Raw genomic sequence first — 144,179 nt, 5'->3', positions numbered from 1 at the left:
TTTTATTTCCTATTTTAACTTTATGCCTGTATGTATTTGCATAATACCTGGGGCACATGCTCCTCTTAAAATATATCTTTGTGTTTGACCCTTTTCAATTTTGACTTGAAACAAAATTTAGGTTGACCAAATTGATCCCATGAAGCAAACGGTTAACAAAACATGACTTTATGACCTCCCTGGTTTTTGAAATTAACTCCCACTCTGGCAATTAAAAGGTTAAGCTCAAAACTCTTAACAAACTAAGATTTTAACTTAATATTTTGAAGGGCTCAACTTAATCATTTTTAGACTAAACAATTGGAAGATTTATTTCTAGTAAATGGGCTAAATTTTTACAACCACAGAATTCAATACAAAAGTTCAAAGAAATTATTTTTTAGACTGACATCAAGGATTTAAATTCTTGGATTTACCGATTTCATGACACCTAGAAAGATGGTTTTGAAATGAACCAATACTCTAAGAAAAACTAATTTTGAAAATAAATAATAGTTAAGGAACCCTGGTCTAACAGGAACCAATTTTTAACTCTATTTTGAGTTTTTAAGATTCAGACCGTAATGCCTAACCCAAGGAAAATGGCTTTTAAAATCACAGGGCTTGACCATTAATTCCACGGTTGGAAATAATTTTGGTAGGATGGAAGACCCAATCAAAACTAGCAACTCATGATGGACTGCAAAACTAGGTTGTCATTAAAAGGACTCCAATTCAGATATTTAGGGCGTTCGGATCCTAATTTTAAAATCCAGGGTTACATAGGACTCAAATTCAAACTTTATTAATACTGAGTCTTCCTTGGGAGAGGCCTGGTTAAAATTGGGGTATCGACACCCAGAAACTCTCGCTTATGAATGATTGTGGCGAAGTAAGACTCTTTGCTCGGGGGCTTGCTGAATTGAGTGACGGCGATACGTAATGCCTCAATCTCAGCGAGTGCTCTGATAGGTACCCATTGTTGGCACGGGTGCAAGGCCCGCTAGGTTAAGTGACAATGCCCGAAAGGGGGACATCGCAACTGTGGTATCAGAACCTAAGTCACTAGATTTTGTAGACTTTAGTTAAGATGAGAATTTAGGATTTTGTTCTACAGTCTGGAAGCAGGATTTTCGTAATGGTTTTGGTGTCTTTCCTAGGGTGACGATTTCAGGAAAGCCATAGTAAACTATTATCGGGTTGTGTTTCTAAATTGCTGGATTGAATCTTAAATGGAGAATAAGGACACCAGGTTATTTAATGATATGAGATTTTAGTTAGATAAATATATTATTTATGTTATGAAGATAGAGTCCTCAGATTATGTTTATTTTCTTTTCAAGATGGACCCTGGGGTAGCAGTGCTCACGCTAGTGGTGATGATGGTGCAGGGCCCTCTAGTATGAGTGGCGGTGATTCTGACGTAGTCCTGTGCAGTGTAACTCAATAGTTTATGGCTGAGATTGCATGGAGCTCTAGGGAGCAGGGAGGCCCATCACCAGACCAAGGCTGCACTATAAAGCAGTTCACCAAAATGAAGCCTCCGACTTTTTCAGGGAGTACAGACCCGATTGTGGCAGAGAATTGGGTGCAGGAAATGGAAAAGATATAGACTGTACTATGCTGCACCGATGAGCAGAGAGTATTATATGCCACCTTTAGACTAACAGGGGAGCTGAGCGTTGGTGGTCAGCTGTGCGACTTCTAGAGGAGCAGAGACCAGTACCTATAGCTCTAACCTGGAGCCGGTTTAAAGTGATGTTATTCGATTGATATTTTCCTGCCATCACTAGAGAAGCAAAAGTGGAGGAGTTCTTGAACCTGACTTAGAGGCATCAGACAGTCCAATAGTATGCAACAAAATTTATTGAATTGTCCCGCTTTACTTCGTACATCGCTCTTGATGAGGCAAAGAAGGCAAGAAAATTTGAGAGAGACTTGAGGCAGGAAATTTATGAACAAGTGGCGGTGTTGAAAGTACAGGATTTCACAAAGCTGGTAGATAGGGCCGTCGTGGCAAAAGCAGGCAAGTAGAGGAGTGCTAAGGTGCAGGGCCAGAGGAAAAGACCCACACCTTTTGGATCTCAGGCGGGTTCTAGCCGAGGCCCATAGAGAAGAGGTGGATACCACGGGGGACAGAGGCAGAAGATGGGGAGCTTCAAGATGTAGGGTGAGCAGACTTATCCTGATTGTCCTAGTTGTAGTAAGAGACACACAGGAGAGTGTCAAGTAGGGAGAAATGTTTGCTATCAGTGTGGCAGATCGGGACATTTGGAACGATACTGTCGTGCACAGCAGAGTAATGCTTTCGCTCCCATACCACTCCGAGGAAATATCCAAGTGCCCCGAGGCAATTAGTAGAGAAATACCGCACAAGCACTAGTCTACGCACTGACACCAGAAGATGCTAAGGTAGCTGGTGATGTGGTGGCAAGTACTTTTAATATGCTTTCAATTAAAGATAATTTTTTATTTAAATCAAAGGCCACACACTTGTTCGTTTCCATAGGGTATGTTAAATTATGTGAAGTAGAAACTCAGTTGTTAGACACTAAGTTATTAGTAACCACACTGACACGGTCAATAGTGAGGTGTCAAAGGGTGCTCAGAGGCTATCCAATTAATATTCAGAGGAGAGTATTACTAGCTGATTTTGTAGTGTTAGGCATGCGTGGTTTTGATATGATTTTAAGAATGGACCGGTTAGCTACTAATTATACCAGCATCGACTGTTATCTGAAAGAGGTAATATTTAGACCTCATGGAGAGCAGGAGTTTAAATTTGTGGGGTCACGCGTGCGTTCCTCACCACACTTAGTGTCAGTCATACAAGCGAGGAGACTACTTTGAGAAGGTTGTTAGGGGTATATATCCTTTGTAAAGGAAGTGACAGAGAAATGATTACGCATATAAACTGTGTAATTAAGCGTTTTAATTCGTGCATTAGGGCTTATATTTTTAATTAAATGCATAATTACTCTCAATATTTTAACAAAGTGTCTCATTTATAATCTATGGGTTTTATTAAGCAATTTATGAATTTTCCGTGGAAAAAAGTATCGGGAGCTAAAACCAACATCAGTTCATAATTCACACATAACTTTTCCGTCTGAGTTTCAATTGAGTTGATTTAAAGTTTTGGAGAAAAATGAAAATATTATCTACAACTTCCGTATTTTGAGTTTTGAGAGAAATGGGCTTCAGGAGGGTCAAAATGGGGCTCGTTCGCTAAGAAATAAAAAGAAGAAGAAAGAAGAAAAAGAAAAAAAAATAATAAAATAAATATTTTTTTTATGTGACCCAACCATGCAAGCCAGGTGGGGTCTCCTTGCCGGGTCTCACTTTTAGGGCTTCTCCACCCTCCCCTTTATATATTTTTCTCTCACTTTTTCCTCTTGGCAAGCCCTCGGGGCTCTCTCCCTAACTCTCCCTCATCCTCCTTCCCTGCACTCTCTCTTTTCTCTCATTCTCTCTTGCTCCCTCTTCTTCTCTCCCGCACCCCTATTTTTTCTCCCAGCTTTCTCTCGGTTACTATCTCTCTCTCCTTCCTTCTTCTTCCCTTTCTTCTTCTCTTTCTTCTCTTCCCTTCTTCCTCTATTCTTCCTATTCCCCTGCTCTGCTGTCTCCTCTCAAAGACCTCCAGCTTTTCTTCCACTAGCCAATCATCCGAGGATGCCCTTCAAGCCTAGCCGCAACTCCTCCTCCAAGCCACTACAACTCTCCGGCCGATACCTCCAGCTAGGCCATCTGCTTTGGCTGCTGCTACCTATTCCTCCCCGAAGCCACTTGCTGCAACATAGCCCCCTTGCTCTAGAGTACTGCAACATAGCCACCCCATGAGAACCTCCTCTACTGCCAGCAACAACCACCCAAAAGCCACCATCCACCATAGCTCTTCTCTCTCTCTCTCTCTCTCTCTCTCTCTCTCTCTCTCTCTCTCTCTCTCATCTTTTCTCTTTTTTTATTATTGTTTAAGGTATTTTATTTTTATTGAAGTTTATTTATTCATTTATCTTTTCTCTTAATTAAAGTTAGCATTAGATTTAAATATTACTTGAGTTATTTTTTTCTAATTAAAGTTCGATTTAGCTCTTGAAAAAAAAAAGAAAAAAGAATAAAATAAAAAAAAGAAAAAAAAAGTGTTTTTATTTTAAGAAATTAAATTAGTTGTTCTTTTCAAAATTTAATTTTTTGTCGAAGCTTGATTTAGTTTAGGGTTAAGTCTTATTAAAGTTTGTATTTTTATCATGTCTAGTTATTGTTCAAGTCGTCAAAGGTTTAATTTTTGTTCGAGTTCTTCGTTGCCTTTTAATTTTGATTTTGGTTTATGTTTTTAATTTTGTTAAAGATTCGGTTTTTATTGCTCACATTTGTGTTTGTGTGAGTTTCATTATTGTGTGTTTTAATTACGTGTTAAAGTTACCATTTTTTCTATCCCAAAGTGTAATGCATGTTTCGATATTTTCCTGATTAGACGTAGAGTTTCCGTTCTTGTTATTTAAATTCAATGTATGCTAGGATTAGGGTTTAATTTACGTGTTCATTTAATTTGCCAAAAGAATCTCAACCAACCTTGAAAACTCCAAATCTGAACTGAGTTCAGTAACTTTTTATTTTTGATTGGAAAAACGTAAAATTTGAGATTAAACCGCATTTGAGATTAAACCGCGTTCCTTGAGGAGACGATTTAGCCTTTAGGATGAATATTACACGACGTAACTCCTATACTTGAGATAGCTTCCGAGCTACTCATTTTTTAAGTGAGTCAAGAAAAAATTGAAGCCTACCAATATTCCAGTGATAAAGGAATTTTCATATGTTTTCCCAGAGGAGCTACCTTGATTACCTCTCGACCATGAGATTAACTTTGCTATTGATTTACTACTAGAGACGACATCAATTTCTAAAGCTCCCTATAGAATGGCTCCAACAATGTTGAGAGAGTTAAAGATCATTTGCAAGACTTGTTAGATAAAGGATTTATCAGACCCAATGTATCACCCTAGGGAGCGTCAGTTCTTTTTGTAAAGAAGAAAGATGGTATGATAAGGATGTGTATAGACTACAGAGAAATAAATAAAGTAACGGTTAAAAATAAGTATCCTCTTCCCCATATAGATGACTTGTTCGATCAGCTCCAGGGTACACGGGTCCACTCAAAGATTGATCTACGCTCTGGGTACCGTCAAGTGAAGGTCAAGGCAAAGGATATCTCCAAGACAGCGTTCCAAACCTGGTATGGCCACTATAAGTTTTTGGTTATGCCATTTAGACTAATGAATGCTCCTGTTGTATTCATGGATAAACAAAGTCTTCCATCAATACTTGGACCAGTTAGTAGTGGTTTTCATTGATCATATACTAGTTTATTCGAGGAATTTCGAGGAGCATGAGGTGCATTTAAGGTTGGTACTTCAAGTACTCATAAAAAGGAGATTGTATGTCAAATTCAAGAAGTTTGAATTTTGGTTAAAGAAAGTTGCATTCCTTGAGCATGTGATATCCGAGGATGGAATCTCTATAGATCCCGGCAAGATAGAGGCAGTGGTGAATTAGGTGAGACCGAAGAATGTTCAGGAGATCATAAGTTTCTTGGGACTAGTGGGATATTATCGCAGGTTTGTGGAGGGATTTTCTATGCTATCATGGCCTCTGACATGCCTAACTAGGAAGAATGCTAAGTTTGAATGGATGATGACTATGAGCAAAGCTTTCAAGAGTTGAAAAAATGACTAGTCATTGCTCCAGTTTTGACCATTCCATCAGGAGATGGAGATTTTATGATCTACAGTTATGTGCCCCTAAAAAGACTAGGGTGTGTATTGATGCAGTAAGGAAAAGTGGTGGCATACACTTTTCGGTAGCTCAAGGGATATGAAAAGAATTATTCAATGCATGATTTAGAGTTGGTTGTAGTGGTGTACGCCTTAAAGATTTGGAGGTATTATCTATATGGTTGGAAATGTGAGATCCTTCTAGATTATAAGAGTTTGAAATATTTATTCACATAGACAGAGAAGGTGGCTCAAGCTAATTAAAGACTATGATTGCATCATTAGTTACCATCCGGGAAAAGCAATTGTGGTAGCTGATGCATTGAGTCATAAATCAGGGAGTGCATATGTATTAGCAATAATAAATGCACATCATATTAGAATGGAATTGGAAAGACTCGGGGTGGAGCTTGTAGAGGGTAATCATCAAGCGTTTATCGCAAATTTGGTTGTATAGCCCACATTACAAGAAAGAATTAAAGTTGCTCAGGTGAAAGATGTGGGGATGATGAAGATTATAGATAAGGTGCGGAGTGGTAAGGAGGTGAGGTCTAGTATTTCAGATGATGAAGCTTTGAGGTTCCGTACCAGATTTTTTGTGCCTACAGATGCTGAGATTAAAGGAACCATTTTGGAAGAGGCGCACCATTCCCTATATACAGTACATCTAGGGAGTACAAAAATGTATGGGGATTTGAAGTCATCCTTCTGGTGGAGCAATATGAAGAGAGAAATTGCTGAATATGTAGAGTAGTGTTTGACATGCCAGCAAGTGAAAGCTGAGCATTAGAGACCGGCAATGCCATTGCAACCACTTCACATCCCTAAATGGAAGTGGGATCATATTTCTATGGACTTTATATCGAGGTTACTGTCAGCACAGCATGGATAGGACACCATCTGCGTGGTCGTTGATAGACTGACGAAGGCCGCCCATTTTTTTCCTATCAGAGTTAACTACCCATGAGTAGATTGGCAGAGTTGTATATACAGAAAATAGTCAGACTTTATAGAGTACCTGTGTCCATCATTTCTGACCGGGATCCACGTTTCACATCTCAATTCTAGAAAAGTTTACAGAAAGCTTTGGGATCCCAGTTAACCTTTATCATGGCCTTTCATCCTCAGATTGATGGACAGAAAGAGAGGACTATATAGATATTGGAGGATATGCTGCATGCCTGTGTGCTTGATTTTGGAGGCAGTTAGATTCAATATCTACCACTAGTGAATTTTCTTACAACAATAGCTACCAAGCTAGTATTGGGATGGCTCCGTACGAGGCATTGTATAGACAGAGGTGTTGATCTCCATTATATTGGGATGAAATTGGAGAGAAGCAGATATTGGGGCCAGAGATGGTATAGAGGGCTTTTGAGAAAATCAAGCTTATTCAGGAAAGGATTAAAACGGCTCAGAGCCAATAGAAAAGCTATGCAGATACCTGGCGACGAGCGCTGGAATTTGATGTGGGTGATAATGTGTTATTAAAAAAAAAAATGCACCGATGAAAGGAGTAATGAGATTCAGGAAGAAGGGTAAGCTAAGCCCTACGTTTATTTGGCTGTTTGAGACATTGGAAATAATTGGCCTAGTTGCCTACAGGTTAGCGTTACCCCCACCTCTATCCAGAATCATTGATGTATTTCACGTGTCCATGTTGAAGAAAAACATACCAGATCCATCTCACATAATAAGTTGTAAAGTACTGGAGATTGGTGAGACCTTATCTTATAAAGAAATACTAGTTTAGGTCTTAGATTATAAAGAGTAGGAATTATGTACCAAGAAAATCCCACTAGTGAAAGTGCTCTGGAGGAATCACACAGTTAAGGAAGTTTCGTGGGAATTAGAGGAGGAAATGCATAAGAAGTACCCACATCTATTTTAGTGGTATTCAATATATGCCAGAGGAAGGAAATGTTCAGGTAAAAAATTATGCAAGTAAGTAGATTTTTTGCTGGTTAATCAGTTGTATGTAATAGTTTTACGTTTTAATGGTTTTGGGAGAGTTTTGTTTAGTTATTGTGATCTTTCAAAATCATAAATGTAACCACGGTATTCCTCTACCATAAGTGAGGGTAATTAATAAAATTACAGTGGGTTTTTCCTCAGAGATTGATATATGAGATAAATAGAAAATTTCGAGGACAAATTTTTTATAAAAAGGGGAGAATGTAGAGACCTAAAAATTTAAATAAAAAGAAAATAAAGAAAAGGAGGAAATTCGATTTGGTGAAGACCAAACCATCAACGGTTTGGAGAGGGGTGTAGAAAACCATCGATGGTTTTGTATTTACTATGGGCCAGTTATAGGTAAAACGGTAAAAAAGGCAGGTTAAAAACCCAAATCGTCGACGATTTTGTGAGAGGTGTAGAAAATCGTCAACGGTTTTCTCTATAGTGCTGAAATTTAAGAAGAACTGCAAGTCATTATTGTTAAATCAAAACAAAATCTCTCTCTCTCTCTCTCTCTCTCTCTCTCTCTCTCTCTCTCTCTCTCTCTCTAAACCCTATTGCCCTAACCCCCTTCTCTCTTCATTTTCACTTTGATTATAGCCTTTTTTGACTATTAGAAGCTGCCACGAGATTCGTGGGGTGATTCTCTACAAATTAATTAGAGCGGATCGTTGAGTTGGGATTCTAGGGCACCACTCCAAAACCAAGGTAAGTAAGGTATTTTAGGATTTAATTGTTAATTTGGAGTATATGGGTCGTAGGAAATGCTAAATGAGAAATATTTTGGGAGTTGAGTTGATTAATGTGGGGAAAATATAATTTCAAGGTTTTGAGATTCGCACGCCGTGGTGCATGGATTTATGGTTGTTAGCAGGCCTCACAGTAAGTTAGGTAAGGGGATAGATTCACTCAGGTATTTTCAATAAATTTATCATTGAATATACAGTACTTGATTCAGAAAGGTATATATATGAATTAGTATAGTTTTTGGGAATACTGATGTCCAACTAAGGAAACTTTGAAAATAGATTTAATATTATTTTGTCAGCAAAATATGTTTTCCCAAGCTAGATAATATATTACAAAGTAGTACTCGCTTGTTTGTGGCATGAGTATAAGTTTTACTGTAATAATGGTCTGTCAGAATATTTTATGAATTCACAATACAAGCATGAATTGACAACAGTTTTAAGAAAAAACTATAAACAATACAGAAATTATATTTTTAGTATATTATGATAGTAAATCGGCACAGATGTCGTGATATTCAACCGGTGCAGATGTCGTGATATTCAACCGGCGCAGATGCTGTGATATTCAGCCGGTACAGATGTTGTGACTAGATATATTTATAGCAGACATTCAAAAATATTATTATTATGATAAATTTTACACAGAATCATGAAACAGTATTATAACAGATATTATAGAATCATGATATTTCAGCTTATACAAAATCATGGTCATTTCAATTTTACAAAATCATGGTAAAACAGTAATATACAGACATAGTATTATATAGTATCAGATCCTTGATGGACTAGAAGAGATTACAGATCATATTACCGTAGCTAGCTATCCAGATTAGACAGTGTAACCCCTGTGTGCCAACCCTAGAAGTGTTGCGGAGAGTAGGATGCCCGAACCAAGTTGGTAATAGCCGACAGTGCAACCGCACTATTCAAAAAGTATTGGGTCGAAGGCCGATTAGCCCCGAAGTGTTGCGGAGAGTAGGATACCCACTTTGTGCTGACTCGAGAAGTGTTACAGAGAGTAGGACAGGCGGACCAAGTTGAGTGGGCAATTGTGTGTAATTATGTCATGTTTGACTTAGCCTGATAGGTCAGCCAAAGTTATAGGTCAGCCAAAGTTAAGTCCAGCCTACGGGTCACACAACCCGAGTCATGCAGGGTTAATTCATGATATGCAGTTATCCATCCAGGATATAATTTCAATAATATACAGATATAGCAGATGATTTATATGTATACAGAAATTTAGTATGATATAGTATGTTATGTTGATTTACGATTTATTCAGATATATACAAAATCGTTTTTCCTGACTTGTCAAATGCAGTTAAACTATGTACAGATTTTCTTTACTTATCAGAAATATAGTTTATCATGTACAGTATGTGTATATAACACAATAATACTCATATTGTCACACACTAATATAGTCTGTCTCCCTTACTAAGAGGTGTCTCACCCTAGTAATACAAACATTTTAGGAAACCTAGATAGACAAGTGGAGCGAGCTCCGAGATAGAGGAGGCTACTTGTGCAACCCTGGCTGAAGGGTAAGTAGTTGGGTGAGATCAGGATGGATTTTTGGGATATAACCCTAAGATATTCATGACCCTTTTTGGGATGTATATGTGTATTTTTTGTTACAATAAAACTCTGGTATTGTATATAAATTTGAATAAATCATGGTTTCCGCTGCATAGTTGTCATGTATGTATGGATAGGTGTATCCCCGATTTACTTTGGGGTCTGAGTTGATTTAGTTTATGTTTTTTGGTATCAGAGTTATTATTATTATTATTATTATTACGTGGAAAAAAAATATAGCAGAATTTTTGGGGTGTTACACCTAAGGTCAATCTAGGTCAGTTTTAAGCTTCAATATAAATCATATGAGCATGCATGCAAATAAAAACCTAGTTACTATCACGACTTAAAATAGTAAAGTATTTAGCCTTTGCTCTTTGCAATTCATGGAATGCGCCACTTTGATGTAAGCTTTAAGTTCTTTCATGACTTCATATTGCATCATCATTTGTGCTTTTCTAATATTTATTTTGTTCATACACTAGGCACACAAATAAGATGTTGTGGTTTGTCATAATCAAAACAGGGATCGGACTAAAAAATTCAACAATATTTCTGTTGACTTTTTGAGTCCAATCTCTGTTTTGATGCTAACAAAGCACTTGGTACTTATATGTGTGTTCAACATGTGAACGGGTATAGAATTCAGCACACACATGAGGTACGGGAAACATGGAAGCCTGAAGTACTTATAGCTCACATCATTTGGCATACTCCATGAAGAATCCGAAGAACAAAAGAAAGAAGAAGAAGATTTTTATTGTAAATGCATTTCTGTTTTAAATTTGGTCTGTAATAATACATTGCATGCATAGTATGGATTGTAATGCTCAAATGGCCATAGTTTGACCATAGGGAACCACAGGACCTTAGGAATCATCCTTCGGTCGACCGATGCCGAATTTTTGGGATTAAGCAAAAAGACCTTAGAAAAGACCCTAAGTCCTTGTACTTGCACTTAGGAAAGTCCCTATTATCATATATGCTATCAGGGGAAATCAATTTTCAAAATTAGGACTTAAATGCACACTTTAAGTTTATTCGGTCAACCGAACCAGAACCCATATAGAAGCTTCGGTCAACCAAACCTCCCAGAGTCAACTTGTTGACTATTCGGTCGACCATTTTAAAATAAACTTGAACTGTATGGTTGACCGAACTGACATGTGGGAAATCCCCAAAGCTCTAGTCGACCAAAATCTTAGTTCAAATTTGACCTGGTCAACCGAACCTTTGAATTTAGTCAACCAAACCTCAGAGGGTTCAAAATTGCCTTAATACGGTCGACCAAAACCTCAGTTCAAAAATGTCACAGTCGACCGAATTTGATGATATGGTCAACCAAACCTCAAATATGATTGACCAAAACTTTCGAGTTGCTCAATTTTTATCGAGGTTAAATAGGGGTTATTTTTTATTACACTTAAACTTTTTTAAAAATACCCTTGAGGTCCCCAATGGTCAAAATTTGAGGAATATCTATATATACCCCTCATTTGCTTAGATTAGTAACGAATTAGCAAAGTGATTAAGCACATTTTCTCTCAAATTTTTTATGCTCCCTTTGCTATATACTCAAACTTTTCAAAGCATAATCTCATATACTCTCTTACATACGTATTTGCACATATCATTTTGAAATAAAGAGTTCCTTTTTATTGTTCTCCTAACTTGCAAATCAATTGCAAGGTGTGGGAAGATTTGATTGTGTTATTATGCGTCATTTCAAATCATTTTCTTGGCATTACTCTCACATATTCACATTCATTTGAAAAAAAAAATTGAGAGTCTTGCTTGATTGTTTATTCCTATTATATTTCGTATATAAATATTTGATTGGGAATAACTCATTTTAGTTTCCTAGTCTTGGCATTCAAATTGCAAGACTTGAGAGCTTACATACTTCATTTGAAAAATCTATTGCAAGAATAAACCCTAAGTATCTGCTGTGATTATATTTGATAAAAAAAATTTGTGATACCTGATTAGGGTTTTGAGGTAAACTTGAATATTCCTTTGTTGAATATATTATCTTAAATTAAATTTTCAAGATCCCACTTGAGCATTAAATTCTTATCATACGTGAGTATATGGAGTATATTGTAGTACACGTCTGCTTGTATTAGAAGCATCTCTTTGTACACAAAATTCATATATGTGTTGTATTCTCGACGTGTTGGTCGAAAGAGGGAGACTAGCCCTATGAATAGTCACGGACTAGTTCAAACCCGATTAAGAGAACTAAGTGCACCATCCTGTAAGGTGTTGTATTAGGCGCTGCTCCACCAGCAAACGAGCAATCGTAGTGGAATCCTCTTACTTTTGAGCTTAAGGCAGGGATGTAGGCAGTATTAGCCGAACCCCGATAACATATCTTGTGTCTCCTCTTTAAATTCCTGCACTTTAATTTCCTACACATGTATGCTTATATTTAATTAATTATGAATGTGTGCATGATTTAAATATTATGAATGATTGGGATAAACTGAGCCTGCTATATTTGCTTTGATTATTTTCTTAATTAATTTATTATTGGGTGATTGGTATTTGCTTAGACAGACCCTAGGTTGTAAAATACTATTGTTGGATTAGTTGAACCTAGGAAGAAATATTTTAAATTTCCAATTCACCCCCCCCCCCCCACCTCCTCTTGGGAATACACCAGATCCAACACCTTCTTCACAGAATTAGTCCATTCTTCCATTGTATATTATTTTGAGCTCTATTTTATTGTACATTTAACATTGTTATTTATTTATTTATTTATTTTTTTGCATTTTGTTGCATTCATTTTAGGGATACACACTACTTTGCCAAAATTTTAGACTAGCCCTAAACTACCTTATGGATGGCTTAGTAGTGGTGTACAAGGAAGAGAAAATAGAAGTTCAGTGATATTTAGAAGGCTAGCAAAGTCAGCAAGGAGACGGTCCGATTTAAGGAATTGATGTGGTCTTGCCAACTTGAATTAAAGTTAACACTCAATTAAACCTTCTAAAGGAGTTAAAGGCAATCTAGTCGGGTTGGTCAACATAGAGACGATTGAAATTCTCACATTGGGTTCCTATTGCATGTAATGGTGACTCAAGAAGTGATGAAGGCCATGGTGAACTTCTGGAATCCTTCTCACTGCTGATTCACTTTTAAGGTGCAGGCATGGCCCATACCATAGAAGAATGCAGATCATTTTTGCATCTTATGAATTTTCCTACACCTTATAAGATGTCAGGTACAATGCCAAAGCCTTATTTAGAAAGGTGGTATACAAGGCAACAGTAATCGAAGATCAAAAAATGGACCAAGAAGTTCGGAAAAGCAACAGGAGTGTCAGTTGGAAAGTCTAAAGGCCCAGATAGAAGGAAAGGAAAGAGAAGGAATTATCATGGGTACCGTGGCACTTGCAATTTATGGTTTAGTTGTTTTCCCAAAAAATTGGGGTAAATTGACCAAGAAGTAGCCTCTTTTGTGGCTCAAGTCCAGGACAAGACCAACCCAGTACTCGTTATTCTAGTAGAATCGTTCTGATCTCTTAATCATTATATGTTAAAAGGGAGGGAAGAATGAGATTTTGTGTTTTGGTTTTATATTTCTGATTTATGGGTCATTTGCCATCTAGAGAAGACTACTTCTATCCCAAGTATTCTGGACTCCGAATCCCTCTAACCGATTTTGAGGAAGCTAAGTAGGGAAAGCTATCGAAAAAGTTCAAATGGATTGAAAGAATTTGAAATTTAGTAACAAGGGGGTTCATTTGGCAAGCATCATTGATGGGGTATGTTAATATGTTGTACAGATGTGGAGAGTTTCCTCAGGCCCCACCGCTAGGCCCATAGGGAGGGGTAGCCTATGCTCCTCTTATGTTCAGAAGACAGGTAGGATCTATCGAGTTCATACTAATGATGCATTGTTTGCCTGGCTTAGAGTTTTCTTATGATCAAGAAGGAGCCCAAAAGCATATTGGGAAATTCGTTGGAGCCTAGCAGGTCTTTCATTTAATAGATTCAGGCAATCGTTTCTAAAAGTCAAGGTGTGATCCCAATAGGAGGTGAATTGGATATTTAAAAAATTATGCAAAAGTTTTAGTCAATTTTAAATATTATTTTCACAAGTGATCTTAACCTCTCAATCACAACAATATTTTTCAACAGATAAATGTATCAATATAAATATGCTTTGAATATAAACAAGTTTATGCTATAATTCCAATAAGTGATTGAACTTCTCAAAAATAGCAGTATTCACAACAAATTTCAATCAATATAAATATGCTTAACTATAGTAAAGTTGTTGCAATGATTCCAACAATTAATCCAACAACACAATGAAAGTAAAAGTATTCACATCATTCATAGTAGATACATATCAAAATAAATATGCTCAAAAATATAATAGAGTTAAAGAAGAGAGTGACGTCGGATTTTTACAAGGTTCGGCGATTTATGCCTACATCATTGCCTCAAGCAACCCGCTTTGAGGATTTCACTATCCTTTCTTCAGTAGGCGGAGAAGTCTCTCTTTTTTAGTAGGCAGAAAAACCTTTTACAAACCCTCTTTCAATAGAGGGAGTCGCCTCTCTCTTTACTTTGACTTGTTAAGGGTCTTGCAAACAATGGGCCCTTGGTTCATTGCAATTGAGAATATGTGCAAAAGTTGTGTTGTCGATGGAGTTGATATCACTGTTTGCAGATTCGGAGACCACAGAGGTAGTGGAGGCTTTCTCGTTGGATTTATCGTCTATGAGAGTCATTGGGTCTAAAAATTGGGCCTTAAAAATTTTGTTGTGAAGGAGAAGGAGATAAAAGGTTCTTAGTCCCACCAAGCACGCCAAAAATTTGTGAAACACAAATTTTGTGCATTAAAATTAAGATAAGAATATTTGGTACAAACATTTGGGTTTTGCATGGATTTAAAGAATAGGCAAGATCACTATGTATGTTCTTTACAACAAAGAATAAAAAAAAAAAATTACATAATTTAATCTCCTTAAGAAGATTTATTGATTAGAGAACTTAAAGAGTGTGTTCCCAAACAAAACAAAAATGAGTCTCCCAAACTAGACGTTTAACGGTCTATGAAATATAACTTTGTGTTAATCTTCACTCTCCTTAAATAGATCTACCAATTCAATGGCACACTGTATGGAAGGTGGATTTTTGTTGATCTTCTATCTCCTTAAAAAAATCGATTAAATCGAAGGCTCAAGGAGTATATTTCTGAACCACTCGGTGGATCTTTCAAATGATAAATTTGATGATTTATGGAAAATGCATTTGTATTTTAACTTTGTGGGTATAAGCTTCATCATAAAGAATGTGTATTTAAATGAAGAAATGATCGTGGAAGAACAATTGTAGATTTGTTGTTCTTCGATTACTTCTTGATCTTCATAATGTCCTCTAAGCTCTTTTTTTTTTTTTTTTTTTCCACAAGTTGATTTGTGGCTTGTGGTTAAGAGCCTCCCTTTTAAGAAGTTAAGGAGACTTGTATAGAAGGGATTAGGGTTGGATGAAACTGTAAGCTTCTAATATATAGAGTATAGTCCCTATCTAAGTCATAGACTCTTTTGGTTAGGTAATCTTATTTATTAATTAGACCCATATTTTGATTATAAACCAAAATTCTATTTTCTTAATGGGACTCAATATACATTTTTATAAATTGGGCTCATTAAAATAATTAGTTAAGTAAATATTTTCTATTTAAACTAGTTAAGTTATTTTTAAGCATTAATAATTCCTTTAATTCCTACAATGCCTATTCAATTTTTATTTCATTTTCATCTTATCATATTTTATTCCTACAAATAAAATTCTCAAGACTTGGTTTGTGATGATTAGCCTTATCTTCCTAAAACATTTATCTTCTTTACATCAATCTCTAATTGAGTTTTTCACATGAGTAACTATTAAAGATATTAAATTTAAATAAAACATTTTCCCATGTGCAATCTAGGATGAATAGCCCCAAATGGATTCCCCAAAAAAAATTGGTGGGAAGGTATATAAGTTTTGACATTCCCCATTCCCTTCTCTCCCAAACCATGACCCTCCTTTGGTTTATTGAATCAGACATGGAATGGAATCAAAATCTCAAAAAAAGAATCTCATTCCTACACTTAGTTTGCGGAATTATGAATGAAATCATATTCCAACTAAAATACAATTCATGGGAATGGAAGAATCACGATTCTAGTCCATATAGGCTGGAATCGAATCAAACTCATTTTATAAACAAAAAATTCTAAAAACTATAATAAATGCTAATAATAATAACAAGAGCAATAATAAAAAAAAAGTAATAACAACTATAAAAAATAATAATTACACTAATAATAATCACTATCATGAAAATAATAAAAAAATAATCAAACAAAAACAACAATAAATAATAATAATAATAATAATAATAATAATTTTTATTATTATAAAAACAATAAAAACTAATAATAATTATGATAACAATAAAAACAACTAGTAATAATATTTTTTATTATTAAACTAATAACTAAAATAGTAATAACAGCAAGAACATCATAAATAATAATAAGAAATGGTCAAAATAACAATAATTATTATTTTAAGGATAATAGTTTTTATTAAAATAATAAAACAATAAAAAGACTAATAATAACTATGATAAAAAATAATATTTTTAATTGGGAAATAATAACAAGAACAATAATAATAAAAAAAGAAAAAATATAATTATTATTTTAAGGATAATAATTATCATAAAAAGTATTAAAAACAGTAATAATAATAAAAATAATAATAATAATTACATAAATAATGATCACTATTATAAAATATAAAAAAATAATCAAACAAAAACAACAATAACAATACTAATTATTATTATTATTATAAAAAAAACAATTAACAGTTATTACAATAAGAATAATAAAAGCAAACAATAATGTTTATTACTATAAAATAGTAATAACAACGAGGAAAATAATAATACAAAGTGAAAAAAAATAATAATTGTTACTATTTTAAGGACAATAATTATTACAAAATAGTAAAAATAATGATAACCACTAATAATAATTTCAATGGAAATAATTATTATTATTATTATTATAAAATAACATTGACAAAAAGAACAATAGTAATAACAAAAAGCAAAAAAATTATTATTATTTTAAGGATAATAATTAGTATAAAATAAAAAATAATAATAAAAACAAAAATAATAATATTAAACTAATAAAAATCACTATTGTAAAATTAAATAATTATGTATTGGGGATTTTTAATAATAAAAAGAAAGATTACATTATAGAATCCATTGAACAATATCAAATATTAAAAAACAAATTGAAACTCAATTTCTATAATTATTTTATGTTACTAACTAAATACAGTATAATTTTATTATAAAAATAATTTTATTCCTATCTTAATTTCATTTTAATTTTATTGTGCAAGCGAAAGTGGGGTGAGTTCTTAAAGTTGAAATTTTTGCATTCCTAATGATTGATGAGTACCAACAACATGACATACTAGGCCCAAACATATTACATTGAGTTGGGCATTGATTTGGCCCACTTCAGCCTTCGGCCCAAGCCCATGGGTGATTCTTGCGAGAACTAAAAGACGTGGGTTCCCTCCAAGCCCATACGTGCGTGACTTGTGCTCCTTTAAAATTTTTGTCTGAATTATAAAAAATTAGTAATAAAAAAATTAAAAATTAAAAAGATTTTTTCAGTTTGATTAAAATAGTAATTATGAGTAAATAGAGAGGGGTTAAGGGTTTGTTTTTTTTCTTTTTTTTATTTTTTATTTAAGAATTACGAAAGAGTTAGTTAATTTTTTTTTCTCCTAAAAAAATGCACCTTATTTTCTAGTTTTCTAAATTTATGTAGAAAAATTAAAAAGAAAAAAAAACATCTTTCTACTATTTTTTTTAATTTCTAACTTCTCATGTTGCAAATTCATATAAACTAAATTCAAGCCTAAAAAAATATCGAATATTACGTAATACTATTTTTGGGAAATTGAAAAACTAATTTTTTTTTCTGTAATCAATTTGAGATTTAGAAATAACAAATAAAAAATCATTTCACATTTTTTTATTTGCTACCTTTTTTATCCAAATCTTTAAAGACTAAAAAATAAATTTAAATTTTTATGATTCTTTAGAAAACTAATACATGGAAAATGAAAAGGAATATTTTGTACAACTAATGGATTGTAACAATCCTTAAAAAAATTAAAATTAAAATTAAAATTAAAATTAATAAAATAATAATTAAATTAATTAATTAATATAATAATATAATATTATATATATATATATATATATATATATATATATATATATAATATCAAGATGCATTAAAGCATCCTTATCTAAATAAATTCAGATAAGGACCCCCCCCCTCAGTTATGCGCGTCTCTCCCAGCCCTCTCTCTCTCTCTCTCTCTCTCTCTCTCCCATCAGTCTCTCTCTTTCTCTTCTATTTAATTATTTAATTATTTAATTATTCATATATTTCATTTCTTAATCTTTAAGAAATCTTAGAAATTATGAAAAATACCCTTCTTCCAATTTCCTATAAATAGGAGATTCTCACTTCATTATTTATAGAAAATTTCAAAGAAAGAATTGAAAGAAAAGTGAGGAAAAAGATTTAGTGGTAGACGAAAAAATTTTACATACTTAAAATTCTCACTTTTTCACTTTTTCCCAACTCACTTTAGGGATTCATCATAAACCGTATTAGAGGAATGGATCAGAGTAAGTGGACTGATTGAATATATATTAGTTGTATGGTTGAGTTGTTAAACTAAAAATTCAGACAAGCATATAACTCTCAATTTTCGAGTAATTTAGTTAATCAATTTGACAGAATTTGATTTTCAACAATATTCAATGATATATTCAAGAAAAAAATTTGGTGATTCAACCTTTAATATATTGCAGCTTATGCTTCAATAGTATAATCAATATCAAAGTCAAATTTTCAACAATAAACAATGTTTTTCTTAAAACATATTTTTAGTAAATAAATTTTTTTTTATTTGAGCACTTAAGCTTCAATTAGATAAAATATGTTTGTCTGAATTTTCAGTTCAACAACCACTAATGCAATCACTCGATGATGAAATATACTCAAAAAGCAAATAGTCAATAAGAAGAAGAATCAAAAACACTACTAGAATGCACAAGATTTATGTGGTTCGGTAATAGCCTACATCCACAGGAGTAGCACTTGGGTTTTCACTATGATGAATGAAGCTTACAAGCTTAAACCCATCTAGGGTTACATAATGATGTTTATATAACAATCTAATGCATACAAAAATGTTATAGTATAACTAAATTACATCTGTAGCAATCTCTTAGAGGAAACCCCTCCAATAAACCCAATCTACAAGCCCTTGATTTGAATTTACGTAATCTGCGCTAGCAAAAACCTTCGATGGTTTAGAGCAAAATAAAACACCATGCAGCTATTGCTTGAAACCATTGACAGTTACACACCAAACTGTCGATTAGTCCATAACACCTTGCTTCTCTCCATTTGTCTTTAGCATCACATAGCTTTCTCTGATACATGTAATCCGCTCTTAATATGAACCACATCTCCATTAGTTTCGACTTCTCTTTCTGTCCTGCTCCTTTTGCTACTTCTGCTTCCTTCTCTATCTCTCAGCAACTCCTTGTTACTTCTTCTTTCTTTTTGAGAAGTTGTTGCTTCTTGCTTCTTCTTTTCTTGGAAAAGTTCTACCTATTTCTTTCAATCTCTCTACCTCACTCTTCTCTCTCTCTTTCTCAGTATGAGAAATAAATCTTTCTTCCTTCTCCCACCTTTCTTTGAGCCTATTTATAGGCAAGGAGGAAAAATCCAATTGGCGGGGGGGGGGGGGGTGTGATTAATTTGATTGATTAACCAATTGAGAAGAATTGGCTTAATTGATTGATTGATTTCTTAATTAATTGAGAATGATTGGTTAATTGATTGATTGATTTCTTAACCAATTGAGAGTGATTTTTTTTTTTAATTTCATTCATTCCTTCCCACCACTAACTCAAAATTTTCTCCTTTTCTTTTGTGTGTGCAGGTATAGACTTTGGGAAACTAACCCACTACAACTCTAGGGCCCTAAAGTTCATTTTTTTTTCATGTATTTATTTATTTATTTTTACTGCATTAATAAAAAATTATTATTATTGCAAAATGAACCAATGTATGCATGCTTGAACGTGAGAATGAACTAAACAAGAGACCATGCCTAGGAGAAGACCCTAGAAGGCATCAAAATTAATCAATAATTTAGCAAAAAGAATCCTAAGACTTTGCTATATAAAGCCCTAAATAAAGTGAGTTGTCCGTGATTTTGTCTCATTGATATTTATAAATGAAATTCTCTCTCTCTCTCTCTCTCTCTCTCTCTCTCTCTCTCTCTCTCTCTCTCTCTCTCTCTCTCTCGACACAACCAAAGCACAACCCTCCCTGTATACCTTCCCTGCTCTCCCTCTCGACCAACTTCTCCCTCCCTGCCTCCCAGTGTCACTACCCACCCTAGCGAAGTAATGTTCAACCCTCATTCCCAATTACCACTCTTGGTAGTGCCATGAGCCCCTCACTACCCACAAGCATGGTGCGGTGGAAACGCATCAGCACGTAAGAAGGAGCATCGGGGGTTCAATTTTTGTAGTAAATATACTCACGGAGCTAGCGGTACCTATTGGCCTTACAAGGTTTAAAATCTTGTTATCTTATTTTGATGCTGACAAACAAGTGGAATTTAACATATTTGTGTGAGTAATGTTATTTCAGGGCTCATATATGAGAAAGTAAGGTGAAAGTGCTCACAATGATCAAATGAAGCTTAAATGAGTCAAAGCATGGATTTAAAGATGATATATTAAACCTTAAAGAATATGAGGTCATGCATGATTTGTTGAAAGCCAATGAATGTTTAAAGTCCAAAGAGCCAAATAAAAGCAAAGTGAGAGAGCTCAAAAAATATTAAAGCTTGAAGACCAAGAAAGGGCCAAAGCTAGCATGAAGACTTGAGCGTTTAGAATGTTAATGTCTTAGAAGTCTTATGTAAGTGCTTTAATATTTAAAATATCGTTTGAAATATTTTAAAACTCTTAGGTTAACTTCTTGGACCTAGATACCTTTTAACATACTTGGAAAATATTTTTATAAGGTTAAAAATTATTTTAAAAAAGTTAGAATCATTTTTGGAATGAAAAGTATCAAAAAGAGTTTTTCCAAATGCTGTCAATTTTTATATATCTGCATTGAGGTGAATTTTTCTCTATCAAAATCTCCTTATTTTAAAATGTGTTCAACATGAACGTTGTATAATTTTCTCTTAGCTTTCTTTTGACACCAAGAACACCTAATTTAGAGTTTTACAGAAAAATTTATAGCCAAAATACTGAAGCAGGGTCACAGCCTGCAGCCAACCGAACATTGTTCACAGGAGGAACTTCAGCTGTCTAAACAGCACACAGAACCACTTCAAACGTCTGAAGAATAAGCCCAAACGTCTGAAGATTTTCTGGGACAAAACTGAAACAGGTAGTAGCTGTTCAGACGTCTGAACTTGAAACTTCAGACATCTGAACCCGACACTTCAGACGTCTAAACCCACTCTTCAGACATCTAACCCTGTGTCCAGTTCATTTTTTTTAAGGGGTTTCAGGAACTTCAAATGACTGAACTCCACTCTTCAGACATCTGAACACTGTTCAACAGACAATTTTTTTTAAAATCTAATATTTTAAATTCCATTTGAGCTCCAAATTTTCTAACAACTTGAGAAATTCTCTAAGGAAACTTTAGTAACAAGAAAACTTATTTGAAAGCCTATAAATACATGGTTTTGCAAATCAAAATATGCCAAGAATTAAAAAATCTGTTTTGAGAAGCTGAAAGCACTCTTGTTCTTCCAAAGTTCTCTTACTCACTCATTTCAAATCTCTTTTTCTGAAATATTTTGAAGTGCTAATCCTTTCTCTTCTGAATTCCTACTGCTAATCCTCATCTAAGAAGGATATTGGTGAATTCTACACGTGACCTTCATTCTATTTCATATTGATATTTTACATTGAAGTATATAGTACTGAAATTGTACTAACTTGCTCTTTGAGAGAGTATACTTGTACGCAGATCTTATCTTGTGTTTCTTGTAGTTCTTTGACGTTCCAAGAATTGTTTGGATCGTTGGCTAAGCAAGGGGATATTGCTTAGAGAGGCGGGCTCTAGCCTAGTTAAGGAGTGACCGGACAAGGAGATATCGTTTTGGAAAAGGTGGGCTCTAGCAATAACAAAGGAGTGTTGTAAAGGTTTTGTTCTACCCATCAACGGAATAGGTTTAATGAATCCTTTGGTGGTTTGCCAAAGGCGAGGACGTAGGCTGGGTATAAGCCGAACCTCGTAAAAATCCCCGTCTTACTCTCTATTTCCCTATTCTTTATTTTCAGTTCATATACAACTGCGTGGATGTTTTAAATATCTAAATTATACATACTACGCATATTTGGAAATCAAGTACTCTGTTAGCTTTGGTGCAATCCCAAGAGGGGGGGTGAATTGGATATTTAAAATTTATTGCCTTAAGTCAAACCACTAACAACAGTATTACACAAGCTTAAGGTCAATCTAGTGCATGTAAAATAAATCAATGTAAATATAAAATGGAATTTAAACTGCAATAAATGTTTAACCAGGCATGCACAATAAAGCAATAAAAGAGACGAGACCCAGAAATGTTATCGAGGTTCGGCCAACAGTGCCTACGTCCCCGCCTCTAACTCGCAAGTTAGAGGATTCCACTAATAGCTCACTTAAGGGTGGAGCGACACCGTTTACAACCAGGTCAAATTAACACAGGGCTGACCTCAACCTTAACTAGGTCAATTAGCGGGGCTGACCTCAACCTACACGCCTTAACAGGACGACGCACCTAGCTTTCCTAACCGGGTCTAAGCCAATCCGGGACTATTCCAGGGCTAGTCTCCCTCTTCAGGCCCGTGCCTGGAAATACAACAAATGTGTATAAAATTTGTACACCGAAATATGCTTCTAGAAAAGCAGATGTGTGCACCAATACAACTCAATCAATAAAGCAAGCACGAATGATATGTAGATATGCTCAGTGCTCTAATGCGTGCTGAACACTCAATCAAGTATGATAATCAATCAAGATCTAGAGTGTGTATCTAAGCAAGTTTGAAACTCAATATTTGAATATCACAAAATCATATCAGGGTTTCAAATATGCTAAGCAAGATAGATCAAACAAACTCAATACGATGTTTCAATGTCTAAAGCACAATGGAGTTGTTTGAAGGATTAGCTTTTCACAAAAGGATTTTTGCACACAAAATCTAGGTCTAGGTATCTTGCAACAACAATGCAAGAACCACAACCCTCAAAGTCTTCCCACACAAGATTTATCAAGTGAAATCCGTGGAAGAACTTTAGGCTATACTCTCAAATAGAATCAATCAAACTTTATACCAAAAGAGAGTATTAGCTAGAGAGATTACACACTATAACCTTATAGAAATACTCACAATGTTTAGAGAAATAAAGATTGGAGAGTATGTGAGTGTTTGTAAGAAGTTTTTGGCTAATATAGGGTTTTGAGAGTTGAGAGAGTTTTGCCCTAATCAAGTTTGCTAATCCTTACTAATAATGATAAATGAATGGGTATATATAGGCAAGGAGGTATTTTTGACCGTTGGGGGACCTATTGGGCATTATTAAGAAACTTTTAAATCATTTTAAAATAATTAACCCTGTTTAAAATATGTTTATCGCGGTAAAAATCAGGGCAACCCGAGAGGTCCAGTAGACCAAAAATGTTTCGATCGACCAAGTCTCAAATGGTTCGGTCGACCAGGGGACTTTTGAACTGAGGTCTTGGTCGACCAGGAGGAAGTCGATTTCCCAATTTTCTGAGTTTCGGTCGACCAGGGCATTTTGAACTGCCTGGTTCGGTCGACCAGACCATTGGGAATTCTCCCGAGAACCCTTCGATCGACCAGGTAGTTGTAGTACAAAAGATCTCGGTCGACCAGATGGTCAAATGTTGACCCAGGAGGGTTTCGGTCGACCAGGGCCTTTTGAACTACAAGATTCGGTCGACCGAGTGGTCAATCTTTGACCCAGGGAGGTTTTGGTCGACCAGGGCTTCTTGAACTACATGTTTCGGTTGACCGGGTGGTCAAAAATGTTGACCAAAAGGAGTTTCGATCGACCGTAGTGAAGGCTCGGTCAACCGGCCTCTACTTTTCTGCACAGACACTATTCAGTGTTTCGGTTATAACTTTTCCTATATAACTCCAAATTGGATGTTCTTGATACCAATAGAAATTTAAGAGAAAATCCCACAACTTTTATGTTGAACACATTTTAAGAAAATGACTTTTGGCTTGAGAAAAATGTCCATAAATGAGACGGAAGAAACATGAAGGGAGTTTTTCTCTTACGGACACGTTTCAGTGTTTTGGCCGTAACTTTTTTTGTGTAACTCCAATTTGGATGTTCTTGGTATCAAACTCAAACTATGGTAAAATGCCACAATTTTCATTTTGAACATGATTTGATATGACATCCAATTGAGTAAGAAAATTGTTCATTTCTAACATTCGGTCAACTGGCCAGTTGACCGACCCCTTTGAAAATTTTAGTTTTTGTCTTCTATTAACTTTAAAACCATTTAAAAACCTTTGTATAAGTTAGGCATTTTATGAAAAAAGTTTTTCATGTTATTTGGAGGTCCTATGGTCAATCTAAGGTCAATTCGAGTATACCTACCTATCATGCATGATGCAAATTATTACAAGTCATATGAGTGTACAGTCCATAATAAAATTACATCCCAGAATGAAGAAACTGAAAAATAAATACAAATGTAGCACAAGATTCTTCATTCATCGGCACAAATACCGCACGCCATCATAATAAGTCTTTTAGTCCCGAAGCGCGCACAAGGTGATCCTGCATGCAGTTTTTAGTACAACCATTAGTACCAAGAGTATTTGTCATTATCAAAACAGGGCATGACCAATCAGGTCAACATAAACTTAGAGTCCAATTTTGATTTGGGTTGCGAAAACCGAAAGAGAGTACGTTGGTTACACCATATCTTGCGGAAATCATACGGGAGTACCTTACTTAGTTAACATCCCAAAGACAAATTTACCAAGAGTTTATTTGAATTCTAAATATTTGGAAAGAGTGATTGGATTCATTTATACAAGGCTTTACATCAGCAAGCATAAATTCTCATTCACTACAGGGCTTGGTTCAAATTTGGCTTATATCAACAAACAATCATTTTGAGTTATTATATTACATAAGTGTTGTGTATTGGCTTGTTTGTTTGCTTTCTTATTATAGTTGATTGATTTGATTGAATGATTGGATGTTTGTATAGTTAAGGATTAAATAAAGAAACTAAGTTCTTGAGTGCTTAACAAATTAAACAAATAAGTCGCAAATTGGTTAAAAGAAATAAAATAAGTTTAAGAATTCTAAAAAGGAATTAAAAGAAATTTTTAAAAGTCAATTCACCCCCCCTCTTGGGACGCTATTCCTAATTTCAGTACCTGTGGATGGTGAGAATTTACTCTGTGAGTCAGCGGGGACCGTGGATAATGAGAGTTTGCTCTATGAGCCAACGAGGACCGTGGATAGTGAGAGTTCTATGTGAGCCAGTAGGGACCGTGGATGGTAATGGAGATGTGTCCCGGGGGTTGAGTTGGCCGAACGTCCAACTAATGCACAGAAGTTGTGTCCGCATTCCGAACTTTACCTGATCAATAAGACTTAAGGGGATGACGCTAATCTGTAGGTTTGGTGCTGCAGCAGGGGGTCCAACCAAACTACTTTTAATTTGTTCAACAAAAGGTGCTTTTGTTATCTATTTCAATTGGATTATTATTATCCATGTAAATATTGATTCTCTAACATTTAAATTGTATTTAATGACGAATTGATGTTGACTCCTCTACTCCTATTCAATTTAATGATATGTAGTTACTAGTCCTCTGTCCATTAGTGATTCATCTTCTGTGCATTACCTTTTATCAAAAAATCAAGATAGAGCATGCGGTCATCCTTGCTCCACACTAGAATCATCATTTGTTCTATGTGAAGGTATTTTTACATTTTTGGGAATCAATCAATAGCATACACACACATAAGTAATTTTTATATTAGTGAAATAATCTTTCACTTTTCCCATCATTGTTCCCCATAAGAATTTATCACTTATATTATATTATTCTAGGAAGAAAATTCTAAAGCACACTATCTACTATTGTAATTACCTACCCTAAGTAGTCTTAGAAATATTGTAACAAATCCTCTAATTATGAATCCCCCCCCCCCGGCGGAAGAGGATGAGGTTGTACTCTCTCTCTCTCTCTCTCTCTCTCTCTACTATTGTAATTACCTACCCTAAGTAGTCTTAGAAATATTGTAACAAATCCTCTAATTATGAATCCCCCCCCCCGGCGGAAGAGGATGAGGTTGTACTCTCTCTCTCTCTCTCTCTCTCTCTCTCTCTCTCTCTCTCTCTCTCTCTCTCTCTCTCTCTCTCTCTCTCTCATGTAGTTGCAAAGAAACTTCAGGATTTGAAAATTATTTTTATGTGTGGAGGAAAACATTATGCATTCTAGAGATAATGTTGAGGCTTTCATATTTGCACTAAATAGAATTTCTTTTTTTCTTTTTTTCTCAGGGTTAGTATGAAACTTTCTAAGGACACTCTAAGATAGAGTTGATATGCTTTAGTTGTTCATTACTTAAGTGGTTTGCTAATTTAATTGGTTTTTGAACAACATTACTTAATGCAACAAAACATTTGTATCATTAATTTTGAGGAGCAAACTAGTTAAATTTATGGATTTTGTAAATTATACTCTTTATTTGTGCACTGACATATGATTTGTTGTCAATTGTTGATTTGGTTTGAGATTTTGTTGATTATTGTTCTTAGATTCACTAAAAATATTAATGATATTTGTATTAGAATAGTTTTGGATTACAGTAATGATGGGGGAATAACACCTAAATTATCCATTATAATTCAAATCATTGCTTTGACTGTGAAAGTGTTAGAGTTCTTGTATGGATTCAAATAGGAGACTCTAAGCATTAAATCAATTAAATAAAAGAATTGTAAATTTACACAATAGATTAATGATAAAAGAATAAAAGATATAGAGTTAGCATTTTTGTTTTTTGTTTTTTGATTTTTGTTTGTTTGTTTTTTTTTTTTTGCAAGGAAGGAACACTGAGTTAAAAACTAATAGGATTTATTTTTTACCCTTCAAAGTGTTTCTTTATTTAATGTTTCCCTTCTTTTCATCCCTTTCATTCCCTCTCTCCTTGCTAGTAATAAGTTATGAGTAGCTTTTATAAATGGTAACAAAGGCAAAATTAAATGAGGATAGTATATATAATTTCAATTTTTCAAAATAGCTTGATATGCATATAGGTGAGCCTATTGCTCCCAACTTACTATATGCATTGGAGGAGTCCATGAGTGATCATTATACACATGGGTGAGCACCAATTTGACCCAAAAGTTTAAGCCTATTAGGTTTCGGACCCAACTAGGTATATAAGCACTCATCATCCACTCAATTTTTTCAATGTGAGACAAACTCACACGTGAAATTCTTAACAATCTCTCATTTACTTGTGAGTTCCAACTGTTCCCCCTTGAACGGAAACCGTCTCCCTTATGGAGTAAGTTTAATTTTCCAACAGTTGTTCAAGTAAGTCTTACCACCATGTCTTACGTATCTCAGATTGCATTTCATGTGCCTCTGAACCTATCCTATCTCCCACGTTTTGATCCTATTCGGATCCATCTTCCAGACCTAGATAATTTCTCAAACTATTAGCGTATCAGGAGAATTAGTTTCATGCCTCGACTTCTATGATGTTGCTCGCTTATAGTTACAAATCATTGGCTCTGATACCACTCTTTAAAACTGAAGGAGTTCATAAGTGGATTTGATACAAATGAGTGAACACCAATTTGACTCCATCTTTGGATTCCTTTTCTATAAGATATCAATTTTTAATAGTAACTTGAATGAGCTCTTTGTTTTTTTTTGGGAGAAAGAATAGGCAGGCAAAGTTGATTCAACCCATCAAATGTCTACTTGGATGAAATGATAAAAAATAAAAAAGTGATGCTTTTCGTCACGGACCATTACAAAGGCAAATGGGGTAATGATTAGCCTCTTAAGAGAGAGAGAGAGAGAGAGAGAGAGAGAGGACTCATTTAGTTTTTTGCTCTTTAGCTATTCAAAAAGAAAAAAGAAAAAGTGCTTTTCACAAGTGTTTCACTGCAGGTACAGAGTAAAAAGAAAAAGGCAAGAGTAAAAGATGAGCCTTTGCCGACGAACTTGTCGACAAATTTGACCATATTTCACGAGATTCTTTTTGCACTTTAGACCTGGGGGTTGGAGGGATCCAAGAACCAAAGCTTGCCTACAGTCGTAAGCTTTCCAGCAAGGCCTTGTGATGGCACCTCCCACGGTCCCCCATAGGCAAAACCCACACCCACCAAAATGATGAGTAGGATTCACACTCCATCCTGTACCCAAAAAGAGATAACTACAAAAATTAAAACAAAAATTAAGAATTAAAGAAAGGGAGCTACATATGATGACTTTGATTCACAATATGGCGTACCAAACAGGGGATTTGAATGTGACTTCCACCTTCTTTTTCAATGTTACAACAGTAACCTCTGGAGGGCAAGACCTAATTCGCCATCTCAACCCTTATCCAAATACTTAAGACTCGTTTGGCTTAAGATGTTTTAAGGGGAAAAAATGAGAAAGTTAACTTAATTATTTTTTTCAATTGCAATTTTCTTATAAATGGGACAGCATAAATGAAAAATATGAAGAGAAATATGCTTCCCTCTTTTACACACACATAGAAAACCAATCAATTAACTCAAAAATAGATTTCATGTCATTAACCATTAATTTTTATTTTGAATTATATTTAAATAAATATTCATTCTTTATACCTCCTTGAGATAAAAAGTATGATACGGATTGATTTTCATGTTTTCTTTTTTTTTTTTTAACTTTTCTTTTCAAATAGAATCCCAGATCCAAATAGAAAATTTCAATTCCAAACAAAGCACCATTGACAAGAACCACCCATAGCCCCCAATATATATATATATATAGAGGATAGAACCAATACCCTCAAATAATTATAAATCAATTACAAGGGGGCCTCATTATCAGCACTGGCCATGCCCTCATCCATCCACTGCAAGCACACAGCATTTATTCAACAGATGAGACAAAAAATGTCTGCTTGTGATTAATAAAAACACTGGTAATTTCATTCATCAGAAAAGCAAAAACATTTTACAAAAGATACTGCACTTCTCAAGCAGCTGCTACTGCTTTCATTTGAAAAGATTAGCAGGAGAACATAAGTACAGAAAGAAAATAACACCACAAAAAAAAAAAAAAAAATTTGCAATCTTTCTAGCTTTTATAAATTCAAAAACCCTGAAAGCGTAAAAAACAAGCCACCCTAAGCCTTCACAGATGATGCCGAAGAAGCGTGGATCAAAGACGAAGATGGAGGAAGGCAATGTCTTTGTCTACTACTTTTGATCGTGGAACCTGAAGAACGAGATGACAATGGGGGCAGAGAAACTGACGAGGATACAAGCCTACCAGAATGGCTTCTCAGTTTTTTCTTCTCCAATTCATGAACCTTCTCTTGATGCCCAACCTTTGTTTCATTCAAACCTGCTGGAAGCACACAATTGCAGAGCAGACCTACAAGATCAAAAACACAACAATGTCAACTTTATGCTCCATAAGGTCGCCAAGAAAAAGTAGGAAAAGGAATGATCATTAAGTCTATTGTTTGTATGCATCTCAAAAGTACAGGAAGGAACAATACAGGTTCAAAAATGCTTTACAGCTAACTATTTTAAAGTAATTTTCATAATTTCCCTGCCCTTTCCCCCAAATATTTCAACTTGCAACAACTAGAAAAATAATATTTAAGAAAACTAGATTGTGTATGTACAAGAACATAGGTACATTATTGATGGCAGTTTGACACATCTTTCAAAATGATACTCTTTTCAATCATCAAGATGCCACTTTGAAAGCAATCAGCTCAATGAACCAACATTACTCTTCAATCTAAAAGTTCCTTTTAGGAAGGATAAAACGTGGAATGCTAGATCATGATGCTACGCAACCCTGTGAGTACTGGTTTGCAGCCCGATACATATACAACCATGCAGCCCATCAAATTCAGCCAACCTAGCAACATAATATTGATGGCATACAGAAATTCCAGTACAGATAGATGCAATCAGAGAAATGTAATGGCAAATGTGGACCAGCTAAACCTTCAATAACAGAGCATACAGAGAAAAGCTAAAGGCTTTCCAACTTAGTGGCAAGTGAGGTGATTACACTGCTAGCTCACTAAATCATCACTAACCAATTAAGGAATACAACACCCCACAATTGAGCAACCTGTTTCAAAAGCATAGATAATTTTTTTTCTCAATTCTACTTTCTACTTAATATAATTATAAAGGAATCATTTCTAACGAAACAACTTCAACAAATTACAATTCAAACTGATCCATAAACAATTTTACCATAGCAAATTCAAACAACTTACCTTTTATTTTTATTTAAAAAAAAAAAAAACATGAACTTCTTTTGAGATGAATATCAGAACACTATTTTCTACCTTTTCCTCAAATGATTCAGAAACTAGATGAACATCTTATTGAACTTAAAGCGCACGCATGCGTGCACACACACGCACACAGGGTAAATAAATGGTTCAATCCATTTCTCACCTAGTCTAGCAAGTCGGTTAACCCATACAAAACCATACCCTCAATAATTATAAATCAACTATAAGGGGGCCCCATTATCAGCACTGGCCATGCCTTCACTCATCCACTGCAAGCACACAGCATTTACTTATATGAATCTACACAACAGATAAATGTGACAAAAAATGTCAAAACATGGGTAATTTCATTCATCTGAAAAGCAAAAACATTTTACAAAAAATACAGCACTTCTCAGGCAGATGCTACTGCTTTCATTTGAAAAGATTAGCAAGGGAACATAAGTACAGAAAAACAATAACACCACATAAAAAAAAATAAAAAAAAATTTGCAAACTATCTAGCTTTTAGAAATTCAAAAACCATGAAAGCTTCAAAAACAAGCCACCCTAAGCCTTCACAGTTGATGCCGAAGAAGCGTGAATCAAAGATGAAGGCGGAGGAAGGCAATGTCTTTGTCTACTACTTTTGATCGTGGAACCTGAAGAACGAGATGACAATGGGGGCAGAGAAACAGAAGAAGATACAAGCCTACCCGAATGGCTTCTCAGTTTTTTCTTCTCCAATTCATGAGCCTTCTCTTCTGCTCTAGGATGCCCAACCTTAGTTTCATTCAAACCTGCTGGAAGTACACAATTGCAGAACAGACCTACAAGATCAAAAACATAACAATGTAAACTTTATGCTCCATAAGATTGCCAAGAAAAAGTAGGAAAAGGAATGATCATTAAGTCTATTGTTTGTATGCATCTCAAAAGTACAAGAAGGAACAATACAGGTTCAAAATGCTCTACAGCGAACTATTTTAAAGTAATTTTCATAATTTCCCTGCCCTTTCCCCAGATATTTCAACTTGCAACACCTAGAAAAATAATATTTAAGAAAACTAGATTGTGTATATAAAGGCATCACAAGAACATAGGTACATTGTTGATGGCAGTTTGATCTTCCAAAATGATACTCTTTTTAATCATCAAGATGCCACTTTGAAAGCAATCGGCTCGATGAACCAACATTACTCTTGAATCTAAAAATTTCCTTTTAGGAAGTATGGAACGTGGAATGCTAGATCATGATGCTACACGACCCTGTGAGTACTGGCTTGCAGCCCAATGCATATACAACCATGCAGCCCATCAAATCCAGCCAACCTAGCAACATAATATTGATGGCATACAGAAATTCCAGTAAAGATAGATGCAATCAGAGAAATGTAATGACAAATGTGGACCAGCTAAACCTTCAATAACACAGCATACAGAGAGAAGCTAAAGACTTTCCAACTTAGCGGCAAGTGAGGTGATTACACTGCTAGCTCACTAAATCATCACTAACCAATTAAGGAATACAACACCCCACAATTTACCAACCTGCTTCAAAAGCATAGATAATTTTTTTTTTTCTCAATTTTACTTTCTGGATCATTTCTAACGAAACAACTTCAACAAATTACAACTCAAACTTATCCAAAAACAATTTTCCCATAGCAAATTCAAACAACTTGCCTTTTTATTTATTTATTTTTTTTTAGGAAAAAAAAAAGAAAAGAAAAAACATCAGCTTCTTTTGAGATGAATATCAGAACACTATTTTCTACCTTTTCCTCAAATGATTCAGAAACTAGATGAATATCTTGTTGAACTAAAAGCGCACGAGCTAAATAAATGGTTCAATCCATTTCTTACCTAGTCTAGCAAGTCGGTTAACCCAACGAGGTATTGGTTTTCCCGTCAACCGGAGGCATGCATCATTACAGAAGTGGTTGCAGTTCTTGGTGATGAGATTGTACGAGTTTCCTGAGTACTCCCCAGAAAGTTTCTCCATAAATGCACGGACATCCTTGGCACCTAGATCAGTTCTTCCTATCAAAATTGATTTTCTGAATGTGAAACCAGGGCACTGCTTCGGTTCCACTTCAAATATCCCCGTCGTTGGATGCTCATGAGCTCCAAAAGCATATTCAACTCCATGAACTGAGAAAAATTTTCAAAGACGTCAAAACCAAGCAACCCGAAAGCTGTCTGAGAGACCAAAGGAACAAAAAACAGTATGAAGAATAAAACCCAGAAAACATAATAGTCCCGTTTGAAAGAGGGTTGTGGGGTGGGGGGCAGATTTTCTTGATACCCCAACAACAAAAACGAGGATTAAAACTCTCGGAAGTTTGTTTTTCTTTGCTTTCTTCAATTTTCTTAGCAACCAAACAGATTACAAGATCCGGTCAACATTTCAGTGCCGTATGTTTGGGAGCAGTGAAAGTGAAGAAAATGTAAGAAAATGAGGCTCCGTGTGCGTGTGCGTGTGCGGGTGCTTGTGTTCTTTCCAAACAATGAAATATCAGTTCAGCCCAGTTAACCCAAAAGTAAACCCAGTCGAATAACAGTTGTTCTCATCCCAGTACCCAATAATGAAAAATCCAAACCCAAAACTTCAATTCCATTCAGTTTCCCCCATTTTCCCACCAACCAAACAAAACCCATCATCAATTTTCTACAAAACACATCCCAGATCTAATCATAAAGACATAAACACAATCTCAAACACAGAACCCAAACAAACAAAATAAGGAAGAGTTCTAACCTTGAACACCAGAGTGGTAAACTCCAAGGCCAAGCCAGTACGCGTAGCCATTAATGGTTGTAAGATCGTATACGTTGAGATACACAGGCACCGACCCAGACTTCCTCTTCCGGGAAACCATTTTGCACAACATTTTCCCTTTCTCGCAAGGGTTACAATGCTCCCAAAAACCAATAGCAGAGCACTCACAATTCCAAAAAAAGAGGAAGGCTCTTCGAATTAATTTCCTTTTTTTTTTTAAATAATTTTAATCTGCTTTCGTGTTTTTAACGTTTCCAGTGTTTCTGGGAAACAAAATTGATGAGATGATGAAATAAGGGAAGGCTCCGTGCTGAGAGTTTCCACCGGCGGCCGAAAGTGCCGCATCCGTTGCTTATTGCGCGGGCGGCATCTTATACTGCGCGTTAAAAGCACATGTAGGAATCCAATGCCCTTCCTTTTCCACTAAATTTACGGAATTCCTACTCTGTTTGTTTTGTTTTTGTTTTTTGTTTTGCATATTTTGGTGGGTATGGAACTGTTCTTTCATATATGCTTTTAAGGATTTTGCAAGGAAATTTGTTTATCCGGCTTTGCAGTTCTTTTTTAACGGTGGTTTAGATGCCTCACACATGTCTTTTAAGGATTTTTTATTTTTTTCGTTTGTCGTTGCGGTAGAAATTTTGTTTAATGATTTCCATTTGTCGAGTAATTTGCCGTTACCTAATAATTTCTATTTTTTTCATAAATAAATATAATTTTTATTTGTCTATATTGCGATTCTAAACTAACTAAAAAACTAAATAAAATTTAGAGGTAGTAGTAGTTGGATTTGTTTTACTAAGAAACCAAATCCAAACCAATCACTCCTAAATAAAACAATAGATCGAAATCAAGTTATAAATCGACCAAACCAAAAACTCTTAAGCTCGAAAGAATTCGTAATTTAGATTGATTTGATTCAATTGATCTAATATTGGATATACAAAATAAGTCAATTAAAAAAATTTAAAATAAAGTACTATAAACGTGTAGTATTTTTTTTTGTCCCCTTTTGTACTTTGGAAACAAAATTAAGAAAAAAAATAAATTACCTAAAAAATACGGCACTCTACAACAAAGATTCAAGTTTCTTAAAAGAGGCACCAAATCTTTCATTGAATTGTCGCTACCAAATCTATATTTTGCCGAATAGTTTGCAAAGCAACTATCTTCTCGTGACGGTATGTTTAGTAGGGAAATGGAATGAGAATGAGATTGAGAATAGAATTTTTAAGTAGGAATAAAATAGTTATTTGCATTCTATCATTTGATTGCAAATGCGAATAATACTAGAATGTACTCATCACTCTTATTTTCATTCACTTCTCATGTTTGATAATACGGTTTTTAATGATGGAATAAGATTGCAAAAATGGTCATAGAAAGTTAAGGAGGAGGTTTAAAATTGTAAAATTTAACTAGAAAATAGGTAAATATGTTGGGCTTTGTGAAGCCTAGTTGCGTTCGATTTGAATGATGACTCGTCTTTTTTTTAATGAAAGATTTCTATCTTAAAACTTAGTCCATAGAGCGAAAGATTGGACCATAATTTTTGGGCCCATTTTGTAACTCATTCGAAACCCTGTGCGTAGCATATAAAACGATTGTTTTTTTGAGTGATTAGGTTAAGTCGTCACACTTTGCGAGAGAGCGAGAGAGAGAGAGAGAGAGTATTGTATCGCCGCACTCTCAGTATTTTCTTTCTGATAATAGTGAAATCTCTATAATTCCATGGACGTAGACAAAAATATTAAACCACTTAAATTCAGTTTTGTGCGTGTGAAATTGATTTTTCTTTAGTGTGTATTTTTTCTCTATTTTATTTCTCACAGGTTTCGAAAATTTGTTATTAATTCCCAACAAAATATGGCTTTGTACTTTTTATAATTAGTAATTATTTTTTTAGCGCATTTAAATAGAATTTGTAGTTTTAAATATTTATTTAGTTGGACAATTATTTTTGATAATAAATGAAGTCAATTTATTTTTTAAAGCTAAGGTTTATTGATCAATAATTTCAAACTTGCACTATTTGTTATGTTAGTGGTATTTAAAGTATCAAGTTTTCCTAGGATTGTCAAATGTTTTTTCAATTCCTATTTGATTCTTTGTTTGTGGAAAAATTGGCATTCCTTGACTTGCTATGTCTCAAATTCAAATTCCAATCCTGAAGTTTAAGATGTCTAATATATGCTATGTGATTTCATAAAAGATAAGCTTGGGACATGTAATTTTCAGTGAATTATAGTGTTTCAAGAAAATCAAACTCGATGTCAACATGATAAAATCTTTGTCTCCAAGTCAAGTAAATGACGTATCTTGTTAATCCATGTAGATAGGTAGCTCTAAAATTTTTTAGATTGAAACGCTTCGCCTTATAACAATATATTCCCTTTTATAATGAGCAAAATATTCTCCTAATGACATAGGTGCATTCTCATTTGTGTGGGAATGAATAGATGTGGGTAACTCATGATCATAAAATGGGTTTATGAGTTAATCTATTTTGGAAGTGGAATAAAATCCTTAGGGAATGCTTTATTTAGGTTGAAAAAATTAGAATCCTCATTCATCCTAGGCTTGTTTTTTGTTTTTATTCTCTCCACAATGGCTCACTATTCAGAATAGTTCACCTGTTGGGAATTAACAACAAATTCCCGAAACATGTGACAAACAAAATAGAGAAAGAACACATGCCAAATAAAAATCAGTCATATGCACAAGACAGTATTTACGTGGTTCGGCAATTTTGCCTATGTCCACGGAGTTTTAGGAATTTTACTATTATCAGTAAGAAAAATACAAAGAGTGTGGCAGTACAATGCTCTCTCTCTCTCGCTCTCGCTCTTTTGCGAAGTGTGACCGCTTGCCCTAATCACCCAAAAATAATCATTTTATATGTTGCGCATAGGGTTCTTAATGGGCTATAAAATGGGCCCAAAAAATTTTCTCGGGTGCAAACAAGTATGGCTTGGGGCTTACGGCCCAATCCTTCGCTCTATGGACTAAGTCTTAAGATAAAAATCTCTCATTAAAGAAAAGTCGAGTCATCATCCAAATTAAACGCAACTAGGCTCCCCAAAAGCCCAACATCACCTTCCCCAATGAACTTAGCTTTCACCAGTTTCTCTACCCCTTCATTGATCTCTATTAGAGTTGTTAGTTTGTTAATTGTTAGTTGTTAATTCAGTTGTATTTTTTTCATTTTATATACTAGTATCAATACCACTGGAAAGATAACTTCTTTTATCAATTTCAGAATAATACAGTTTATTTATTTAACATGGTATCAAAGCAATTTTCTGCTACTCTGTAGTTCTCTCTCTCCGCTTGCGCATGGCGATTGACGAACCGTTCATTGTCATCGCTGGCTCGCTAAATCTTGGAGCGCGACTCGCTTCTCTCCGAAGCTGTCTTAGATCATCGCGATTCATATGTGTAAGTCGATGTTCGTCTCTCGGAGCACTACTCACCGAGCTCCGATTGATTGTTCTGATCTTTAACAAGCTTAACAAGTACGCCAAATATCTATTCCAAGACATTGTAGTATTCTGCAAATTTTTGGTCTGTAGAATAAAGATCCTCCCACAGAGCTGCTTCTTCTCTTTCAATCTTCTCAATAATCAACTTCACCCTTTCTGGAAGTCGAGCATTTAAATTTTGATTACAGGATGAAGAATCCATGTCACAGGAATGGAAAAGATCCTCAATTTCCTTCTCTGTCAGATGAAGCTGCAGTTTGTTCAAATTAAGCCGCCCAGCAAATCCTTCATGGCTTTGGCTATGGAGGAGGAGAAAGCCTGCTCCCAAAATGGAGAAGAGTCACAGAACAACAAATCAAGTAAAAAAAAAAAAAAAATCATTACTCACCAAGGATGATGGTGTTTGTTGGAGCTGACTCTGCAAATCTCGGTCGTTTTTCCAACAAGAACAAGTAAACTATTCTTGCAATCAAGATTCATGGGTTCGTTCACGATCAAGATCACTCCTCAGATTTTCTGTTTTTATGATTCTTGATTCCACATATATATATATTATTTTTTCTTTATCCCATATTCTGCTATGAAATTTTGGGAATTTTGTTTAGTATGGTTTCATTTCAAAGCATTTACCAGTGTGTGCTCCAAGTGTTTGAAAAAATTACGCAAAGGAGTTGGTGATTCACAATGGAACCTGAGTTTTCTATGGCATTTTGCTTCTATGGCAATTGCTGATTGTGCTCCAAGTGTTCGAAAGAATGACACAAAGTAGCTGCTCGTGGCGGTGAAGCCACCACAGATCTGGTCTCGATCGCCAGCGATGATGCCAGTAGTTACTGATGTGGCAAAGAAGAAGCCAGCAGTAGCAACAAAAGCAAAGTCTACAAAGGCATCGAAAGAAACAAAGGCGAAGGCTCCAGCCAAAACGAAGAAGGCCAAAGCTGCTGAAAACCAAAACCTGCAGCAAAGCCAAAGTTGTGGCAAAGCCAAAGACGAAGCCAAAGGATAAGTCGGTTAAAGCATTAAGAATCTCAACTAGGACTTCGTCAGGAAAAGAAAGTTGCAACTCGGAAGTCTGCTACAAAGAAAGCACTGGCTAAGGCAACTTCTTCAAAGAGTGTGAAGCCCAAGAGTGTGAAATCTTTTATAAAAACACAAAAAAAAAAAAATATCTGTAAATTTGCTAATTTTTGTGGTTGTATTTGGCGTTGCAATCAGATTTTGATGCGTTATATTTGTTTGGTTTTTTTTTTAACTACAAGATGGAGATGTTAAATCTTTGTTCCCCATCTCCATCTTGAGGGGGCGTATTAGAGTTGTTAGTTTGTTAATTCTTAGTTTAGTTGTTAATTTGTTAGTTATTAATTTAGTTGTACTTTTTTCATTTTATATATTAGTATAAATACTGGTATAAATACCACTATAAAGATAACTTCTTTTATCAATTTTGGAATAATATAGTTTATTTATTTAACAATCTCCTAGATGGACATACTTCCTTTTCTTTTAATTAATAGAGCAAAAGTCCATGCTTATGCCATAATATGCACAACATCTAGATGTATACATGGCATGTCTATGGCCAACCACCCAGAACACAACTAAGACGGATTAATTATTAGACCTCCAGGGTGTGGTTCAGGTGGTAGTGTGGACTGTGGGAGTGCCTCTCACGAGGTCAGGTGTTCAAACCCTCTTGAGTTCATTTCCGCTTTTAGATTCCTGAAATTTACCTTCCTTTGGAGTTGTGGGGTCGGTTTCAAGGGACGCGGGATTAGTCACGTGGACCGTAAAACGGACACGTGGAAACCCGGTGCGTAATCCAAAAAAAAAGAAAGATGAATTAATTATTATTCCAATAGATCTTGTTGCTCAAAACCAAGTCAAAGAATTTGTTTGCCTCCATCAAACGCCAATTTATTTATGCTAAAGCTTCAATTTGATCCTTCAATGTCTCTACACAGCACTTTTTAACTTTATCTTTTTTATCTAGATAACTTTTTTTTTTTTCTTCCTTTTTGTTCTTTTCTCTTCATATCTAGTGCGTTGAGGTTGCTAGAACAGCCAAGGAAAGTTGGAGACCCATGTTATGAAAATTGAGAAATCTTTTATTTATATAGAAATTTTCTCCTTAAATTTTTCCTTAGGCTCTCTAAGATTTTATTGAAATTTTGAATTTTTTAGGGGGCTTGAATAAATGTTTTCTTTCAAATAAAAAATAAAAAATTGAATAAAAAACTAAAATAAATTGATTTGGCACCTGTGCTGAGACAAAAATGACATCATTCTATAGGATTTTTAATATAAAAATAAAAACTCCCATGCACCTACACATACCCTCTGTGCGTAGGTGTATGTGCCCATGCACTTGCCCTCTCCCTTTCCTATCACAACCCATTTTTTCTACACATTTTTGACAATGCTACATCTCCCCCACCCAATCTGCTTGGCCACCTACTTCACTGTAGCCAATTAACTCCTCTCTCTCTCTCTCTCTCTCTCTCTACGACAGGAAGGGGGTGGCTCAGGCCGCCCACCATTTCTTATTCTTTTTAATCACTATCATTTTAATATTGTCAAATTATTAAATTATTATACAATTGTGAACAAAGCATATTATTATAATTATAATTTCATAATGTTTAATATATTTAGTTGTATTATGTGATTTAAAAATAACTGGGCATCCCTACAAAAATGCATCAAACATATAAATAGACCCTCTCCAAGTCCAACTTGGAGTCACAACAGTCCTTTAAATGGGGTAATCATTAAATCACTTAATGGTCAGTAGTTAATTCTAATTAAAATAGAGTCCTTTGATTATTGGGTCTTTATTTTAGTTGACCTCTTCACTCTTTACTTCTTTCGTTCTAACTTCAGTTAGAATGTTCCTAGGGCCAAACATACATTCAATTTGGGTGATGCATTTTTTGTGCACTTCAAGGGAGAGGTGCATTGTTCGCTTCAGTTTCTCATCATGTCAAAGTGTAAGGCTTTGCCTCACTCATAACTTGTCACCTCATTAATTGAGGCATTATTTGCCTTTACTTTGGCGACTAGGATCTTTACTGTTCTGCTTCCCTCACCATACTATTTGTACGTGTTCATGTCAACATTTAATGGTTGAACAAATTCTAGGTGAACAAGTTTAACACCTTCTAAACAACTCCCTTAGATCTTAGGTTTAAGTTTAGGGGGTGTGACGACTGTAGGTTTGGAAAGTAGTTGTTGCTTAAAATGAAAATCTTAGTATACGCACTCACTAAACATTATTCAGTCATACTAAGAATCTTTATCCACTTCCAAATGGACTGGGCATCATTGCTAAGCAAATATTTCCAAAATGCTTAATTCATACTTTAAAACAAAACATGTTAAGTTAAGCAACTATTGTCCATTGCACAAAAATGAACTTTAGGGTCTCATCCTATTTTATATATCTTTAACCCTAATCTCATCAACGAAACTTTAGTCATCACCTTAGGTATAAGTACTATTCATTAAAATTCCATATTTATTGTGTGCTTATTAAAAGTCATCATTCTCAATCAAGATTAGAGGCAACCGCTAAGGAATTCACATTTCATTGATAAAATCAAAATATTTCCTTTGAACCAAAAATACAAAAATTCTCTAATTTTGGTTTATCTCATCTATAGGAAATCCTTACCAAACCACGATCATATTCAGTAAGGTTTCACCTATTTACTTGTATCCTTGCTTTAGATTGTAATTATATTTATAGGATACTTTCCATTCTCTGAAGAGCATTGTTCACAACATTCACATATCCTATATGCTCTTTGCCCAAGCATAGACATGATTACTAAGCACAAAAACATTTTTGAAAATGTCCACTCATTCTAAATACTCTTTTGAACTAAATGATAATTTGATTGTTAAGAGCATTTACTCATTTTCACTTCACAAGCTCTCAAATTATTAAGTCATATCTTTTAGAGTTTCATATACTTAGAGATGAGTTGAATGACTAACTTGATTGCCTAGGTCTCAATCTAGATGAATGCATAAAATTTAAGTAGACCTATGCATGTGTACTTTTAAATTGAAAGTCATTCTAACTTGTGCCTCTCACACATATTGAAATTCATATCAATAAAGGCAATACTGGCTTAACTCACTTAAAGAAATATCTATTGTGACTGTTTGGTCCTCTAAGCCTATTCATCCAAAGCCAAGCATTTATCATCAAAAATCTTAAAACACTTGGCTAAAGAACTAGAAAATGAAAAAGGCAAAAATTGAATAAGTGCATAACTCAGGGGGAGCATTTCTCCTCATGAATATATATACATTAAATGCTCTTATGAATTTTTGTCTTTCATGCCCATATGCCTTCATATGAAAAGCACTGAATTCCTACTATTCATTATGCGTTAAATGAGTATATCTTATAATGGATAGTTTATCTTTTGTATCATCTATTGATTATACTACTAGATTGCATGCTTGTGTTGAAAGCCTCTTGCATGGCGGATGCAGTTGATGAGAATTGCATGCTGGTAGTGGATTATAGGTTCTCGCATGCTTAAAATACTATTTTGAATTGATTGCTTGAAACTATCAAGTTTTGGTGCATGAAAATTTTGGGAAATGTCCGATTTACAGACGGCATGCTGCCGAAATTTCAACAAGATTTTTCCCAAACCAAAACCTTGTGTTAAAGATGATTATGATGAAATTAACTTTAAAATATTTTTGAAAGGATGAGTGAAAACTCAAGTAGATAATTAATCTTCATCCTAGCATAATCATCAATTGTTTAGAAAGGCTCAGATTCATCCCTATAGGAAGTGCATAAAAGATCCATATGCGTCACTTTCATTTATTGAATATCGAGGCTCTTGAGAATATCCAAAACATTATATCTAGTGCTTAAAGGCTTATGTTTTGATATGAAATGTTCTTGGGTCATGAATATTATTGCATGCCTTAATATATATTTTCTGATGCATCCATGGTCTATAGGGACAACTATACTAATCAAATGATAACATATAATTGACAAATACTCAGTATAGTTGATTTTAAAGATTTGGATTAATGACTTATACTACTAAGCATAATGAAATTAATTTTTGGTTAGTATAAGTAATTAAAGAATCTAAGCACATATTCAAATTGATAGGGGGAGCATCTAGAATTAAACTACTATCCTGTTTTACTTACCCATATGTTTAGCTTAGATCTTGAATGAATTCATTGTGGCATGCACTTGAATGAAAAGATTTTAGTGAAAATCACAATCTAAAGCATGTTTATATTGCCACAACTGTTTATACTTGTCATATGATCTTGCATGTGATTGTTGAACTCTTAGGATCATTATGGTTTTGGTTTTCTGGTTATCTTTAGTATGTGCTTTATTGACAAACCAGAAAATTTGTTGCTTACTTGTTTTAAATTAAAATCTTACTTTTCCAGCAAACAACCCCCAGCACTATTTTGCAAACATTAAAAAGGGGATGTATATCACAATTATATACGTATATATAATTATCTACGTGAACTTTTGGCAAGATCAAATCTCAAAACAAACTTTTTTTCCTCTTGCCTCATTATTATTATATACATACATGTTTTTCAAAATTGCATAACTTTGAGTATAGTCTTAATTGACTATCGTGCTTTTAAAATGAAATGCAATATGTCATGCATATGCGCTAAATGATTAATATCTGCTGAATGTTGAATTTATTTGATAGGATGAGTATATAAGAAATGCACTCAAGAGAATATCATCCTTGAGCTTAATTCAAGTAAGCATGCTTGCAAATATACATGGGAATTTTAAGTCCCAAACTTAGAATGAATCAGTAAGAACTTAATGCCTAAAATCTCTCGCATGCTAAGTAATATCTAGAAGAATGAACATATGATGGATGTGCTTAAATGAAATTCATTCTTCAGCACGTAACACACTTATGTATGCCTAAAACTATATCAGGGAGTTTAAGCCCCATCCTTGAGAAGAGAATTATAACTCACCAAGCTCAGTGAACCTATACTATTAATTGGCTTTAACTTTTTGAGTCTGATTTGTTTCATTACTTATACTGTATTAGAAACTTAATGAACTCTCATAATTAATGTCAGTATAAGTAAATGCTTCCTAGATATTTCAGAGTTTACATAAATTTAGGGGGAGCTCTCAAGTAAAATTTACAAGTCTAAGAAACAAATTTTACAGTTGATATGTTTTATTGCCTTAGACTTTGTGACTATTGATTGTTGCTCGTGTGCATAATTCGTATGTCTACTCCATGATGCCTTGGACTTTACATTTTATTGCATGATCTTATTGAGCTTTATATTCTATTAGTTGGATCATACTGAACTGTTTGAGTAGTTGTGAATAAACTACTCAAACTTGTCACCTGAACTGTTTGAGTAGTTATGATCTTCAAGTGAAAGGTGCATTGTTCGCTTCAATTTCAAGTGAGCTTTACATTTTATGATCTTAGTCTCAATTATTAGTTGGATCATACTGAACTGTTTGAGTAGTTATGATCTTCAAGTGAGAGGTGCATTGTTCGCTCCAGTTTCTCATCACGTCAAAGTGTAAGGCTTTGCCTGACTCATAACTTGTCACCTCATTAATTGAGGCATTATTTGCCTTTACTCTAGGCGACTAGGATCTTTACTTTTCTGCTTCCCTCGCCATACTAGTTGTACGTGTTCATGTTAACATTTAATGGTTGAACAAAGCTTAGGTGAACAAGTTTAACACCTTCTAAACAACTTGCCTAAAAGACATTTGAGCTATGCCTTGTCTAGCCGACCCTATGTAGGCGATATGTCACGCGCCATGTTTGTGTGCTCATGTGTCATATCCTTTGTGACTCTCAAAGGTTTAAATCATTAAGGTTTTTTCTTAACTGTGCTATTTAAACCCCCTTTTCCTTTTGGAGAGCATAAAGCCTACATGAAGGTCCTTGCTTGCAATGTTAGTTATTTACCAAGAATGCATCTATTCAGTCTAGTTAGGAATTGCTTTGAAGACAATAATTTCAACTATGTGACTAGCAATGTAGAGAGATTCAAGAATTGATAAGATTGGAAAATGAGCTTAGATGATTCATGATAAGATGAACTCTATGTCCTTGGCCTTAGCTCAATGTTTGGTACTGCATAGGATATGAAGGTAAGGTGTTTAGAGATCAAGAATCGCCTCTGAGCGTTGCATATTGAGATTTCCTAAGCAAAGGTGAAAATAGTTGATCATGAGGACACAATTCACTAGCTACATGACTTGTCTACCCTCACCCAACTATTGAGAGAACTAGAATAGTTTTTTTTTTTCCTTTAACTTAAGATGTAAGAAATTTATGGCTAAATCCCAGCCACTAACCGAGTTTTTTGGTAACCTTGATGAAATAAAAATATTTGATTGGGATACATGTGTTTTTGTTGTCTTATCTAGCCAACTAGGTGGTTAACAAACAGTTAGAGTGATCCTCGCCTCAAGTTGTTCTTTGTCTACCTGAAATATCGCCTCAAGTTGTTTATTTTAGGTGATCCATATTAATTTTATTTGTGGTTGCTTCATCTTTTGCAACTTCCTTTGTAACTCCAAAAATAGTTAGGCAATAAATAGTTTGCCTCACCTGGGCAACTTCTTTTATGCTCAAGTGATGTTCCTTGGGCAAGACTGCCTTATGCCTAGGCAATGTTCCTCATGTGCCTCATTTGAGTGATCACCATGTAATCATTCGATGGTTGTCTTGGCTAAACGTTTATCACAATATCTCAAAGGGTGCACAAAGATTGTATAAACACATAAAAATTATTAAAAAAGTGTTTATAATGATTATTCTTTTAGTTGCTACTATTATATCATCAATATAATTGTGAAAGATACAAAAAAAAAAAAAAATACTATTTAAGTATTCTTATCATTAGAAAATATTTTTAAAAAATTGAAATATGAGAAAATAGAAATTATAAGAAATAAAAACAAAAAAAAAGTCTAAGAAAATAGAAAATGTTAAATTTAAATAAAATCTTCAAACTTTTCAAAAAAAAGAAAAATCTTGATCCCGCCACCAACTTTCTTTACTATACTTTCTTTACTATCCAAGAATCTTCCTTTTGAATCATATAAAATCTCTTTTGCTATCTTTTTAATAGACTATCCTACTCCAAAGAGTTTTTTCTTCTACACCATCCTTTATTATCCAATCACCATATTTCATTATTTTTTTCTCTTTTTACCACCTAGTTCTCTTGCACTAATTTATTTTATTTTTTCTCTTCCATTTTTAATACATATATCTAACACTAAAACTCTATGTTGCGTAATTAAGCTTTCATTTAGGATAACTTTACAATCCATACAAGATAAACGATCTACCCTCCTAGTTAAGAAAAAATCTATAAGACTTCTATTTTGACTACTTTGTAAAGGTTATTAAGTGTTCTTCTTTCTTCTAAATCAAATATTCATTGTAATGAAATAATATAGCATGACGAAGTCTAAGATCATATCCCCTAACTCATTTTCATCTCCATATTGTTGGAATTGGTGTAATAGAGGGGGTGAATTGAGTATTTAAAATTTTTTCTCCTAAGTTCAATTAAACTAGCAATAGTAATACACAACTTGGGCTTTATAAGCAAATAACAAATGTACAGATAAATATAATATGCGAAAATATAAAACAGTGCACACACGATATGTCATCGGGGTTCGGCCAAACTTGCCTACGTCCCCACCTCAGCTCGCAAGCTCGAGGATTCCACTAATGCTCACTTAACAGGTGGAGCGACACCATTTATAACACCAGGTCAAATTATCAGGGCTGACCTCAACCTTTATAAACTCTCCTTATGAAGTGGAGAATACCCACCTCAGGCCATGCCTGGAATACAACAGATAATCAAGATAATTTTGTATACAATTTCAATACTTCTCCAATAAGCAAATATATACAATAATATGATCTAATGTATGCACTCACAGATGATATGAATTTAATGCTCAAGTGAGATCTTGAAATTTTAATTCAAGATAATATATTCAACAAGTAAATATTCAAGGTTACGTCAAAACCCTAATCAAGTATCAAACAAATATTTTACCAAATATAATCACAACAGATACTTAGGGTTTAAGCTTGTAATAGATTTATCAAATGAAGTATGCAAGCTTTCAAATCTAACAATAAGGATGCCAAAACTCATAAGCCAAAAATAAGATTTTCCCAAACAAATATTTAGATGTGAAATATTGTGGGAAAATCACACAAGCAAGCACTCTAAAAAAGACTTTCAAGATGTATGGTATTGTGAGAGTATTTTCTCAAGGAAAATGATTTTGAATGATGCACAATAACACAATCAACTCTCCCTATACCTTGCAATTGATTTGCAAGTAAGGAGAACAATAAAATTACACTCTCTAATTGAAAATGATTTTTTCAAGTATGTGTATAAGAGAGTATATGAAAATAAGCTTGGAAGATATAGCAAAAAGAGTATAAAAAATTTGAGAGAATTTTTACTAATCAGTTTTGCTAATCCCGTTCCTAATCAAGGCAAAGGAGGGTGTATATATAGATATCCCTCAAATTTTGACTGTTGGGGACCTATTGAGGATTTTTAAAAAGTTTAGCTAAAAGTTAACTCCTGTTTAATGCTTATTACCGAAGTTAAAAATATGACAACCCGAGAGTTTTGGTCGCCCGGTCCTTAGGGCCGGATGCCTGAATAGACACGGATAAAAAAGTTAACCTTTTTACTTCGGGTGCCCAAGGATGAGTCCGGGTGGCTATGTAACAACCCGAAGAAAAATGGTATTTAAATAAAAAAGAGGGAGAGAAATGGAAATAGAAACAGAAGGTGGCAGCAGGCTTCATCGACAATGTTGCATTTTGAATATAATAACCTGAAAAATTTTTACACAGGGTCTCGTCAACGAACACAGGGAGTTCGTCGATGAGCGCATAAGTAGGTATCATCGATGAAGCCACGCCACGTCAACAAGAAGATACCAAGAGGGGTTTTTGAACAGTCTGAATTTCGTCGATGAGGAGGTAGGGTTCGTCGACGAAATTACTTAAGGACTCGTCGACAAAATGACGTGTCTCGTTGACGAATTTGGCTCTATAAATAGTGAAAACCTGGATTTTTGATGAAAATTCAGCGTAGAAATCTTTCCACTCTCTCTCTCTCTCTCTCTCTCTCTCTCTACATTTCCCTCCTCTTCTCCCTTCTATTTTGGCCCCATTTTTCACCGGATTGAAGATCTGAGACCACCACGACGCTCCTAACGAAGTTCTTTGCAAGTCTACCGGAACTGATCGTGGGAGAAGTTGGTTTGGAATTCATCCCAAATCTAGAGTAAAGCATTTTATTCATATTATGCCTTCTTCGTAGTTATAAGAAATGTTGTAGGTAAGAAAATACTGATGTTTTGTTCTGGGGAATGTTATTTTAAGGGTGTTGAGTGGAGAACCCTGCGAGTGTAGGGCTAGAGTTCAGTGAGAGGCTTTTCAGATTTAAGGTAAAGAAAATATGCTATGCTAGGAGTTTTAAGAATGTTAACGGAGATTTCATAGATACATATATACCAGTTTATTATACGATTTTTATAGAATAAGAGTTTTAATGTTTGTGTGGCCTGAGTGGATATTTACCTGATGTAGAATTTATACAGTGTTTTAGCATATCATGTTATATAGCATATATATATATACAGATATTCACAGATATTTAACAAACAGATTTATACAGATTTTATTCAGTTCAGTATATTATAATATTTACAGAATGCCATGTTTTCTAAAATGCCATAACACACAGTTTATACAGACAGATTATATAAATAGTTTTTTAAGACAAATTATATAGATATAGCATCAAGATGCTACAGTTACTCAGATATTACAGTATATACAATACAGAATTAAAGTGTTATGGTTATTTTGGAAACATGATGAGAACAACAAAGATATATATATAAATGTACTAATATAGTATCAGATCTCTGTGGAAATATTACAGACAGATACAGTTTACAGAGCATGGTACCGTTGCTATATATAGATAAAGTGCAACCACATATCTTAGATAGTGTGTGCGTATCGTCTAACCATGCTCGGAGAGGATGCAGCTCCCCAAAACACTGGGTTGAGGGGGCCGGTTAGACGAGGTAGCAACCAATCCTAAGCTTAGGAGTGGATGCAGTTTGGTCAGACTAAGGTAGTGTAGAGTATGATGACTTACCTGGAGGGCCGACCAAGTTAAGTCCCACCTACGGGCCGCACAACCCTATCATGAGGGGTTAAATCATGACATATAGAGTCCCAGGAAAAGAGCACAGTTATTTATAAGTATATAGTTTTATAGCTTTGGTCGTATATAGTATGATATAACAGTATGAATGATAGAAAGTTTAGATGATACATATATTTTAAACTACTATACATGCGATATATGTGTTTTTACAGATTTACAGATCATGCAATTTCACATACTATTATTATAGTTTTACGACTCAGTCGCCACACACTAATAATGGCATATTTTCACTTACTGAGCATCGTCTCACCCCATTACTTTATCATTTTTCAAATGAGCTAGCTAGGCGAGCAGATCAGTCTCGCGGATAGGGAGTTTACTTGATTACCTTGGTTGTAGGGTAAGTTTGTGACAGGGTTTTGTTTTTGTTTTTTTTGGGTAGACAATACTGGAGGGAGTTATTGTATATAGCTATGGTCTGTATGTACAGAATTCTGGTATTGTATAGTATATGTGGTTGTATGACTTATGTTTTCGCTATTTAGGTATGGTTATATGGATATTTAAAGAAAAACAAAATGGAGAAATTTTAAGGATGTTATATTTTGGTATCAGAGCCTAGGTTACTAGGTTCTGCAGACTCTAGAGTGTAACGGAAAACAATACCAAAATATAGGAAAACAAAAATATTTGAGGTTTTGTTCTGTAGTCTAGATACAGGATTTTTGTGGTGGTTTTTGTGTTTTTCTTGGGGTGACGATTTCAGGAAAATCATAGTAAACTATCAACGAGTCATGTGTTTGGGTTGCAGAATTGGATTTTGGGGTTAGGATCAGGAGGGATGGTTAATAGAGAATTTGCAGTTTTAGTTAAATAGAATAAGTTAGGTCTGTATGACAAATAGGATTCTAAAACGGTGTTCTTTATATTTGCAAGATGGACCCAGGAGGCAGTAGCGCTCACGCTAGTGGGGATGATGGTACCGGGCCTTCTAATATAGGAGGTGTGGATTCAGATGTTGTGCTACATAGTATGGCTCAACAGGTTATGGCTGAGATAGCACGGAGCTCTAGAGAGTAGGGAGGTCCATGTCCAGTTCAGGGATGCACCATAGATAAATTCATGAAGATGAATCCACCAGCTTTTTTTGGAACGACTGATCCTGCAGTTGCTAAGAATTGGGTGCAGGAGGTAGAGAAGATCCAGACAGTACTTCACTGCACCGACGAATAGAGAGTTATGTATGCTATGTATAGACTGGCAGGGGAGGCTGAGAGACGGTGGACAGCCACTAGACTATTGGAGGAGCAAAGGACGACTCCAGTGCCAATGACCTGGGCCCGTTTTAGGGATATATTCTTTGATAGATACTATCCTGCCTCAGTTAGAGAGGCCCGAATTTAGGAGTTCCTGAGTCTATCCCAGGGGTCGATGACAGTCCAGCAATACGTGGTGAGATTTATCGAGCTCTCGTGTTTTTGCCCATATATCGTCCCTGATGAAGTAAAGAAGGCCAGAATGTTTGAAAGGAATTTGAGACGAGATATTTACAGGCAGGAAGCGGTACTGAGGATCCAAGATTTTGCAGAGTTGGTTGATAGGACCATTATAGCAGAGGAGAGTCTATCGAAAGAGATTGAGACAAAGAGTCAGAAGAAAAGGACCGCACTCTCGAGCTTTCAGGCGGGTCCCAGCCGAGGCCCTTGGAGAGGAGGTAGATCTGGAAGAGGTCAGATACAGATGGTAGAGCATGGTGGATTTCATGGTGGTCAACCTCCCGCTATTTGTACTAGATGTGGACGAAGACACCCGGGTGAATGTCGGCTGGGGGAGAATGTTTGCTATCACTGCGGGAGACCCAGTCATATGGCTCGATCCTGTTAGATGACACCAGGCTATGTACCGACTCTTAGGCCATTTTGGGGAGGATACCAGGCACCCCACGGTGGTCAGCAAAGAAATACCGAGCAGGCGAGGGATTATGCGTTGATGCCGGGAGACGCCGAGACAGCTGGAGATGTGGTTACAGGTATCCTTACTGCTTTACCATATACAATACAATTATTATTTTGTTTGATACAGGTGCCACCCATTCTTTTATATCGGTGGGATATGTGAAAATAGCTAGAATAGAGACACGACCATTAGATATAGAACTGTCTGTGGGTACGCCGATGGGGTCTGTGGTGAGATGCAGGAGGATACTTCGGAATTTTCCAGTAAGTATTCAGGAGAGGGTATTATCAGCTAATCTAGTGATTCTAGATATGCAGGGGTGTGATGTAATATTGGGTATGGATTGGCTAGCTACTCATCATTCCAGTATAAATTGCCATAAAAAAGAAGTTATTTTCTAACCCCCAGGCGAGCAAGAATACAAATTCGCGTGTTCACGTGTACGTGCCTTACCACAACTAGTGTCGACTATTCAGGTGAGGAGACTGCTACAGGATGGTTGCCAGGGGTATATCACATACATAAAAGAATTTCCAAAAGAAGAATTGAGACAAGCTGACATACTAGTAGTGAGGGAATTCTCATATGTCTTTCCAGAAGAATTGCCTAATTTGCCGCCTGACCATGAGATTAAGTTTACCGTAGATCTGTTGCCGGGATCTGCACCAATATCTAAAGCACCATACCATATAGCCCCAGTAGAGTTAAAAAAATTGAAAGATCAACTACAGGAACTGTTGGATAAGGGTTTTATTAGGCCCAGCGTGTCACCCTGGGGTGCGCCAATTCTATTCGTGAAAAAGAAGGATGGGACCATGAGACTGTGTATCGATTATAGGGAGATCAATAAACGTCAGACGATCAAGAATAAATATCCACTCCCTAGGATCGATGACTTGTTTGATCAGCTTCAGGGATCCCAGGTTTATTCTAAAATTGACCTGTGGTCGGGTTACCATCAGGTGAAAGTTAGAGTAGAAGATATTTCGAAGACTGCGTTTCGTACCAGGTATGGGCATTATGAATTCTTAGTGATGCCGTTTGGATTGAATAATGCACTAGTAGTATTTATGGATTTGATGAATCGGGTGTTCCATCAATACTTAGATCAGTTTGTAGTTGTGTTCATCGATGATATACTGGTCTATTTGAGAAGTTTTGAGGAGCACGAACATCATTTGAGACTAGTGTTGCAGGTATTAAGGGAAAGGAAATTATATGCAAAATTCAAGAAATGTGAGTTCTGGTTAAGGCAGGTTACTTTTCTCGGCCATGTGATCTCAAAAGCAGGAGTATCAGTTTATCCATGTAAGATAGAGGCTGTGGTGAGTTGGGAAAGGCTAGGAAGTATTCAAGAAGTCAGGAGTTTTTTGGGATTAGTAGGCTACTACCAGTGCTTCGTAGATGGATTCTCCAGTTTATCAGGTCCGTTGACGCGATTCACGAGGAAAAATGTAAAATTTGAATGGACTGATGACTGTGAACAAAGTTTTCAAGAGTTAAAGTAGAGGTTATTTTCAACTCCGGTATTAGCTATTCCATCAGGGGAGGACGAGTTTGTAATATACAGTGATGCCTCTTTGAAGGGTCTTGGATGCGTGTTGATGCAGCACGACAGGGTTATTGCATATGTGTCTAGGCAGTTTAAAGAATATGAGAAGAATTATCCTGTCCATGATTTAGAGCTTTCTACGGTGGTGTATGCTCTTAAGATTTGGAGGCATTATCTATATGGTGGAAAGTGCGAGATTTTTACAGATCACAAGAGCCTGAAATATTTCTTCACCCAAAAAGAGTTGAATATGAGGCAAAGAAGGTGGCTAGAGCTTATTAAATATTATGGTTACACGATTAGTTATCATCCAGGAAAAGCGAATGTGGTGGCTGATGCTCTGAGTAGGAAATCAAAGGGATCAGCACTGGCGACCATAGAGATTCCACATTCAATTTTAATGGATTTGGAGAAGCTTAGTTTAGAGCTAATAGAGGAGAGTCCTCAAGCAGTCATTGCCAGTCTAGTGGCTGAGCCTACGCTTTACGAGAGGATTAAAGTAGCTCAGGGTGATGATGCAGAGTTGGCAGCTGTAATGGCTAGAGTACGAGATGGTAAGGGTGAGGAATTCAGTATATCAGATGATGGAGTCCTATGATTCCATAATAGGCTCCGTGTTCTTGCAGATACTGAGATTAGAAGAACTATACTAGAGGAGGCTCACAAATCCCTATACACCGTACATCCAGGTAGCACTAAAATGTATCAGGATCTACGAGAGTATTTCTGGTGGAGTGGAATGAAAAGGGAGGAGATAGCCGAGTTTGTTCAGCAATGCTTGATGTGTCAGCAGGTTAAAGCTTAGCACCAAAGACCGGCAGGACAGTTGCAGCCATTGTTCATTCCAGAATGGAAATAGGATCATGTTTCAATGGATTTTGTTATGGGGTTACCACCTGTACGTCAGGGGTTGAATGCAATTTGGGTGGTTGTTGATTGTCTGATGAAGACGGCTCATTTCATTCTGATTAAAGTTAGTTACTCCATGGATAGATTGGCAGAGATATATGTTCAAGAGGTAGTTCGTGTCCATGGTGTACCGGTATCCATAGTTTCAGACCGAGATCCTCGGCTCACTTCACGATTTTGGTCGAGTTTTTAGGAGGCTATAGGTACACAATTAGTATTCAGCATTACTTTCCATCCTCAGACAGATGGACAGACTAAAAGGACAATCTAGACACTAGAATATATGCTTTGTGCTTATGTGCTTGACTTTGGAGGTGGCTGGACTCACTTTATGCCGTTAGTCAAGTTTTCCTACAATAATAGCTACCAAGCTAGTATCGGCATGGCTCCATACGAGACATTATATGGCAGGAGATGTCATTCCCCCTCTCTTCTGAGACAAGGTAGGTGAAAGGAGAGTTTTGGGTCCGGAGATAGTACAACAGGTTTGTGACAAGGTTCGACTAATTAAAGAAAGAATCAATACAACACAAAGTCGGCAGAAAAGCTACGTAGATACTCGCCGCCGAGAATTAGAGTTTGATGTGGGAGATCAAGTATTTTTTAAGATAGCTCCTTTGAAAGGAGTTATGAGGTTTAGAAAGAAGGGCAAGTTGAGCCCTAAGTATATTGGCCATTTTGAGATACTATAGAGAATAAGGTCAGTTGCCTATAGGCTAACTTTGCCGCCAGCTTTGGCTCGAATTCATGACGTGTTTCATGTTGCTATGTTAAGGAAATACATCCCAAACCCGTCCCACATAATCAGCTATACTAAGATAGAAGTTAAGGATTCACTAGCTTATGAAGAAACGCCAGTACATTTTAGACAGAAAGACACAAGAACTATGTACTAAAAAAATTCATCTAGTAAAGATTTTCTGGAGGAACCATGCTATGGAAGAAGCCTCATGGGAACTCGAGGATGAAATTAAAAGGAAATACCCACATTTGTTCTAAGAGTAATCAGATAATGTAAATAGTTAGGGAATGTTTCTTTAGCAGGTACATGTACTATTTAGATAGTAAGTAGTTTTAATTTTATTTGTGTAATCTCCTAGAACATAGAATGTAACCACGGTATTCCTCCGCCATAAGTGAAGGTAAGCAATAAAATAAGTAGACCCTTTACCTTTGCGAGATGATAGAGTGTATAATGGTGTTCGATCCAAATAGTAAATTTTGAGGACGAGATTTTATAAGGATGGGAGAATGTAATGACCCGAAGAATAATGGTATTTAAATAATAAAGAGAGAGGGAAATAGAAACAGAAATAGAAGAAGGCAACAAGCTTCATTGACAGTGTTGCATTTTGAATATAATAACCCGAAAAATTTTTACACAGGGTCTTATCGACGAACATAGGGAGTTCGTCGACAAGCGCATAAGTAGGTATCGTCGACGAAGCCACACGTCATCGACGAGAAGATACCGAGAGGGTTTTTGAACAATCTGAATTTCTTCAACAAGGAGGTAGGGTTTGTCAACGAAATTACTTAAGGACTCGTCGACGAATCCGGCTCTATAAATAGTGAAAACCCAAATTTTTTATGAAAATTCAGCGCAGATATCTCTCCACTCTCTCTCTACGTTTCCCTCCCCTTCTCTCTTAGATTCTGGCCCCATTTCTCGTCAGATTGAAGATCTGAGGCCACCACGACGCTTCTGACAAAGTTCTCTACAAGTCTGTCAGAGCTGATCATGGGAGAAGTTGGTTTGGAATTCATCCCAAATCTAGGGTAAGACATTTTATTCAGATTATGTCTTCCTCATAGTTATAAGAAATGTTGTAAGTAAGAAAATACTGATGTTTTGTTCTGGGGGATGTTATTTTCAAGGTGTTGAGTGGAGAACCCTACGGGTGTAGGGCTAAAGTTCAGTGAGAGGCTTTTCAGATTTAAGGTAAGGGAAATATGTTATGCTATGATTTTTAAGAATGTTAATAGAAATTTCATAGATACATATATACCAGTTTATTATACGATTTTTACAGAATAAGAGTTTTAATGTTTGTGTGGCTTAAGTGGATATTTACTTGATGTAGAATTTATATACTGTTTCAGCATATCATGTTATATAGCATATATATATATATATATATATATATACAGATATTCACAGATATTTAACAGACAGATTTATACAGATTTTATTCAGTTCAATATATTATAGTATTTACAAAATGCCATGTTTTCCTAAATGTCATAACACACAGTTTATATATATAGATTACACAGACAGTTTATAAAGACAAATTATATAGTTATAGCATCAAGATGCTACAATTACTCAGATATTACAATATTTACAGTGCATAATTAAAGTGTTATGGTTATTTTGGAAACATGATGAGAACAACAAAGATATATGTATATATAAATGTACTTGTATAGTATCAGATCCATGTGGAAATATTACAGACAGATACAGTTTACAGAGCACAGTACCATTGCTATATACAGATAGATTACAACCACATATCTCAGATAGTGTATAGGTACCATCTAACCGTGCTCGGAGAGGATGCAGCTCCCCAAAATGTTGGGTTGAGGGAGCCGGTTAGACGAGGTAGCAGCCAGTCTCGAGCTTAGGAGTGGATGCAATATGGTCGGGCTGAGGTAGTGTAGAGTATGATGACTTCCCTGGAGGGCCGACCACGTTAAATCCTGCCTACGGGCCGCACAACCCTGTCATGAGGGGTTAAATCATGACATATAGAGTCCCAGGGAAAAAGCACAATTATTTATATGTATATAGTTTCATAGCTTTTGTCGTATATAGTTTGATATAGCAGTATGAATGATAGAAAGTTCATATGATACATATATTTTAAGCTACTATACATGTGATATATGTGTTTTTACAGATTTACAGATCATGCAATTTCACATACTATTATCATAGTTTTACGACTCAGTCGCCACACACTAGTAATAGCATATTTCCACTTACTTAGTGTCGTCTCACCCCATTACTTTATCATTTTCAGGTGAGCCAGTTAGGCGAGCAGATCAGGCTCACGGATAGGGAGTTTACTTGATTACCTTGGTTGTAGGGTAAGTTTGTGACAGGGTTTTATTTTTTTATGGGGTAGACAATACTGGAGGGAGTTATTGTATATGGCTATGGTCTGTATGTACAAAATTCTAGTATTGTATTGTATAAGTGGTTGTATGACTTATGTTTTCGCTGTTTAAGTATGGTTTTATAGACATTTAAAGAAAAAAAAGTGGAGAAATTTTGAGGATGTTACAGGCTAAGCCAAGGCAATTTTCCAAAAGTTCAAAATTCGGCCGCCCGGTGAACGGTTTGGTCTATTGAACTTTATAATTCGGTTGCCCAGGGTGATTTTGAACTTAGAGTTCGGGCAGCCAGGGCAGATAAAAAGTGTCAGGATTCAAGGTTCAGTCAACTGTGAACAATATGTTCATTTTGGACCAGTCGCTCGAGCCAAGTCATCTTATTGACTTTTTATTTATTCGGTCGACCGAGGCATTTTTAACGCACTAAGTTCGGTTTGCCGAAGCCCTTTCAAAAGTAAAAATAGGTCCTATTTACGATTAAAATTCACCCCTGTTTGCAAAGATATGACTTGTGAGATAAAGGGGATTTTTCAAGTGATGTTCAGGGACCTCCCTAAGGTCGTTCTATGGTCATTTGAGCTAACCCAAAAAATCTGACGTCGGTCAACCTCCCTAAGGTCAATCTATGGTCTTGAACATTAAACCCTATCATGCATGTGATGCTATTATTACAAACCATAAAAAAAATTATTACAATTACAATATAACTTGAAAGAAAAACAAAAGAACTTCATGTTCTGCTCCTTTGCAATATCATGGATTGTGTCGAATGATGTGCTCATTTAAATGCTTCTCGGCTTTCATTCCTCATCTATCATCCATGCTTAGAAAAGTAAACATTTTCATACACTTAGCACACAGATGAGATATTGTGGTTTGTCATAATCAAAACAGGGATAGGACTCAAAAAGTTAACAATCTCCTCCTTTTTGAAGATGACAAACACAGGAGAAAAATTCGGGTTTGCTTAGCAAGGAACAATATGCATTAAAAGAATGATATTTAATAAAGTTCGCATACAAGCATTAAGGCTTCAAACTTTTTCAAGTTGTGCATTTAAGTACAACTATCATTTTCCATTTTGAGTAACAAAAGTTCAGGGAGAAGGGACAAATTTTGCTCTCATAAAACATCTCCCCCTTTTGTCATCAGAAAAAGGGTAAAAACAAACATCCTCTCTTCTTCAAAAGGACCAAAAACAACAAAGCCCCAAAAATTTATAAATTTCATCACAAAAAAATATAATTTTTGAACATAAGTCATGAATGCTTCGAAGCTTATATACTAGCAGCAAGAGATAAAGATGATCATTTAAAAGTTCATTTCTTGCCTTAAATAAAAAAATTTTCCCTTTTTGAAATTAGCATCAAGTACTGGGGACAATGCTTGCTAAAATAATTTCAACATAAATGGTCAAGCAAGCATCAATAATCTGGTTTAGCAATTAAGAGCAATACAACATATAACCAGAAAAAGGACAACCATATAGATCCTAAAAATTTAATCAATCAAATGCAAGATCATATGGCAACACATGCGATTGTGGCAAAACAACATATATCAACTTAAGATTTTCAAGAAGATCATTACATTTAAGCACATGCCACAATGAATTCAAAATAGATCTAAACTAAAATATTTGTGAGTAAAACAAAATAGGAATTTATGTTTAGATGCTCCCCCTTTCGTTTTGAATGATAGCTTAGATGCTTCTAAGTGCTTATACAAATAAAAAATTACTCTCATTTAATGGGCCAAAAGTATAAGCAGTTATTTAAAGTCTTTTAACATAACTATACTTGTAACGCCCCAGACCCTCCACGTGGGGCCCAAAGTGTTATGAAACCGACACGCGTCTCTGATACCATTCACACAGCGGAAAATAATAAGGCAACCTCAAACATAAAATACCAGAGTTCTATATTTATACATCATCAAACTCATTTTACACATCCACGCATATTACAAAACCTAGATGAAATATTAAAAAAAATACATAAAAAGAAACTAAAACATAATTGTTTAAGTACCACTCACAAAACTACCCCGCCCTGGAGCTATCTAAGCTCGATCACCTAGATAACTTGAAAATTTTAGAACATCGACGGGGTGAGACACCTCTCAGTAAGGAAGAAATAGTTTATAACAGTGTGTGGCTGAAGTGTTTAATATACAATTAAAATATCCATCCAAAATGCATTCACAATCCACAAATAGCCCAAAATATCATGCCCATAATCTCACAAGATCAACGTCTTTATCATCCAATCACATACCCACAATCATCAATATTTTACTAGTAATTCCCGAGAATAGGGAAGTCTACCCGCCCATATAAGTAGTTTCCCTCTGCTCTAGTGCTAACACCAGCGCACTCACCTTTTTCAATAAGCTCTCGGGTTATATATCCAGGTAAAGTCACTGAGAATAAGGAAGGTCACCCACCCATACAAGTGGCTTCCCTCTACAGTGGTATTCACAAATAATTACCAGAGTACTCGTCTTCCTCAGCAAGCCCTCGGGTGGAGTAATCTACTTTACCATAAATACTTAATTAATTAAAGTCACACATACACCCATATCACAATCAATCCACACAAGATATTCATACAGTTTTCAATTTTACCAACAAAGGGTCTACATTCACATATCATGTATTCATCCACACAAGACTGGTCCACACATGACTAATCAAACCACAACATAAATATCCACATAGGACTAATCAAACCACAATATAAATGTCCACACAGGACTAATCAAACCACAACATAGTACAAAACAATGCTCCGTTCATGGTAAATACGTAAACAGCCTCCTCATACCACTGTCAATATTTACCTCCCACTATAAACATCCATATAAACAAAGGGTCTACATTCACATATCATGTATTCATCCACACAAGACTGGTCCACACACGACTAATCAAACCACAATATAAATGTCCACACAGGACTAATCAAACCACAACATAGTACAAAACAATGCTCCGTTCATGGTAAATAGGTAAACAGCCTCCTCATACCACTGTCAATGTTTACCTCCCACTATAAACATCCATATAATGACCTCATACCATTGCCAACATTATATGACGGTTATACCAAGTACAATATAATGACCTCCTCATACCACTGTCACCGCTATATCGTAATTTACATGAACTACAACTCAAATCAATAACAACCAATCATTCAACGTGTCCATTTTACCACAATATACATAATATTAGTATTTTCAATCAGCTAGAATTCTCGACCAAACGATATCCGCAATCTCAATAATTCTTCATTCCATATTGCTCACAATCATTTAATTATCAAAAATGGTTTCAACCACACGATTTTTCCCGAAATCATTTATTTATCTAAAAGCAACATTTTCAATACCAGTAAGGTTTAGAAAATTATGCCTGTATATATATATATATAGAAATTCATACTCGAAACTAGTCGTTTAAAATTATTAAAAAACTATTATAAAATATTTCATATATATATATATATATGTATGTATATATAGAAATTCATACTCGAAACTAGTCGTTTAAAATTATTAAAAAACTATTATAAAATATTTCCCTTTATCTGCTCCTCAAAATTCAACCCAAAATCAACAAAATGAGACCCCATAATCCAAAAATCCCAAATTCCACAAATCTTAATAAAATACCCTTATAATACTTCCTAGGCTCCAAAAATCTAAAAATAATGTTAATACCTTAAATTATTTAGTTACCCTGGTTTTGGGTTGTTTCCCAAACTTCTCAAATCAAAGACCCACTCCGCCTAAATTGCAGAGAATCTTCCCAGGAGTCTCGTGGTAGCTTTTGATCGTCGAACTGAGCTAAATCCGGCCCGAAATCGAAGAGAGAAGGTAGTAGGGCCGAATTTCTAGTGTGTGTGTGAGAGAGAGAGAGAGAGAGAGAGAGAGAACATGTAGAAAATTTTGCGCAAAAATGAAAGATCTCACTATTTATAATCAGGGATTCATCGACGAGACACGTGGGCTCATCAACGAGTCCTAGTACACGGTTCGACAACGAAATAGTGAACTCGTCAACGAATTTCAGTTGTGAAAACCCCCCCTCTCAGTAATTCCTCATCGACGAGACACGTACCCTCGTCGATGGGCCAAGATAGAATACCCGTCGACGAGAATAGTTTGTTCGTCAACGAATGCTTGCTTCCCCCCCTTTTTCAACTTATTCTTCATTCCCTTCTATCTTCCTTATTATTTCAAATAGTTAAAAAAAATTTCGAGTCGTTACATTCTCCCCCCCCCCCCCCTTTAAAAGAATTTCATCCTTGAAATTCTTTAATCAGCCATTTTTACAACCATAAAGCTAACTAACCACATTCACAAATTGCAAACAATTCAAACATATGCAACATCAAATCATGCAAATTCAAACAACATTAATACACATACTAACATAAATATATTACCTGGGCCTTTAATGTTGCCCTCTTCAGGCATACCCAACATATAGACGCGCGTCGGGGCACCGCCGCCTCGAGGTACCAGATTGTTCCTTTAGTTCTGATTTTGGTTTGGAGCTGGTGCATTATTCGGTGGTTCTTGACATTCTTGAGCTATGTGACCCTGTTTGCCACACCTGTAGCATACAACACTCCTACTCCGGCATTCTCCCCAATGCCACTGATTACATCTAGGGCAATGGGGGCATGACGAATCATCCTGACGTCCCCGATCACCCCTTTCTGACCCATGGCTCGCTGCATCTCTTTCTACCCTCCGCGACCCTTGTCTGACATTTGTTTGGGATCGTGGAGACGTAGGCCTCTTCCTTAATTCTGATGCCTCCGTCCCCCTCTATAGACTCGACTCTGCGACCGTAGCTTTCTCCACCAACTCCGTGAAATCCTAAATTTGCAAACACGACATATGTTCGTGGATCCTCTTATTCAGAAGGTGCAAAATGAGATAACTCCAGAAATTTAGCAGCGTACTGCTAAACAATGAGGCGCCCCTGAGTCAAGCTGAAAAATTCTTCCGCCTTTGCATTTCTGGTGATGGCAGGAAAATATCAGTCGTAGAAGACCTACTTAAAGCGACCCTAGGTCATTGTTATAGGTACCACTCGCTGTTCCTCTAATAGTTTCATTGCATGCCACCACCGTTCAGCTTCTCTAGCCAGTTTGAAGGTGGCAAAGAGAACCTTCTACTCCTCGGTACAATTCAACACAGTAAGTATTTTCACCATTTCTTGCATCCACATCTCAGCCTTAATCGGATCAGTGCCACCCTCAAAAGATGAGGGTTTCAAACTAGTAAACTAGTCAATGGTGCAACCCTGGTGCATTGATGGATAGAATGTTCCCCCAAAATCTCATCTCATTTCTTCCCTAACCTGACGAGCTATTCCTTGTAACAATCGAGACATGTTAATATCGTCCCCACTGTAAGCTCTCATTTCGCTTCCCCCTTATTCATCCACAACCTTGCCTTTAGGATCCATCCCTAAATATAAATGTACAAAGAAGGCAATTTAAAATCTCCACATCTTTATATATTTGACATAACCACAAAACGATAAACCAAATTAATATCCATATCCTCAATTAACATCCAACATCCATTTATCCACAATCATCTGAACTTTCAAATTTTAAATTCCAAATCTCAGTTTCACAACTCAGAAACATCACCGTCAATGGATTTACCGTGGTTTTTTGAAACCGTCGACTGATTCAGAAAATCACAGAAGTCAGTCAAGAGATTTTTGCCTCCAAATTATAAAACAACCTCAAACTTCTATCAATACCCTAATCTACCCATTCCTACCCTTATTCAACTCAAACCTATACTCTGGTATTAATCCTCCTAAAGTTTGCAAGACCGTTATGATTGATACCAACTGTAATGCCTCGGACCCTCCACGTGGGGGCCTAGAGTGTTATGAGACCTACACGCTTCTCCAATACCATTCACGCAGCGGAAAATAATAAGGCAACCTCAAACATAAAATACCAGAGTTCTATATTTATAAATCATCAAACTCATTTCACACATCCACAATCTCCATATTACAAAACCTAGATGAAATATTAAAAAAAATACATAAAAAGAAACTAAAACATAACCGTTTAAGTACCACTCACAAAACTACCCCGCCCTGGAGCTATCTAAGCTCGATCACTTGGATAACCTGAAAATTTTAGAACATCGACGAGGTGAGACACCTCTCAGTAAGGAAGAAATAGTTTATAACAGTGTGTGGCTGAAGTGTTTAATATACAATTAAAATATCCATCCAAAATGCATTCACAATCCACAAATAGCCCAAAATATCATGCCCATAATCTCACAAGATCAACGTCTTTATCATCCAATCACATACCCACAATCATCAATATTTTACTAGTAATTCCCGAGAATAAGGATGTCTACCCGCCCATATAAGTAGTTTCCCTCTGCTCTAGTGCTAACACCAGCGCACTCACCTTTCTCAATAAGCTCTCGGGTTATGTATCCAGGTAAAGTCACTGAGAATAAGGAAGGTCACCCACCTATACAAGTGGCTTCCCTCTACAGTGGTATTCACAAATAATTACCAGAGTACTCGTCTTCCTCAGCAAGCCCTCGGGTGGAGTAATCTACTTTACCATAAATACTTAATTAATTAAAGTCACACATACACCCATATCACAATCAATCCACACAAGATATTCATACAGTTTTCAATTTTACCCATATAGGGTCTACATTCACATATCATATATTCATCCACACATGACTAATCAAACCACAACATAAATGTCCACACAAGACTGGTCCATACAAGATTGACCAAACCACAACATAATACAAAAAAAATGCTCCGTTCATGGTAAATAGGTAAACAACCTCCTCATGCCACTGTCAATGTTTACCTCCCAATATAAACATCTATATAATGACCTCCTCATACCATTGCCAACGTTATATGACAGTTATACCAGGTACGATATAACGACCTCCTCATACCACTGTTGACGCTATATCGTAATTTACATGAACTACAACCCAAATCAACAATAACCAATCATTCAACATGTCCATAATTCTACCACAATATACACAATATCAGTATTTTCAATCAGCCAGAATTCACAACCAAACGATATTCACAATCTCAATAATTCTTCATTCCACATATCTCACAATCATTTAATTATCAAAAATGGTTTCAACCACACGATTTTTCCCCAATATAATTTATTTATCTAAAAGCAACATTTTCAATACCAGCAAGGTTTAGAAAATTATACCTATACATATATATATATATATATGTATATATATAAATTCATACTCGAAACTAGTCGTTTAAAATTATTAAAAATCTATTATAAAATATTTTCCCTTACCTGCTCCTCAAAATTTGACCCAAAATCAACAACATGAGACCCTATAATCCAAAAATCCCAAATTCCACAAATCTTAATAAAATACCCTTATAATACTTCCTAGGCTCCAAATACCTCAGAATAATGTTAATACCTTAAATTATTTACTTACCCTAGTTTTGGGTTGTTTCCCAAACTTCTCAAATCAAAGATCCACTTCGCCTATATTGCAGAGAATCTTCCCAGGAGTCTCGTGGTAGCTTACGATTGTTGAACCGAATTAAATCTAGCTTGGAATCGAAGAGAGAAGGTAGTAGGGTAGAATTTCTAGTGAGAGAGCGAGAACATGTAGAAAATTTTACATAGAAATGAAAGATCTCACTATTTATAAGTAAGGATTCGTCGACGAGTCCTAGTACACAGTTCGGCAACAAAACAGTGAACTTGTTGACGAATTTTAGTCATGAAAACCCCCCTCTCGATAATTCCTCGTCGACGAGACACGTACCCTAGTCGACGAGTCAAGATAGAACACTCGTCGACGAGACCAGTTTATTCGTCAATGAATGCTTGCTGCCCTCCCTCTTTCAACTTATTCTTCCTTCCCTTCTATCTTCCTTATTATTTCAAATAGTTAATAAAATTTTCGGGTCGTTACAATACTGGATATTAATTAATTCATTTAAATCATTGCAACCAATATAGTCTCCCTAAAGCTTTCAAAATGTATCAGAGAATATATATTAAGGCGTGAAAGAATGCTTATAACGTAGAACAATCCATATCTATTTATAGACTTTTAAAAGCTGGATATGATGTTCAGGGTTTTTTTGAAGAGCTTCAATATTCAAAAAGTTAGACAAGATGCATGTGAGACTTTTGTGCTTTTTCTCTAAGGATGGAGTTTAACTCCTCTAAATGTCCTCGATGATTATGTAAGGATGAAATTTAAAATTTTCAGTTTTCACTCATCCTTTCAAAAAGATTTAAACATTAATTTTATCATAATCATCTATGTACAAGGTTTTGTTTTGGAAATTTTTTTCAAAATTTTGGCAGTATGCCGTCTGTAAATTAAAAATTTTTCCATAAAACCTATACCTAATAGATTCAAGCAAGCAATATATAATTCAGTTTAAGCATGTAAGAACCTATATCCACTACCAGCATGCAATACACATCACTACATCAGCCATGCAGATGACATTCAATACGAGCACGCAATTTAGTAGTTCAAATATATGTTATCCAACAAATGATATAATCATTAGACAAACAATGGATAGTGGACTGCAGAGTTATTCTTATCAAGGCATATAAGCGAATAATAATGTGAGAGCATTAAATTTATATAGACGAGAAAGAGAAATGCTCCCCCAGAGTTATGCATTTATTCATTTTATGCCTTAATTTTCTTTCATCTTCTTAGCCAAAGTGATATAAGATTCTCAATGATTAAAACTTGGCTCTGGATGCATAGACTTTAAAGGACTAAAAAGTCACAATCAATATTCCTTCAATGAATAAAGCATATAACTGCCTCTTTTCTTATGATCTTCAAAATGTGAGAGGCACAAGTTCAAATGACATTAAACTTTAAGGTTCATGCATAGGTTTCTTGAAACTTTGCATTTTCATATATGTTGAAACCTATACCAATCATATTAGCTATTTAACTTAATTCACGAATATGAAGCTCTAAATGATTATATATAAAGTTTGAGAGCTAGTGAAGGGAATTTGAATGAATACTCTTAAAGATTAAATCTCCTTTAAGTTCAGAAAATTCATTCATAAAGAAGTGGGACAGCATTTAAAATGTTTTTGTGCTAGTAAATATGTCCAACCCATCTTACCAAGGAGCATTTAGGAGTATACGAATTTCATGAACAATGCTCTTTGAACGATGGAAAGTATCCTTTAGACATGATTGTAATTATGAGCAAGCATACGAGCCAAAGAATAGGAGAAACCCTACCGAATATGGAGGAGATGATGCATCAAAACAGAGGATTTTTATATTTAAGAATCAAAAGGAATATTTTGATTTAAAAATAAAACTTGAATCCCTTAATGGATCTCTCTAATTTGATTAAGGAAGGATGTCTTTAAATTAAGCACTAGGTAGAATAGGAATTTGTGAAGGACATTTGTCATGTCCCGAACCCGCCAAGTGGGGCCCGAGGTGTGAAGAGACCAATCACCGTCTCTGATACTATTCACACAGTGGAAAAATAATGAGCAACCTCAAATAAAATACCAGACTACTATATACAACCCAAAAAGGAGTATCCATCCATATATATTACATAACAATAAATTCTAAAACATAATTATATATATTTCAATTCTTACTACCACTCACAAGTCACCAAAATTCTAAACCCTATCTCGGAGCTTTCTAAGTTCGATCACTTGAAGGACTTGAAAAGATAATAATTCGGTGGGGTGAGACACCTTTTAGTAAGGAAGAAATAAACTATAGCAGTAAATGGCATAAGAGTTTTATTATTATTATTATTATTATTATTATTATTATTATTATTATTATTATTATTATTATTATTATTATATATAACACAAAAAGCACCATTCAAGAAAAAACCAGTGTTAAATAAGTTAAATCCAAAAATGGAACATAAAGATTGCATACATATATCAATTCAATGCTGGCAAACTATTTTACAGATCCCAAAATAATCTCTAAAACCATGATATTAGAGTATTACTGCATCAAATTCTTTATTTATTTTTTATTTTTTCAAAAACAACCAAGACTTCCCACCTCCCAACTTCACACAATTTCATTATTTTAAAAATAATTTATGTGTAAAAAAATACCGAAATGACAGAATTGCCCTCCACCAATAATAGGCCCTAACAGCACAGCAGATTATGACCATGTTCGTTCGAAACATTTTGGGGTAGCTACCCTACGCGAACTAGTGGTCCTAAAACACACACAAAAATATAAACAATTTTTTTTTTCTAAAGAAAGCATAGGAAATGAAATCCAGTCATTGACATTCAAAAAATAACCCTACAAAAAGAAAAAAAAGTAGCATCATATCATATATAGAGCAGCAGTTATACAGTAAGGTCGCCGCTTAAGACCCGAGGTCACATCTATAATCTATTTGGTCCACCTATCTTCACCGGCTCCTAAGGAATCTCAATAGATAGCAGTAAAAACAATCTTAAGATATTTGATAGGCACTATTGATTTGGGTCTATGGTATCCTAAGGACACTAGCTTTGAGATGATTAGTTATTTACATGCAGATTATGCTAGATGTAAAATTGATAATTAAATAAAAAAAGCACAAATGGAACTTGTCATTTTCTAGGATGATCTCTTGTGTCTTGGTTCTCCAAGAAACAAAATTCCATAGTCTTATCTACTACTGAAACTGAGTATGTGACAGCAGATAGTTGTTGTGCACAAAAACTTTGTATGAAGCAACAATTAAAAGAATTTAATTTAGAATACTCAGTTATACCTATAAAGTATGATAATAAAAGTGCTATAAATATTTACAAAAATTTGATATCACACTCAAGAACCAAGAATATAGACATAAAACATCATTTTCTAAGAGATCATGTGCAAAAAGAAGATATATTACTTGAATTCATGAATACAAATGACCAATGGATGGATATTTTCACCAAACCTCTTCCAGAAGATAAGTTTATATCAATAAGAAGAGAACTTGGCCTATTACATAGTAGGGAAGTTGTTTAGGAAGGATACATGATGAGTGAAAAGAGTTTATTTGAAAGATTGGTAAGGTCAGGTGACTGATCCTGTGACCCCAGTTGACTGACATGCTACTAACTTGTAAAAATTAAAATTCGTTAATTGTCAGGTGACTGACCTCAGGACCCCAGGTGACTGGACTAACGAAACTTTAAATACTCCTCAACATAAAACCCTAAATTTTTAGATTCCAATCAACTGACTGTGTTTCATCACTCACCCAAACTCCCTTGATTCTAAGCCTCAAAAATCCTCCGATCAAAGTGATACAATCATCTTCTTACATCACCTATCCACAATTCCTAGGGTTTTAACCATTCAGTTATTCTCCTCTAAAATCGAAATGCCACGAATAAAGAATACAGTGAACCGCGGTGCGACTTTGGGCTAGGATGACAAAAATATTAAGAGATGGCTCGTTGCTCCTCACGCCAAGCAATGATATCGAAATTGTCTTCGCTCTACGAAACCTATCCTAGGTAAAATCCTTGATACCGCATTCTTTGAATCAGAGTTTCTCGAAATTCTATTGATGTTTAGGGAGATAGGATGGAAAAACTTTGTTATCTATCAATCAAAAGGGATTTATTTGAATTTTGTAAAGATTTTTACTGTGAATATGATGTAAGGAGAATCAGTACTCACTACCGAAATTAGGGGAAAGGAAATCACCCTAACTCCGTAGGCATTGGCCCCCATTCTCCACATTGGCCAAGGTGACTTTGAGTGTTCGACTTTTGCACAAATGTGGATTATGGAACAAGGTTTCACACCCAAGGAATTCCTACCCTTAATAATGGTTGAAGAACCCAAATATTTTGGAAATCCTCCTTTGTATAAACAATCGAACCTCCAAGCATAAATTCTTCAAAAAAATTATCATGTATAATATTTTACCCCATGCTGGTTCACATGATTATATGTCTGACGCCGACTGCTTTGTCATGTGGTGTCTGTTAAAAGGGAAGAAACTCAACTTGTCGAGTTTAATTCTTAAATGGATGTGGTCAAGATTGGAAACCAGACGAGCTACTCTTCCGTATGGTGGTATCCTTAATCTTTTATTTGCTCACCTTGATGTCACCACTCCTAACGAGTTGTTTATAAAACATACTAGATACAATCTTTTTTCCTCCAAAACCTTGAAACAAATGGGATAAAAGAAACATGAGCAGGGTTGGTTTTTGAAAGGAAGAAGACCACTAAGAAAAGCATCTGCACCAGCTCCACCTCCTGACCAGCAACAAGAACCCGAGCTTGAAGCTCCTTCTTGGTTTATTCCATTCCATCATCAATTCACTACTTTTAGTAGTGATATGCATTTAGGACTTCAGTCTTTTCAGGAAAGCTTTGCCTCACTACTTCAGTCTACCTGTTCCTCACTTGACCAACGACTTAGTCGTATGAACATCATCAGGCTAGTTCCTCACAGAGAGTAAATCCTATGGGCATCAACTCTACACCTCCCAATGATGATGCATCTAATGAGGATTCTAAGGAAAATGAAAATGATGATGAAAGCACTGAAGAAAATGCAAAAGACGCAGCTGATGATGATTGATATCTCTTTCTGTTGCTTTTTGTGTTGTGTATCTCAATTATCTATTTATATTTGCTTTTCAATTTTCTGTTTTTACTTTGGTTTGTATCTCCAGATGTTTTTAACACCGTTTACACCTCTGGATGAATATGATTATGATTATTATTATTATTATTATTATTATTATTATTATTATTATTATTATTATTATTATTATTATTATTATTATTATTATTATTATTATTTGTGTTATTCTATGTCTACATTTGTTTTGCTTTGTTACCTTTCTCTTTTTGATTAATGTCCAAAGGGGGAGAAAGTGTGAGAAAAATTGAGATAAATAGTAGAATCGAGGAGATAAAATGCAAAGTTGAAAATTTTGAGCAAAATTAAGATAAAATGCAAAATTTAGATAAAACCGAAAAAGAATATGAACATGATGAAGATATGATGATATGTGACATGATATGATGTTGCTAATACTGATATGAATGATTATTCTTTTTTTTTTTTCAAAACAATGTTATAAGTGTGCTTATTGTAAGGGGGAGCCTTATCAAGATTCACTTACTTTTGTTCCTTATTTGTTATCATAAAAAGGGGGGAGATTGTTGGCTTAATGAGGCTTACGAATCTTATTTTGATAATAACAAATCAAGGGAATTTAACATGATTTGGTTAAAGTGATGATGTTTCAAGAATCTAGCATTAGAGTTCAAGATCAAGTGATCACAAGTGTTATGAAAGCCTACATTCCAAAGACAAGTGATCAAAAGAAAGCTTAAATGATCAAAGAAAGACATTATGAAAGCTTAAAGAATATTGAAGCTCAAGTCAAGATGGACTCAAAGAAAGACATACATGAAGACTTTGTGTTTAGAAAATTTTTAAGTCCTAAGAAAGTCTTATGTAAGTACTTCAATTAAAAGTCAATATGGATGCTTTGAAGCACATTAGGATTAATTATTGACTTAGAGATCAAATTTTGAAAACCCTGGAAAACATTTTCAAAAGTCTCAAAGCAATTTGGCAAAAATTTCTAGAAACAAAATTAAAAGCATGAGCTTTTACTAGTCCAGGCAACTAACCCATTATGGTCAGGTGATTGAGATCTATACTGAAACAATTTTTGGAAAACAAAATAGGCCTAGTCGACTGACCCCTGTGAGCCCAGGCGACTGACCCCATTCTGACTTTGATTTTTCGCTGATTTTCAAAGTCTAGGCGACTGACCCCAATAAGTCCAGTCGACTTAACTTTGTAACGGCTATTTTTAAATAGTAAAGAAAAGTTTCCAAATTAGATTTCTTGGACCCAAATCTTTGTAAAAACTTGGAAACACTCCAAGCAACTTGGGGAACACGAAATAGAAGCTTCTTACCTCTATAAATACATGAAAAACCAAAAGATTTCATACACTAAGAATTACAATCAATAAATCAAATCTATATTGCTCTCACTCTTCAAAAGCTCTCTTGCTCACACATTCTTGCTAAAGTATTATTGAGTTTTTGCTGATACAACCACACGGTTCTTGTACTCTTACTGAGATTTTTCAATTCAAAGAAGAACCCGGTGATTAATTTCTTGATCTTCAAATTCATTCTTTATTGATATTTAAATTGAAGTATATTGGTTGTGCTTAATCTTGTGCTAATTAGCTCTGTTTTGAGAGTATCTTTGTACACAAGAATTATTCTTGTTCTTGTTGTTTTTTTTACTGTTCAAGATTGTTGAATCGTTGGATTACTGAGCATGGGGTATTGCTTGGAGAGGAGGGCTCTATCCTACTTGAAGGAGTGTGTAAACAGTTTGCTCCGCCTGGTTAAAGGAGGGGTATAGTGTAATCCTTGGGTGGTATACCTAAGGCAAGGACGTAGGCGGGTATAGCCGAACCTCGTAAAAATCTTGGTGTCACTCTCTTCCCTATTCTCTTTAAATTTCAGCACTTATAAACTACGTGGATGCTTATTTAAATTGTTGGAAATTATTTTGTGATTGGGAATTGCAAAAATCTTTTAAAAAGGGGGAGTACGTTGATTGAATCTTACGGAAACCTTCTAAGGGAGTACATTGATTAATACAAGTCATTCATTCATCAACTACATACTTGAATCCAATATCAAAATTAGAATCTTGGAGCTTGTTGGAATATCTATATTGATTCAAATTGTGAAGCTTATCTTGATTGATTGAATTGACTTATTGAATTTTGGTTTAATTTGCTAAAAAAGTATTGAGAAACTTACAAAGTATTCAAATTAACATACTCATCCATAAAGATTTAAATTAAATTGTGTTTTGGCTGATCCTGTGAATTGAAAATCAAACCATACATGTGTGATTGTTGAATCCGAAAATTAGTTGAGAAAGAATTTATACAAAGAGTGTCAAAGAAAGTTTTAAATCCAAATTCACCCCCCCTCTTGAGAAAACACCTTAACTTTTCATTGATCTAGGTCAACATTCGGGTTGGGGTTTATGGATCTTAATATGGATATGAGTATTCAAATGTGGCTTTAAGATCAGAGTAGAAATCCAAATCTATCTTTGATGACTTTTCCTTTTAGATCAAGCTAAATTAAAATTCTATTCACATTCCAAATCACAAAATTTTGAATCTAAGATTCTGCAATTTTAATTATCCAAGAAAATACAACAGAACTAGACAAAGTTTAGGAAACCAACCACTATTTTCTAACTCCTTCAAAATTTAGGCTCACTATTTTGAAATCTCCACTACTAATGCCTTTAGTGCTTCTGCCTTTAGGCCCGCCTTCAGTTCTCTCTCCCAACCTCAAGTTCCTACAGTATTCTCAATTTTTCTCCTTATTCTTTAAGTGAGTAATTCCTATCTTCCTTCCCTGACTCTGTTTGTGTCTTCGTCTCTGTCTTTCTATGCCCTTCTAAAGCCAACTATTTATAGGCTTGGGGGATCAATTCTAATTTTATCAATCACCACTTAATTTGATCAATCAAATTTATTTCAAATTGACTCATATGTTTTAATTCACAATTTCCATATGTCTAATTGTTGGATTTCCTTTTGTGCTTGCAGGTTTGAAACTGAAGATATTTGCCCACCATTTTAATTTTAATTTTAATTTTTTGTTTTTTCATTTTGAATGTAGAAATTCAATTTTCCCTATATTTTTATTTTTCCTATATTTTTTCACTTATTTCATTAATATATTTTGCCTATTTGTGTTATACAAGCCCCGGACAAAATGGCATGTCTATAATTTCATCCAACATATAATAAAAAAGGAATAAATCTTTACATGTTTAAATTTGGGAGTAATTATTCTTTGTTTGTTTCTTATTAAAGACTCACAAAAAGTTTCACATTGTTATTTCTTTTATGGTATGTTTATATAATTAATTGTAATTAATGTATTATAATTAATCTATTTTCAAGAATAGATATTCTATGAAACTAAACGTAGGATTAGTTATCGCATTGATTTTTTATAAGTATGGACAAATTCAATTTATTCTATTAAACATAATTATTTCTCTGGCAATATTATTTTTACCTTAACCTTTCATCTAGCATTTAGCTTTCCCTTCCCCATCTGAATGATATAAACAGATACAACACTAATCAGGTTTAAATTTTAGTTAAAATTTTTATAAAATCCCTCTGTATCCCCAACGGTCAAAAAACTTGGGAATTCTATATATACCCTTTCATTTGTCCTAATTAGCAATAAAATTAGCAATTTGATTAGCAAAATACTCTTTGAAAATTATATACTCTCATTGCTTACATTCTCTCAATTTTCAAGCATATTTTACATACTCATCTTGGTTCTTACTTACTAAAATTTCTTTCAGAATAGAGCTTTAATTTTATACTCCTCATTTGTAAATCAATTGCAACTTGAAGAGAGCTTGCTTTTCATTGTTGATTGGCATATTCATATATTATATCTCTTGGCATATACTCTCATATAACCATACACATTTGAAAATCCTTCTTGAGAGTTTGCTATTGTGCTTGTTCCCATATTATTTCATATGGATAAATATTGATTGGGAAATCTCCTCTTTGCTTTTGAGTCTTAGCATTCTCATTGCAAGACTTGAAAGCTTGCATATTATCTTTGATAAAAGCTTTTGCAAACTTAAACCCCAAATATCAGTTGTGCTTAATATTTGAAAAATATTTTTGAGATATTTGCTTGGGGTTTTAAAGTTTCTTTGATTATTCATTTATTGAATATACTATCTTGAATCAAAGGTCTCACTCTCTCTCTCTCTCTCTCTCTCTCTCTCTCTCTCTCTCTCTCTCGCGCTCTCTCTCTCTCTCTCTCTCTCTCTCTCACACACACACACACACACACACACACACACACATACACACACACACACACACACACACATTCTTGAGAGTTAACATACAGAGTTACAAGGTCTCACTTGGTCTCACTTGAGCATAAATCTTTATCATTTGTGAATGCATTTGAGCTTATTGTTGCACATCCTTGCTTAGTGAAGAAGTGCTTTATTTGTACCTAAATTTTTATATCTGTTGTATTCCCAACGTGTGATTGTCGGAAAAGGATTGCACTGTCTTGTAACGTGCACCAAATAGACTTAGACCCAGTAAAGAAAGTCTCGGATTGGTTCAGACCCGATTAGGAGAATTAGGTGCACCATCTTGTAAGCTATGGCAAGGTTGGAGTTAGCCTTGTAATCTAAGATGGGGTTTTCCTCGTCCAGTAAGAAGAGGAGGTTGTAACCGGTGTCGCTCCACTCGTTAAGTGAGCATTTGTGGAATCCTCTTACTTATGAGCTTGAGGCAGGGACGTAGACAGTATTGGTCGAACCCTAATATCATATCATGTGTCATTCTCTCTTTCCCTGCATTATTAAATTTTCAGCACTTAAATTCTTGCACATGTATGCTTATATTTAAATTTATTATAAATGTGCGTATGTTTTAAATATTGTGAATGATTGGGAAATACTGAGCCTACTGTATCTGTTTTTTGTATCTACTCAGTTTTATATTGTTGGGTAATTGATATTTGCTTAGATAGACTCTAGGTTGCGATGTATTAATTATGGATTTGAACCTAACCTACGTGAAAAGTTTTTAAATTTCCAATTCATCCCCCCCCCCCCCCTCTCTTGGGAATACACCAATTCCATCAATATCCAAATCTGTCTTTGACTTTTCCTTTTAGATCAAGTTGAATTAAAATTCTATTCACATTCCAAATAAAAAAATTTTGAATCTAAGATTCTGCAAATTTAATTATCCAATAAAACACAACAAAACTAAACAAAGTATAGGGAACCAACCTCTATCTTCTAACTCCTTCAAAATTTAAGCTTGCTGCTTTGAAATCTCCACTGGTAACGCCTTTAGTGCTTCTACCTTTAGGCTCGCCTCCAATTCTCTCTCCAAACCTCAAGTTCTTACAATACTCTCAATTTTTTTCCCTATTCTTTTAGTGAGTAATTCATCTCTTCCTTCCCTAACTTTGTATGTGTCTTCATCTCTGTATTTTTGCGCCCTTCTAAAGCCAACTATTTATAGGCTTAAGGGATCAATTTAATCAATTCTGATTTTATCAATCAACACTTAACTTGATCAATCCAATTTATTTCAAATTGACTCACATGTTTTAATTCACAATTCTCATAAGTCTAATTGTTGGATTTCCTTTTGTGCTCACAAGTTTAAAGCTGAACATGCTGGCCCACCATTTTTATTTTTATTTTCCTTTTCTATTTTTTTTAATTTTGAATGTAGAAATTCAATTTTCCATGTATTTTTATTTTTTCTGTATTTCCTCACTTTAGTGCATTAATAAATTTTGCCCATTTGTGTTATACAAGCTTCGAACAAAATGATTGTCTATAATTTCATCCAACATGTAATAAAAAAAGAATAAATGTTCACATATTAAAATTTGGAAGTAATTGTTCTTTGTTTGTTCCATATTAAAGACTCACAAAAAGTTTACATTGTTATTTCTTTTATCGTATCAACATGATTATTTATATAAATAATTGTAATTAATCTATTATAACTAATCTATCTTTAAGAATAAATATTTTATAAAACCAAATGTAGGATTAGTTATGGCATACGATGAAACTATGGGAAAGGGTAGTTGAAAAAAGATTAAGGTTAGAAACGAAGATATCAGAAAATCAATTTGGTTTTATGTTTGGGAGATCTATCACAAAAGCTATTTATCTTTTAAGAAAATTAATGGAAAAGTTTAGGAAAAAAAAGAGGGACTTGCATATGATATTTATTGACCTTGAGAAAGCATATGATTGGATACCTAGGGAAATTCTATGATGGGTTTTAGAAAAAAAAAAAAAAAAGGTGTATGTTGTAGGTATACCGATGTCATTAAGGATATGTACGATGGAGTAACGACTAGTGCAAGGACTATAGATGGAGACACTAGAGAATTTCCAATTACCATAGGTATATATCAAGGATCTGCTTTAAGTCCTTATCTTTTCGCTTTAGTGATGGACCAATTGACTAAGAGTATTCAAAAGGAGGTTCCATAGTGAATGTTGTTTGCAGATGATATTATATTAATTGATGAAACTAGGGATTGAGTAGAGGCTGAGTTAAAATTATAGAGAGAAGCTTTGGAATCTAGAGATTTTTGGATAAGTAGAAATAAAACAGAATATATGAAATGTAATTTTAGTAATCATAGGAGGAATATTGGAGACAAAGTTAAACTTGATGATGAAGAAATAAATGGCACTTGTAGATTTCGATACCTTGGATCTATTATGTAAGTTGAAGGAGAAATTAAAGATGATGTAATGCATAAAGTTAAAGCAGATTGGGTAAAATGGAGAAGTGTTTCAAGTGTGCTATGTGATCGTAGAATACCCTTAAAATTGAAAGGGAAGTTTTATAAGACAACTATAAGACCAGTTATGTTACATGGATCAGAATGTTAGGTAACGAAAAAACATAATGTCCAAAAAGTAAAAGCTCCTGAGATGAGAATGCTTAGATGGATGAGTGGTATAACATTGAAAGATAAATTAAGGAATGAACATATTTGTGGTAAGTTAGGTGTAACTTCTATAGAAGAAAAGATAAGGGAGGGATAACTCAGATGATATAGACACTTGCAACGTAGGCCTTATAGTGCACATGTGAGGAAAAGTGACTTAGTTACTGTAGGAGACAGTAGAAGGGGTAGGGATAGACCTAAAATAACTTGGGGGGAGATAGTGACTAAGGATTTACTATCCTTGAACTTATAAAAAGAAATGGTCCATGATCGCATAAATTGGTGGAAAATGATTCATATAATCGACTCCACTTAGTGAGACTAAAGATTGATTTTGTTGTTGTTATTGTTGTTGTCGTATGGACAAACTCAATTTATTTTATTAAACACAATTACTTCTCTCACAGTATTGTTTTTATATCAACCCTTCATCCAGTATTTATCTTTCCCTTCCCCCGTCTTAATGATATAAAATATCAAACTTGGGTATACAAAATTTCATAAAAAATGAAATAAAATGCTTAATATATATATATATATATATATATATATATATTCAAATATTTATTTTTACACACAGACACATACATATTATGTTCTTCTAGAAACATATAAATATGTGTGCGCATGTGAATAGAGTATAAAAGGCTAAATGCAAGTGAGTGCAAGGATGAATATTTTATTTTCTTTTGTCATGCCCCATCTTCATTTTTAAATTTTAAAAAATTTTATGAACAACCAAAATTCCCACAAAAGATGCCATTCTAAACGTTGTTAATTTCTAAACTACATCTGTAAAAAAATAATGATTTGAAATTAGGTGAGAGAGAGAGAGAGAGAGAGAGATGAGATGGTGATAAAAAAATAGGATTAGGCAAGGGAGAATGATTAAAATATAGGATTGGGGAAGGGGAATGATTACAAATGGTGTGCAGTGGGGAGGGGTCCCAATCCAAGGGGGGTGTACACAATTATTGCAGTGTAGTTTTTGGGAGTTTGCAGGGAGGGAAAGCATGAATAGTTAATCTATGGTTGGGATTGTCCTATCAGGTTCATGCTCATGGCTAAGACAACAACCCTATCTTTGGGCTATTCTATGTGTCTCCCTTCCAAGGAAAGATAGCTACAAATTAACAAACAAGGTTGGAGTGGGAGTGGGAGTGGGTCTCTGCCCTTTATTTCCACATGCTCCTGTCCCTTTTGGTGACACACTATTGCAAGCATTAGGTTATATGTCTACTTTTGAATATTTCATTCCAAGGGCCTAATCCAACACTCCCATTCTAATCTTCAACACTCCTGCATTTAGTCACTCAAAGTCATTTTAAAATTGAGTAGTTTGGATTTCTAAAAAAATTTTAGTATTAAAAATGTCGAAGTTTCCCATGTTTATAGATCAGAAACCATCAATAAAAAAGAGGTATGCGCGCCTCTAAATAAAAAAAATAAGAGTGGTTGATGTTAAAAGTTGACTGCGCATCTCTCAATAAAATTTAAAAAAAAAAAATAAGTATTTAATGTCAAAAGTTGTCTTGTGACTCGGAGCAAATATTGTTTGCTGAAACTCATATATATCATAGTTTTGTCTTTAAAAATCACGTTGTCTTGGTCAAATATACTCTGACCTTATGAGATAGAATTTCTCTCAAACTTTCTATTGATGCAAAATTTTAACCATAACCTCCTTCTATGCATAATTAGGGAAAAAAAATGAAAAAGAAGAGAAAGAACAAAAATTTTGCACAACAAAGAATATTGCTAGACTAATGTACCAAAACAAACACTTGCTTCGTTCATTTTTTTTTTTACTTTTTCTTGCTTAAATCTTTAGGTCCCCGATTGGAACTTGAAAAATATGAGAGAAAGAAAGTATAAATATAAAAGAATACACTTTTTCTTGTTTGGTTGTTGAGAAAAATAAAAAGAAAAATAATATACATATCAAGCCAATGAATACAATTTTGATTTTACATATAACAAATATTTGATTTTTCTTAGTTTTTTATCATATCAGAATAAATTTTCATTTTTTAATGTTATCCACTTTTTAATGTTTAGTTTAAAAGGAGTGAAAAATATTATAAAATATATAATATTAATAACTAAAATTTTAATTTTACTCATCATTAATATTTTAAAAAAAAATTTCTTATTTTTAATCCATTTATAATAAATTATCATTTTCAATAACATATAACATAGAGAGAAAATATAATGAAAATAAATTTCGTTTTTGTTTTTTGTTGTCCTTTTCTTTCCTTTCTCCAAACAATATCCTCTAATCCAAATGGACCCTAAAAGAAATACTTGTAAGAAATGATTACTCTAAGGGAATGTTTGAGAGCATGAATTTCAGACCTTGAATTTGGATTTGAGTGAATTTGGACAAATTTTAATATAATTTTATATTATATTTTATTCAAATTTAATACAATTTCAAATATAAGGTATCTCTAAATCATAGGGTAAGTAGGATTTGGAGCCCATTGAGTACTAGATGTCATATTAATTTTTTAAGTCATTAAGGGTTCGTTTGCAATAAAGATTTTACTTGGAGAAATAAAAGAAAAGGAAAATAAGAAGAAAACTTAATTTTCATTATATTTTCCTTTTATATCAAATTTTATTAAAAATGAAATTTTGTTTATATATGATTAAAATTTGTTTTAAAAAAACTAAATATTAATAAGGTGTAAAATCAAAATTTTTTTATGAACTTGCTATATTTTTTATTTCATTTTTTTTTCCTTTCCTCATTAACCAAATATAAAAACATAGATTTATTGATATTTTCCTTTTCATAATAATTTTCAAGTTTTAAATAGACCTAAAAATATATATATATATATATATATATATAAATATTTAAAAAATGTATCCAACAAGCTACATGCACAATTAAACTTAGTGAATTAATGAGCTTTCATTTGAGTAACGTGATTCACCAAAAATAATCCCCCAAATGGAAAGCAGCTTTAGCCATCACGGGTGCGGTCACACTAGCACTAATACATCGGATCCCATCAGAACTCCACAGTTAAGCGTGCTCTTGAGAGACCGAGTCGTTAAATTGAACAATTTAGTTCAGCGTTGAATTTTTTAAACGTAGTATTAGGGGGAAAAAATTGAAGGAATACACTTTTTATATTATCAAATAATTTGAGAAAAATAAAATAAATACAAATAAGAATTAATTTTACATGTCCTGAACTTGTGTTTGTCTTAATTATTAAATATTTAACACAAAGAAAAAACATAGGCAAATTTTAATTTTTTTTTCAAATAAAATCATTAATTAATGTAATAAAATTAGTCTAAGATTTTAGGTTCAATTTTTTACAAAATTGAACTTATATTTTAGTAAACCTCATCAAATTACAAATCTAATCATCATGTATTTTATCAATTTATGGTCATAACTTTTTGTTATTTTTGACAAATATAGACCTTGTGTTTATAATATCTGAATGAAAATAGGGATGGCAAAATTGATTGACCAATAGTGACCCATTACCCATCGGTTTAAATTGGATTCAAATTTTATACAAGGTAACTCATTTATAAATGGGTAAACTCAAATCTAACCGTTTAAGAAACTAGTTAGATAGGATTGGTCAGTAACCGTTGGATGGACCGTTTAATTTGATAAATATACCTTTTAACCCTTCCTCTTTCCCGTTTGGCAGCCCGCAACCCTCAGCGGTGTGATAGCATTGCTACTTCGGCAGCCGCCCGTCCTCCACAGGACCACAGCTCGGCATACGGTAGCTCCACGCCTCCACTCCTCCTTCCTCCATGTGGTGCTCACTGTCCATTCCACTCATCCAGCGACCGTCACCTATCCTCCACGGTTCGGTAGACAGCAGCTCCACGCTTCCACTCCTTCCTCCTTGCTGTGGTGCTGCCCATCCAATCCACTCATCCAATGACCGCCACCCATTCTCCACAGTTTGGAAACTCCACTACTCCTTCCGCCTTCCTGCGGACCTTGTTGAATTCTGCAGGTGTGGAGCCGCAGACAGCCGCACCAAAACCAGCCACCATCTTTGACACTGGAGATGGACGGCCACCTGCTCTGCAGGCTTTGCTGAAATTGTAAGCCACCATATTTGAATATTGCTCCCCCCTCTTGTATATATATATGTGGTGTGTGCAGCAGAGAGTTGTGAGTGTGTGTATTGCAGAGTGCAGAGTGCAGAGAGCAGAGAGGTGTGATAGTGAGAGAGAGTTGAGCAGTGGCTCCTCCATGTATTATTTTTCTCCCAGATTATAGTGCAGTGGTGTGCTCCCGTGGACGTAGGTCAGTTTGGACCGAACCACGTAAATCCGGTGTTCATTGTGTGTGTTTGAATTTTTTCTTTGTGCGTGATTATTACTCCAGGTCGGTTTATTCCCCAACAGACCTATGGTGTTGCTACCAGCCTACTGCAACTCCACTTTGTCCTCCACAGCCTTGGCTCTCGAGGGCTCAAGCTTGCAGACTTGGGGCTTGTGTGCCTTTGGAAACATGGGGATTTTGACTTGTTGATCTGGTTTGTTTCAAATCTATGAATCGATTGAGCTTCTTTGATCCTTGCTGCCATCTTTTCTAATCTATCTGTCAAGAGGGCCAAATCCCCTCCTCTTCTCCTCGGATTGGTTTGGATTCATAAGGATTTTGACTTGTTGATCTGGTTGGTTTCAGATTTGGACCCGTCTAGAATAAATTATAATTTTCAATAACATATAATGTAGAGATAAAATATAATGAAAATCAATTTCGTTCTCATTTTTTTTTTTTGGGTCCTTTTCTTTCCTTTCTCCAAACAAATTCATCCAATTCAAAAGGACCCTAAAAGAAATACTTGTAAGAGATGATTACTCTAAGGGAATGTTTTGTTAGGAGGAAGGGTGAAATTAGGAATAGCTTCCTAAGAGGGAGGCGAATTGACTTTTAAAAATTTCTTTTGATTCCTTTTAAGATACCTTAAACTTACTTTATTTCTTTTAACCAATTCTTAACTTGTTTGTTTAATTCTCTAATCAATCGAGAACTTAACTCTTTTATCCGATCAATAATACAACTAAACAACCAATCAATTAAACAATATCTTCAAGTCAAACAATCAAATTATTTGTTAAGTACAAGTTAAATAACAAACAATCAAACCAAGATATAAAGTACTCAACACTTTGGTAATATAAGATCTTAAGATAGTTTGTTTGTTTATATAAGCCCTGTAATTATGAATTTGTAAGCCCTATAGTTGAATGAGAATTTATGCTTGCTGATGTAAAGTCCTGTATAGATGAATCAAATCACTCTTTCCAAATATTTAGAATTCAAATAAACTATTGGTAAATTTATCTTTGGAATGTTAACCAAGTAACGTATTCCCGTAAGGTTTCCGCAAGATATGGTGTAACCAACGTACTCCCTTTCAGTTTCCGTAACCCAAATCAAAATTAAACCTTAAGTTTGTTTGATTTCCAAATATATATAGTTTATATGATTTTCAAATTTAAAACCATCCACATAATTTATATATGCTGAAAATAAAGAGTAAGGGAAAGAAAGAATGAGGCGGAGATTTTTACAGGGTTCGGTTTATACCCAGCCTACGTCCTCACCTTTGGCAAACCACCAAAAGATTCACTAGTTCAATTCCGTTGACAGGTGGAACAACGCTGATTACAACACTCCTTGGTTAAGGCTAGAGTCCGCCTTCTCCAAACGATATTCCCTCGTTCGGTCATTCCTTACATAGGCTAGAGTCCGCCTCTCTAAGCAATGTCCCCTTACTTAGCCAACGATCCAAATGACCCTTGGAAAGTCAAAGAACTATAAGAAACACAAGATAAGATTTGTATATAAGTATACTCTCTCAAAGAGCAAATTAGTACAATTTCAGCACTATATACTTTAAATGTAAAATATCAATATGAAATACAATGAAGCTTAAGTGTTGAATTCACCAATATCCTTCTTAGATAAGGAATAGCAGTAGAAATTTAGAGGAGGAGGGATTAACACTTCAGAATTCTCAACAAAAGAATTTTTCAATGAGTGAGCAAAAGAGCTTTTGAAGAACAAGAATACTTTTAGCTTTACAAGAAGATTTTTCAATTCTTGGATGATTTTTGATTTGCAAAACCATGTATTTATAGGCTTTCAAACTTGTTTTCATGTTGCAAAAGTTTTCTTTAAGAGTTTTCCAAATTTTTAGAAAGTTTGGAGTTCAAAGGGCAATAATTTAAAAATAAGAGTTTTAAAATTTTTGTCCGTTGAACAATGTTCAGACGTCTGAAGTCACGAGTTCAGACGTCTGAAGTCACGAGTTCAGACGTCTGAAGTCACGAGTTCAGACATCTGAACTGCTACTGCCTTCTTTATATTCTGTCCAAAAAATCTTCAGATGTCTAAACTTAATCTTTAGATGTTTGAGGTTGTCTGTTCAGTCATCTGAAGTCCCTCCTGTGAACAGTGTTCAAATGTCTGACAGCAGTGACCCCACTTAAGGGTTTTAGCCATAACTTTTTATATATAACTCCAAATTAGGTGTTCTTAGTGTCAAATGAAATCTAAGAGAAAATCCTAAAACTTTCGTGTTAACCACTTTTCAAAACAATGAAGTTTTAATAGTAAAAAATGCACCTGAATACGGCTATATAAAAACTAACTGCAAATGGAAATACCCTTTTTGGTGCTTTTTATTTCAAAAATGATTCTAACCCTTTTAAAATAATTTTTAGCCTTAAAAAAAAATATTTTCCAGGTATTTTAAAAAGTATCTACGTCTAAATTAACCTAAGAGCTTCAAAATATTTCAAACGATATTTTAAACATTAAAAATACTTACATGAAAACTTCTAAAACTTTTCTCATTCTTAAGTTTTCATGTTTTGTTTCTTCAAGCTTCCATCTTTTCTTCATGCTTTCATATTTTTTGAGCTTTATCACTTTACCTTTCTTTGGATCTTTTAATATTCCTTAGCTTTCAACAACTCATTCATGTCTTCATATTCTTTAAGGTTTAATATATCATCTTTAAATCCATGCTTGGACTCTTTTAAGCTTCATTTGATCCTCTTGAGCATTTTGACCTTTGCTTTCTCATATATGAGCCCTGAAATATCATTACTCACACAAATACATTAAATTTCACTTGTTTGTTAGCATTAAAACAAGATAACAAGGTTTTAAGCCTTGTAAGGCCAACAAAAGGGATGAATACAGCAACACAAATACAAAGAATCACACACCAAAACACAAAGAAATTACGTGATTCAGCCAAACTCAGCCTACATCCACGGGAGAGAGAGAGAGAGAGAGAGTCACGCTATATTATCAATACAAATACAGTAGAGGAGGAGAACACAGTCTCACTCAACTCTCATCACAAATCTCTCTGCCTCACACAGCTCTAACTTCTTCCTCTGTTTGTATAATTTTTCTTGAACACTCACACACAGCTATACAAAGCAGTGTACATATATAAGAGGAACGTTGGAATGGAGCAGCAATAACAGAAATATGCATGCTCGAGATTGCGCATGCTCCACGGCGTTACAACTTCCCAAGCAAAGATGAATGCACCCACATGGGTGGGTCAACAAATCATCCCCTCCAAACATGTGGGGACAGCCAAGTGTCTACTGATGTTGTAACACTGTGACCTCGCCCTAGACTCAAGACGTCCACACCCCCTTGAGAGAGTGCCCTCACCCCCTTGCGGAAGTGCACATGCAAGGATCAACTTCTGGATGATTTCAGTAGATCTAGGAGACCCACTGAATCTGAGCATGACTCTAATTTCTCTCTAGTCACTGTCTTTGTCAACATATCTACTGGGTTTTGACTGCCAAGGATTTTTTGAACTGCTAATATCCCTTCATCTGAAAGAGATCTGATGAAGTGATAGGTGAATCCAATGTGCTTGGTCTTTGAGTTAAATGCTGAATTCTTCACCAAGTGTATAGCACTCTGACTGTAATTATACAAAACATTCTTCATCTGCTTGAAATCCAACTCTGTCAACAAATCCTGTAACCAGATTGTAATGACCCGAATTTAAAATGGAATTTAAATGATAAAAGAAAGGGGAATGGAAACAAAAATAAAGAATGAAGCTGCCAAGCTTCGTCGACGAACACAAGGTTTCGTCGACGAAGACTTTAAGGATTTCGTTGATAAACACAGGGCCTCGTCGACGAGAAAATACCAAGAGGGGGGTTTTGAGCTAACTGAATTTCGTCGACGAAGATTGGATTTCATCGATGAAATTTGTGAAGAACTCGTCGACGAAGGTCGGGCTCGTCAACGAATTCTGCTGTCTATAAATACTAAAAATCCGATTTTTATTTCATTTGAAGCTTCATCTCCACACACACTCTCTCTCTCTGTCCTCTTCGGCTCTCTCACTCTCTCTCTTCAATTTTGGGCTAACTTTACACTGGATCGAAGATTTGAGGCTACCACGACGCTCCTGGCGAAGTTCTCTACGAGTTTGCCGGAACGGATCGTTGGGAAAATGAAGTTGGAAATCTTCCCTGGGTTGAGGTAAGGTCTTTTAAGCCAAATTAGACTTTATGGTAGTTATAGAAATTGATGTACGCATGAAAATATTAATGATTAATACTGTGAGTTTTGAGTTTCAGGGTATTGATCAGGAAATCATACAGGGGTTAGCCTAGGATTTTTGGGGGCTTTCTCAGTAGTCAGGTAAGGGAATAAACTAAAACAATTATTTTCCATGCAAATTATTATTAATTATGAGCATATTTATTTTCAGAAAAACATATGCTATATTTGTTTATCATATATGAAATGTATGGTTGGAAAATACTGTTTTGATGATTAAAATGTATATGTATGTATAAGATGCTAGAAATGATGATTTTAGAATATGAGGTATGACTTTAAACGGCACATGTGTGGCATCAACATTATTTTATGTGAAGTGAATCATGATATGGATGATTTTACGAACAAAGCATATTTTCATGTATCTTGAAAAAGACGAGTTATGCTATGTTGAGTTTGACGAATATATGATAAATGAGTTATTTTCAAAATATAATACCTGAAATGATTTCGGCACGAGGCTGTATTTTATATTATCGGCACGAGGCCGTATTTCATGTCATCGGCATGATGCCGTATTTTATGTTATCGGCACGAGGCCATATTTAATGTTATCAGCACGAGGCCGTATTTACGATTTTGGCGTGAGACCATGTATTTATATTATCACCACGAGGTTGTATTTATGAATTTGGAGCGAGACCATGTATTTATGATTTCGACACGAGGTCGTATCTATGTTTTGGGCACGAGGACGTGATGATGTTATGCATGTTCATATATTATATGTTATTACTTCCAGGATATTAGTTTAGTTCAGTTCAGGGCTCGGTACCGTAGCTATATGTGTAGATCAGATATCTACGTCAAATTAGTGCTAACCATTGCACGAGGGAATGAGAGATGGATAATCGATGTGGCTTTTAGTAAAGTGTGGACATCCACCTGGCAGTCCGGACCAAGGTGTGGCGGGCCCATCGTACTTACAGACATATTTGACTCGGCAGTGGTCGGCCAACCATTGTTGGGTCCCGCCTTCGGGCTGCACAACTCGTCATAGGGGGTAATATATGACACCAGCTAGCTATTCATCCTGGGTATATTTTCAGTATTACAGTTATAATAGATGCTTATGTATGTTATGATTTATTAACAAATGAGAAAGTACATGATTATCTAGTATGATATTATGATTATTTCCAGAGTTATGAAATGTACTGTATATGTATAAGCACTTTAAATGTTCATGTTGCCACACGGCTGTATTTAGTTTATTTTCCCTTACTGAGAAGTGTCCCACCCCGAACATTAACACATTTTTCAGGAAACCCAGAGAAACCGGCGGGTCAAGGCTGCCGTTGAGTGAGTGGAGCTTCCCTACTAGAAGGGTAAGTGTTGAACTAGGGCTAGGAGATTTTTTGTTGTAAGGTCTTAGTGTCATTTTTTGACTTTTTGAAAGATTGTAAATAAATACAGTATTTTGGGAATGTAAATAACTCTGGTATTATGTTTTATGATTGGATGTTGAGATTTTATGTTTACTGTTGCTAGGTTTTCCGCTATGTTTGACAGATATCCCCACTACCCACAGGTTCGAGTTGACCATTTTATCTATTATGTGACATTTTATATTAAGAAATTGAGGGATGTTACACAGATCACCTCCTTGCTCGCTTCTGTCATGGCCACATACTCTGCCTCTATAGTGGATAAAGTAACAATTTTCTGTATCTATAATACCTAATTAACGGCAGTATCACCTACTGAGAAAACATATCCAGTAGTGCTCATTTTGTGATCTATCTTGCCAGCAAAGTCTGCATCTATGTATCCCTGCAATGTCAGATAACTTTTGTCAAAGTATAAACATTTGTTAATTGTACCTCATAGATTCTGTAAAATCCATTTTACCGCTTCCTAATGATTTTTTCGTAGATTCGACATGAATCTGCTGACGGTTCCTACTACATGACTGAGATCTGGTCTCGTGCAAACCATGGCGTACATTAAGCTTCCTATAGCTGAAGCATATGGCATTTTGTCCATTTCTTTTTTCTGTTCTTTTAACTCTCGGGACTGAGTCTTTGATAACTTGAAATAACTGGCTAATGGTGTGCTAACTGCCTTAGCATCACTCATGTTAAACCTTCTAAGAATCCACCTGATGTACTCGGCCTAAGACAACTACAAGGTTCCCTTCTTCCTGTCTCTAGTGATTTTCATCTCAAGCATCTGCTTTACTGTACCTAAGTCTTTCATTTCTCAGTGGACAACTACCTTTTCAATTTTCTAATCTCGTCCATGTCTGATCCTGCAATTAACATATTGTCAACATAAAGCAAAAGAATTATGTAACTTGATTTATATCTCTTGAAATAGCAACAATGATCGGCATTGCATTTTTGGTAGTCATTCTTTTGCATAAAACAGTCAAATTTCTTATATCACTGCCTTAGAGCTTGTTTCAAACCATACAGACTCTTATTCAACGTGCAAACAAATTTTTCTTTGCCTTTCTCTGCAAAACCTTCATGTTGGTGCATGTATATCTCCTTCTCTAGATCACCTTGGAGGAAAGCAATTTTTACATCTAACTGCTCAAGGTGTAAATTCTCTGCTACAACAATGCTCAAAATTGTTCGAATGGTTGTGTTTCACAACTAGTGAAAAAAATTCTGAGTAGTCAATACCTTCTATTTGTTGGAAACCTTTGACCACGAGTCTTACTTTGTATCTTCTTGAACCATCATGCTTTTCTTTTATGTGGTACACCCATTTGTTTTGAAGAGCTTCTTTTCCCTTGGGCAACCAAACTAGCTCCCAAGTCCTGTTGTCGGTGAGTGATTTCATCTCATCGTTCATGGCAAGTTCCCACTTCTTGCTAGCCTCATCCATCTAACATGCTTCATCATAGCACTCTGGTTCACCTACATCAGTTAGTAACAAGTAATCCAAATATCTCCTATTTGGTATATGAGGTCGGGAAGACCTCCTCAGAGTCAGAGTAGGAGTCGGAGTTGGAGTCTATGGTGCTTTAGAGCACTCCTCTGTGATAGATTCCTCTTTCTGGGAATTATCAATAGTCTGTTGTGCCACGCTGCTTTTAGTGAAGTCATCCAACTCTACAATAATCAGGGTTATAGAGTGCGGGATTACTTGATGATATTGCGTCTTTGTACATAACCTTTTCATTGAAAACAACATCTTGACCTCTAATTATTTTCTTGTTTTGATCATCCCAGATGTGGTAACCAAACTCATCTTCACCATATCCAAGAAATGTGCATTTTTGAGATTTTGGATCAAGCTTACTCTTAGCCTGATCACTTATATGTACAAAAGAAACACAACCGAAAACTTTTAAATGTGAAAGTTTTACCTCCTTTTTGCTCCGTACCTCCTCCGGTAACTTGAACTGCAATGGTACTGATGGATTTCGGTTGATAAGATAAATAGCTATGTTGATAGCTTCTACCCAAAACTGCTTTGGTAAACTTGCTTGTAATCGCATACTTCTAGCTCTCTCAGTCAAAGTTCTGTTCATTCGTTCTGCTATGCCATTGTGTTGGGGTGTACCTGGCACGATTCTTTCAAGTCTGATCCCATGCTCGTAGCAAAACCTTTTGAATTATCTATCTTCATATTTACCACCATTGTTTGGTCTCATTTTTTTTTTTTTTTCAAGCCTGTTTCATTTTCCACCATGGCCTTCCATTTCCTGAAAACATCATACACTTCAAATTTATGTTTTAAAAATAAACCCATACCTTCCTGGAATGGTTGTCAATAAAGGTGACGAAATAGGATTTCCTGCCAATGGATGAAACTGAGCTCGGTCCCCAAACATCGATGTGCACCAGCTCTAATTTTTCTTTCTTTAGAGTTTTTCAAAATGTCTGAAAGCTAACTCTTTTCCATTTACCAAGAATGCAACTTTTACATTGGTCAATATTAGCTGACTGGAGACCTGGTATCTTTCCCTTTGAGTTCATGATTTTCAAACCTTTCTCACTCATGTGACCGAGTCTCTGGTGCCATAGGTTTGAATCTTCATTACTTGCAGCAACTGAAATTGACATGCAAGAATCTGAAGTCATATAGAGAGTACATGTTTTCTTGCCGCGCAAGCATGTCATTGCACCTTTGGAAATTTTCCAACTTTCGTCACAGAAGGTTGTAGTGTAACCTTCACTTGCAAGTTGTCCAATAGATGTTAAATTTTTCTTAAGATCGAGGATATATCTGACATAAGTCAAACTCCAAGTGGTACCTGTCAAATTTATTTTTACTTCTCATTTTCCTGTAATTTCACAAAGTTTGTTATCACCAAGATAAACATTGTCAAGATTACCAGGTATATACCTGTTAATCATTTCTTTGTTGCCTGTTGCGTGAAACGAGGCTCTAGAGTCTAATACCCAAGACTCTCCCTTTCTTTTGCAAAAAGCATAACAGTGCATCTCCTTCTCTTAAAAAAGAGGCGACATTTGCTTCAGTCTTATTTTCTGGCTCCTTCTTCTAAGATCGACATTAATTTTTGTAGTAGTCAATCTTGTCACAATTCCAACACTCGATCTGCTTTTTGTTTTGAGTGTTGTTAGAATTTCCTGGAGCTCTTGATTTGAACCGTCTGCTTCTTAATCTTCCACAGTTTTGGTTTCTATTTTGATTTCTGCCTATAGTCTATTTCTCACTCTGTGTGACCAAGGCACGCCCTTGGAGGTTAATAGTTGGCTTTCTAAGAGTGTTAGTATCCTGTAGTGAAGCCATCACTTCTTCCAAATTCAAGATTTTCTTACCAATAAGTAATGTTGTGACGAGACTATCATAAGAAGGTGGTAAAGATGCCAAGAGAAGAAGTCCTTTATCTTCTTCTTCAACTTTTACACCAAGACTCATTAGTTGGGTCATGATCTTGTTGTAATCATTTATGTGATCAATAATATTTACCCCTTCTTTCATTTTTAGCTGATAGAGTTTCGTCTTCAAAAAAAGCTTATTTGTTAGAGATTTTGACATGTATCTCTGTTCTAATTTATTTCATAGCTCAACAAGTGATGATTCATTTAAAATAGAATATTTAATTTCATTTGATAGACATAAGCAAATAGTACTAACTGTTTTTATTTCCATCTTTGCCTAATCATCATCATTGATATTTTCTGATTTCTTCCTGATTAGCGACTTGATTAAGTCATGCTGAATCAAGATATCCTTAACTGTACTCTGTCATAAATTAAAATTATTCTGACCGTCAAATTTCTCCACGTTAAACTTGAATAAATTGTTATCCATTATAAAACAACAACTTAGAGGCTGGTTTTAACAAAATCGACTGCACCAATGCGTCTGTAATGGTCAAAATAGTTAGGAATAAATTCAATTCGATTTATATGTGGGTCACATAGATGATGTGGCAGGTAGGCCCACGGGTGACGTGGTAGGTGGGGCCGCCCGGTGATGCGGCAAAAAATTGAAAATTCTGGGTGTGTCGGCAAACACACTTTGCAGCTTCAAATAAATTGGTGCAGGAAAAAAATCTCCCACCTTACTTTTTGTAAAGGAAAAGGTGAAGTGACAACACCTTTTGCTTTTTATCATTTTAAAATTCCTTGGTGACTTGCTGGGAAGAATCAAACTTCCTCTTCATTCTTTTTCCATCTCCGCCGCTGTGCAGGAAAAAAAAAATTCTTCCTCTTCATCAGACGCTGCAAACACTCGCGGCTGAGAGATCCCACACGATCAGTTTCTTCCTCTTCACCAGACGCTGCAAACACTCGCGGCTGAGAGATCCGACAGGATCAGTAGCGAACAATTTTTTGCGGGAAGCAACGAGGAGCTGAAATGGTCGCCGTTCACGCCTCTACGACAGCTGTCCAAGCTTCGTCATGACGTCGCCGAACCGAAGGTAAGCACAAAATTTAATCACGCACCTCACCCTCTCTAAGCTCTGATACCAGTTATTAGGAGGAAGGGGATGACTATAGCAACACAAATACAAAGAATCACACACAAAGAAATTACGTGGTTCGGCCAAACTCGGCCTACATCCACGAGAGAGAGAGAGAGAGAGAGAGAGAGAGAGAGTCACGCTATATTATCATGACAAATACAGTAGAGGAGGAGAACACAGTCTCACTCAACTCTCACCACAAATCTCTCTGCCTCACACAGCTCTAACTTCTTCCTCTAACTGTATAATTTTTCTTGAACACTCACACACAGCTATACAAAGCAGTGTACATATATATAAGAGGAATGTTGGAATGGAGCAGCAATAAAAGAAATATGCAAACTTCAGGATGTGGTTAAGTGGTAGTGCGCGGAAGTGCCTTTTACGAGATCAGGTATTTAAATCCTCCTGAGTTCGTTTTTGTTCCTAAATTTCTAAAATTTACTTCCCTTTGGAGTTGTGGAATCGACTTCAAGGGGCACGAGATTAGTCACGTGAATCGTAAAACGGACACGTAGAAATTCGGTGCATAATCCAAAAAATAAAAAAAAACAAATATGCATGCTCGAGGCTGTGCATGCACGGCGCTGCAACTTTCCAAACAAAGATAAATGCACCCACATGGGTGGGTTAACATGTTTGAGAGCATGAATTTCGGACATTGAATTTAGATTTGAGTGAATTTGAATAAATTTGAATATAATTTTATATTACATTTTATTCAAATTCAATACAATTTCAAATCTGAAATATCTCCCGACATAGGGTAAGTAAGATTTGGAGCCCATAAAATACTAGAAAAAAGTTTAAGTTTTGATTGTATTTGATATAATAAAAAAATGCAATGCAAAATATATATATATTTTTTTCATTTGGTTTCTTAAGACAAAATCGTTAATCCAAATGGAGCAATAAACTTTTTTCAAAATAATGAATTTGACATCTAAAAGATGAAAGGCATTCTATGGTTTTAAATTCTTTTGCAAGTATTAAATTTGCTGTCATTTTATCTTACAATTTTCCTTAAAATTTGCATGAATCATCTCAAAGTTATTAGAATTTCATATTTTAAATAAAATTACCCAGTATTGAATTATGGAACAATTTTTTTTTAATTGAAAAATTAAGATTCAAACCTAATATTGAAAATTTTCTTTTCATTAATATAGTATTTTGTTGAAAATGAAGATTTTCACAAGATATGTAGGAAGATATCTTTCAAATTTCGAAAGTTTATGCGAGATTAAATTTGGATATTTCTACCTTTTATTTCTAAAATAGTTGTACTTGCATTATAACTAATATCCATTAATTACTTGCTAGTCATCCCACTAACAATGACAAGGACAATGTCCATTTTTAGTGCAAGACTTCAAAATCTCGTACCATTTTACCTATAATAGGTCTGAAATTATCTCTCCACCCGATAGATTACTTTAGTCACAAAAATATTTATAAATATTATTTGTTCAACTTGATAAATATTGATACATTTATATGAATGATATAATATTTATAAAAATTGCTTGTAGTACGTAAAACTTCAAAAATATTACAGACATATACATAATAAATTTATTTATGATTTAAATGTAAAATTAATTGATTAAAATAAGATATAGATATAAACTATATGGAAAGTTAAACACTTATTAATGACATGAATTTATGTATTTATATATAAATTTAATATTTGATATTAGAAATTTTTGGTGGAAAGTAGGTAAGAAAACAATCACTTATTATAATTTATATATATATATATATATATATATGTATTTCTATATTTTTTAATAATATGAACTAAAATTAATTTTATAATTTTAATGGAGAAAAATTATATTGTCTTGTATTACATATATGTATGTATTATATTGAAAATTTTAAAAATAACTACTTTTAATATATATAAAGTACATAAACAGAAATGTAACACAGCATATGTATTTTTATATTTTTTAATAATATATATTAAAATTAATTATATACTTTGAACATATGTAAATATGAATCAATGATAATGATAGTAGGAATTAATAATTAAAATTAATTATATAACATACAAATATTATGAAAAGACGATGGAAAGTTGTTAAGTTGATATTATTTTTCAAAAATTTATTTAGCAGAATTCATTTGTGTTGTGACTTAAATAATTTAAAAAATTAGCGGGGCTTGCATGATGCCCTTTACCTCTGTTAGGAGAGAATGGAAAAATACAAAATACGAATGTTTAAAAAGGAAAATTGTGGGGGCTTGTGTGGGACCCTCTATTCCCCGGAAAGACACACAATTAAAATTTTTAAAAATAGTGGAGCTTGCATGGAGTTCCTCTTTTGTGAGAGAGTGGACGAAAGTGAAAGCATTAAAAAAAAAAAACAAAAAAAAACAAAAAAAAAAAACTTGGATAAAAAAGTAAAAAAAATCTAGTGCCACGTGTTAGCACTGGATTGACTCTATGGATCAAAACTCATGTATATTTTAGATAGATATTCTATTTATAATATTTTTGTTCTAAATTATTTTTACTATTATGTGTAATTCTCTATTATTATATTATACTATTAGTTTTCATAATTTTTAAAATGAAAATCGAACCTGACACTAAGGTGAAATATTTCATATTTTTAAAGTCTAAAAAATTTAGTCAAAATAAAAAATTAAAAACTATTTATGCATATATACACTATCTGGGATCTTGAATTTAATTAGTTATGTCGCCCTAGGTCTAGCCATTGGCCCACGTGGCTCTAGGGACAGAAGAATAGGCAAGTAGTCGTTAGGACCTATGAGGAGTAGGTTGTTCATCTCGCAAAGGCCATTTCAAATTAACTTTTCCATTTCCCCATAATAATAATAATAATAATAATAAAGCAATAAAGCATTAGATTCAATGCACCTCAATTTTTTATTTTTTGGGTTTTTGTTTTATTTTTTTTTCTTGGAACGAAAATGCATGAACAAACTAAAGGGAGTTTTTCCCCATTTTATTATTAAATTAAAATAAAATATTGAATAATATTCTATTTAGGAAAAAATTAACACACGTCAGAAAACTGAAAGCTCTGGTCAAGAAAATCTAGCAACTTCGCCCTACGAGATTTTAAAAGACACCAAATATCTTAATGACGTGTGGTAGAAATCTCGTAAGATGGTACTACAAGATTTTCTTGGGAAATGGCACGGTGTATGACACGTGGAAAATCTCGCAGGTCCATCCTGCGAGATTTGCTTCATTTGGTCTTCCCCCATTCATTTCACTCGCGAACCTTGCAGAGCTTCGTTTGCAAGCGTTAAGAGGACGGCAGGAGCAGAGAGGACGACAGGAACATAGCAGGTTACCGTTCGGTGAGCAGGTGACTGTTCGGGAGTGGATTGCAGGTGACCGTTCGAATGGCCAGACGAGGAAAGCTATTTAAAGGAGAAAATGGGGTACGTATTTTTTATTTACCGTAAAGTAAAAATTATTTCATTGAGTTTGATTAGTTTTACTGAGTTCAGATTTGTTTCATTGAGTTCGATTTGTTTCATAGCGTGATTTGGATTTTTTGGGTTCATAGCTGCATCCGGAAAATCCGAAGGTTAGTTTTCATTTATTTGCGTTTTTCCATTATTATTTTTTTCATGTTCTGTGCCTGTGTAATTTAATTGTCATGTGTTCACAAAATTTTATTAGCAAAATTTAAATATCATAACTGCTCACATACATTTTATTTTTTTATCACTTGATTTGGAGATTATTTTTATTTAAAAATTTATTTCATTTTGTTACTAAGTAATTTCATTTCACAAATTAAAAATGACGTAAATTTTGTATGAATTGAATTTATATTATTATCATAAGAACAACATCAAGATTATGTCTCAACATATAATTAAGATATTATAATATATAATTAATATATATTATTAAATTATGCTAATATTATTCCTTTTTATTAATTATTCCTAACTAATAATTTTGGTAATTAATATTATTTTTTACAATTTAATAAAATACTAATTGTGATAATTGATAGTTTTAGTTATAATTTTTGACATTTTTATTAAATAAATTGTGTTATATACATTCTCAAAATTTATTGATACATCGCAATCAAAACTTATTCATATTCTGAAAGAGGTTGGGAGGAGTATAGGTTAGGAGATTAGAAGATAAGTTGTTCTATATCGTGTAGCACAGTTTAATCTTAATATCTAAAAACTAGAACTCAAATTTCCTTACAAACTCAACTCAATAGGTAAATTCATGCAAACAAAAATCAAGAAGTTTACCTTTTAATTTCATTTGTATTAAGTTTGGGTTTGGGGACCATTAATATTTAATTTTCTTACTTTTTAATTAGTTCAGAATAAAATTTTAATTTTAATAATATTTGATAAATTTAAAGGCAAAATATAATGGAAATTTATAAATTTTTTTTAATTTAATTTTATTTTCTTCCTCATGCAAAATTTTGATCCGAAATATTAGAATGCAATAGCAAATTCAATAGAAGAGGTGTTTGGAGGAGCTTTCCAATAAAAATGTTGTGATCCAGAATTTAGTGGAGAAGAATCTGTCGCTGTTTCAACCGTCAAGTGCATAAAACATAGATAACAACTAAGAAGCAGAATAACATTCTAAAACAATATATACAACTTACAAGATTTGTTCACTTAAGCCAATATGAGCACACCATCTCAGATATTAGAGTATCAAAATTTCTTTCACCTTGGCAGGGAAACAATCATGAAGTATTGTTCATGATAGGCGATCCATTTTTTTATGATATTGTTCATGTCACCTTTGTACATCCCATTGGAGTATGGTGATAATTATTACATTTGTTGTGTTATATATTATTAAATTATGCTAATATTATTCATTTTTATTAATTATTTCTAACTAATATTTTTGGTAATTAATATTATTTTTTACAATTTAATAAATACTAATTGTGATAATTGATAGTTTTAGTTACAATTTTTGACATTTTTATTAAATAAATTGTGTTACATACCATTTTATTTAAATTAATATCTTTTAGTGAACAAGGTAATTGATATAAGTACTTATAAAAATAAGTAGTATTACGATAGTCACTTTTATTATAAGTATTAAAAATATGTTGTTATCAATTGAATACATTATTATATTTCAACGTGTAATTAATATATTGTAATATATAATTATTAAATTCTGTTAACTTTATTAGTTAATAATTTTCAAGTAATATTTTAATTAAAATTTTTACACATTACTATATTTCAACGTATGATTAATGTACAACAAAATAGTATATAATTATAGTATGTTAACATTTTTAATTAATACTTTCTAATTAACATTTTTATTTATAATTATTAAAATTTTATATTTAAAAACTAGTAAATGACTATGTTAACATTTTAATTGACATTATAAATTATAAAGGCAATGCCTAGGCAATTAACATATATCACTTATACATACAATTTTGTTTTGCGTAGATCTTTTTTCTTTCCCGAGCGTGAATCTAAATGGCAGGAAGTTCAAACAGTGCTCCGGTGACAGTATTGTTATATATAGGAGGGAACATTATAATCAGAGACATTGGTGTTAGTTATAGTAGTCCGCCAGTTTGACTTATTTGAATTGGTCATAGATGTAAATTACATAAATTGTATACGAAGATATACAAATATTTGCATATTGATCCAGATCAATATGCATTACAAGTAACCACAAGATACCCTATGCGAGGGCATAATGATACAACCATCCATGAGGCTGTTCTGTAACTAACAATTACGGTCTGCGCATTGTGTTGGATGCACACTACGTAGGTACGACATATTTAACTGTGCAGTTATATATCGAAACCATTCCTCACATGGGTGTCATCGAGGAGAGATTTCTGTCGGGAACGTTTGCCGAGCATGTGGTTGAAACGGAAGAAGACACCTAACACACATGCCATTATGATATGACTGCGGATGAAGGTATTGAAGCATACACGAGTGCGGATGTTGGTGGGATGCCTGTTGTGGATTTGAACGAATGTCCGGGATCGTCGTTCAAGCTGCAGATGTACGAAAGACCTATTCTTGACATGGATGATCATGGTGTTTGCGAAGAAGTTCTAAAAAAACGTCCAGGATCGTTGTTTGCCATTGCGAACAACGCATTAGACGAGGGGATGAACATCACGAATAATGTTAATTTACAAGATGACTCGTATGAGCAGGAAACTAGTGAATGGACGAATGAGTTTTTCGATGATCAACCCAACCCCCCTTGAAATGAATGATACCATGTACAATGCCCAGTTTTCGGACGAACCTCCTATGTACGGTGTAATTGACGTAGATGCTACAGATTTGTCACGTGATGAAGAGCTTCCTATATAGGTAACTCGTTGGGATGAATCGTCTAAGTTGAGTAAGGGGATGCTATTCGGGTCGAAGGATCAGTTAATAGCGGTAGTATGAATATATTACGCTCAAACACACTATGACTTCCACGTCGTGCAGTTTACCCCACTGTTATGAGTTGCTAGGTATAAAGACTCTAATTGCGGTTGGAGAGTGTGTGCAATGTATCAGATGAAACACCGATTATTCAAAATCACCTAATATGATGATCTGCACACGTGTTTGAACGAACTTCTCTCGCAGGACCATAACCAAATCACGTTGTTCCTCATTGTTAGGGAGATCGTGAATATGATAAGGGGTGATGCATCGACATCAATCGTTACATTGAAAGAGTTCATAGATCGTCACTTCGACTATTCAATCTCATATAAGAAGGTTTGATTGGGCAAACAGAAGGCAATTGCCCAAGTATTCGACGATTGGGAGATATTTTATCAAACCCTGCCTAAGTGGAAGGAAGCGATGTGCGCGTACAATCCTGGTACTGTTGTCAGGTGGAGGTGGACTCCTATTCTAGGTAGCGAGCACACCGCAACATTTTTATCTTTATTTTGGGCATTTGCAGCATCTATTCAGGGTTTTTGTCATCGCCCTCCAGTTATATATGTGGATGGGACACACTTGTACAGTAAGTACAAGGGTAAACTCCTAATTACGATGTGCCCGGATGCAAATAAGCAAATATTTTCCCTTACATTTGCTATTGTTCAAAAGGAAAGTCTGGACACATGGAATTGGTTTCTGTGTTGTCTTCGCACTATTACTGATAGAGACGACATTTGCCTTATATCAGATCGGCATCCAGGAATTCTCCCTGCAGTGCAACGCAATTTCGATTGGCAACTATCACGTGCCCACCACCGATTCTGGCTTTTGTCGCAACGTTCCCAAGCGGAACAAAGAGAATGAAAAGTGAATTCTAAATTTTCGTGAAAATAGTGTAATGTAGTTGCCATTAACCTTTTAGTGTGGTTAGAACACTTGATTACTACCCAATTAAGGGTAGAATCGGTCTGCATTACCAGAGATGGGCTTAGGAGTACGGTTACGCAAGGGGAAGGTCTTCGCATCCCTTACACGCCCATTCTTATGAATGGTACCAGATTAATTGAAAATTATCCCAAAAATTAATTTAATTAGCCTTTAAAATTACTCCCCTTTTTAAAATTGTAAAACAAATACAAAAAAAAAAAAAACATATAAGTATTCCCTCACAACAGGGGCATATCATGCTTCGAAAAACTCAACGCCCTTCCTTGCAATCATTGGGATAGGAAAATAGAGAAAATAAGTTTTTTTTTTTTTTTACACAAAATAACTCCTAGGTATTTTGAAATTTATAGGATTTTTTTAGTAAGGAAAATTGACATTTTTGAAACCTTGGGAGGTTTTGGGCTCATTCCGGGTGAAAATAATTTCTTGGACCTTGAAAATGTTTTTGTGATTCTTTCCACGTGTGAAAACATTTTTGTGACTTTTATAATTTTTGAATGTTTTTCCCGAACTTCAAAATAACACAAATAAAATTAAAAAAAAACTCATAGAAGTCAAAGTTTGAAAATATTTTTAGAATTTTTCCTAAAAAAACTTTTGTGATTTTTTTTGGCATTTTATGATTTTTATGGGTTTTTTGAATAATTAGTCATTCAAAGAAAAGAAAAAAAAACATACTAAATAAAACAATAAATCGACTCCATACCAATTCAAGGGTTCAAACAATTCACAGAGAGATAAACGAGGTTTAGGTTCGAGATTGAACCTAACTTTGGGTTTAAGTCTTTGATTCACAACTTCATACCCCGTTTATTATACTTTAGAATGTAACCCAGGAAGGGAAAATCCATTAGTTTTATCTTTCATTTTCCTCTCCTTGGGTCTTCTTTTCCTATCGGTGAGTCTACTGGGACTAGTCTACAGCGTCTTCCCGAGAGTTGTTCTTGAGCTCTGACTCGAGGCACTATGGAGTGCCTTCTTCAGATGGGGTGACTCAGCACCAGTAGGAAACGGGATCAGTCGACCGCTTGATCTTCTTTTGTTTTCCTCTCCTCTAGTCTTCTTTTCCTGTCGGTTAGGCTACTGGGGCCAGTCTACAATGTCTTCCCGAGAGTTGTTCTTGAGCTCTGACTCGAGGCACTACGGAGCGCCTTCTTTAGATGGGGTAACTTGGCATTGGTAGGAAACAAGATCAGTCGACCGCTTGATCTTCTAAGAGAATGAAATGTAACTTCAGTCAGTAGAAGACTTCAATATTCAAAATCTTCTCCTTACCACTTAGAAAAACTAGCTTCACAAACTTATAATAGAAGACTTTAATATTCGAAATCTTCTCCTTACCACCACAAAGAACTCCTCCTTTGTGCTTGGAATGAGAAGGCTATTTATAGACTTAGCTTGAGGCAAGCATGGGAAAGAAGACATAGGGGAGTGATGATGGGGGGAACAAAGTATGAGGTGAAGAATGATAAAGAGAATATAACATTAGAAGAATGATAAAGAAAGGAACAAAGCATGTGATGAGTGATGATAGGGGGAACAAAGTATGAGATGAAGAATGATGAAGGAAATATAGCATGAGAAGAATGATAAAGAAAGGAACAAAACATGTGGTGAGTGATGATGAGGGAACAAAGTATGGGATGACGAATGATGAAAGGAATATAACATAGGAAGAATGATAAAGGGAGGAAACATGACATGTGGTGAGTGATGATGGGGGGAACAAAGTATGAGATGAAGAATAATGAAGGGAATATAGCATGAGATGAATGATAAAGAGAGGAACAAAGCATGTGGTGAGTGATGATGGGGGGAACAAAGTATGGGGTGAAAATGATGAAGGGAATATAGCATGGGATGAATGATAAAGGGAGGAAACAAGATATGTGGTGAGTGATGATGAGGGAACAAAGCATGCTTGCATTTGACAAATTAAATAATAATAATAATAATAATAATAATAATAATAATAATAATAATAATAATAATAATAATAATATGAGAGTCTTATAAGCTGTGCGAAGCCCAACGGAGATGTGTGGGGCCCACGTGCCATGTGGGGTCCACGAGCCATTTGAGGGTTATAAGAACCCGAGCTAGCATGCACCGGATATAGGGATCCGAGCTAGCGTACCAAAGGGGGTAACGTGCACTGGATGTAGGAATCTGAGCTAGCGTACCAGGAGATGTGGGCCCACAAACCATGTGGGGTCCACGAGTCATTTGAGGGTTATAGGAACCTGAACTAGCAGGCGCAAACATGCCAAAGGAGGTAACGTGCATCGGATGTAGGAATCCGAGCTAGCGTACCAGAGGGGGTAACGTGCACCGGATGTAGGAATTTCAGCTAGCGTATCAGAAGTATAGGGCCTACAAACCATGTGGGGCCCAATGGAGATATGTGGGGCCCACAAACCATGTGGGGTCCATAAGCCATTTGAGGGTTATAAGAACCCGAGCTAGCAAGCACAAGCATGCCAAAGGAGGTACCGTGCATCGGATGTAGGAATCCAAGCTAGCATACCAGAGGGGGTAACGTGTACCGGATGTAGGAATCCGAGTTAGCGTACCAGGAGGGGTAACGTGCACCAGATGCAAGAATCCGAGCTAGCGTACCAAGAGAGATGAGGCCTACAAACCATGTGGGGTCCAATGGAGACATGTGGGGTCCATAAGCAGCGTGAGACCCACAAAGATGTGTGGGGTCCACAAGTAGTGTGGGACCTACAAAGATGTGTGGGGGTCCACAAGTAGCGTGGGACCTACAAAGATGTGTGGGGTCCACAAGTTATGTGGGACCTACAAAATGTGTGGGGGTCCACGAGCAGCATAAGACCTACAAAGATGTGTGGGGTCCACAAGTTATGTGGGACCTACAAAATGTGTGGGGGTCCACGAGCAGCATGAGACCTACAAAGATGTGTGGGGTCCACAAATAGTGTGGGAAGGTTTGAGATGAGGTCTCCTCGGAAAGGCCTGGTTAAAATTGTGGTGTCTACAACTGCTCCTCTTTATAGGTCTTGTTGTTTTGGGGTAACAGTAGGAACTCTTCTATGTTATCTATAGCTACAAGCCTATAAAGATAAAAGACACCTATTTTAGTCAGGCCATACAACTGACCCCGTGTCGTCTTCTGAGTAATGTTATGTGCCGACCAAAAAAAGGGGAGATGGAGGGTGACCCGGATTGAAGGCGTGGCATGATCTGGTCTGTTTTGGGAAACATAGATCGAATGGCTCACAAGAGACTACGTCGCATATGACCATGTGTAGGAGGGCATGCCACGTGTCAGTGGTCGAGTTGTTGGTCAAATGTGACCCGGATCTAGGCGTGGCACAATCCTGACCGTCCTCGGAGAACACAAAGTCAACGGTGATTAGGGTGGCCACGCAAGACTCTTTGTGTGTTAGGGAAAATAAGCCACGTGTCGGTGGCCTGATTCGTGGGTGTGTGCGGATGCGGATTGATGACGTGGCTCAATCTAAGCCGTTCTTGGAAAAGTGGGATTCAATGGTGGAGGTGAGGCACGCTCGGATCGCTAACGTGGGGGGATCCTCGTCGTCCCAAGAAAAACACATCGGACGGAAAACAACAAGTGGTACTTAGATTGCTAACGTGGAGCGATCCTCACCGTCCCAAGAAAAGACACATCGGATGGTGAGCAACAAGTGGTGCTCAGATTGCCAACGTGGAGTGATCCAAGCCATCCCAAGAAGGAGGGGGGGCAAATTTGTGATGTTGACGTGGAGTGATCTGTACCGTTGGTGCTCTGTAAGGATCCATATGGATTTGATCCACACAGATCTCCTATCGTGGCATGATTTGATCCATCCAATGGAGGGATGATCCAATGGCTTGTGGAGATGGCTCACGGGCTTCTATGCTCATTAATGATGAGGGCCACGTACTTGCCATGTGTCACCTGGCGAGTGGAGAATCGTACCGACACTCATGATGGCTTCCCCTTTGAATGAGGCGATCCTGACCATTGCTAATTCGCGAGGATCAGACGGCTATCCAGAGTACTAACATGGTGAGATCAAGGTCGTTGATGGGGAATAGAAATAGACGGATGCAAGTGAGCCACGTGTTTTTTTCGATCGAACAGATGATGGAATGCCATGTGGTTGAATCTTGTGGCTCCGGGGCTTTAGATACTTAAACCTAATTTTTTCATTCTGTTCATTTTTCCATGTTTCATTCTCTCAAATGCTCTTTCTCTCCCTTCTCTCTTCTCTCACCCTCTCTGTTCTTCTCTTTCAGTCTCTCTTCTCTCACCCTCTCTGTTCTTCTTTTCTTTCCCCTTCCCTGCTCTTATTCACTGCGAACCTGAAACCCTAGCCCCTCTGCAATTCCTTTCCCACTCTCGCCTACCTCCAAACTCTCTCTCTCTCTCTCTCTCTCTCTCTCTCTCTCTCTCTCTCTTTACCTTTCTTCACCATTTCAGCATTTGGTGCCTAACTCTCAACTGTCTCTATCTTTGATCTTATTTTAGGAGCCTAAACCTTTCTTCAGAAACCTTAGATCCTTGCAAACCTAAAATCCTAAACATCACACAATTCTTTAGAGATGACCCAGCTCTGACCAACCTCTTACTCTGTCTTCGCGGCCAGATCTGGAGAGATCTGGTGAAGCCCAAACGAACGATGATCTCTAGGAGTGCCTCGATAGGGAAGATCAGCATAGATGCACGTGGAGTTCTTTCGCACTTCCAAAGAAGATAAACTCTTTTTTTTTTTTTGTTCATATATATTTTTACAATTTTGTGTATGCTTGATTGCTGGTTGTTATTTGCATGGCAATTTAGGGCTTGAGGTATTAAGGTTTCTGATTTAGAAGTTAGGGTTAGGGTTTCGAACGTTAGGGTTTCAGGTTGGATGGTGAGGTTGAGGATGAGTCAACTCGTCTTTGACTCGAGTGAGTTGAGTGAATTCAGAGGATCACGAGCGAGCCACATAGGCTTTATCACGTGTCTAGGTCACGTGTGGGCTTTGGGACTCATGAAAACAGACTTGAGTGAATCGGGTCTGAGTTTGTTTTCGAAAAATGGGCTTTGATTAAGTTTTAAAACGGGTCGACCTGGTTCAGAAAAAATAGGGCCCAGGTCATTTTTAAAATGGGTCGGCCCACTTTCCCTTTTTTAAAAAATAAGGCCCGGGTTTATTTAAATGGTTAGGCTCAGATTGAGTTTTAAAACGGGTCGGCTCACTTCAGAAAAAATAAAGGCCTGAATTTATTTAAATGGTCGGACTCAGATTGAGTTTTAAAACGGGCTGACCCACTTCAGAAAAAATAGGGTCTAGGTCACTTTTAAAACAAGCCGGTTTCTTTTAAAATAGATTTGGGGTTTTGGTTTTAAAAATGAACAGGCCTGATTTTTTTTTTTAAATAGTTGTTGGGCTTTGTGTAAAACAATTGGTTTCAGGTTCTTTTAAAACGGGCTCTGGGAATAAATGCGCCCCCCCCTTTTTTCTTTTCCTCAAGTTTAGATATTATGACTGCTCCACGTCTCTCAAAATCTGTCTCAGGATTTTTTTCGCCGCCTTGTGAACATAATCCTCCATTGACAGCTGGAGGACTTCTCAATGCACATCAACCCTCTCTTCATTCTGTCATTCACACACTTTAAAACATATACAACTGGGCAGTCTCAATATTGTTCTATTTAACCAACTTCCTCTCACACCTAAACACTACAGGCGAATTCCCCGTATAACTTCAACCCATCTTTGGCCACCCTCTGTTATGGCAACCGCGCCTTAACCATTTAAAAAAAAAAAAAAATACTCTCAATCATTTCTCATGGCAGGGGCTTCATCTTCCAAACAGGTTCCTTATTTGAATATGGCATCGGAGGTACCAACTCGTCCTAGTGTCCTTGGCTCCTTCCATCTCCCTCCTCAGTTTCAAAATTAAATGCTGAGGAATGAGACAGTATTGGTCACGATGTCTTATGCCGGTGTAGCCACCCAGACACTCTACCATAGTGCCCAAACAATGACCTCGATATCTCACTTAGCCCGTCGTTTGCAGAAACAGAACGAAACCGCGACCCTCCTCGAAAATGAAGCCTACCTCTTACGGCAGAAGTACTAAGAGGAACAATAGAAGATGAGGGACTTAAGGCAAGAAAATAAGATGCTGAAACGGGAGGTCAAAGATTTGAGAAAAATGGTGGCCGTTTATTCCAACGACCTTGGGTGTAAAATAGTCGAGTTGGAGAAAAGTCGGGAGGACATCCAGCGGGAGCATAAATGGCCCAAAACCATAGTGCATGAAAAAGGTCAGACTTCTCATTTCTCAAACTGAAAAGGTAAGTGGAGAGGCATGAAGAGCCGTGATGTTATGTGTTTATGTTGCCATACGTGGCGTGTATATGTACACCCCCCCCCCCCCCCCGTTTTTTTTTTGAAAAGTTTTGATTTGGTTTTGGGAGAGTTTTGGTTTAATTATTGTAATCTCCCAGAACTGTAACTGTAACCACGGTATTCCTCCACCATAAGTGAGGATAATTAATAAAATTTGGGTGGTTTTTTTTTTTTTACTGAGGACAAGAATATTGCTGGTACACCGAACCGGGTTATAATATCCTCCGAATGACTTGCTATGGATGTAAAAATTTGGGCCATGGGGGTACAATGACCCAAACCTCTATGATGGTTGGCTATGGATGTAGGAATCTAGGCCACATGGGTACGATGACCCAAACCTTTATGTCGGTTTGCTGCAGATGTAGGAATCTGAGTCACATGGGTATGATAACGCAAACCTTGGTGTCGGTTTGCTGCGGATGTAGGAATCTGAGCAACATGGGTACGATGACCCAAAATTTTGTGTCGGTTTGCTGTGAGCGTGGGAGTCCGAGCCGTGGGTGTACGATGACCCAAACCTCTGTGTCGGTTTGCTGCAGATGTAGGAATCCGAGCCGTAGGGGTACGATGACCCAAACCTTTGTGTCAGTTTACTGCAGATGTAGGAATCCGAGCCGTGGGGGTACGATGACCCAAACTTCTATGTCGGTTTGCTTTGGATGTAGGAATCCGAGCTGTAGGGGTACGATGACCCAAACCCTTGTGTTAGTTTGCTACAGATGTAGGAATCTGAGCCATGGGGGTACGATGACCCAAACCTCTGTGTCAATTTGCTTTGGATGTAGGAATCTGAGCCGTAGGGGTACGATGACCCAAACCTTTGTGTCGGTTTGCTGCAGATGTAGGAATCCGTGCCGTGGGGGCACGATGACCCAAACATCTGTGTTAGTTTGCTTTGGATGTAGGAATCCAAGCCGTAGGGGTATGATGACCGAAACCTTTGCGTCAGTTTGTTGCAGATGTAGGAGTCCGAGCCGTGGGGGTACGATGACCCAAACCTCTGTGTCGGTTTGCTGCGGATGTAGGAATCCGAGCCGTAGGGGTACGATGACCCAAACCTTTGTGTCGGTTTTCTGCAAATGTAGGAATCTGAGCCGTGGGGGTACAATGACCCAAACCTCTATGTTGGCTTGCTGCGGATGGAGGAATCCGAGTCGTAGGGGTACGATGACCCAAGCCAAAATTTTTGGGTAGGAAATCTCGTGTTGGAAAAATCACTACTTTGAGATTCCTTTTTTTTTTTCCTCTCTTTTTTTTGCTGGCTTTAGATTACCTACTTTGAGACTCAACAACCAATGCCTCAATTGATTCTTGGGGTCAACTGCCACAATTTCAAATATGTCAAGACAAGAATAGCTCAATCAAGGATGCAAAATGATTATTCAAAAGTTTATTTAACCAGACAAGTATAAATGAATGGTACTCCATTGCTATATGTATGCATGTTGCTACCTGAGATGCCAGAATGCAATGATATGTTACCATGTGTACGTGTACATAATAATGTATGAGTGCAAAGATGTATGCACATTGTATGAGATGTCCTTTGTATTTTCTTTCTCATGCAATGCAAGGAATGCATGCTAATGCATGAACTTTCCTTCCTCCAACATGCCTGTAATGGACAACCCTATCCTTATCCTTGGCCATTTTCAAATTTCGATCCAATATAAGGGTCCCTGAATTGATTCATTAAAAATGCATCTCGTCATTTTCCCGAATTACATTGGTTTGTGCCTGCTCTCGGCCATGTTTTCAAATCCCTAGTAGCCGAGGATTCTAGACATGTTTCAAATTCCAAAAGTGCTCAAAATCTACCCCAATGTTTACCTGCCATTGATCTTGGCTATATCTTCATCTTGTGTTTTGATATAAAGGCATCAAAATCAGTTTAGACAAAACTCAACCCAAAATCTGTCCCAGTTACCATCATTGCTAGCCCTGCTCCCCTTTCAAATTCAATAGACGTCCAAAATTTGCCCCCAGTATCGAGAACTCTTTAGTTTTTTTTTTTTTTTTGAATGTCCATTTTTTAGGGATTTGAAAAACAAAAGGATTTTTGATTATGCATTTATGACATTAATTTGCTGACTCAGTGAATTAGACTATGCAAAATAATTCTTTTTCTATGTTCAGAAATTATTTTGGGAAGAGGGTAAACTCGACACCAGTGCCCTTTGTCAAGGTGATGACGTCAATTTATAAAGCCAAAAAAACTCTTCCCTTTACAAGAACTGCCGTTTTTCACCGAAAAGAACTCATTCCTCCTTTTGACACTATAAAACCGAATGATACTCTTCGTTCATTTGTTTGTCCATGGCCCGATTGGGCATTGTTCATGTTTTAATCTCTAAATGGTCTTTAAGACTTGGGACGAAACATTGGCTTTAAGGATGAGGGCTTTCAGAAGAATGAGAAAACTAAAGCTCAAAGTCCCACCCCCAGATGAATGTGTATTCCCCCAGTTTGGGGTTTTTGTAAGCATTGATCGAGCTTGTTAATTTGAACAAGCTGCCTATGTACTTTTACAGGATCAAGTCATTACGTTGTTCAAACTTAATATTGAGTCTGACAAATCATTTTAGGCAACAACATATGCCAATCTGGTCAAGTCTTTTCATTCGGGTTGTAATGTATGCTGTGGGTATTGGTTAAAGAAGAAATGGTGCATGAGGCTCGAACTTATAAATTTTACCAAAGAGGGAATTGGCCAAAGATCACAAACGAAGCATATCTCCTACCTCGCCTTTGCTTTGATTTTCCCCTTTGTTCTTTTGCTGCATTTTCCTTTTTTTTTTTTTAGGTTTCGTTCGGGATTAGTCTTTCCAAAACTGTCCCAGTGTGGGGTGTGATTCTTTGGCGGATTTAAACAAAAGATTAAACATTTTCAGGCACAATAGAGGGTAGCAAGGGGTGTTTTCTTTCTCTAACTTTTGGGTAGCAGAAAAATGACATGCCGTCATTTTGGCACTGCGTTATTGCCTCGCATGATTTTCTTGACTTTTGAAAATCTTAACCTAGTTTAAATTTGGGAAATGACTTTTGAAGAAAATGGCTTGACTTTTAAGTTCAAAAGGGTTTTCCAAGTGATAGACAAATTTTAGTTTTTTTAAGGGGTAACTGGTCAGCCAAAAATGACCATCTATCATCTAATCAAAATACGAACAAATAGAGGGAGCATGGAATAGCAACATGATCAATTTATTGCTTTCTTTGGAGAGTGTACAAGGCCTCTAAGCATAATATTTCTTTATAGCATCACAATTAACAAGGTGTAGGAGCTCGGCTCCATCCATGTCTGCTAGCAACAAGGCGCCTCCTGAGAATGCCCTTTTTACCACATAAGGCCCTTCGTAATTAGGTGTCCATTTACCGCGGGGATCCATATGGATTGGCAAAATCTTTCTCAATACTAAATCCCCTTCCTGGAATTACCGAGGTCGCATCTTGTTGAATGCCCTCATCATCCTTTTCTGGTACAACTGCCCATGAGCTATTGCAGTCATCCTTTTTTCCTTAATCAAGTTCAACTGATCATACCAAGATTGTATCCATTCTACTTCGGTCAACTTTGCTTCCTTCAGAACCCGTAGGGATGGGATTTCAACCTCTATCGGGACCACAACCTCCGTCCCGTACACTAGTAAGAAAGGAGTGGCACCTGTTGAGGTTCGAACTGTGGTTCTGTATGCCATTAAGGCAAAAGGGAGCTTGTCATGCCAATCTTTGTAGGTTTTCGTCATCTTTTCCACGATACTCTTGATGTTCTTATTGGCTGCTTCCACTGCCCCATTCATCTGTGGTCTATAAGGAGCCGAATTATAGTGCCTAACCTTGAACTAATTACACAACTTTGTTATTACTTTGTTATTCAGGTTCTTGGGATTATTTGTGATTATCCTTTCGGGAACTCCATACCGGCAAATTAACTCCCTCTTTATGAAACGACTGACCACGTTCTGTGTGACACTAGAGTATGACGCCGCCTCTACCCATTTTGTGAAATAGTGAATTGCCACAAAGATGAAACGGTACCCATTGCTGGCTTTCGGAGTAATCGGCCCAATCATGTCCATGCCCCAGGCTGAGAAGGGCCAAGGTGCGGATAGGGCATGGAGCGGGGCTGGTGGAACTTGAATTCGGTCTCTGTAAATTTGGCATTTATGGCACTTTCGGGCATATTCAATGCAATCCCTTTCCATTGTCATCCAGTAATATCCACTCCTGAGGATTTTTCACGCCAATGAGTGATCCCCGGCATGAGTACCACATACTCCCTCGTGGACCTCATGCATGATGTGTCGTGCTTCCTGCTCTTCTACACAATGTAGAAGGGTCATATCGTGGTTCCTTTTGTATAACACCTCACCATCCATGAAGAATCCCATGACCAACCTCTTGATCATCTTTCGGTCATTGCTGGTTGCTCCTTCAAGGTACTCATTTTGCTGGATGTATGTCCGAATGTCATGGAACCAGGGCTTTCCGTTAGCTTCTTCTACCACTGCATAGTGAGCGGGCTCTAATGGTATTCTGATTTGAATCGGATCAATCTCCACTCCAGGTTCTACTTTGATCAAAGTCGCTAGGGTTGCCAGGGCATCAGGACATAAATTGTTTTCCCTTGGTAGGTGTGAGAACCTAATGCTATCAAATTCTTTGATCATATCTTGAATGTACTCTTGATATGGCACCAATTTGGAATCCTAGGTTTCCCAGTCTCCTGTCACTTAATGAACAACCAAGGCTGAATCTCCCTTCACGACTAATTCTTTGATATCTCGATCCATGGCGGCTTGTAAACCCAATATAGACGCTTCATATTCTACTCTGTTATTGGTGAACGGAAAAATCAGCTTGGCTACGCCGAATAATGCCTCCATTCTGGTGATATGAGTACGACTCCTATTCCATGTCCCCACACATTGACCGCCCCATCAAATAACATCTTCCATCCTTCGTAATCTTCTTCTTCTTGGCTTATCAAATCGATATCCTTATTTGGGAAGTCAAACTCCATAGGCTGGTAATCTTCCACAGCTCTATCTGCCAGATACTCCGCAATGACGCTTCCTTTAATAGCTTTTCGAGTCACATAGGTGATATCATATTCAGTCAAGAACATCTGCCACCGTGCAACCCGTCCTGTTACCATGGGCTTTTCAAAGATGAACTTGATCGCGTCCATTTTGGAAATCAGCCAGGTCGAGTAATACAATGTGTATTGTTTCAGCCTACTGACTATCCAAACTAGAGCACAACATGTTTTCTCCAAGTCCGAGTACTTAAATTCATATTCTGTGAACTTTCTGCTAAGGTAATAAATGGCCCTTTCTTTTCTTCCCGACTTATCATGATGGCCCAATACACAACCCATGGAATTTTTTTATATTGCCAAGTACAGAATCAGCGGCCTTCCCGGCACCTAGGGTACTAGCACCAGGGGGTTCAGGAGGTATTCCTTTATTTTCTCAAAAGCTTCTTGGCATTCCTCATTCCACCTCTCGGGGTTATTTTTTCTTAACAACTTAAAATGGGTTCACAGGTAGCAGTTAGTTGGGATATGAATCGAGCTATGTAATTGAGCCTACCCAAGAAACTCCTCACCTTCTTTTCAGTCTTGACACTAGGCATTTCTTGAATGGCTCTGATTTTATCAAATTTGACTTCGATTCCTTTCTCGCTTACAATAAACCCCAATAATTTTCTAGAAGTAGTGCCAAAGGCGCACTTTTCCAGGTTCAGTTTTAATTGGCATTTTCGGAGCCTTTTGAATAACCTCTCCAAGTTCATCACGTGGTCACCGTCATTTTGTGACTTGACGATTATATCATCCACATACACCTTATTTCTTTGTGCATTAAGTCATGGAATAGAGTCACCATAGCTCTTTGGTAGGTAGCCCCAACATTCTTTAGACCAAATGGCATGACCTTATAACAAAAAGTCCCCTATAATGTGATAAAAGTGGTTTTTTCCTTATCCTCTGGTGCCATCTTGATTTGATTATACCCTGAAAAACCATCTATGAAGGAAAATAAAGCATGCCCCGTGGTGTTGTCCACCAAAACATCAATGTGCGGGAGCGGGAAATTGTCTTTGGAGCTAGCTTTATTTAGGTCCTGGTAGTCCACGCAAACTCGTACTTTGCCATTCTTTTTCATTATTGGAATGACGTTGGTCATCCATTCAGGATATTGGGCTACCTCTAAAAACCCAGCTTCAAATTGTTTTTGCACCTCTTCTTTTATCTTAAGCAACATCTCTGGCTGCATTCTCCTTAACTTTTGCTTGACCGGCTTCGAACTTGGGTAGAGGGGAATCTTGTGGGTTACCAAAACCGTGTCTAGACCGGGCATGTCCTAATATGACCAAGCGAACACATCTTGGTATTCTTTTGACAGTTTAGTTATTTTGCTCCTTTCCTCACCCCTCAGTAGTGCTCCAATCTTTACTTGTTTAGGCCCCTCTTTAGTTCCCAGGTTGATTATAGTGGTGGGGTTACTACTAGTCAATGTTGGCTTTTCATCTGACTTCAACATTCTTTCCATTTCAGGAGATAAATTCACCTCACCTTCTTCAATTTCGGTTTCATGAATTATATTTTCAAAATTAATGTCAATTTCTTTATCAAGGGTACTAGTGTCATTATCTCTCCTATTCCTGCATGAAGTCATAGCAAACAAATTTTGACAGCTGAAACAGGGATGCAAACAAATGTCAAAAAGTGCATAATTTTTTATTAACTGAGAAGAAATTGCCTATGACTATAATTTAAAATGAAAAATTAGAAATAAAAGAAATCATTACATGAAGAAAATGGGACAATCAAAAGAACTCCAATTGTGCAGTTCCTCTCCTAGTTGAAGATGGCCGACCCATTTGTCTGAGGTGGCTGATGAAACCTTTGAATCTAGAACAGATATGCTCAGCTGTCTCATTTCAGACTCAAGATCATCTTGACTGCTTTTTATGAATGTCTGATTGACATGAGGGACGCCTGACCTCCACCGAGCGTTGGTATCACCAGTGAGTCTTTCCCTTCTCTAAGCTTCTTTTTCCGCTTTCTTCTTTTTCCTGTCTACAAACATAGGCCTATATCCCAGACCGTATCTGTCTTTCATTTCTGGAATTACCAGTGGCTTCAAAATCCCCTGTAAACATCTTCCCAGCCCTTGACCCGTATGATACCCATGTCTGATCAGTTCTGTCACAATCCTGCGAGCTGTTGAGGAAACTCGTGGTTGTGGGATTTAGGAACCCTTCGACCACAGTTGCTGCATTGATTATTTCAAAGGCTCGAAATGAATCCTTTAGGGCTTCTCTGGCAACTTCCACATAAGGGGTGGAAGTGGGTTTGGTTACCATCAAGTCTGTTTCTCCGTATACGCAAACCAATTTCCCATCCACTACAAATTTGATCCGTTGGTGCAAAGAAGACAGAACTGCCCCGGTGTTATGTATCCACAGCCTCCCCAATAAGCAGCTATAAGACAGGGTTATGACCATGACTTAGAGAATGTAATGTCGAAGGTGACCGGTCCAATTTGCACAGGAATTTCAATAGATCCCACCGATTCTCTACGGGTGCCGTTGAAAACCCGCACAGTTAGATTGTTTTGCCTTATGTAGGACGGGTCAATAGGCAGTTTTTGTAGGGTCGTCATGGGCATGACATTCAAAGATGACCCATTATGAATCAACACTCGTGCAATCATGTGATCTCGGCATTTAGCAGAAACGTGCAACACCTGATTATGCCCCTGTTCTTCCACGGGGATCACCTCATCAGCGAATGTAATGTAGTTGGTAGTCGTAAGACCACCAATCACGTGGTTAAAATTATTGATGCTGATGTCTTGGGGAGTATAGGCTTGATTAAGGGCCTTTAATAGAGCTTCCCGATGGGCTTCCGAGCTCAACAACAGCGACAAGATAAAGATATGGGCTGACATCCTCTTTAGTTGGTCAATGATGTTGTATTCACTGTGTTTAATTATTTTCAAGAATTCCGCGGCTTCCTGAGATTGAACCGACTTCTTCAGGTTCCTATTCTATTCTTGGCTAGGCTGCTCTTTCTCTGAGACCTATGGCGTATAAACCCTTCCACTTCTGGTTATCCCTCTTGCTTCAGTGGCACTGCTAGTTTCTCCTTCAATGTGTACTTCACAATTGTACCTCCATGACATTGCCCGGTCACTGCGGTATGTGAAAGGGAGAGGGGCTACGATCACTACCCAAACTAGGGCGTCTGGGACTTGTGGGGTTTTTCCCATGATGGGGATTAATGTTTTGTTGGTGAATTGGGGATGGTCAAATTCCCCTATAATTGAAACTTCATTCGTTTTTTGAATGCGTCAAACTTCCATTCGTTTGCTATCAATCAAGTTACTTAGATAAATCCAGAAAGTCCCACATTGTTGTACTGATCCTTTCATAGTATTTTGGCATGCGCATGGGGTGCCTTTAGGGAAAATAGCCTTTAGTCCTGCTAGGCCTGCCGTTGTTAGTTCACCATACACCCAGTCTAGCGTCATTTGTTCCCATCTTCTTTCTGATTTTTCCCCAGCTTCTTCTTCGATCATTCCAACATTATCCCTTCCATGGTTAGGCAAGTGATTTTCATGAATACCAATTGGCTTCCCATCGAGTGACAACCAACTAGCATCCCTTAGATCTTGCACCTTGTGTTTGAAGGCCCAACACTAGTCAATAAGGTGCCCCAGAGAATCAGCATGGTACGCGCATTGGACCTCGAGATTATACCAGTGCGGGGGAGGATTGGTGAGAGGAATCCCGGGGATGGAAGATATCATCTTCTAGAAGATGAGGGAATAGGTTTGCGTACAACATGGGAATTGGGTCCACTCTCCGAAAACTCTTGGGTGTATTTCTCGTGTGTGTCTGTTGGCTCGGGTGGGCTGGTATGTTCTGCTGGGTTGGCACATGCGCGGGCCACAAACTGGGGCCTGGTGCTTACGTATGCTGCTTGATTCACTGCAGGTTCGACTGCAAAGTTTCGGTTGGACCATGGACTACGACCCTTTGTATTTTTTTTGTTAGATGGTCCCTAAACCATCTGAGTCTCTTCATCCTTCTTTTTTCTGGTCCACTTCCTACTTGGACCACTTTCAATGCTACTTTCTTCGACACGACTTGCTTTAATGTCGGCCTTGATCCCCCCTGCGATTACTATGTCCATAAAGTCATGGGGAGTTGCCCCCCTTAAATGCCCTCAGTATGGTTCCTTCAAAGTTTTAACAAAAAGGGAAATTGCTTCTCGGTCACCCACCGGGGGGTCAACTTAGACTACTAGGTCTCGCCATATGTAGGCGTATTCTCAGAACGTCTCAGCATGCTTCTTCTCCATTTCAAGCAGGGCCATTCGGTAAGGGCCATTTCCATCACATGTCGATAGTGGGCTACAAAGGTGGTAGCTAGGTCTCCCCACGTTCGGACCCGTGTTTTGTCTTGGTGGATATACCACCTGCCCCGCTGTCCCCGTCAAATTGCTTCGGAAATAGTGTATCATCAACTTTTCGTCATCGGAGTATGCGGCCATTGCTTGGCAGTATAACCGTAGGTGGGTTTGAGGGCATTAAGTTCCATCAAACTTCTCGAATTCAGGCACCTTAAACTTTGGTGGGAGCACCACCTTGGGCACTAAGCATAGATCCGCAGGGTTGAGAGAATTTGATGTGCGGGTCCCTTCGATGGCTTTCAATCACTCTTCAAGCTCGTCACAATGGTATTCAGTTGTGGTGTTGCCTGTTCCTATAACTGCCGTCATTGTCGGGGGCATCCCATTTCCTCGAATTGGTGCTGTCGGGACGAAGGTGGCTGTACTCGGAGGTGGTCCCTCTAAAATAACCGGTGGCGGTCCAGATGACTGCCCATGGATTGGTGTGAAGCCTGGAGGGTTGATAGGATCCATATCTACTTCATGTTCCTATTCTTGAACTGTCTTTCCCTTGCTCAGTAACAAATCCAAATTCTTTTCATTTGGTTGCTCAGTTCCTCCTGTCCCTACTCGATGCTTAGGACACGGATTTCCAACTGTTCTGTCATAGCTTTTGCTTTTCTGCAAGTGTTGTAAGGGTGTGTAGGTGCCTCAATTTTTCCAATCCTCAATCACGCCTCTTTTCCTTCTGAACATGAAACCCACGTCTTTTAGTACAAATGTATGATATGCCGTGAATGTTTATGCAAATATGTATTTAGTGCATAAATGAGCAAATACAATTATGTAGCCTATGTGCTTCGACCAAGGTTCTAAAAAAAATCATCATCATTTCATTATAACTTTTCATGGAAAACATGGATCTTTCGAATGTACTACACAGACGGAGGATTCTGATTGTCCCATTTGCTCTTGTTGATGCAATGCGATCCTTCTTGGGCTGGCTTTGACCCTCTGGGTGTTGATCTATCCACTCTCTGCTTTAGTGCTTGGTATTTGTCTTCCCAGTACCTGGCCTGTTCTGTGAATGGTTCGGCCTTGTCCAATGCCTGGCTAAAGGTCCTCCTCTATTTATCCCATTGGTTGTCTAATTCTTGAATGCGGAGGGTTCTCTTTTCAATTTCAACCTTTGCGCCTTTCAACGTTTTGGATTTTTGATCGAGTGTAGCTCATAGCGTTTGTCTCTCTTTTCTAAAGGCCACTACCTCTTTTTCCGACAACACGAGCTGAGTTTTCTGCCGTTTGACTTTCTTATGGTAAAAGGCCACCAACTCTTCCTTCCCTCGCTCTATCCGTTGACTTTCTGATACCATTTCCTTCTTTGAGTGTGGCTCCATTTGTAACTGTGGATCCTTTGATGACTGGCCATGAGTAGCAAGGGCTCCGAAAGTTCCTTCGAATTGGGGGTTCACCCGGTTGACCCGCCATATCTTGTAGCTCTCCTAAATTGTAATTGCTTCCTCACCTGGGTCTACCAAGTGCACGTGTTTCCAGGTCACTGTGAACTTCCTGATTTGATTTTGGGCATTCGTTGCTGTATAAGAGAAGTCTGATTTTGCCAACCCATGGGTTGCTGGCACAAATTGAGATGCCCCCATTTACCTCCTGGCCATCAGAGGAGCATATGCCACTCCTCCCCATGGACCTAGTAATGGGACCCATGGGAGGTTTCCACACCAGTATATCATGCTGGAATGCTTCATCCATGGCGCTTGCCAAATTAGACCCGAATCTCTCAATTTGTATAATTTTTCTTTCCATACGGCCTTGCTCCATTGGATGATCTGCTGAGCCCCTTCAAACTCTACTAAGGGAATTCTGAGAGTTGAAAAGGTGTCACAGTACCCCCCTCGGTTACTTGGCAGGTGATTGGCAAACCAAACATAAAGTAAAGGAACACAACACTTCAATCGTTCTTGACCCTTACCCCTGCATTTGTTGAGGGATCGGAAAGTTTCCGCCAAAATGCCTGGGACTAGATTAACTCCATTCTTCACTTGTGCCACAAAAGAAATGGTGGTTCAGTCGATGGTCCCTAATTCTTTCGGAAAAATAACCAGACCATATATGGTCAGGGCTAGCACATGCATATGAGCCTCCTTACCTTCTTCTTCTTCCAACAATTTTAGGTACTTCCAAGTGATTTTCTCGTCTTCCCCTGCGGCTCGCTGAATCTTGATTACAGCAACATTATACAATTCTTTTGCCAGAGAAGCTCGAGAATCAGGCGTATAAATGTGATAAGGTGACCGCTGTTTCATCAAATGTAGGAGTGACGTGTACTCTTCGATTGTAGGAACCATGTCTATCCCATTGACTATGAAACATGTGTACGGGGGATTCCAGAAGTCGACTAATGCCTTCACCATCTGAAAGTTCACTGATATATGCAACAGAAAACCGATGTGGCCGTATAACTGCGAGAACTCCAAACGGCGCTGTGGTTTCCACCCTTTCCAAATAGTCTTTAGTTCATCCAATGGGTTTGACCGGGTATATATGCAAACTTTGGCCAGTAACTTCACCACTGACTCTCTATTCAGGCTGTCTCCCCATTGTCTTTGTTGATCTTCAGAATATAACCGTACCACAGATTCGGTTTCCTAGTAAATTATTGCATCCTCCATGGATGGCCCTGGTTTTTCTCGGAACCTTGGTAAAGCGGGTGGGATGCCTATATGTATGCAATATGTTAGTAATACTACCATGCAATGTGTATAGCCATAAGATCTCTTGGAGAAGGATGGGGTTCTTATCCCAAACCCGGGGTGGATATATACAAGGCTCTTCGAGACTTTGTCCTAGGTGGGGGATTTTGGATAAGCACGTGTGATTAAACTCTATCCCTATAGACAAAAGGTTCCCAAATTAAAATTCCATCATTATAAAGGTCCGAACAAAGCTCACACTAAGCGGAGTGGTTCGCGGGTCCCATTAAGCTTAAGCTACGAAGGGACAAACGCTATTACACCCCTATCTAATCCTAAAATGGAAAGCCCGGGTACACAACTGTGAAGGTGTGTGAGTTCGTCCATTTTATCCTACGTCCTCTACCCCACATTCATCCATTCATTATTCATAATCTAATACATGCAACACATCACATGTTAGAAATTTGTACAACTAATCACATGCTTACCAACCAATCATATGCTCAACATGGCACATATTTACAAGTATCAATTACCTCTTATTTGAACATAAAAGGTAGGTAAAAAAGTTATGGTTATTAATATGCACAATTACTCACCTATGCACTATTAGTGTTATCAATTTGCACAAAAAGAAAAAGCGGGGGTATTCAAAAGGTTCATTATATTTGAAATTGGGATAATTGACGATTAATCACTAACTCGACTCTCAATGGTCCCCAGCGTAATCGCCAAGCTGTCGCAACGTTCTCAAGTGGAACAAAGCGAATGAAAAGTGAATTTTAAATTTTCATGAAAAATAGTGTAATGAACTCGCCACTAACCTTTTAGTGTGGTTAGAACACTTGATTACTACCCAATTAAGGGTAGAATTAGTCTGCATTACCAGAGACGGGCTTAGGAGTACGGTTACGCAAGGGGAAGGTCTTTGCACCCCCTACACGCCCATTCTTATGAATGGTACCAGATTAATTGAAAATTATCCCAAAAATTAATTTAATTAGCCTTTAAAATTACTCCCTTTTTTAAAATTGTAAAACAAATACAAAAAAAAAAAGAGGGGGGGGGGGTGTACATTTACACGCCGCCTATGGCAACATAAACACATAACATCACAGTTCTTCATGCCTCTCCACTTACCTTTTCAGGTTGAGAAACGAGAAGTCTGGCCTTTTTCATTCATTATGGTTTTGAGCCATTTATGCTCCCACTGGATGTCCTCCCGACTTTTCTCCAACTCGGCTATTTTAGACACAAGGTCATTGGAGTAAACGGCCACCATTCTTCTCAAATCTTCGACCTCCCGTTTCAGCATCTTATTTTCTTACCTTAAGTCCCTCATCTTCTGTTGTTCCTCTTGGTATTTTTGCCGTAAGAGGTAGACTTCATTTCCAAGGAGGGTCGCGGTTTCATTTTGTTTCTGCAAATGACGGGCTAAGTGAGATGTCGAGGTCATTGTTTGGGCACTATGATAGAGTGCCTGGGTAGCTACATCGACATCAGACATCGTGGCCAGTACTGTCTCATTCCTCAACATTTCATTTTGAAACTAAGGAGGGAGCTGGAAGGAGCCAAGGACACTAGGACGAGTTGGCACCTCCGGTGCCACTTTCAAATTAGGAACCCATTTGGAAGATGAAGCCCCTGCCATGAGAAATGATTGAGAGTATTTTTTTTTGAAATGGTTAAGGCATGGTTGCCATAATAGAGGGTGGCCAAAGATGGGTTGTAGTTACACAGGGAGTTCGCCTGTAGTGTTTAGGTGTGAGAGGAAGTGGGTTAAATAGAACAATATTGAGATTGCCCAGCTGTGTATGTTTTAAAGTGTGTGAATGATAGGAGGAAGAGAGGGTTGATGTGCATCGAGAAGTCCCCCAGTTGTGAGTGGAGGATTATGTTCACAAGGCGGCGAAAAAAATCCCGAAACAGATTTTGAGAGACGTGGAGCAGTCATAATATCTAAACTTGAGGAAAAAAAAGAAAACGAAAAAAAGGGGGGGGGGGGTGCATTTATTCCTAGGGCCCATTTTAAAAGAACCCGAAGCTAATTGTTTTGCACAAAGCCCAACAACTATTTAAAAAAAAAAAACCAGACTTGTTCATTTTTAAAACCAAAACCCCAAATCTATTTTAAAAGAAACCGGCCCGTTTTAAAAGTGACTCAGGCCCTATTTGTTTTGAAGTGAGTCGGCCCGTTTTAAAACTCAATCTGAGTCCGACCATTTAAATAAACCCAAGCCTTTATTTTTTCTGAAGTGGGTCAGCCCATTTTAAAACTCAATCCAAGCCCAACCATTTAAATAAACCCGGACCTTATTTTTTTAAAAAGGGAAAGTGGGCCAACCCGTTTTAAAAATGACCTGGGCCTTATTTTTTCTGAAGCGGGCCGACTCGTTTTAAAACTCAATCAAAGCCCATTTTTCGAAAACAAACTCAGGCCCGATTCACTCAAGCCCATTCTCATGAGTCTCAAAGCCCACACATGACCTAGACACGTGATAGAGCCCATGGGGCTCGCTCGTGATCCTATGAATTCACTCAACTCACTCGAGTTGAAGACGAGTTGACTCATCCTCAACCTCACTAACCAACCTGAAACTCTAACGTTTGAAACCCTAACCCTAACTTCTAAACCAGAAACCTTAATACCTCAAGCCCTAAATTGCCACGCAAATAACAACCAGCAATCAAGCATACACAAAATTGAAAAAATATATATAAACAAAAAAAAAGCGCTTATCTTCTTTGGAAGTGCGAAAGAACTCCCTGTGCATCTATGCTGATCTTCCCTATCGAGGTACTCCTAGTGATCATCGTTCATTTGGGCTTCGCCAGATCTCTCCAGATCTGGCCGTGAAGACAAAGTAAGAGGTCGGTCGAAGCTGGGTCACCTCTAAAGAATTGTGTGATGTTTATGATTTTAGGTTTGCAAGAATCCAAGGTTTCTGAAGAAAGGTCTAGGCTCCTGAAATAAGATCAAAATAGGGACAGTTCAGAGTTAGGCACCAAATGCTGAAATGGTGAAGAAAGGCACAGAGAGAGAGAGAGAGAGAGAGAGAGAGAGAGAGAGAGAGAGAGAGAGAGAGTTTGGAGGTAGGTGAGAATGGGAAGGGAATTATAGAGGGGCTAGGGTTTCAGGTTCGCAGCGAATAAGAGCAAGGAAGGGCAAAGAAGAGAAGAACAGAGAGGGTGAGAGAAGAGAGAAGGGAGAGAGAGAGCATTCGAGAGAATGAAACATGGAAAAATGAACATAATGAAAAAATTAGGTTTAAGTATTTAAAGCCTCGGAGTCACAAGATTTAACCACGCGACATTCCATCATCTGTTCGATCAAAGAAAACACGTGGCTCCCTTGTATCCGTCTGTTTCTATTCCCCATCAACAACCTTGATCTCACCGTGTTAGTACTCTGGATAGCTGTCTGATCCTCTCGGATTAGCAATGGTTAGGATCACCTCGTTCAAAGAGGAAGCCATCATGAGTGTCGGCATAATTCTCCACTCGCCAGGTGACACATGGCAAGTACGTGACCCTCATCATTAATGCGCATAAAATCCTGTGAGCCATCTCCACAAGCCATTGGATCATCCCTACATTGGATGGATCAGATCATGCCACGATAGGAGATCAGTGCGGATCAAATCCATATGAATCCTTGCATAGCACCAACGGTACAGATCACTCCACATCAGCATTAGAAATTTGTGCCCCCTCCTCACTTGCATGATCTGTGTCTTCTGGGGACGACTTGGATCGCTCCACGTTGGCAATCTGAACACCACTTGCTGCTCACCGTCGGATTTGTCTTTTCTTTGGATGGTGAGGATCAATCCACATTAGCAATATGAGTACCACTTGCTGCTCACCGTTCGATGTGTCTTTTCTTGGGACGGTAAGGATCTCTGCACGTTAGCGATCCGAGCGTGCCTCACCTCCATTGTTGAATCCCGCTTTTCCAAGAACGGCTTGGATTGAGCCACGTCATCAATCCGCACCCGCACACACCCACCAATCAGGCCACCGACATGTGGCTCATTTTCCCCAACACACGAAGAGTCTTGCGTGGCCACCCTGATCACCGTTGGCTGTGTTATCCGAGGACGGTTAGGATTATGCCATGCCTAGATCTAGGTCACATTTGACCAGCCACTCGGCCACTGACACGTGGCAAGCCCTCCTACACACGGTCATATACTACTTAGTCTTTTGTGAGCCATTCGATCTATGTTTCCCAAGACGGAACACATCATGCCACGTTTTCAATCCAGGTCACCCTCCATCTCCCCATTTTTTGGTCGGCACATAACCTTACTTAAAAGACGACACATGGTCAATTGTATGACCTGACTAAAATAGGTGTCTTTTATCTTTATAGGCCTGTTGCTATAGATAGCATAGGAAAGTTCCTACTGTTACCCCAAAGCAACAAGACCTATAAAGAGAGACACCTGTAGACACCCCAATTTTAACCAGGTCTTTCCGAGACCTCATGTCAAATCTTCCCACATTGTTTGTGAATCTATACATCTTTGTAGGTCCCACGCTGCTTGTGGACCCCCACACATCTTTGTAGTCCCACACTGCTAGTGGACCCCACACATCATTGTAGGTCACACGCTGCTTGTGGACCCCCACACTGTTTGTAGGTCCCACACCACTTGTGGACCCCACACATCTTTGTGGGTCCTAAGCTGCTTGTGGACCCCACATATCTCCATTGGATCCCATAAGGTTTGTAGGCCCCATCTGTCTTGGTACGCTAGCTCGGATTCCTACATGTGGTACACGTTACCCATCCTGGTACGCTAGCTCGGATTCCTACATGTGGTGCACATTACACCTTTTGGTATGCTAGCTCGGATCCCTATATCCGGTGCATACTAGCTTGGGTTCCTATAACTCTCAAATGGCTCGTGGACCCCACATGGCGCGTGGGTCCCACACATCTCCGTTGGGCTCCACACAACTTATAGGACCCTCATATTATTATTATTATTATTATTATTATTATTATTATTATTATTATTATTATTTATCTAATTTGTCAAATGCAAGCATGCTTTGTTCCCTCATCATCACTCACCACATATCTTGTTTCTTCCCTTTATCATTCATCCCATTTTATATTTCGTTCGTCATTCTTCACCCCATACTTTGTTCCCCCCATCATCACTCATCACATGTTTTGTTCCTCTCTTTATCATTCATCAAATGCTATATTTCCTTCATCATTTTTCATCTCATACTTTGTTCCCCCCATCATCACTCACCACATGTCATGTTTCCTCCCTTTATCATTCGTCCCATGCTATATTCCCTTCATCATTCTTCATCGCATACTTTATTCCCCCCATCATCACTCACCACATGCTTTGTTCATTTCTTTATCATTCTTCCCATGCTATATTCCCTTCATCATCATTCATCCCATATTTTGTTCCCCCCATCATCACTCACCACATCCTTTGTTCCTTTCTTTTTTATTCTTCCTATGTTATATTCCCTTCATCATTCTTCACCCCATATTTTGTTCCCCCCATCATCACTCCCCTATGTCTTCTTTCTCATGCTTATCACAAGTTAAGTCTATAAATAGTCTTCTCATTCCAAGCACAAAGGAGGAGTTCTTGATGGTGGTAAGGAGAAGATTTCGAATATTAAAGTCTTCTATTATAAGTTTGTGAAGTTAGTTTTTTTTAGTGGTAAGGAGAAGATTTTGAATATTGAAGTCTTCTACTGAATGAGGTTACGTTTCATTCTCTTAGATGATCAAGTGGTCGATTGATCTCGTTTCCTACTGGTGCCGAGTCACGCCATTTGAAGAAGGCACTCCGTAGTGCCTCGAGTCAGAGCTCAAGAACAACTCTCGGGAAGACGCTGTAGACTGGCCCCAGTAGACTCACCGGCAGGAAAAGAAGACCGGAGGAGAGGAAAAAGAAAGAAGATCAAGCGGTTGACCGATTCCATTTCCTACCGGTGTCGAGTCACTCCATTTGAAGAAGGCACTCCGTAGTGCCTCGAGTCAGAGCTTAAGAACAACTCTCGGGAAGATGTTGTAGACTGGCCCCAGTAGACTCTCCGACAAGAAAAAAGACCGGAGGGGAGGAAAACGAAAGGTAAAACTAATAGATTTTCCCTTCTTGGGTTACATTTTAAAGTATAATAAACGGGATATGAAGTTGTGAATCAAAGACTCAAACCCAAAGTTAGGTTCAATCTCGAACCTAAACCTCGTTTATCTCTCTCCGAATTGTTTGAACCCTTGAATTAGTATGGAGCCGATTTATTGTTTTATTTAGTATGTTTTTTTTTTCTTTGAATGACTAATGATTCAAAAAACCCATAAAAATCATAAAATGCCAAAAAAAAATCACAAAAGTTTTTTTAGGAAAAATTCCAAAAAGATTTTCAAACTTTAACTTCTATGAGTTTTGTTTTAATTTTATTTGTGCTATTTTGAAGTTTGGGAAAAATATTGAAAAATCATAAAGTCAAAAAAATGTTTTCACACTTGGAAAAAATTACAAAAACATTTTCAAGGTCCAATAAATCATTTTCACCCCGAATGAGCCGAAAACCTCCCAAGGTTTCAAAAATGTCAATTTTCCTTACTAAAAAAAAATCCTATAAATTTCAAAATACCTGAGAGTTATTTTTTGTAAAAAAAAAAAAAACCTATTTTCTCTATTTTCTGATCCCAATGATTGCAAGGAAGGGCGTTGAGTTTTTCGAAGCATGATATGCCCTGGTTCTGAGGGAATACCTATATGTTATTTATTTTTATTTTTTTTGGTATTTGTTTTACAATTTTAAAAAGGGGAGTAATTTTAAAGGCTAATTAAATTAATTTTTGAGATAATTTTCAATTAATCTGTTATCATTCATAAGAATGGGCGTGTAGGGGGTCTGAAGACCTTCCCCTTGCGTAACCGTACTCCGGACCCCGTCTTTGGTAATGCAGACCGATTCTATTCTTAATTGGGTAGTAATCAAGTGTTCTAATCACACTAAAAGGTTAGTGGCGACTCCATTACACTATTTTTCACGAAAATTTAAAATTCACTTTTCATTCGCTTTGTTTCGCTTGGGAACGTTGCGACACCTTCGACACGTGGTCAACAACTTTAGCACAAAAGTACACGGTGTCAATCTTAAGTGTATGGCTGAGCGAGCAAGAAGGAAGCATCAGGTAAGAAAATATAACGTGTGGATGGATAGGATATTCGATGAGGGTGGGGAACCTGCGAAGTCTTTTTTTGATCAGATCCCTCCTCATATGTGGACTCAGTGCCACGACGGTGATAGAAGGTATGGGAACATGACCACTAACCTTGTGGAATGTTTCAACGCCGTCCTAAAAGGCGTTCGTAGCCTCCCAATCATGGCCCTTGTGCAACTGACATTTTTTCGCGTTGCACATTATTTCAACAGCCGACAGGAGGCTGCTCGTAACGCAATATCGGGGAGAAAATTCATTCAATTCCCATATATTGCTAGCGATAAAAAGAAAAGGAAGTTGAAGGCGATCGGACATCGGGTCACGACGTTCAACCGATCTAGGGGTACTTTTAGCATCACGACCGTGCAGTTGGGATTCCATAAAGGAAACAACGTCCAAACTTTGAGCATTTAGGATAGACGCGAATGCTCATATGGGAAGTGGCAAGCGTTACACTTTTCATGCTCCCACCTTCTCGCTACATGTGCAAAGATACGGCTGAATGCTATGCAGTACGTTGAGTCATGTTGGAGCACTATCAAATACTATGCGACATATGTTGTGAATTTTTATCCGATTATGCATGAGGCGTACTAGCCAGCATCCTTGTTGCTGACTATACAGACAAATCTTGCATATGCTCGACATAAAGGTCGGCCTAAAAGCTCCCATATACACAATGAGATGGACGCAAGGGAAGGTAGGAAGAGGAGCATGTGCAGCATATGTCATCAAGAAGGACATAACCGCACAAGGTATCCGAGAAGGACCCAACCCGGGGATGCAGCTAGACCGTCGCATTGACTTCGTACGCACTTATAGGACTTTTAGTACACTTCTTCTTTTGTATATATTTATTATATTGCGATGGTGCATTTTGCAGGATTGATCTAGGGCCGTGTGATCCGAGCGCCTTGATGATGGGCGATGATCACCGAGCCAGCCGAGTGTAAGCCAATGGACACGCCGACCCCTTGCTCTATTAAGAGGGCATGCGGTTTGCGGAGCGCTAGTTTGAGGCAGACGACCACATCATCCGCTAGATACGCGATGCAGGGTTTAATGGTATTTATCAGATTGTCCATATTTAGCTGGATTGACATCTCGTGACAGCTTTGGTGGAGCGATGGAGACCTGTGGCACACACATTCCATCTACCTCATAGGGAGACGACCGTCACACTCTAGGATGTCGCTGTTTTGTTTAGGCTGCCGATTGATGGGCTACCCGTCACTGGTCGTACTATCAGGCCAGTAGAGATACCTACAGACCGTCGGGGATGACTCGCCCTGCGTACTCTGTGCAAGTGTTTGTTAGGAGTTGTGTTACTTGATAGCGAGTTGGTTGGTGCACGTATCCGTATGCGGTTCCTCAAGGGGGATGTGTTTCGTCTGCTCCTGACAGATGCAGATGTACAGACTATAGCGTGCCACGCACGAGACCACTTGTTGCGTTTGATATGTGGGGTGATATTTTGTGACATTTCAAGCAGCTATGCGTATCTGATGTTCCTTCCACTCCATGTGGACTTAGGAGCGTGTCGCAAGTACAGTTGGGGGTCTTCTACTTTGGTTTGGCTTTAGAGGGAGATGTGTCGCGCCACTCACTACTCGAAGACACAGATTACTGGCCCATTTCGCCTACTACATATTTGGGCCTGGGAGAGATTTTTGTCTTTAGCTCCTACGCGGCGAGGTTTCCTATACATTCAAAGGGGCCACGACGGTCGTCCGGTTGACCCACTCCCGCTCACATACCGGTTAGTACCAACATCATTTATCCCTCCTCATTCATTCTATAAGTACTACGGATACTAATTCTTAGTACTAGTCGTTACATTCGTAAACTTACATTTCATCTTATACAGATGGAGGGACGACTTAAGGGCACCGATGGTTGCGCTACACACATTGCCCTGGTATAGGTTCGAGTTGGACATGCATCGGGAGCATGAGGTATAGTCCAATTAAGTATAACACATAATATTCTCTTTCTTTCTTTTAGTTATGTATAGTTTGCTTAACTTTTGTTTATGTTTAAGTGCAGTTCTTGTGGAGGCCCTACATGGCTGAGATTCTAACCGACCTACCTCTTCATTATGCAGTCGGGAGTGGCCTTTGGGTAGCCCGAGTGCCACTTATATGGTTTCATATTATCGAGTGGTATCTCCCCGACCGAGTCATGCGGCAATTTGGGTATTGACAAGGCATCTTGATTGCTTTCTAACGTCAGGGGTAGATGTAGTTGGGGATGACCTCCACGGCATGGATGGGCGCGGTCGAGCGGTCACGGACTGGGCGACTACACGCGCGATATTCATGACTGTGTGGGAGCATCGATGAGAGTACATCGTACCAGGAGTGTTGGAGGACGGTCCGATGCGTTTGGATGACCCATACTTCACCTGGTATAGGTCCATCACACGTCGCTTCGTCGACAAGACTACTGCTATATATTTAAGCCTCGTAAGAAGACTTTAACCCACACTTCCTTTTGTTATATATATGTTACGATTTACATGGGTTAACCAAATTTTTTCGTATCCTGCAGGCTGACATAGTACATGAGGCAAATGAAATCTCGTCAGATGCTGTTATCCACCAATTGATGAGTGTTGCATTGAACCTTGTCCATAAGGATGGTCAATGGATCCCAGCTGCTCAACCTGATGCACCAGCACGAGGAGGTTGACCAGCTCCAATACGAGGAGGATGACATGCCTCCTCTAGTCGTCCATTGAGTCCCATCTCCTCGCCACCGGTTGTACAGGCGGAGTACGTGTTCGGTCCGTCAGCATCGTATGCGCCTTCCAGTGCAACTGATATTGTGGGACCGTCTAGTAGACCGAATGATGCCCTATCTGACTCTGCTGCCACCCAATCAATGTCATTTTTATTGGACGACATTTTCGATGGGGAGGAGGTCGATGCACCCGCTATGCCGCCTCGTTCTTGTCCAGAGACATCATATCAGTTTTTATCGTGTGCGTTTCACATGGATGATGATTACGCAGTACCTCTTGGAGGAGATGATCCACATCCAAGACGACGGGATAGGACACCTAATGCAGGTGACCAATAGGGAGAGGGCAAACACAGACGGCAACCACCATGACCCCGTAGACAACTTCGCTGCGGCATCGAGTAGTTTAGCATTATTTTCATTTCATTTGTATGTATATCATTGATTATTTTTATTTCATTTGTATAGTATTGATTATTTTTATTCCATTTGTATATCATTGATTATTTTCATTTCACTTGTATAGCATTTGATTATTTTCATTTCATTTGTATAGTCATGTGTCTTGTGCACACTTCATACTCTTGAACTTAGTATTTGAGTTTATTTATTTATTTATTTTATCTATCTGCTTAGTTGTTTGTTTGTTTTTGTGTGACTAGTTTTTATTTTGGTCCAATAAAAAAATTTGTTTGGTAGGATATTTGACTTAACATTTTCTCTAGCCAACTACCATACAAATTAATGGATTTCAAAATTAACTCAAGTGAATATAAAAATCAAATTAATCAAAATATGTTTGGAAGAGTTTTAAGAATGCTATCTCCGCTCAATGAACTTTGTGGTCGTTATCCATCCTCAGTAGTACGTGCCTCAGAGTGTCCGAGTTCTTTGGTTGAGTTATTTAAATGTTTTTTTTTCTAAAATTATTATTATTATTATTATTATTATTATTTGAGAATATGTCAGTGTTTGGGAATTGAATTACACATGGCATGATTTGACCGAATAGTTATTCCTTATTATAAGATGAAACATAGTTTAAATTTTTGAAAATTTGAAATTAAGAAAATAGTTATTTTTTATATGTTCCTAATTACATCCCACAAGAAAATCTGGAAATAGTTATTCCTTATTATAGGCGTCTCGTCGATGAACACAGGATTTCGTTGACGAGACCAAGAAGACACTTCATTGATGAACACAGGGCTTTCGTTGATGAATCCAAAAATCTGAAATCACCTGCTCTCGATGTAGACACCCTATTTTTGCCCTAACCAAATAGAACAAGGGGTCTTTTCTCATTGTATTATTATTATTATTATTTCCTTATTTTTATTATTATTATTTTATTATCACTATTATTTCATTATTATTATTATTATTATTATTATTATTATTATTATTATTATTACTATGATTTTTATTGTTGTTATTTATATTATTTTTATTTTCACTATTATTATCATTATTAATTATTTTCCTATATTGATATAAGTAATTTATTATTATTATTATTATTATTATTTATTTTCCTATATTGTTATAAGTAATTTATTATTATCACTATTATTTATTTATTTATTATTATTATTATTATCATTATTATTAATATTATTTATTATTATTATTATTATCATTATTATTAATATTATTTATTATTATTATTATTATTAGTATTTTTATCTTTATTATTATTATTATTATTATTTTGCTATTATTACTATTATTGTCATTACCATTATTATTATTATTATTATTATTATTATTATTATTATTGTCATTAATATTTATTTTATTATTATTTTTATTAGTATTATTATTATTTGGTTATCATCATCATCATTATTATTATTATTATTATTATTATTATTAGGGTTTTGGGGGATGGAAGCCTATTTATAGGCTGGATTCTCAACAGCCAAAAGGGGGGGCAGCGCACAGCGAAGAGGGCGCAGCGCAAGCCAAGACTCTCCATCCATACTAGTAGCCGAGCCCTTCTCCACAGCAAGAACGGAGCCCCTCCACGAACCAGACGTCCACCGTCTCCGCAAACCCACTCCGGCAAACCAGCTGCAGCAACTTGCTGCGAGCCCTTCCCCAGACGTCCCTGCTGCTGGCGTCGCGAACCACCCACGCAGCAACTCAGCTCCTGCGGCGAAGTTCCCAACCGCTCCTCAGCCTGCTCCTGCTCCTGGCGAGATCCCACGGTGCCTCATGCTCAGCTCCGGCAACTACCGTCCGCACCAGTCACAGACAACCCGAAGACACCTCTACCACTGCAATCCTCTGCAATCGCTGCAACCCAGGCACCATTAGCCAGAACTCCGGCGAACGCACCACAGAGTCCAGCAACCCAGGCACCATCAGCCAGAACTCCGGCGAACGCACCACGGAGTCCAGCTTCCCGTGAACACCAACAAGACCCCGACCATCGTCTGCCCCCTCCAGTCTCGGCAACACCACCGTGACAACCCACCGACACGAGCAACACCGGCGACCTTCCTCTGCAACTCCATCTCCGGACACCCAAGAACTCCCTGTTCCAGCCATCCCTCTGTCAGTCCGGCGCCAAGTAGTAGCAGAAGCAGCAACTACGGCTGTACCCCTCTCTGTAAGCCTCTCTGCATAACTCACACACACTCACTCGCACACACACACTGACACACATACAACATACATATATATATATATATATATATATATATATATATATATATATATATATATATATATGAGTGTGTGTGTGCGCGTGTGTGTTAGTATTATTTTAATCCTTAAAGTTTAAGTTTTTAAATTTTGTTTTTTTTTTTTTATTTCTGTTCTTCTTTTATTTGCATGTGAGTATACTAATATAATATTTCTTATGGTATTTAGTGTGTGTATATTAATATGATATTTTTGTAGTGTTTAATTAATATAAGTGTTATGTATCTATGTATATTAATATACCATTTGTTGTGATATTTAGTTAACATTTGTATATAGGCTATGTATATATGTAGGTTAATATATTATTTGTTGTAATATTTATATCCATGCTGTTGATGTGTGTATATTAATACATTGTTTGTTGTAGCATTTAATTAATATTTGCTATGTATACATATATATTAATATATTATTTATTGTAATATTTAGGTAATATTTATATCTATGCTATGTATGTGTGTATATTAATACATTGTTTGTTGTAGCATTTAATTAATATTTGCTATGTATACATGTATATTAATATATTATTTGTTGTAATATTTAGGTAATATTTATATCTATGCTATGTATGTGTGTATATTAGTACATTGTTTGTTGTAGCATTTAATTAATAATTGTATCTATGTTATTGTTGTATATTATCTTGTGGTATGTTATTTTAGTATATATTGTGTATTTAGGGTTTAAATTATTACATGTTGTATCTAGGGTTTTAATGGTATATTTAGGGTTTTGTTCATCATATGCTTCATTTAGGGTTCGATTCATCTCTCATATTTTCATGATATATTAATGGTAAGGTTTTAAAATTATGTCCATAATTATTGCCACGTGTTTTATTTGTTAACTCTAGGGTTTAAATTGCTTCTCATAATATTACTTGTGTGATAGTTTCCATTATTATATATATTGCATGTGTATTATAGGGTTAAATTTGTTTCCACATTGTTATTGTACGTTAATTGTAAGACTCTAATTATTTCCAAGCTATTATTATTATTATTATTATTATTATTATACATATTGCCTATTATATTTAGGATTTTGATTGGTTTCCATGTTATTAATATTTTTAGAGTTTAATTGCCTCTATATAGATTGTTTATTACTGTTAGGATTATGAGTGTTTTCATATTGTTATGACATTTTAACTTTAGGATTTCATATGTTTCCAAATTATCAATACATATTTTTAGGGATTTTTGATTTATTTCCATATTATTGCACATTTGATTATTTTCATATTATTGTATATTATTGTGAGTTGATTGACATTGTATATCTATTTTAGGGTTTGTCTAATTCCATAATTTCGTCTTATTTGTTTCCATATCTGTTTATATTACCTTTAACTTTTAGGGTTTGATTTATTGTCATGTTTCCTTTATTGTTAATATTAGGGTTTTGTCAGTGTTATGTCAAAGTTTTGATTATTTATAATTAGGGCTTTTGCCAGTATTTGTTAGGATATACTATTATCATATTGTATAGTTATTAAAATTGTGATATATGTGTATTATTAGTCTAGTAGTATTATTATGGTATAATATTAATATTTACGTGTTATGATATATATATAAATATTAAAGTAGTATTATAATATTGTATTAGTATTTATGTGTTATATATGTGTTATTATTATAGTAGTATTATTATTACAGATAATGTATTATCATTGTAATATATTAGGGCTATTATTATCACATATTTCTAGAATTTTCAACTATATCCTATGTTTATATTTTATATTGAGATATCCATTATTTCTAATATTTTGGTATTATTTTAGTAAGTATTTTTGTGTGGTATATCCCTATGATTTTAATGCGGGGGTATGAGCTTCGGGCTTCATGTACCTTATGCTCTGAGGGAATATATATGTATATATTATATTTATTTATTTATTTTTCATGTGTATTTATAAATTCATAAAAGGAGTAATTTAAAGACGTTTTAAATTAACTTATGGATAATTTCAAATTAATTAGGTACCGTTCGTAAGAACGGGCGCATAGGGGGTGCTTGTACCTTCCCCTTGCGTAACCGAACTCCCATCCCTAGCTCTGGTAATGTAGACCCATTCTACCCCTAACGGGGTAGTAATCATGTATTCTAACCACACTAAAAGGTTAGTGGCGACTCCGACATTCCATATTTTTCTTAAAAATTAAAATTAATTTTTATTTCGCTGCCCCGGGCACACGCGCTCTGCGGGACGTCGCGACACTCAGTAATTACTCAGGGACGAAATTTAGAGCCTTCATCGACAAGCCTTTGTTGTCTCCTCATTGACAAATATAGCTCCTCGTTGACGATTCTGCTGTGCTGCCTCCTTTATGTTTTTCCTTCTTTATTCTTTTCTTAGAGTATAAGAGCCAAAAATAACAATCTCCACCTTGGCGATTATACACTCCTTAGGAGAGTCCTAAAAATATAATCAGCTCCACCTTGAACTTGAAAAACGTTAGGTTTGAGCTTGTCTCCCTTCAATCACTTGGAAACATGAAGCAAGTCCAAGCACTGCTTGAACTTCTCTGAAGTAACTGATTTGGTCAGAATATCTGCTGCATTATCAGATGTATGAACTTTCTCTAACACAAGTTCACCCGAAGAAATCAATTCCTGAACCCTGCGAAATCTCACATCAATATGCCTGGTTCTAGCATGATATACTTGATTCTTCGCCAAGTAAATAACACTCTGACTACAACAATGTAGCACCACTCCATTTTGCTGTATTCCCAACTCTCTAACTAAACCAGTAAGCCATAAGGCTTCCTTTGCAGTTTCGGTAACTGCCATATATTCCGCCTCAGTCGTGGATAATGCAACTAGAGACTGTACCATGAATCTCCAACATACCGGTCCTCCTACAAAGGTAAACACAAATCTTGTTGTAGACCTTCTATCATCCATATCTCCAGCATAATCTGCATCAACAAACCCCATAACTGTAGGACAACTATGTTGCTTTCCGAATATGATGTCATATCCCAATGTACCCCGCAAGTATCTAAATATCCATTTAACGGCTTCCCAATGCTGCCTTCCTGGATTAGAGAGAAACTTGCTCACCACACTTACTGCATGCGCCAAATCTGGCCTTGTACATACCATGGCATACATTAAACTCCCCACAACACTAGCATAAGGGACCTTTGACATGTCCCGAATTTCCTCATTCGAACTTGGGCAATCTGTAGTAGACAACTTAAAGTGATTCGCTAAAGGTGTACTCACTGGTCTTGGATTAATCATGCTAAACTTTTCCAACACCTTCTGCACATAATCTCCCTACAGTCTTGTCATGGTGAATCTTCATTCTAAGTATTTTCTTGGCTGAACCCAGATCCTTCATGTCAAATTCCTTATGCAACAGATCCTTTAACTGATTCACCTCATTTAAATCCTTTGCAGCTATCAACATGCTATCGACGTACAATAACAAGAAAATAAGAGAACCATTCTCAAGTTTATTCACATAAACGCAGCAATCATACTCACACCGTTTATAGCCAATCTTGATCATGTAGGAATCAAAATGTTTATACCATTGCCTTGGAGATTGTTTTAGCCCATAAAGAGACTTCTCTAACCTGTAAGAAAAATTTTCTTTTCTTACTTCAATAAATTCGTCTGGCTGTACCATGTAGATTTGTTCCTCCAAGTCACCATGAAGAAACGTCGTCTTCACATCCATTTGTTCTAAATGAAGATCGTAATGAGTTACCAACCTCAACACAATTCTAATAGAAGTATGTCGTACCACTAGAGAAAAGATCTCATCATAATCTATTCCCTTCTTCTGTGAGTATCCTTTTGCCACCAACTGTGCCTTGAATTTTTCTCCTTCCTTTTCTGAAATTACTTCCTTTTTCCTATACACCCATTTTCACCAAATCGGTCTTTTTTCATCTAGAAGCTCCACCAAGTCTCAAGTTTGATTCTTATGCAAAGATTTCATCTCCTCAATCATTCCTCCCATCCACCTATCTTTCTCCTGGTTGTGCACTGCCTCTTGAAAGGTAGTTGGATTTTGCAACAAGTAAGAAAAGCATAAGATACTAATTCATCAAAATCATACCTTGATGGAGGCCTGATATTGTGTTCGGATCTTCGTATAGGAATATCGTCGACTTGCTGGTTTTCCGAGCTAAAGCTCCCTGCAACCACGAGACCATGATCATTTTCGATGCTCTGAGCTTCCAACTCCACCTGCACAACATGTTCATCACTGCCCCAACTTTCTAGCTCCTATTTCTAACCATCAAACTCTTGAGTACACTTCACCATAGTCTTCTCATCAAAGACTACATCTCTACTGACCACCACCTTGTTTGTCGCCGAGTCCCACAGCTTATACCCCTTCACACCCTCTGGATACCCCAAGAAGATGCAACGACGAGACTTTGGATCAAGCTTAGACCTCTCCTCACTAGACACGTGGACATAGGCTGGACACCCGAATACCTTCAATCCGAAGTAGTCTACTGCATTTTCTGTACAAACCTTTTCTGCCACTTTACTCGCTAGTGATGCCCTTGGTGATTGGTTGACCAAAAAACAAGTCATATTAACTGCTTCAGCCCAGAAATTCTTTGGTAGCCTTGCATTCAATCTGAGACACCGAGCCCTATCAGTAAGAGTCCGGTTCATCCGTTTTGCCACACCATTTTACTGAGGTGTCCGAAAAACTGTAAAATGTCTTTTGATGCCCTACTCCGCACAAAATTTCATAAACCGAGAATCAGCGTACTCAGTCCCATTATCTGACCTTAAGTATTTGATTCTTCTCCCTATCAGGTTTTCCACTTCAGCCTTCCAAATCTTAAACTTGGCAAACGTACTAGATTTGTGATGCATGAAGTAAACCCAAACCTTCCGTGATCCATGAGTAATCATCGGTAAAACTCACGTAATACACATGTCCACCCTTTGATGCAACTCTAACTGGGCCCCAAACATCTAAATGTACATAGTCAAGAATTCCTATCGTCTTATGAGTAGCTAAATTGAGTTTTGCTCTATTTTGTTTTCCAAAAAAACAAAATCTACAAAATTCCAACTGACATGATTTCAAACCTTTCAACATATTTCTTTTGTGTAGTTCTTTCATGCCATGTTCTCCTATATGTCCAAGACGCATATGCCACAAGATAGTCTCATCTGATTCAGCATCCACAATTGCAACTCCACTTACAACAATAGTTCCCTGCAACGTGTAGATATTTCCAATCCAATTTCTGCCCTTTCATTACAGTTAGATTACCTTTCAACACCGTTAAGACTCCACCTTTGGACTTGTAATTGAAACCATTACAATCCAAAGTTTCAAGTGATATCAAACTCTTTCTCAACTGAGGTATATGTCTTACATTACACAATGTTCCTATAGCACCATCAAACATTTTTATCTTTATATTTCCTATGCTGACAATCTTACAAGAAGCATCATTACCCATAAGAACTGATCCAAAGTTTACTAACCTATAAGTGCTGAACCACTCCTTGTTTGGATTCATGTGATAAGAACATGTCGAGTCAAGTATCCAAGAATTCATTAGAATATCTGACTCCGATGAAACTGATAGAACATCACCATCTACTGAATCCTCTTCTTGAACAACATTCACTGATTTTGAAATCCCTTCATGCTTATTAGCATTTCCTTTCTTCCAATTTGGACACTCTTGTTTCACATGCCCCTTTTTACCGCATTTATAATACTGGATTTCCTTCTTCTTAGATTGATTTCGGGATTTCTGATTAGACCCAATCTTAAACTTTCTTTTGCCTCGCTCATTACTACCTTTTATCACAAGTCCTTCTCCTTTATCACAAATCCTTAATCTTTGATGAAAATTCAACAAGGCCCCTGTTACCTCTTCTAAATCAAGAGTTTATTTTCCCCACGTAAGAGTGGTCACAAGATTTTCATAGGTATGAGTTAAGGGCAAGGAATTTAACAGCTTCAAATCCTTATCATCGTCATCAAACTTCACATCAACTCTCATAAGATCACTTATGATTTAATTAAACGCATTGATGTGTTGATCTAGACTAGATCCTTCTACCATCTTAAGCCAATATAAACGCTGTTTAAGAAAAAGTTTGTTATTGAGGGATTTAGACATGTACCGACTTTCTAACTTTTTCCAGATAGCCGCTGGAGAATCCTCCTCCATCACCTGATAGAGAACTTCGTCGGCTAAACTCAAGCGTATTGTAGACGCTACCTTTGCTTTCAAATCTACCCATGTTGTCTCATCCATTCCTTCTGGTTTAGTATCAAGAAGAGCCTTAGCCATTCCTTGTTGCACAAGAATGTCCTTCACTCTCCTTTTCCATAAACCAAAGTTTCTGGTTCCATCAAATTTAGCGATGTCAAACCTTGCAGAAGACAATCTCGATGCCATAACAACTTCGCTCTAATACCAATTTGTTGTGATAATGGTCGGATCGAATAATGAAGATGTACAGCGGAAATAAAAACAACAAGTGAATAAAAATACACAATCAGAATAACAACACAAAGATTTAACGTGATTCGGCAAAGCCTACATCCACGGAAGCAATGACACACAAATTTTTCACTAAAAAATCAAGATGTACACAATACACTTATCAAAATGATCAACTCTCAACTCATATATGCCAAAAATAACATATATAAAAGTTTTTTGGAGGTTTCGCCCTGTTTTCCCAACCACCCAACATTCAAAATTCAAAAATTTCTAAAAAACTGCTCGCAGCCCAGGCGTCTCTCGTCAACGAACACAGGGCTTCGTCGACGAGACCAAGAAGATACTTCGTCGAACACAGGGCTTTCGTCGACAAATCTAGAAATCTGAAATCACTTGCTCTCGGTAATTACTAATCGATGAAATTTAGAGCCTTCGTCGACGAGCCTTTGCTGTCTCCTCGTCAACGAATATAACTCCTCATTAATGAGTCTGCTGTGCTGCCTTCTTCATGTTTTTCCTTCTTCATTATTTTCTTAAAGTATAAGAACCACAAATAACAAATGATAATAATTTTTAATATCTTGTAATAATAATCATAATAAATAAATAAATAAATTATAGCAGCAAAAACTATAAAAATACTATATTCAATAGTAATATATGGATTCCTAATAAGAAATAACAATTCAAGATCGAAGGTGAATCTAAGGTGGAGGTATGAGATAACAGTTGAGTTTTTTATTTTATTTTGTTTTTATTTTTTGTCATTTTTACACATTCTAAATGATAATTATTGAAAAGGAGGAATGACCACATGGAGATGCCAAACTATTAGAGTAGTTTTAGCATCGACAATGGTAGTCACAAGGACCTGAAAATCAAGGGGAGAATGGTCGCTCATACCAAAAGAAGTGATCGATAGGACTTTGGCCAACTTAAAGGGAAAGATGATCAATAATCAACCTAGTTGTCATCCATGCTATGTGACATGCCACCTGTGCTATTGCCAAAGAAGAAAAGCTAGTCAAATAGGGTCAAAGTGCTAACTGGGTCCAAGATATTTGGGTGTGCGACCTTTTCACATCCAATTAAAGTCCAATTTAAATTTATAGGCCATGTGAAATAAAATAGGAACTTTGTAACCATCAAGTTTTTCTAATTGTGAAGATAACCATTTAGGCTTGAAGATAAGCTTTAATTGCTGAGCTTTGCAACAATATGAAAAAGGCTTTTTCCTTGCATCACAATAAATACATATTTTATTCTTTCTCAATCTATCTTCCTTTAGCCTTCTTTTCCCTCTTTTGAAAGGAACTTTGTAACCATCTAGATATGAGATTTTCATATTATGAAGATAATCATCTAGGCTTGAAGATAAGCTTTAATTGTTGAGCCCTCCAAAAATATGAAAAAGGCTCCCTTTCATCACAATAAACACATATTTTATTCTCTTTGTCTATCTTCATTTAGCCTTCTCTTCTCTCTTTTGTCTCCTCTTTCGCTTCTCTCTCAAACTCCTATCCTAGATTTCTATGCTTCTCATTTTACTCCTTGAAAGGATTGCCCTCTCAAGCTACACTCGTCCTTTTTGGGGGAGTACAAAACTTTCATTTTTTTGTTTGTTTTGCTTCTTGATCTCTTTAAAAGGAGTTTATTATGTTACAAAAATGTTTTTGGGAAGTTCTCAATTGTACTTGTTCTTTTATCCTTAAAAGTAGCTTTATTTGGTTGTAAATATTATAGAAATATGTTTATTTTATGAAACTTGTTAAGTTATGGGTTATATTTAGAGGGGTTGAAGTTTGTTATTAGTGGAAGGTTTGCCCAAAGGGCTCAAGAGTTCTATGTGAAACCTCCTTAACTACTTAAACCAAGTCTAGCAGGGGTGCGATGGAGGGTGCGAGGGACTTTGCCCCCCGCAATACGATACTACGTTTGAAGTAGGACATAGTGTAATCGTATTATCATATGAGGATATTTTAAGATTTTCATACGAGGCTATATATGCATATTGTAACTAAAGATTGAAGTCGTAAGACAATTTTCGTTTGATGATAGTGAAATTGCACGGGGGCTTTGTGGACATAGACACATTGTCAAATCACGTAAATTTATTATTCTTCTTCTCTCTTTTGATTTTCTTTATTTTTTTGTATTTATGTGTGCATAATCTTAGGACATGATTTCATAACAAAACTTAATAATAAATTTTGTATGCTTAAAAAAATACTGAAATAGGCCAATTTGTATCTTTAAGATGTAAATACTTCTTTTCACATCTTCAATATAAGGAAGTTTCATATTGAAGATGAGAATTCTCTATATTGCATCATATGTAACTAAAGAAATCTAATAAAACGAATACCTACAAAAATTTTAATAAAAATTAAATGGGTTATCTTCAACAACTATAGTCTTCTTGTTATATGGATATACTTTCTAGAGATGACCATGTAGTAGAGATATTTTGACAAGATGCTTGATGGCTATCCAAGGCCACCATGAGATCAAATAATTATGATTTGATGAAGAAGGTAAGGTTTTCATTCTATCAATTGGTTGAATCTTACTCTTTTTTTTTATATTGGATTTCTCTATTTGCTCAACTAAAGCTCTTGGTTTTTTAGATTTTGGCATAAACCCAAGCCCTTATTTTAAGGTTTCTCTTCTTTCCATGTGACAAGCTTCATAATGATAAAATTGCCCTTCAAAGGTTACTCATTGAAATTTAAATTCCCCATCATGCCCAAAGGAGTTTTGTAGTGCCCAAGATATCCTTAGAAATTCTTTCATTATAATTTTAGTCTTGATAATGTTCAAATGTTTTTGAATGATTCCTTAATTGTTTTATTCTTTCTCTCAAAAGCTTCATATATATATATATATATATATATATATATATATATATGTGTGTGTGTGTGTGTGTGTGTGTTTTAGTTTATTTTAATATTATTATTATATTATTTGTATATTATAATAATAATATTATTTTATCTTGGAAAAGAAGATATACCTTGAATTGGGTTATGGTCATTTATTCATGTATTTCATAAATGTATAAGATTAATTATATGAATGTACCTTGAATCTAGGGTTGTATCTACTTAATATATACATAACTTATTTATTAAGTACATGGAGAACGAAGGGTCATTTTGTGCTTATAAATAGACTTTTGAGGCATTAGCACAATACATCAATCTCTTATTTTCATTCTCATCATATCATCTTTTTTTTGAGTCTAGAGAGTTTGACAAGTAAAGTAATTTGTGTTTTTTTTTTTTTTTTTTGTGGAACTTTAGACTCCATTTGTGCGGAATTGGAGAGATTCATACGATTCAAATCGGGCTGTTGTATCCTGGTGGGGACAAGTCTTGAGGAGTTCTGCTGCACCAGTTGTGGGTTAAGCCAGTAAACCGCAAAGGGCTTGAATCTCCTTAAAGAGAGTGAGATATCCATGTCTCAGCCTATTTGTGAATCGCTATTTTATTTTTATTTTATTTGCATCTAAGTTTTATCATTTTATATTTTTAATTTTCTAACAATAAGGAGATTCAAAATATGGAGCCTACAGTTGAGAAACCCATTGAAAATGTTGGAGATCTCAACAAGTCTTTCTGATTTAAAGGAACCTACTTCAAAAGATGGAAAGACAAGAAGGTTTTGTAGAATAAGTATGACACCGAGGAGGAAAAAGGGCAAGATGCAATTTTGCAAGAAAATTGTAATACCAATAATGGTAATACCACAAAGGTAAATTTTATTTCTTCCAAACATAATACTTTGGCCAAAGGCCTTTTTCCTAAAAATCCTCAATTAAAGCCTAAAAGAAGAAATATGAAAAATAACAGTAAACCTCACAAAATGAATAAGGGCAACCCTAATCAAAAGAATTTGAACCAAAGACCCCCTTACAAGAAAAACAACAATGTTTGTTATGTTTGTAATAAAAGTGGGCATGTTGATCGAATTTGCAAATTTTGAAAACATGGACCTTTCCTCAATCTAATATAGTTGAGGAACCATTTGCGGTAATGCTTACTGATATAAATATGGTCCACAGTATTGAGGGGTGGTAAGCAGACTCAAGTGCTAATAGGCATGTCTATTATGATAAATTTTGGTTCAAAGTGTACACTCCTTTTAAGGAACCCAAAACTATTAAACTTGGAGTTTCACATGTTATTATTAGCCTCTATGTGGATGACTTGCTCATTTTTTGTTCAAATTTGCATGTTATATTATATATATATATGCTCAAAAAATATTTTGAGATGAAAGATTTAAGTGAGGCTAATTTTATTTTAGGCATGAAAATTACAAGATCGTGTGATGGTATATTTATTGATCTGTCGTATTACAGTGCAAAAATTTTGAATAAATATGGCTATAATAATTGCAAGCATGTTACTACTCTTTTCGATTTAAGTAATCACTTATTTCCTATTAAGAATGAAAATGGAATGGTTAATCAAGAGGAATACAATAGCATTATTGGTAGCCTGAGATATGCAACTGATTTAACTAGACCTAACATTGCATATGCTGTAGGAATACTGAGTAGATTTTTGAACAAGACGGGTAGAAAACATTGGATTGCTCTTGAACGTGTAATGAAATATTTAGTTGGTACAAAAAATTATGGCTTATTTTTTACTAAGTATCCTGTTGTACTTGAAGGTTTTTTTTTTTTTTTTTTTATGCTAATTGGAATACTTTCTCAGGCGATTCTCTCTCTCTACCACAGGTTATATTTTTACTTTAGGTGGTGGTGCTATTTGCTGAAAATTTTAAAAAAAAAAACAATAATTGCTAACTTAACTGTGAAAGTTGAGCTTAGTGCTTTAGCAGTTGCTAGTGAAGAAGCAAGTTGGTTAAGAGATTTCGGCCTCCAAGTTATAAGAAAAAATCCTATACTTTCCTACACCATACCTACTTCTCAACACCTAACCTAACTCATCCATCTATCATCCTTATCCTAATTGTTTCCTATACTCTGGTATAAATCATCTCTAACCTAATATTCTAACATTTCCATATCTAGGCGATGTGAAATTAATCACATTTCCAGCTGGACATTGCTCTGATACCAAATGTAACGCCCCGAACCCTTAAACCCGGGTCTGGCGCGTTATACCTAATAATCCATAATTAACATAATATACGCAACGAAAAACATAATCATAATCTCCATATAACATAAAACCAAAGTTTATTAATTCTAACTATAATCCATATTAAATCATCCAACACCTGCATTTCCATAAATCTACATAACTCCCAAAACAATTCAGTATTTTCACAATTATTCCTTACTCAATAGCCTTAAAACATAAAGGCATAAAACATAAATATTCTACATCCCAAAATTAACATAGAAATATACCATTTTATTTTACCATTTCCCCAATAATGTTATAGAACCTCGAGCACTCTAAGCTCGATTTCGATGAAATCTTGAAAAAAAAAAAAAAAGAAGATACATTCATATTCGGGTGAGACACATCTCAGTAAGGGAAGAAACCATATATTAAAACAATATGTGGCCAACATGAGTTTATATATGACATATTATTTAACATTTAAAAATCGTTAACATAATTTCTGAAATCATTCCCTGGACCTAATCAAACACATACAAATGTTTAACCCACGAGATTACTCGGGGATAGGGGTGATTACCCGCCCATACAAGTAGCACCCCTATGCTCTGATACTTTTGCAACCCAAAGGTTGCAGTTAAAGCATATTAGGATACTCACCTTACTCAGTAAGCCCTCAAGTGATAAATTAATCTCGTACTTACACTGTTCAACAATAGCTTACCGGCAAAGGCCCTAAGGATAAGGAAATCTACCCGCCCATACAAGTAGGTTCCCTCTGTCCTAATACGTTATGCGGCTACTGCCACATTTGTAGCTACTAGTGCACTCGCCTTACTCAGCAAGCCCTCAGGAGAAAGGTACGCCTCGCCCAATCGTAATATGTTCTACGTACATACATACTTCTAATATCATAATACATCATTATTTCCATTGTTATTCAATCATTCACATTTCATTCCTGTTCATAACTTAACTTTGCATTTCGTTTCACTTTAAGTGACTCTTTCCTATTTACATCATTTATCTTTGTCATTTCATTTCATTGTCATTTCATCGTCATTTCATTGCATAACATTTCATTTCATTACTTTGTACTACAGCTGGTTTTTAGCCATCATCAGTTAGTCTACGTAGAAACGTGCTATATCTGCTAACACAGCTCCTTTTAGCTGTCATCAGTTAGTGTACACAGAAGTGTGCTAAATCTGCTAACATAGCTGTCTTTCAGCTGTCTTACATTTACATGGTTGCATTTAACATACACAGGCAACATTGTCCATATCGTATTTTATTTTCATTACTTTACTTACTTAGCCTGCATCTCATACATTTAACATATATTTGCACAGAATCTCATGCCACACAATTTGGCAAAAAAATTCATACACTATCTGTAAAATAAGCCAACCAACATTTAATGTTTATATACTGAAAATACTTTTTATTTCTTACTTAATTATCCTGAAAATATTTCTCACTTTCATCAGTTTATTTTCGCATATACATATCTAATAAACAGCCCTAAACTCGGAAAAAATATAATTTAAACAATTGACAATTTACCTATACTGAAACATATACACGTACATATAATACAATTTATTTTTTCATTAAATTCATAAAAATTCTGATTTAATATATATTTTTTCCCTTACTTGGTTTATTGAACTACGGCAACAGGGACTTTGAAAAATACCTGCGGCGCTCACCCAGATCCTGAAATTAATTCCTAGTTCCAATAAATTATTCCTGAATAAAATATTAATTTAATACTTCCTAGGGTCATAATTCCTAAATAAATAATAATACCCTTAAATTTAGACAAATTCTCAAATCCCGCTCTCGCTTTGGAGTAAGGCCTAGAAAACCCCAATTGGAAAATTACCTACGTCAAAATGACGATAACAACAACTAGGACCCCGTGGTTGTGTCCGTTCGTCGATTTAACCACATATTAACGGCGAAATTGAGAAAATGGGAAAAAATTACCTTTCCCAAGGAGCAGTAGCTAAGCCGTTGCCATGAAAAATCTGCTCCAGTAGAAATATCAGCAGCAGAACCAGGATTCCAATGACACCTTTTGTTTCCCGATCCGCCGCAAACTCGCCGAGTAATTGACAGAAAAAGAGAGACTGAGACAGAGCGACCGCATGCGAGAAATAAGTTTCAGGGGGGGTGGTCTGCGCTTGACATCCTTCTCTGTTCTTTCTTCTTCTTCCTTCTTCTTCTTTTAACTTTTCTTAACTTTATATATATTATTTTAACTTATACTTATCATATATATATATATATATATATATATATATTATAATAACTTACTTATATATATTATTTTAATTAATTAATTAATTTTAATTTTTTTTAAATCCAATGTAAAAATATTTAATTTAATAACTAATTATTTAATTCATCTTAATTTAATTTAATTTCTTTAATTATTATTATTATCATTATTGTTTTTCCAACGCAATTTCTTTTATTTATTTATCTGTTATTTTATTTATTTATATTTTTCAAATTAGTTTAATCTTTTTAAATTTTCTGGTCTTTACAGTATGTGTTTGGGCTTCAATAGAAAATCATCCATTTGATGCATGTATCTATAAATTGGAGTGGATGATAGTGTCTATTGTACCCTATCTTAACTGCTAGAATTAAAACATGTTAATCACCTTCCCTAGTTAATCTTTCCCTTAGGATTGATAACCAAGTACGCATGCATCTTTGGCCATCCTCCTCTTCCAAACATAATTTTTTTTTTATTTGCCTATTATATAACTGCTACTAGTGAGTGTGTGTTTGATGTTTCTAATTTCCTTCAATCATGACTTGCATTTGTAGTTTTGTTCATTGTTCAAACTTGAGTCCACCTTTCGAATAAGTATTTGGCTTGATGTTTCCTCTTTGTATTCTCCCACATTTATTACATTTTAATTTATTTATTTTTCTTTGTATTCCCTGTTGACCTTATTGGTCACGCCCGGTTTTGATTATGACAAATACTCATTGTATCTAATGAGCGTTTGAGGTTTTGTGCAGGAATCAAGAATGATAAGATCAAGATGTGCACAAAGCAAGAGAAGCTTGAAGACCAAATCATATTCATTGTAATATATTTATATTGGTCTGTAATAGTAATTAGGGGTATTTGGTTTGTAACAAGCTCACACACATCACATGTATGATTTACTACGTAAGCTTAAACCAAATCATGAATGAGAAAAGACCTTAGAAAGACCCTAGGGTATACCCTTCGGTCGACCGACACCGGACTTTTTCGGTGTCTTCAAATTGGACCCCAAGTGCCTCTAAGACACTCACACTTTCACATATATGTGGTAGGCACTTGAATATGACTTTTTTGGTTCAATACAGGACCGAAATGCACAATTGGTGCACTTTCGGTCGACCGGTCAACACAGTTCATTTTGGCCTGGTTGACCGAAACGGCCCTGGGTCAACAGTTTGACCAAGGCCCGGTCGATCGAACTTCACAGTTCATTTATTGCCGGTCGACTGAACCACCTGGGAGTCAACATTTTGACCTCCCGGTCGACCGACCACTTTTTGTACTCCAACAACCTAGTCGACCGAAGGGTCTTGGGAGAATTCCCAACGGTCTTGTCGACCGATCCCTTCAGTTCAAAAAGGCCCGGTCGACCGAACCTCGGGAATTTGAAAAATTGCCTTGCCTCGGTCGACCGACCACTCTATTCAAAATACCCCTGGTCGACCGAGCCATTTGAGTCCTGGTCGACCGGACCTCTCGGGTTGCCCTGATTTTTTTAACTGAAGTTAATATTTTTAAACAAGGTTAAAATGCCTTAAACGTCATTAAACTTTTCTAATAGTACCCAATAGGTCCCCAACGGTCATATTTTCTCCCTTGCCTATATATATGAGTTCATTTGAGAAAATTAGGTTCAGATTAGCCACTTTGATTAGGGAAAATTCTTTGAAAAACCAAAACCCTATAATACTCATTTCCAAGCTCCACACACTCAATCTTACCTTCCCATATTGCCTACTTCATTTGTAAGTTGGTTTTGAGTGTTTGTCTTGATTGGTTTGCTCTCTCATCT

The 144,179-nt window shown here is 36.3% G+C and overlaps 2 protein-coding genes and 1 long non-coding RNA gene across 3 annotated transcripts; 2 read left to right on the top strand and 1 right to left on the bottom strand.

The window, feature by feature from the left end:
• Positions 1 to 29,390: 29,390 nt before the first annotated feature.
• Positions 29,391 to 34,000, bottom strand: LOC131150409 (deSI-like protein At4g17486). The gene is made up of 4 exons (XM_058101115.1): positions 33,490 to 34,000; positions 32,595 to 32,882; positions 31,445 to 31,558; positions 29,391 to 29,860 (listed from the first exon to the last, which is right to left on the bottom strand). Exons 1-4 carry the CDS (start codon positions 33,620 to 33,622, stop codon positions 29,610 to 29,612), a joined length of 786 nt encoding a protein of 261 aa, XP_057957098.1. The 5' UTR covers positions 33,623 to 34,000; the 3' UTR covers positions 29,391 to 29,609.
• Positions 34,001 to 89,642: 55,642 nt separating this feature from the next.
• LOC131150407 (uncharacterized) lies at positions 89,643 to 138,688 on the top strand. The gene is made up of 6 exons (XM_058101114.1): positions 89,643 to 89,930; positions 90,248 to 90,369; positions 93,252 to 93,407; positions 93,536 to 93,556; positions 127,690 to 128,427; positions 138,295 to 138,688. Exons 3-5 carry the CDS (start codon positions 93,403 to 93,405, stop codon positions 128,282 to 128,284), a joined length of 621 nt encoding a protein of 206 aa, XP_057957097.1. The 5' UTR covers positions 89,643 to 89,930; positions 90,248 to 90,369; positions 93,252 to 93,402; the 3' UTR covers positions 128,285 to 128,427; positions 138,295 to 138,688.
• On the top strand, positions 102,101 to 126,441 carry LOC131150408 (uncharacterized). The gene is made up of 4 exons (XR_009135529.1): positions 102,101 to 124,830; positions 124,939 to 125,026; positions 125,118 to 125,536; positions 125,622 to 126,441. It is a non-coding gene; the product is annotated as an uncharacterized LOC131150408 (long non-coding RNA).
• Positions 138,689 to 144,179: the final 5,491 nt, after the last annotated feature.

This window comes from Malania oleifera, chromosome 3 (genome assembly GCF_029873635.1).
Source record: "Malania oleifera isolate guangnan ecotype guangnan chromosome 3, ASM2987363v1, whole genome shotgun sequence".
Lineage (NCBI taxonomy): Eukaryota > Viridiplantae > Streptophyta > Magnoliopsida > Santalales > Ximeniaceae > Malania > Malania oleifera.
This window is presented reverse-complemented; position numbering and strand designations above follow the sequence as displayed.

Coding starts and splice junctions, on each gene's coding strand:
- LOC131150409 (XM_058101115.1), bottom strand. CDS start 33,622: ATGTTGTGCAAAATGGTTTCCCGGAAGAGGAAGTCTGGGTCGGTGCCT. Junction 32,883..33,489: donor TTACCACTCTGGTGTTCAAG/GTTAGAACTCTT, acceptor AATTTTTCTCAG/TTCATGGAGTTGAATATGCT. Junction 31,559..32,594: donor TAACCGACTTGCTAGACTAG/GTAAGAAATGGA, acceptor TTGATCTTGTAG/GTCTGTTCTGCAATTGTGTA.
- LOC131150407 (XM_058101114.1), top strand. Junction 93,557..127,689: donor TGCATCCGGAAAATCCGAAG/GTTAGTTTTCAT, acceptor TATTATTATTAG/GGTTTTGGGGGATGGAAGCC.